Source organism: Suncus etruscus, chromosome 7, assembly GCF_024139225.1.
Source record: "Suncus etruscus isolate mSunEtr1 chromosome 7, mSunEtr1.pri.cur, whole genome shotgun sequence".
NCBI classification, from domain to species: Eukaryota; Metazoa; Chordata; class Mammalia; order Eulipotyphla; family Soricidae; genus Suncus; species Suncus etruscus.
This window is the reverse complement of record NC_064854.1, coordinates 125,717,761-125,860,831: the sequence shown is the minus strand read 5'-3', so window position 1 is coordinate 125,860,831 and position 143,071 is coordinate 125,717,761. Positions and strand designations below refer to the sequence as shown.

At 48.2% G+C, this 143,071-nt stretch overlaps 1 protein-coding gene and 1 non-coding gene across 2 annotated transcripts; both read left to right on the top strand.

Annotated features, from left to right (window-relative positions):
- Nucleotides 1-38,635: 38,635 nt before the first annotated feature.
- RFT1 (RFT1 homolog) lies at nt 38,636-81,676 on the top strand. The gene is made up of 14 exons (XM_049776227.1): nt 38,636-38,736; nt 43,932-44,017; nt 46,455-46,571; nt 48,115-48,304; nt 49,774-49,875; nt 55,351-55,480; nt 57,534-57,539; nt 63,404-63,481; nt 67,246-67,296; nt 70,431-70,561; nt 73,364-73,508; nt 77,321-77,426; nt 80,772-81,021; nt 81,350-81,676. Exons 1-14 carry the CDS (start codon nt 38,674-38,676, stop codon nt 81,515-81,517), a joined length of 1,623 nt encoding a protein of 540 aa, XP_049632184.1. The 5' UTR covers nt 38,636-38,673; the 3' UTR covers nt 81,518-81,676.
- On the top strand, nt 76,318-76,424 carry LOC126015023 (U6 spliceosomal RNA). Its single transcript, XR_007497931.1, has one exon. It is a non-coding gene; the product is annotated as a U6 spliceosomal RNA (small nuclear RNA).
- Nucleotides 81,677-143,071: the final 61,395 nt, after the last annotated feature.

The following is a 143,071-nucleotide window of genomic DNA, read 5'->3' as shown; positions in this document are numbered from 1 at the left end:
CCTGAATCCATCCTGCCACGGCTTCTTTGGGTACCAGCCTGACCTCCCCCGCTCCTGGCCCAGGCCAGGCCTGGGCCGCCCCACCCCGCCGTACCCCGCCCTGGGGGAGCCTTTCCAGGCGGGGTGGGGCGTCCCAGGCTCATGACGTGAAGCTAGCAGGACTATAAAAGAGGCAAGCTCTATTCCCGGGCTGCCCACCTGGGTCTGGCTTCTGGGGTTGTGCCTTCTCTTTGATCCCCCAAGCTTGAGGGTCTGTGGCTGGGGACCTTTGGAAAGAGAGGTGGATTAGGATAATAACAAAGCTACAGGGAATAGGACAAGAGGGGACCCGGAGCAATAATGCAGGTCTGTCTGGCAACTGTCTTGCTCCCGCCTGGCTGGCCTGGGTTCAATCCCTGGTATTCCGAGATGGTGCCCATATATCATGCCTACCGGGAGTGATTCCTGCACTGAGAGGCAGGAGAAAACCCCTGAGCACTGAAGGGTGTGGCCCTGCCCCCCAATAAAAGAAACAACCCATTCCCCAGTAAAAGAAACCCAGACAAGAAACGATTGTTCTGGGACCGGAGAGATAGCATGGAGGTAAGGCGCTTGCCTTTCATGCAGAAGGACGATGATGGTTCGAATCCTGGTATCCCATATGGTCCCCTGTGCCTGCCAGGGGCTATTTCTGAGCCTAGAGCCAGGAGTAACCCCTGAGCGCTGCCGGGGTGTGACCCAAAAACCAAAACCAAAACCAATCAAAAACAAAAAAAAAAAAAAAAAAAGAAATGATTGTTCTGATGTGAAAGGATAGTCAGACATTTCACAAAAGCAAAAACATGGACAAGTTTGATTTTTTGGGGGGGATAAATACCCCATATTGTGGGGGATCCTTTCATCTTCCATAAAGGACTTATTTTGCATAGTATATTGAATCTTAGAAATTATTTTGCTAGGGTACAAACAATGGTATAGTGGGTAGAGAGAACACTTGCCTTGCAGGCAAACAACCTTGAGTTTGATCCCTGCCATTCCATATAAATCCCCTGAGCCCCTGCCGGGTTTATCAGTAATACCTGAGCACAGAGCCAAAGTAACTCCTGGGGGACCAGAGTGATAGCACAGAGATAGTGCTTTTGCTTTGCACGCTGCCGATCCAGGACGGACCTGGGTTTGATCCCCAGTATCTCATTTGGTCCTCTGAGCTAGGAGCGATTTCTGAGTGTGGAGCCAGGAGTAACCCTTGAGCACCACCAGGTGTGGCCCATTCCTCCCCCCCCAAAAAAAAAAAAAAAAAAGCTAACCCCTTTAGCATCACGAGATGTAGTCCAAAAGAATAAACAAGAAACTAAAAATAAAAGAAAAAGAGGGGCCCGAGTGATAGCACAGTGATTGTTAAGTGGCTGACCCAGGATGGACACAGGTTCGATCCTCAGCATCCCAAGCCAGGGGTGATTTCTGAGCACAGGCGCTGCCATGTGTGGCCCCAAAACAAAGAACAACGACAAAAAAGAAAAATTGTTCTTCTGAGTTCAATTCAAACACAGGAGTACCGGGTTTGATACCTAGTCCCAGAGCACTTCTGGGGGTGACCTTCCCCTTCCAACAAAGCCTGGAGTAGCTCTCAAGCAAGAAGGAAGGCTCGAGAGACAATACAGCAGGTGGGATGCTTTCCTTACCCGCTGTTGACTGAGGTTTGATTCATGGCATCCCAAACGGTCCCCAGAACTTGCCAGGAGTGATCCCTGAACACAGAGCCAGGAAGAAGCCCTGAGCACTGCTGAGTGTAGCCCACAAACAAACAAAAAAAAAAACAAGCAAAGAAGAAAGAAATTGTTCCTTTGGAGGCCACAAGCAGGTGGGCTTTCTGGAGGCGGGGTGCTATGAGGAATTAGCCAAGTCTGGGGCTCAGTTCTTTAGCCCTGGGATCAGGAGCAGGGGACCTCTGCTCCTCACCCGAACTTCACCCAGAGTTTACCAATTACTCTGGGCAGGGCTGTGACAGGGGCAGGGAGGCAGAGCACCAAGAGAAGTGGTTAGGCCAGTTGGACTGGCAGAGCCTGAGGAAAGAGCCTTCCTGCACAGCCAGCAGCCTCCATCTCAGGTTCTCTAGGGGTATGAAGGCATCAGGGCACCCCTGCCCATCCCCTAGGCTCCCCAGAACCCCCCTTCTCACAAATTCTCAGGTCCCATTTGCTGGGCTCAGGCCTCAAGCACCCTTGCTCCTGGCTTCTCTTTAGGATCTCCAAGGTCACAGTCCTGAGTCCACCAGGTCTTCCAGGACTGTCCCACACAGGCACCTCTGAATGTACATCTCTCCCCATCCCTGACCCCACCTGTCAGGCTCTGTCCCCCAGGGTCTGCCAAAGGGTACAGGGGCTCCAGAAAAGAACTCGCATGCATGCTCCATGTTGCCTGGCTGTGTAACTCTGAGTCAGGCCAGCCCTCTCTGAGCCTTGGATTCCCCCCTCTATAACACTCACATCCCTCGGACTGTTCAGAGAATGGGTGGAAAGATGGATGCCCAGATCTCAGACCCGGCAACCAGGCTGTCCATGCCCATCTCCTCAGCCAGGAGCTCCTTGGCCTATGGGCATCACTCCCCTACTGCTCAACCTCCTGCCTGGGCATGGTTTGAGGGGGGTATGCCGGGAATCTCCTCAAGAAACCAAGTCTTACACTCAGGAGCACTCCTTCCTTCGCTCACCAACCCTACGACTGCCCACAGCCTTTTGTGGGCATAGACTGTGGCCATCTTGGCCACACTGGCTAGGCAGAAAGCCAGGTGGCTGGGCAGGCCTGGGCAGCAGGAATGTTGAGTCCGCAGGCCAGAAACACAGCCTGTTCCCAGTACGAGTCCCCGGGGCCTGTGGGCAAGAACCAGGCATCAAGGGTAGGAGGAAAGGGAGAAAAGGGTTGGAGTTTGTGGGCAGCAGGTGACTTCTGCGTCAAGGGCTGGGCTACACAACTTCAACTCTCAGATGGTCCTGAGGTAGAGCTCCCGGAGGGGCCCATGTGCTCTCACTTTAGGCCAGTTTTGGGTACCAGCTACACCCACTCCTCAGGGTGAATTGGGTGCTAAAACCCAAGTCTCAGTCTCAGGTACTAAGCCCAGTACCCTGCTTGAGCTCAAGTTGGCCTGAGGTTTCAAAAGCTACAATCCCAGAAAGTTGCCACTGATGCCATTCTGGTGCCTTCTCCATTGATGTTGCAGATGAACCTGCTCAATCTGTCCTCCGGACTGAGAGAGGTAGCTCCTTTGTGTGTGTCTAGATGTGTGTGTGTGGGGTGTCCACTATCAACTTGGGCACCTCTGGGGGAGGAGAGGAAATCTAGAGGAAGTAGAAAATGAGTGGGGTTTGTTGGGCCAGAACATGTAGAATAGAATGTTGGGTTCTGTGTGGTGCAATAAAAAAGTGTGTGTGTGTGTGTGTGTGTTGTGTGTGTGTGTGTGTGTGTGTGGTGTTGGGGGGGGTTTATAATTCGAGGAAAAGCGAGGGCTGAAAATGCCCACAATAAAGAATGGCTCTGGGGCTGGAGAGATAGCACAGCGGGGAGGGTGACTTGCCTTGCATGCTGCCAACCTAAGTTCGATCCCCGGCATCCCAGAATGGTCTCCAGAGCCTGCCAGGAGCAATTTCTGAGTGCAGAGCCAGAAGTAACTCCTCGAGTGCCACCATAAGTGGGTCAAAAACAAACAAATAAACAAACAAAAAAAAACATGACATCAGACTCAGTGTGGCTTAGCTTCTGTGCTCTTCTTTCTGCCTCTTCCCCAGCTCCAGTGAGAGGAATTTCTTCAAGTCCATAGCAAAAAATATCCAGCCATTCGTGTGGGTCTTTGTCTATGCTGTTCCCTCTGTGTGGCACAGAGGCTGACTCTTCCTTAGTCTTCATGCACATCTGGACTTCGGGAACTATCTCCTCCAGGAAGCCTTCCCTGACCTACTTGCATAAAGTTAGAGAGAACTCAGACATCTGGATTGGACAGGTTGTAGGGAAGCAACACTGTTCAAGATTTGTGTGGGATGATGTTCTCGCCTCCTCGCCATACTTTTCCAGAGACAGCCAGGGATTGCAGGATGCCTCTTGTAGCCCCTGCCTTACAGGTCCTTCATCTGGGAGCTGATTCTATCATCCGATACCCCATATCTTCCTCCCAAAGGCTTCCGTGTATCCCGATACACAGGGGTCCCCCCACTAATCTAGGTCCCCCAGCTCTGTCAGGGTTTTAGCAATTGAGTAAAGCCTGCTGTCTTTGGTCTTATCTGATAGAAAGTAGATCTGGGGTGAGGCTTCTCGAAGGAGAGATCACTCCAGTTCATCCTGGCTGCTGTGTGCTGAAGTGGACACAGCGAGTAAGTCTGTGGGTGTAGCAAAATAAAGGTAATTTTTTTAGGGGGGGCCACACCCAGCGGCGCTCAGGAGTTACTCCTGGCTCTGTGCTTAGAAATCATCCCCTGGCTTGGGGAACCATATGGGATGTCAGGATTCGAACCACTGGTCTGTCCTGGGATCAGGCCACATGCAAGGCAGATGCCCTGCACATCCCGGCCCCCAAAATGAAGGCCTTAAGGGCCTCACTAAATGTGCATTAGGTAGAGACCTCGGGGGGTGCTGTAGGGCTGGGTCTCATCCGGCCTCTGGCCTGCTGTATAATCCTGGCAGGCCCCTGGAAAGTTTCCTCTAAGAGAATTCTGGCTTCTGCCAGGGACTGGCTGAGACATTGGAAATAGCCTCTCATAGGAACTCTTCACAGCACAAGCTCCCTGTTGGCTCCCTGGCATTGCATGGTCACTGCACGCCATCTTGAGTCCCCCCTCTCCTGCTCCCCCAATAAACAATACGTCGTGGAGCTGGGGAGATAGCTCAAGGGGAAGAGACATGCTTAGCACACACACAGCTCTGGGCTTAACCCTCACAACAGATGTATCCTCTCCACTTCCTCACAGCTCCTCTGTGGCCCCAGTGGTCGCCAAGCAACGCCAATGCATGAATGACAGCTAAAAGTCAGAGCACTGCTGAAAGGGACCCCCTAGTAAATAAACAAGACCCCCTCAAATCCAGCTTCTCCCACTTCATGCAACTTGCAAAATGAGGATGGCCCTAATGCACAAAGAAGGAACCCAACTGGAGGCACAGAGAGTCCATCACTGATTAGGCAATGGAAGATCAGGGCAAGGACTCCAGGGTTTTATTTGGGGGGGTCACACTCAGGAGTACTCAGGGGTTACTCCGGCTCTGCACTCAGAAGTTGCTCCTGGCAGGCTCGGGGGACCATATAGGATGCTGGGATTCAAACCACCATCCATCCTGGATCAGCTGTGTGCAAGGCAAACACCCTACCACTGTGCTATCTCTCCAGCAACATGGACCCCAGGTTTTTGTTTGTTTGTTTTGGTTTTGGTTTTTGAGTCACACCCGGCATCCTCAAGGGTTACTCCTGGCTCGAAGCTGAGAAGTCGCTCCTGGCAGGCTCTGGAGACCATATGGTTATGCCGGGATTTGAACCCCCGTTCTTCTGCATGCAAGGCAAACACCCTACCTCCAGGCTATCTCTCTGACCCCCAACCCCAGGTTTTAGATGAAGGCATAGCTTCCAGGCTTTTGGGAGGAAGCCCCTGGGCAGTAGAGACCAGTCACTTAGTGATGATGCAGCACCACAGGCTGCTCTCTCAGCTAGGCTCTCCCTGACTGACTCTTTTTTTTTTGGTTTTTGGGCCACACCCGGCTGTGCTCAGGGGTTACTCCTGGCTGTCTGCTCAGAAATACCTCCTGGCAGGCACGGGGGACCCTATGGGACAGCGGGATTCGAACCAACCACCTTTGGTCCTGGATCGGCTGCTTGCAAGGCAAATGCCGCTGTGCTATCTCTCCGGGCCCTCCCTGACTGACTCTTAACAGGCAGCTCAGCTTCTCTGAAATGGGATGGAAGAATGCTGAGATACCCAGCTCTCCCTTCTGGGGTCACACGATTAGCTGGTGAGTAAGGAGGAAGAGGAAGAGGAAGAGGAGAATTGCATTCCCTTTCCATTGCTCCCAACTCCCCATGGGTGAGAGAGGTGGGAGCATCTGGAGAGGGCAGGGCTTGGGTTCCATGGTCCCACTCAATTCACCCTCACCCCTCAGCTACCATGGATAGTTATTGAATAGCAGGTTGAACGTTCCATAATCCCCAGAGGGGAAGAGTGAATCCCATGGCCCCAGTCCAGGTAGGACTTAGGAAGTTTAGCAGAACAGAAACTCACACTGCAAGGTGTTCACCCACAAGCTAGTCGCTCCACCACATGGAACCATGAGCCAACATGGCAGCTCTCAGCTAAGGAAGGTCTCCTGACTAGCATTTTTGCCTTGCATGCAGCCGACCCAGGACAGACCTGTTTCGATTCCCGGCAACCCATATGGTCCCCTGAGCTTGCTAGAAGCGATTTCTTTTTTTTTTTTTTTTTTGGTCACACCCAGCAATGCTCAGGGGTTACTACTGGCTCTACGCTCAGAAATCACTCCTGGCAGACACGGGGGACCATATGGGATGCTGGGATTAGAACTAAGGCAAATGCTCTACCTATCTCTCCGGCCCGCTAGGAGCGATTTCTGAGCACAGAGCCAGGAGAAACCCCTGAGCATTGCTGGGTGTGGCCCCAAAACCAATCAATTAATAAAATAAACAAACTGCTTTTTAAAAATTAATAATAATAATAAAACAAAGCCCCACCCCCAAGGATAGGGGAAAAGGCCAGATGAAAAGGCAGTAGCAAAACAAAACCAACGGAAACCAATTAAGATATATATGAGGACTTCAAAAAAAAAAAAAAGATACATATGAGGACTAATTCAAAGCCCTCTATTTACATTTTCTTTTTTTTGGTTTTTGGGTCACACCCAGCAGCGCTCAGAGGCTACTCCTGCTCTATACTCAGAAAGCGCCCTCAGCAGACTCAAGAGACCATATGGGACGCCGGGATACAAACCACCATCCTTCTGCATGCAAGGCATGCCTTACCACTGTGCTATCTCTCTGGCCCCCCCAATTCTTAATTCTATAAAAAAAAATTAAAACAGGGCCTAAGCAGTGGCGCAAGCGGTAGGGCGTTTGCCTTGCACGCACTGACCTAGGACCTTGGTTCAATCCCCTGGAGTCCCATATGGTTCACCAAGCCAGAAGCGATTCCTGAGCACATAACCAGGAGTAACCCCTGAGCGACACCGGGTGTGCCCCCCCCCCAAAAAAAATGAAAAATAAGTAATAGGCCCCGAAAAGATTAAGGAAAAACTAAACAAAAGATAGTGGCCAAATTGCAATGGAATTACCTAACAGCCATGGGCTGTAGCCAGCTCACAGAAAGGAAATTTAGACTGTGGGGAATCCTGGCCTGAGGGCTTGTGTAGCACCTACTGTGTGCTACCCAGTGCTGGTGCTGAGGAGCCTGAAAGGCTGAAGTGTCTTGGGCCAGGTCAGGAAGGGCAGGAGAATTCATTCCAGGTCGGTGCCAGGAAAAAGAGAGAGTTTGACTGGTAGAAGGAACCTCCAAGCAAAGTCTCAGAGCTGAGGCACTTTAGCTATCCAAGTCCTTTCTAGGAACAGCTTCTGCCTGTGGGGTTTACAAGGATTTAACATCCTCAGAGGCCCTGGAGGCCACACAAACAAACACCTGGGCCTGCTTTAGCTCCATCTGAAGAGGAAGTCCTGAAAAAGGGAGTTTTTAGGCATCAACAACTATGTATAAGCATTTCAGGTCGAGGAAAGAGCTAGAAAGAAAGCCCAGAGGCAAGAACAACATCAACAGAGGTGAGGGATGAAAGAAAAAGAGGGCCTGGAAGACGGCCCCAAGGGCTTTGCCTGCCAGAGCTCTGTTTCATCTCCAACAGTGAGAGCATGGTCCCCAGAGCAAGGACAGGTGTGACCCAAAAACCAACAAAAAGCAAAGAAGGAGAAATGCCCCTTTTGTTGTTTGTTTTGTTTTGTTTAAGTTGGGAGCCATTCCAGGCTGTGACCAGGGGTTACTCCTGGATCTAAACTCAGAATCATTCCTGGATTGGATCACCGGCTCAGGGAATCATAATGGGATGCTAGGGACTCAAGTTGGGTCGCCATGGGCAAGGCAAGTGCCCTACCCATTGTACTATGGCTTCAGAACTAGAACTGCAACCAGGGTTCAGGAGCACCAAGAGGGAGTTCAGGGTCAGAGGAACCTTTCTCTTCCTGAGGATAGTTTCCCAAAGTGGTTAAAATTGTCCCCCAAGAGGGCACTGGAACAGTCAGAAGGGGATTAGCCTTGGGTCAATTCTGGGGTACTTTTTTGGGTTTTTTGTTTTGTTTTGTTTTGTTTTTTTGGTTTTTGGTTTTTAGGCCACATCCGGCGGTGCTCAGGGGTTACTCCTGGCTATCTGCTCAGAAATCGCTCCTGGCAGGCTCGGGGGACCATATGGGACACCGGGATTCGAACCAACCACCTTAGGTCCTGGATCGGCTGCTTGCAAGGCAAACACCACTGCGCTATCTCTCCTGGCCCTGGGGTACTTTTTTGTTTAAAGAAAGCACTGAGTTATTTTTTCTTGAAGACAGAGAGGGAGGCCAGATACCTTTGGGAGCCTCTGGGTAGGCCAACAGGAGGACTAGTTCAAGACCTTCCATGCCGTACTTCTTGCCCTTCCATCCATGGCTCAAGGTTGTGGGCTGCTTAGATAACAGTGCACAGAGCAGGCGACCGTCATTAACCTTTACTCTTCTGACCTTTGCTCTGGCAGCCCAGCCATCATGGTGGGGTTGTGGGACTTTGGCGGACACTTGGTGGGGTGTGGCATGTCACAGTTTTCTGAGGCACCTCAAAGTCCTGTTCTTTTCTTCCTTGTAGATTCTGAAAGCAGTGTTGGGTGGATCCAGGCTTCCTGGTGCCATCACTCTGACGTGACCTCTTTTTTTTTTTTTTTTTTTTTGGGTCACACCCGGCAGTGCTTAGGGGTTCCTCCTGGCTCTATGCTCAGAAATCGCCCCTGGCAGGCATATGGGATGCCGGGATTCGAACCATCGTCCTTCTGCATGAAAGGCAAACACCTTACCTCTTACCTCCATGCTATCTCTCCGGCCCTGACATGTGACCTCTTGGGGCTGTCTAAAGTGAGCCTTTTTATAGACCCTGTTTATTCTTGTAGCTCGCCAAGTTGCAGAGGTTCCATCCTGCTACTCTCTGTGCCACCACCACACCTGGCCTCTGCCCTAGGAATGCTATTGGGCACCCTGAGACTGGTTTCCCATGTGCCAGAGCCAAAGCTCAGCATCCTGTGTTGAGTTCATGTCATTACCTCAGCAAGCTGCCCCGTGTGGCTAAAACCAATTAGCACACCCCAGAAATCCAACTTGCTGGGGGTTGCACCTGGGCAACTTGTATGGCACTGGACTGCAGCACTTTCCAGGACCCCTAACTCTGCCCTAGGTTCAGATGCAAGGGGGGTGGGAGTACTTTTTAGGCCCAGGGGAAGCATTTTGTGACTAAGCCATTTGGAGCAGACTTGCCTTTGTGGGTGTCTGACAATGCCCGTCATGCACACTTGGGGACACACACGAAATCTTGGCCCCCTTCCTAACTGACCCCAGAGCGCTGATCTTGTTTTGGAGGAGGGGTCTCTGTTGCCCTGGCACCACAGACTTGCCCTGTGTGAGGTAGATGGATGCATTTCTGTACACAGAAGGCATGATGGGGGATGGGGAGCCGTATGCAGGGCTGGAGCTATCAAGGGCACATGGCCTCCAGATGTGGCTCAGACACAGGCCTGTCCTTGAGATCCCCTCGCTCCAAGATCCCAGCAATGCTGGGTTAGAACCTTCTGACATAGTTCAAGGTCTGGGTGATTAGGAGCAAAGGGACAGAGGAAGGGCACAGAGCCCCTTGGCTCTCCTACTGCCCCTGGATCCCCTGAGCAGCTTCCTTTCTCCCTCCCTTTTCTCCTTCCTCTTTCTTTCTTTCTTTCTTTCTTTCTTTTCTTTTCTTTCTCTTTCTTTCTTTTCTTTCTTTCTTTCTTCTTTCTTTCTTTTCTTTCTTTCTTTCTTCTTTCTTTCTTTCTTTTCTTTCTTTTCTTTCTTTCTTTCTTTCTTTCTTTCTTTCTCTCTCTCTCTTTCTTTCTTTCTTTCTTTCTTTCTTTCTTTCTTTCTCTCTTTCTTCCTTTCTTCTTTCTTTCTCTTTCTTTTTTTGTCTTGTTTTTTGTTTTTTTTTCGGCCACACCCATTTGATGCTCAGGGGTTACTCCTGGCTAAGCGCTCAGAAATTGCCCCTGGCTTGGGGGGACCATATGGGACGCCGGGGGATCGAACCGTGGTCCTTCCTTGGCTAGTGCTTGCAAGGCAGACACCTTACCTCTAGCTCCACCTCACTGGCCCCTCTTTCTTTCTTCTTTCTCTTTCTTTCTTCTTCTTTCTTTCTTTCTTTCTTTCTTCTTTCTTTCTTCTTTCTCTCCTCCTTCCTCCTCCTCCTCCCTCCTCCTCCTCCTCCCTTCCTTCCTTCCTTCCTTCCTTCCTTCCTTCCTTCCTTCCTTCCTTCCTTCCTTCCTTCCTTCCTTCCTTCCTTCCTTCCTCCACAGCTTATTTATTGTGGGCCACACTCAGTGGTGTTCAGGGTTTTCTCCTGGCTGTAAGCTCAGTGATCACTCCTGGTGTATTTGGGGGGCATATGGGGTGCCATATGGGATCAAACCCGGGTCAGCTGTATGAAAGGCAAGTATCCTCCTGCTCCTGGGATCCTGAACTCCTGGGCCCAAACTCAAAGACCAGCCTTTTCGAAATGGCCTCCCCAGGAATTCACCTCTGATGGCTTTGGTCCTAATGGGGCTGCCCAAGGGCACTGTTGGAGCATCAAAGTAAAACTGAGAGTGCTGCCCCGCCCCCTCCCAGCACAGAGCACCGAGAAAGGTAATTATAGACGGTCTGGAATAGCAGCACAGCCTGCCCGAAGGCCACAGGTTCCACCTGGGGCCCCTAATTTGTCCCACCTCCCAGGGCCTTCCACAAGCTTCTGTGCATACCAGGGTTGGAAATGTCCCCTGGGACGCGGTGGAATCCAGACTCCAGCGGATGTGGAAAGTGTAAACTCGGTCTTGGATTGAATCATCATTAGAGCAATCATTCCAGCCCCCACACAGCAAGTATTCACCACGGAACAGGCCTGGAGCCAATACTTGATACGTACGAACAACTCATAAGCTTCCAACCAAACCCTTAAAATGTGGGGGTCATCCTCAGTGCCATTTTACAGAAGGGGAAACTGATGTTGGCTGGGCGTGACCTCACCGAGCCTCACGCTGCTCTGAATTCCAGGCCAAAGTTCATAGCTGGTGGCTAGGCTGTACTTGAAGCCATGGTCTGCAGTGGGACGGCTGTTGACTGGCCTGGGAGGAGCCAGTCAGGTAAACAGGGGGAGTGGAGAAGGTGCCAGCTGGTGGTCAAGGACAGGTTCCATTGTGGAGGCTCCTATCCCCCTGAGCAGTCCTGTGCACACCTTGTCTGGGGGTCTTGGGTGACTGTCCAGTGGACCAAGGCAGCCCTGCATAGGCCACAGATCCTAGGAACCTCAGGGTTTCTGTCTGTCTCAGCCTTGTTCACTGCCCCATGACCTCTTCCTGCTCTGGACCCTATAACACAAAATCACGCCACAGTTTAAAAATCTGCATGGGAGGGGCCAGAGCGATGGCACAAGCAGTAGGGTGTTTGCCTTGCACGTGTTAACCTAGGATGGACTCCAGTTCGATCCCCTTGTGTCCTATATGGTCCCCCAAGCCAGGAGCGATTTCTGAGTGCATAGCCAGGAGTAACCCCTGAGCACTGCTGGGTGTGACCCAAAAATCCAAAAAACAAACAACAACAAAAAGGCACACACACACACACACACACACACACACACACACACACACACACACACACAGAATCTGCAAAGGGACAGGGGTTCGCATAGGTACTCTAGGACCTAGGGTGGGATGTGCTCAGTACACTTGTGTGAGGTTCTAGCTTCAATTTTCTAGAACTTAATTTTTCCTCAACACCATCCATCAGGAGTGGCCCAAGTACTTTTGGGTGTAGCCCCTCAAAAAGTATATAAATAAATAAATAAAAGTTCCTGAAACAGAGAGAGAAGGGCTTGAAAAGTGAGCACACAACTTTGCCCAGACTTGATCCCCCCAAATTTACATGGGCCCTAAGCACTTCCGGGAGTGGCCCCAAGCATTGTCAGTGTGGTCCCCCAAAACAAAGAGTTCCACCCAAGACCCCTAAGTATGCCCCCCCCCATCTTCTAGGGCCTGAAGACTGTCAGGCGGAGACGGTGGCCGGCCTGTTCCAGTGTGTCTCGGCCACCTGGGCCCTTGCCAAGATTTATCTCTGGAATTCGCCTTGGAAAACTGGTTCCTGCCTGCCCTGGTCCCTGGGCTCAGGGTCTCAGTCGCACTGCCAAAAATTCTTACAGGCGTCTTACTTCTCTCTCACTCGTCGTCATTCTTTCCTCATCTCTAGTCCAGTTCCCTTTCTGGATCTTGCAGAGGTGGTTGTTGTGTGTGTGTGTGTGTGTGTGTGTGTGTGTGTGTGTGTGTGTGTGTGTGTTGAATCACACTTGGAGGTGCTCAGGTCTTACTCCTGGCTCTGCCCTCAGGGTCACTTCTGGCAAGTTGGGGGGTCAATACGAATTTCTGGATTGAACCAGTAAGCCAAGTGCAAGGCAAGTGCCTTACCTGCTGTACTATTATTCGCCCCTATTTTCTTTTCCTTTTGGCTTGTTTTTACCTTGGGGACCACACCTAGCAATGCTCAAGAACAACTCCTGGGCCCGGAGAGATAGCACAGCAGCATTTGCCTTGCAAGCAGCTGATCCAGGACCAAAGGTGGTTGGTTCGAATCCCGGTGTCCCATATGGTCCCCTGTGCCTGCCAGGAGCTATTTCTGAGCAGACAGCCAGGAGTAACCCCTGAGCACCCTGGGTGTGGCCAAAAAACAAACAAACAAACAAACAAAGAACAACTCCTGGCTGTATTCAGGGGACCATATGGGATACCAGGGATTGAATCCAGTTCAGCTATTTTTCAGCCCTATATATAAATATATATATATAAATATATACATATATATTGGTTTTGGGATCACACCCAGCAGCGCTCAGGGGTTACTCCTGGCTCTACACTCAGAAATAGCACCTGGCAGGCTTGGGGGGCCATATGGGATGCTGAGATTCGAACAGCCGTCCTTCTGCATGCAAGGCAAACGCCCCACTTCTATGCTATCTCTCCAGCTCCCCTTATTCATATTTTAATCCCCACTAAAGGTAGATCCAAATGACTTCTGCATTGACCTTGTGAGCAGTCAACAATGAGTCACACCCATTTTTAGTCTTGATTCTGTGTTGAAGGCGAAGGAGAGGTGGAAGAGGGAGTGGCAAGAATAGAATGGACAATGGTGGTCGCTTCTGAGAATTCATTCAACAGATACCAGTCATTGATCACAGGACTGAGCTGGAGCTGAAGTCTCTCCTCCTCTGGAAACAACAAGACTTTGTCACCCAGCAGAGGATGCCCCTCACTCTGGTCCAGCCTCCCTCCCATCCCCTCCAACCCAGGATGGAGGACAGAGTAGGATCAGGACTTCCTGGGTCAAGCTGTACTTGTCTTGTGCCACAGTGCACCACCCATGCCCTGATTTCTTTGTCCTCCTTCTCAGCACCCGGCATAGGATGGGAGCAGACAGACAGGATCATCTATCTCTGCAGCTCAGGTTCCTCCTGCGGGGCTGTGATGGCCTGGTTAGGAACATGGCCCCAAAGTGGCCTGTCTGGGTTGCTGTATCCAATGCCAGGAGCTGAGACCGTCCCCAAAACACATGTCCTTGGAATAGGTCCTAGGCCCCCTCTCCAGCCCCTAATATGCTCCTTCTTAGAGGAGCTTCTTAGAGCTTCTAAGGGGAACACAGTTCTGACCTCTGTCTGGCCTTTGTAGACACTCAAAACACAGAGCAGCAGCCTCTGGATTTCAGAGCCTATGACGAGTTCAGCTTCCCCCTGCCCCAAACTGAAATGGAATGTCCTTCACTCAAAGTCTCAAGACCCTGGAGGCCTCAGAGGAAATGGGCAGTTTCCAGGTGAATTCCCAGGATCTGGCAGAAAGTCAGTCTCAGTGTTGCCACTCAGATAGTGTGTTGTGTGTGTGTGTGTATGTGTGTGTGGTGATTTTATATTATATATTTATATATATTTGGGGGGGTTGGGTCACACGGCAGTGCTCAGGGGTTCCTCCTGGCTCTATGCTCAGAAATTGTTCCTGGCAGACTCAGGGGACCATATAGGATGCCAGGATTTGAACCACCGACCTTCTGCATGAAAGGCAAACGCCTTACCTCCATGCTATCTCTCCAAATATATATATATATATATGTTTTTGGGTTATACCCAGCAGCGCTCAGAGGTTACTTCTGGCTCTGTGCTCAGAAATTGACCCTGGCAGGCTCAGGGGACCATATGGACTGCTGGGAATCAAACTACCATAGGTCCTGAGTTGGCTGTGTGCAAGGCAAACATCCTACCACTGTCCTATCTCTCTGGCCTTATATTTTATACTTCATATTATATTATGTTATGTTATATTATATTATATTATAATGTTTTTTAGGATCACATGAGGTCCTTGGGATACTCAAGCACAGTGCTTGAGGTTTGCTCCCATTGGTGCTCAGCAAACCATGTGGCTCTGGGATTTTATTTTTTTATTTTTTTTTATTTTTTTGGTTTTTGGGCCACACCCGGCATTGCTCAGGGGTTACTCCTGGCTGTCTGCTCAGAAATAGCTCCTGGCAGGCACGGGGGACCATATGGGACACCGGGATTTGAACCAACCACCTTTTGGTCCTGGATCGGCTGCTTGCAAGGCAAACACCACTGTGCTATCTCTCCGGGCCCGGCTCTGGGATTTTAGCCTACAACTGCTTCACATGAAGTATTTGTTCTTGTCCTCTGAGCTCTCTCTTTGGGTCTGGACTATGGTTATCTAATTTGTAATGACACGAGAACACATGTCTTACAGGCTGTGGTAAGGGTGAATAAGATAACTCTCTCCATCTGTCAACATGATTTGTTGAGTGTCTGATGTATTCTGAGTTCTGGGTTTTAGCTCCAGGGACAGACAGACTGTAGTCTTAGAGCTGACAGTCAGAAAGAGAGCAGATAAGTCACTTGGTCTGTGTCATGTCAGAAATGACCCCATCTGTGATGATGAGCAGTACATAGTACCGGGAACCATCTGAGATCTTGGCTGCAGATCTGTAGGAGAGGCCCATAATCCAAATTTCAAGTTACTTCCCATCGTTTGGGCATCATAGAACAAAAGAACCCTGGTCTCCACTAAGGGTATCAAGGAAGGCTTCCTGGAGAAAGTGACTCACGGAAGGCAGATAAATTAGCAGGCAAAGGGAATGGTCTGAGATAAGGTTGGGTGGCGATAATTGATTCTTTAGTGAACCACCCTACGTATTCTTTTTGTTGTAGTTCTGTTTTGTTTTGGGACTAGACCCAGCAGTGCACAGGGCTTACTTACTCCTGGCTCAGAGCTCAGGGATCACTCCTGATGGATATGGGGGCTACATCAGTTGCCAGGGATCAAACCTGAGTCAGCCGCATGCAAGGCAAGTGCCCTATCTGTTGCTCTATCGCTCTGGCCCCAGTGTTTCATTTTTCAATATAGGACAGAGGGGCCTAGATGGACTAGCTTAGGTTCCGGATGTGGGGCAGATGAACTGGGTTGGGTGTGTTTAGGCTCTGCATTATTTACTATCCTGACTATAAAATATTTACATGAGCTTCCTGATGATTTATAGTGTTTGCTTTCCTGGTTTCTGGCAGGTAGGAGCTGGAGAGATAGGACAGCAGGAAGGGCGCTTGCCATGTATGCCGCTGACCTGGGTTCAATCCCTATCATCTCATATGGTCCCCTGAGCACCATTAGTAGTAATTTCTGGTTTCAGAATCAAGTGTAAGTGCTCAGCATTGCCTGGTGTGACCCTGAACCAACCAACCAACCAAACAAACAAACAAACAAACAAAAAATAAACTAGGTTCCTGAGAGGTAAAGCTTGTGCTCTGCACCTCGTCCCCTGGTACTGCTGGTGTTAGGGTCCAGAGTCAAAGAATGAGACCACACATTGGAGTAAAGCTGAACAAAACTTGAATCTGTCTACCAACAGCCCCAAACTGTCCAATCAGGGTCATCTCTAGAAGGAGATGAACCTCGCCCAAGGTCATGAATAGGATTATATAGGGAGGTTCTAGCTTTTTGATGATCTTTAAAATGATTGGCTGTTGTCTAGGGGTATCTTACTATTGCTCCCTTGTGTCCTTCCCAGTAGGCTACCTGGTATGGCCATGTAGCTCGGGGCGATGTTAATGGAAATAGGCTTGTGGAAACCTAGCATGTGGCTTACAGCATGTGACCCTTACAAAATGGCATCCCTCCTTGTTCAGAACCTAAGAGTGAAGGCTATCGTGTGATCTTTACAAAATGGCGTCCCTCCTTGTTCAAAACCCAGGACCCCTCACAGAATGCTAGACAATGCTGACTTCTGCTCATAGGATATAAACCCTAAAGCCAAGGTCTCCACCTCAGTGAACCCAGAACAGAAGCAGGAATCCAAAGTAACAGAGATGCAGCTGGGAGGAGAGCCAACCCACTCAGGACCTGTGCTCTCCTTTAGCTGCTTTGCTAAAGCCAGACTGTCTCCATCTTACCTCCCTGAAAATGGGCTTCAAAGTAACACTGTTTTTTGTTGGTTGGTAGAGTGGGTCTTTGGGTTGGGGGCTACACCAAGTGGTTCTTGGGGTCTACTATCGTGGTGTTTGGTGGTTAACTTCCTGTGGAGCTTGGAGAACCATGGAACTCCATGTAAAACGTACAACTCGTTGAGCTCGCTCCCCAGCCCCCAAAGTACTTTCGTGGCTCTTTTAAATTTTTTTCAAGTAAAATCATTTTACAGAGGGTGCATATTAATTTGAAGGTGAAGGTGGAATGAAAGAGAGAAGTACAGTATTTTCTGAGGCACGATGAGAGATCTCTGGCCCAGAGTGTGCATACAGTGACAGGAGACTTGAAATTCCTGCGTTTCGCTCACTGTCATAAAGTGAAATATTAGGACAGCCTGTCAACCTCTTTTAAAGTGTTTCAAACGTGCTTTATGTGGGAAGTGGGTGCTTTGAAACCAGCTTGGGTGCAGAGAAAAGAATCTCAGACTTCTTTGGGGTCTTCCTAGAAATCTTTTTTGTCATCTTTCTAGGAAAAAGGTTTGGCTTCCTGGTCATTTCTGAAAAGGAAGAAGAAAAGAGCCTCTGACCATGCAAGGGGGTTTGTACAGGGAACATGTGGGAGCTGCAGGAAATCTCTTGGGGACTGGGATGCAGGAGAAGTGTTTAAAGAATGCATGCCTCAGGGATTGGAGCAATCATACAGTGGATAAAGGGCTTGCTTTGCATGTAGCTGACCCCGGTTCCATCTCTGGCATCCCATATGGTCCCTTGAGAGTGGCCAGGAGTGATTTTTTTGTTGTTGTTTTTGTTTTGGAGCCAGACCAGATGGCACTCAGAGGTTACTCCTGGCTCTGCATTCAGAAATTGCTCCTGGCAGGGTCGAGAAAGCATATGGGATGCTGGGAATCGAACCTGGGTCCAATTCTGGGTCGTCTGCGTGCAAGGCAAACTATCATTGTGCTATTGTTCCAGCCCCCAGGCGTGATTTTTTTTATAATAATATCTTTTGGTTTTGCTTTTTTTTTTGGTTTTTGGGCCACACCCTGCGGTGCTCAAGGATTACTCCTGGCCGTCTGCTCAGAAATAGCTCCTGGCAGGCACGGGAGACCATATGGGACACCGGGATTCGAACCAACCACCTTTGGTCCTGGATCGGCTGCTTGCAAGGCAAATGCCGCTGTGCTATCTCTCTGGGCCCCTGTTTTTGCTTTTGGGCCACACCTGGCAGTGCTCAGGGGTTACTCCTGGCTATGTGCTCAGAAATAGCTCCTGGCAGGCACGGGGGACCATATGGGACACCGGGATTCGAACCAACCACCTTTGGTCCTGGATCGGCTGCTTGCAAAGCAAATGCCGCTGTGCTATCTCTCCGGGCCCTATAATAATATCTTTATTTAAGCACTATGATTATAAACCAGAGTTCTTTAAATGCAGAGTCAGAAGTGACCCCTGAGCATTGCCAGGTGTTGCCCAAGCCCCACCCCACTCCCTCCTGTCCCCAGGCAAACAGAAAGAGCCAGAAGACTGCAAGCCACAGGCCTGCACAACAGAAGGGAGGGGACAGCGGTGGTAGGGACAGCACATTTCTGCCACAGTTTCCTGGGAATCGCTGCCAGAAGGTGGAAGAGAATTCAAAACCCGTGTCCAGCTCCAGCGTTTTGAGCCAGCTGTTCCATTGGAGCCAGTCCAGTCAGCTGAGCCTCGGAGTAGACAAGCTCATGAAGATCACAGGAAGGAAGCAGGAGAAGGCCACACCAGACTGGAGTGGGCCTTGAGCCCAGAAACCAGCGCAATCCACGTGCTTACTATGGAGACTCAGATCTGGGGACCTTCGGAAATCAAAGTGTCTCTACACCCAGGTCATAGTATGCAGAAGGAGAACACACCCCTCACCCTCAAGGACCTGGTGGCTTTGAAATCATCCTTCACTCTCCGCCTTGCTCTGCCCCTATTGATGTAAGAGGAGCCAATTCTTTTTGTTTGTTTTTGTTTTTTGGGCCACACCCAGTGATGCTCAGGGGTTACTCCTGGCTATGCGCTCAGAAATCGCTCCTGGCTTGCAGGACCACATGGGATGCCAGGGAATGGAACCATGGTCCATCCTGGGCCAGCCGTGTGCAAGCAGACGCCTTACCGCTTGCGCCACTGCTCCAGCCCCAAGGAGCCAATTTTTTTTTTTTTTTGCTTGTCTGGGGGCCACACCTGGCGGTATTCAGAGCTCACTCCTGACTGTGTGCCAGTAATCACTCCTGGTGGTGTTCAGGGGATAGCTTGTGGTGCTAGGATAAAACCTGATTCAGCTACATGCAAGGCAAGAATCCTAGCCCCTGTACTATCTTGCCATCCCCCCCCTTTCTTTTGTGTTTCTTTTTGTTTGGGGGCCACATCCAGTAGTGAACAGGGGTTACTTCCTGGCTCTGTGCTCAGAAATATTACTCCTGAAGCTTTGCAAATAGTCCATTGAGTTTTGGGCATGCTCCACAGAGCTGGGTGAGAAAGGCAGAGATCTGCTCAAAGAGAATGAGGAGGGGCCGGGCGGTGGCGCTGGAGGTAAGGTGCCTGCCTTGCCTGCGCTAGCCTAGGACGGACCGCGGTTCGATCCCCCGGCGTCCCATATGGTCCCCCAAGAAGCCAGGAGCAACTTCTAAGCGCATAGCCAGGAGTAACCCCTGAGCGTCACAGGGTGTGGCCCAAAAACCAAAAAAAAAAAAAAGAGAATGAGGAGCTGAGGAAGCAGAGGGAAGACTGCCACAGACAAGCAATTGACCTGTCTCGCTTGGCCGCCATGCAAGATCCAAAAGAAAAGAGAAACCGGGGCCTGGGCGATAACACAACAGTAGGGCGTTTGCCTTGTACACAGCCAACTCAGGTTCAATCCCAGCATCCCATATGGTTCTGAGCCTGCCAGGAGCAATATCTAAGCACAGAGCCAGGAGTAGTCCTTGAACATCGCTGGATGTGGCCCCAAAACAATAAACAAACAAACAAATAAAAAGTAGAATTCCAGGGCACAGAGGTAGGGCATTTGCTTTGCATGTGGCTGACCAGGGATGGAACCAGGTTCAAATCCCGGCATTCCATATAGTCCCCAGATCTGATTTCTGAGCAAAGAGCCAGGAGTAACCCCTGAGCGCCGCCAGGTGTGGCCCCAAAACAAAAACAAAAACAAAAACAAAAAATAAATGAAGAGAAAGAAAAGGAAAGAGAAACCCTTGTGGGGATTTCAGCAGAGGGAACCGAATGTGTGGAGGCTGCCCTGATGGGGAGAAAAGTGGATCAGTGACCCAGGGAAGGAACAGGCTGTGGATAACAGAGCCCCCAAGAAGCCACCGACATGTGGCATTACGAGGGCTGAGGAGGAAGGGGTGGGGTGGAAGTGTGACCCCAGAGATCCGCCTCGCCAGAGCCCTGCAGCTTCGTGGACTTTCCCGACATTTCTTAACCGGGCATCTGTGGTGCTTACTTCCTCCTGGGCACATGCTCACCCACAGGCCTGTCGCTTCCTCTGCCGGCTCATCTGTGGTCTGGGCACAGATCATGTCGCCTGGGCATCGCAGGAGAGCAGACCCGTTGGATCCAAATACCACAGGCTGGGGAGAAAGTGGAGGCCCCAAGCCCCAGCAACCCAGGCAGTTCCAGAAACTTATCTGGGACAACCAGACTCTAAGCAGCAGATCCTACTGAGGGGCACTAACCTGTAGACCAACCCTCAGCCCACCAATGATCCCACAAATCCCCCTGGCCACCCTGAATCATAGACCCTTTATGCCTCCCTGACTTGACCTGACTCCCCCACTGTTAAGGGGGCTCTCTTTAGAGACACCCATTTTACAGACAGACAAATTGGTGATCTGAAGAGCTAATATTTTTTTTGTCTTTGTTTTTGGGTCACACCCAGCGGCACTCAGGAATTACTCCTAGCTCTGTGCTCAGAAATTGCTCCTGGCAGATTTGGGGGATCACATGGGATGTGGGAACCGAACCCAGGTCCTGGTCGGCCATATGCAAGGCAAATACCCTACTGTTATGCTATCTCTCCAGCCTTCAAGGGGCTAAATTACTTGCCTAGATCCCCACACAAAGAGAACCCTTGGCATTTCTCAATTCAAGGTTTGGAGTTAAGAGCATCTGAAAGACCCCAGAACCCCTAGAAGAAGATTTTTTGTGTTTGCTTTTGGGGCACTCCCAGTAGTGCTTAGGGATTATCCTTGTGCTGTACTCAGGGAACATTCTTGGTGGGGGTTCAGGGGATCACATGGGGACCATATCAGGGTCTGAACCTGGGTCAGCTGCATGCAAGACAAATGTCTCCCCCAATGAACTATTGCGCTGGTCCCTGGAAAAGATTTTGTCATTGGCAGCATGGTGGAGGCGTGAGTTTGGACTCTGCCTGTGTCCAGGCAGGGGTGGCTGATTTTGAGGCCGAAACAAAGGGAAAGGAGAACAAAGGAGAACAAAGGGAAAGGAGAGCGTGGTTCTTTGCCTGCCCTGGGCAGGAAGGCAGGGGGGCTGCTGAGCCCGGCTCTCAGGTTTCCCTACCCACCTCTGTCGTCTGACCTTGAGCCGGCCCCTTTCCTGCCTCCGCCTCTGTAAGTTGAGCTGCAAGATCCTGACCTTGAGGGCTTTGTGAAGGCTGCCTGGCACCCGCAGGGTTGTGAGATGTCAGGGAGAACCTAATTTAGGGCTCAGCAGGCAGACTGAGGCCTAGGATAGCAGACCTTCCATGGGTAGACAGAAGGGGAGGAGGGACCCCAGGGGCCAAACCCTCAGGATGGTCCAATTAGTGAGAAGGACAGGAAGGGACCAGGATGTGGGTGCAGGGGTTCTCACCTTTGGGATCCCCAAGGCCTGGTGACACTGCCAGCTCTACCCTTAAGGTCAGTGGTGGTGTGACCTGACTATGTGCGAGTCATTCTTTTTGTTTATCTGTTGTTTGTTTTGGGCCCACCACTAGGAGTACTCAAGGGTTATTCCTGGCTCTGCACTCAGGGATTGCTCCTGGTAGTCTCTCAGAGGACCATATGAGGTGGCGTGAATCAAACCTGGGTCAGCCACATGCAAGGCAAGTGCCCTCCCTACCGGAAGGCTCTCTGGCCCTGTGTATGTTATTCTTCTGAGGTCTCACTTCCCTGCTCCACACCAGGATGAGGGTGTGACAGCCCATGTTCTTTCCCTGAACTTGCTGTGGAGGTCACGTGGAATAACGCACCAGAAATTTGTGGCCAGACCATAGTACCTGCCAGGTGATGGACGACATAGTTACTATTCCTTTGTTTTGTTTTGGGGCCATATCCAGCCCTGCTCAGAGCTTATTCCTGGCTCTGAGGGATCATTTCTGATGAGCTTGAGAGCGGGGAGGGCTGAGAGACCACCTGGGGTGCCAGGGCTCAAATTCGGGTCAGTCTTGTACAAAGCAAACATTTTTGTGCTATCCCTCTGCCCTCATGACATAGTCACTGTAACTTAACACTGGCAGCTGACATTATTTTGTGAAGTCTGGACCAGCATGCATGAAAGATGCCAGTTTCTTCAGGGGCACTGGTGATTCAACAACTATCAGGCCCTCTTACTTGCAGGCCATGGACTCAGAGAGTGAGGATTCCAGCTTCGATCCCCGGCATCCCATATGGTCCCCCGAGCCTACCAGGAGCGATTTCTGAGCACAGAGCCAGAAGTAACCCCTGAGCGCTGCTGGGTGTGGCCCCAAAACAAACTAACAGAAATTTTGGATCAGGAGATTAGTATCCCTTCAGCCAGCTCCACAGCCTTAATTGTGGGTCTGAATGTCCCACTGTGAAGGCTGACTCAGCTTGTTGGGAGGCCCATACTGACCCCACAGAAGTAGGCCTTGGAATTAGATCACCCTGTCTTCCTGGCTTCAAGGCCCTTATCTCGAGCTATCTTACCTCAAAGGCTATTAGGTTCCAGTCTCTTTCTGCACCCCGGGAGGAAGGTGCCTCAAAAGAGGTTCCCCACTGCATGTCTGAGCCCTGCTGAGCACATGACGTCTCCTGGTCTTCAGCAGCTTTGCAGGAAGAGTGAGTAAAAGCCAGGGAGGCAGAAGGCCTTCCTTGGTGGGAAACAGGATGAAAGAGGCCCCAAATCTGACTTCCTGGTCCCGCTTTGCCCCCCAGCTGTGGGATTCATAGCCTAGTCTCCCTGCCAAGTAACTGGAAGAAGTCTTTAGAGAAATCAAGTTCATGGGCCAGAGAGATAGCATGGAGGTAGGGTGTTTGCCTTGCATGCAGAAGCACGGGTCAAATCCTGGCATCCCATATGGTCCCCGAGCCTGCCAGGAACGATTTCTGAGCACAGAGCCAGGAGAAATCCTGAGTACCACCAGATGTGCCACACACACACACACACACACACACACACACACACACACACACACACGCACACACACACACACACACACACACACACAAAATGAGTAACCAAGCTCTAAGAGCCCCCCTTCAGGACCTAGAATTCTATATCTTTTTTTTTGTTTGTTTGTTTTTGTTTTTGGGCCACACCCACCGGCAGTGCTCATCATTCCTGGCTGTCTGCTCAGAAATAACTCCTGGCAGGCACGGGGGACCATATGGGACACCAGGATTCGAACCAACCACCTTTGGTCCTGGATCGGCTGCTTGCAAGGCAAACGCCGCTGTGCTATCTCTCTGGGCCCTAGAATTCTTAGAGAATATCTTAGAGAAGTTTCTGTCATGCTGAAACTCTAGAAAGGTCACCGAGCCTCCAACTCATGGGAAGTCCCATGACAAATGCAGAGGGGTCTATTTTAAAATATGTCTGGGACTGGCCATGTCTGGGCCACGAGTAAAATGAGCCCGGAGGAGTCTGCCTACCCCAAGGGCAGTCATGCAAAGGCTTGGGGTACCTTTACATAGGACCATGTGTACATATATCCAGGTACATACCCATCTGTGTGCCCCACATGTGGGCACTCACTGACAGACACACGCCACCCATCTCTACTCACAGATATGCTCTCTCAGGCACCCTCCTGCTCAAATACATATGGACTCACACCACCCATGTGTTTGCTCACATAGACACTTTCAGTAGAAGCCGGAGTAATAACTCAGTGGTAGGGCATTTGCCTTGCATGCGGAAGACCCAGGATGCACCTAGGTTTGATCTCTGCATCCCATATGGTCCCCCAAGCCTTCCAGGAGCGATTTCTGAGCACAGAGCCAGGAGTAACCCCTGTGCACTGCTGGGTGTGCCCCCAAAACTAAAGACTAGGGGCCAGGCGGTGGCGCTAGAGGTAAGGTGCCTGCCTTGCCTGCACTAGCCTTGGATGGACCGACGTTCGATCCCCCGGTGTCCCATATGGTGCCCCAAGCCAGGAGCAACTTCTGAGCGCATAGCCAGAAGTAACCCCTGAGCGTCACCAGGTGTGGCCCAAAAACCAAAAAACAAACAAACAAACAAAAAAAACCCTAAAAATTAGGGCCGGAGAGATAGCATGGAGATAGGGCATTTGCCTTGCATGCTGAAGGATGGGGGTTCAAATTCCGACATCCCATATGGTCCCCCGAGCCTGCCAGGAGCAATTTCTGAGTGTAGAGCCAGGAGGAACCCTTGAGAGCTGTCAGGTGTGACTGAAAAACCAAGAAATAAAAAAATAAATAAATAAAAATAAACTAAAAGCTAAAGAAAACTTTCAGTGAATATGCACATCCAGCCACTCTCAATTGCACACTCAGACACACTCACTTGCGCCCTCAGTTGCACAGCTAGCCTACCTTCACCCTGTCCACAATGAGCGGATGCTCACACACTCAGCCCTCATTTTGCACGTTTTCACACTCATGCATACTCTCGTTTACTCTCTCGAGGCCGCCAACTCCTCTGCTTTCACACACACCCTTGGTTGTACTGTCCCCACCCCCTCTGGCAGCTTGCCACCCAGAGTGACCCAGTCCTGGCCTCCTCCGGTGGCTGCTCCTGTTTTCTTTTTTTCCAACTTGCTTCTATTTATTTTTCTTAGCCGCAATGAGCATATTTGGAGAAGTATCTATTTTTGCCCTATCTGGAGACATGTTACCCCTCAGCCAGGGCTGGGCAGATCAGTGGGAAGGCTCCTGAAAGCCAGGGGGTGGGCTGGAAGGGCCATGCCAGGATGGATAGCAGGGCGTTTCGGAGATTAGAAGACCTGGCTGTACTGGACTGGCCAACCAAGATGGCTGTTTTGCCTCTGAAATTCTTGTTTGTATTTGTTTTTGGTTTTGGGGTCACACCCAGCAACGCTCAGGGGTTACTCCGGCCCCCTTGTTTGTTTTTTTCGTTTGCTTGCTTTGGGATTACACCTAGCAGGGCTCAGGGCTTAGTCCTGGCTCTGTGCTCAGGAATCACTCCTGGCATGCTCAAAGTCCATATGGGATGCCGGAGATCTAACCTGGGTCTAGTGCCCTACCCATTGTACTATCCCTCCAGCCCCTACCTTTGAAATCCTTTTTGTGCCTCTTTGAACTCTGGTGGCTTCTTCCCACAGAGACATCTGTGGCTAAGATGTAGGGCCCTTTATTGCTACATCTGGTTTTTGGTGGAAGTTGAGGGGTTTTTGAGCCATACCTGGTGGTGCTCAGGGTTTGCAACTAGCTCTGCACTCAGAATCACTCCTGGGAGACTCCAGATACCATATAGGATGCCAAAAATCAAACCCGGCTGATTTGGCTGCATGCAAATCAAACCCACTACCTATTCTAACCCCAGACCCTTGGCTCCTTTTCACCTCTGTTTTCTAGACTGGAATTGTGCCTTTAATCATCGCCTGTGTCCTCTTGATCTCCTCAGACAACAAAACAAAAAGACAAGACAAAAATGACAAAAAAAAAAATAAATAAAACCTAAACACCCACAAATTATATTTCGGGAGCCATCTTCTCTTCCCCAGTCCATGGAAATCTCTCTGCAAGCATCCTTTCATTGTCCTCTCATAGTTTCTTTGAGAGATTGTGCTAGTATTCTCCCATTTTGCAGATAAGAAAACAAAGGATCTACTAGGGAAGAGCATGTCTGCTGATTTCCTGCATTTCCTATCTACTGACTGCTCAGACTCCAGCAGCCCCAAAGTCTACAGACTCACCCAGAAGGCTACATAGGAGGAGAGAAGACTGTCGGTCTCTCCCTGGCTGTGTGCTGGTAGTTCAAATGGGCTTCCTGATGTTTGTGTGTGAAGGGTGATTTCTCTCTTAGTGGCCAGTATGGCTGCCCAGCATTCACGCTAATGCTGGGATGACCAGATCGTGCCCCTGTGACACTGCATGGTACATGTAGACGAGCATCTGACAGCAGACATCCTGATCGATTCCATGCCTCCCTGTGGGCACAGCATACCACAATATAGAATGTCAGCACTGCCTAGGGCAGGGACAGCTTTCTTGCTTCAAGCAGAGGTCACAGTCCCATGCTCCCATCCTGTTTCTCAGAGGACTGGTCTCAAGAAATGTGGGGTAAAAGAAGCTCGAGAGAGAATGCAGAGCTTCAGGTTCTTGCCTTGAATGTGGCCAGTCCCAGTTTGATCCTAACACTCACAGTCCCCTAAGCACTCTTAGGAGGAATCTCTGAGCACAGGCCAGGATTAGCCCTGAGCACTGATAGATGTGACCCACACTGCCCTGTCCCCCACCCAAAGAAAGTAGAAACTAAAAATCAGGTGAAGAACTTGGAGAAATTTATCTGAAAAGTATATATACAGGGGCCAGAGCAATAGCACAGTGGTAGAGTGTTTGCCTTGCACACAGCTCACCCTGGACAGACCCTGGTTTGATTCCCGGCATTCCATATGGTTTTCCAAGCCAGAGGTGATTTCTGAGTGCATAGCCAGGAAACCCCTGAGCATTACCAGCCCCACCAGAAGTGATTCCTTTTATTTATTTATTTATTTATTTATTTATTTATTTATTTATTTATTTATTGGAAACCCAACAAAAATAATTGGGGCTGGAGTGGTAGAGCCTCTGTACGGCATTTGCCTTGTAGGTGGCTGACCCAGGACAAACCTCAGTTCGATCCCCAGCATCCCATATGGTCCCCCAAGCCAGAAGCAATTTCTGAACGCATAGCCAGGAGCAACCCCTGAGCATCACCGAGTGTGCTCCCCCCCAAAAAAAGAAACAAACAAAAAATATTTATTCAAAGGACTAATATATTTATAAGGAGGGCCTAAGAGATAGCACAGCAATAGGGTGTTTGCCTTCCAAGCTGCAGAACCAGGATAGACCTGGGTTTGATCCCTGGCATCCCATATGGTCCCCAGAGTCCACCAGGAGTAACCCCTGAGCGCTGCCCCCAGGTTGTGGCCCAAAACCAAACCAAACCAAACAAAAAGACAACTTCAGGGTGCCAGAGAGATAGCACAGTGGTAGGGGGTTTGCCTTGTGCACGGCTGGCCCAGGACGGACCTGGGTTCAATTCCCAGCGTTCCATGTGGTCCCCAAGTCAGGAGTGATTTCTGAGCGCATAGCCAGGAGTAAACCCTGAGAATCACCGGGTGTGGCCCAACCCCCCCCCCCCCCAAAAAAAAAAGACAACTTCACATCCAGTAGGATGACTATGTTCAGGGGCTGGGGCTGGCTCAGCAAGAAGAGTACTTGCTTTTTTTTCCTGATGCCACACACATGTTCTGAGTCTCTGCAGCTCTGTTCTCTGGGAGTCCTGGCACTGCAAGCGTGTGCAGTCCCTGGCACACACACAGACACACACACACACACACACACACACACACACACAGCCAGGCATTTATGGCCACCACAAAATGGGTGACCCTGGGGAGCACAGTGTAAGCACCACGCCATAGAGTGCACAAACAGCAGAGCTAAGGGTGTGACACCTTGTGTTTTCTTTTCTTTTTTAATTTGCTTTGTTTTTAGGCCACACCCAGCAGTGCTCAGGGGTTACTCCTGGCTCTGTGCTCAGAAATCGCTTCTGGCAAGCTCCGGGGATCATATAGGATGTCAGGGATCAAACTCAGTCCATCCAGAATGCAAGGTAAATGCCCTACTGCTGTGCTATCACTCGGCCCTGTGACCCCTTGTGAGCACAGAGACCAGGTAGGCAAACACTGTGCCCAGGGGTGCCATTCCCCGTGATCATCACCATTAAACAACGACATGATTCTGGTCATGCAGCAATAAAAAAGAAAAGGAAGAAGAGGGAAAGTATTGATAAAGAAATTAGAACCCTCCTATACTGCAGGCACCGCCACTGTCGAAAATGGGCCTGGAAGTTTCGCTGTCATTCCCACGAGATTTGCAAAGAAAATTGAAAGCCTCTGTCGAAGAGATACGTGCACACCCATTGGTAGAATGATTCACAGCAGCCCTGGAGTTGGACACAACCCAATCGGTCATCAGCTGATGAATGGATAAGCAGGACGCAGCATGGTCATAAATGGGGTGATATTCAATCATAAAAAGAATTATATGCCACAGCAGGGATTACTCAAATGCATTATGCTAAGTGAGAGAAGCCAGTGCAAAAGGCCCCACTCTTTATGACTCCATTTATTTCTCCTTTTCCCCCAACTTCGTTTTGGTTTTGGTTTTTGGGCTACACCCAGTGATGCTCAGGGGTTACTCCTGGCTCTGCTCTGCAGTCAGAAATCCCTCCTGGTGCTGCTCAGGGATATGAATATGCACCTTAGGGATAGGATCTTACCTACTGGACAATTTCTCTTGCCTTCTATGACTCTATTTCTGTGATGCCAAGATGCTTCTTCATGGGGATGATGAGGATTAGGAGTTGCTGGGAGGACAAAAGATGGGATGCAAGGATGGCCTCTAATCAATACAGGGCTTCTTCCTTCTTTCCCTCCTTCCCTCCTTCCCTCCATTCCCTCCCTCCCTCCCTCCCTCTCTCCCTCCCTCCCTTCCTCTCTTCTTTCTTTCTTTCCTTCCTTCCCTCCTTCCTTCCTTTTTTACTTCCTCTTTCCTCTCATCCTCTCCATTTTTAGAGTCAAGAAATTTTTTTCCCTAAGTAGCTTCTGAAAACCATGACATCTGATTGTGTTATCAGTATTTGTGTGATGAATGTCAAAAATGTAGTCTTCTTTCTTTATTTCCTTCCTTCCTCCCTCCCTCCCTCTCTCCCTCCCTCCCTCCCTCCCTCCCTTCCTTCCTTCCTTCCTTACTTCCTTCCCTCTCTCCCTCCTTCCTTCCTTCCCTCTCTCCCTCCTTCCTTCCCTCTCTCCCTCCTTCCTTCCTTCCTTCCTTCCTTCCTTCCTTCCCTCTCTCACTCCTTCCTTCCTTCCCTCTCTCCCTCCTTCCTTCCTTCCTTCCTTCCTTCCTTCCTTCCTTCCTTCCTTCCTTCCTTCCTCCTCCTTCCTTCCTTCCTTCCTTCCTTCCTTCCTTCCTTCCTTCCTTCCTTCCTTCCCCCCTTTCTCCTCCCATTAGTAAATGCACTCAAGAATCATTTCTGGGGCCCAGAGAGATAGCACAGCGGCATTTGCCTTGCAAGCAGCCGATTCAGGACCAAAGGTGGTTGGTTTGAATCCCGGTGTCCCATATGGTCCCCCGTGCCTGCCAGGAGCTATTTCTGAGCAAACAGCCAGGAGTAACCCCTGAGCACCGCCAGGTGTGGTCCAAAAACCAAAAAAAAAAAAAAAAAAAAGAATCATTTCTGGTGACCTCAGAGGATTTGTAGTGCCTGGATAAAACCAGAGCCAGCCACATGAAAGACAAGCTTACTACCCTCTGTATTATCTTTCCATTCCTAAATGACTTTTTCTAAGATCATAAGGGACAAGTAACATCAACAAATACATGAAATGACACTAACAGCCCCCAGGCCTTCCTTCATCTTTCTCTCCAGTGCAAGACAGAGGGTGACTTTTCTCAGGTGTTACCTCCCTTAATTCTCTCTGTAACCATCTGGCAGGCATTACCATGATCATCTCTGCAAAATGAGAAAAATAGTACCAAGAGAAGATTTCCCAAGATTGTTGAGTGGTTTGAAGAGAAACATGGAACGTGGGAGCCAGAATCTGAACAGATTCTGTGGTATTAGCCATAATTCCATGCAGGGGCCACAGACCAGAATCAGGGCCATAAACTGAAGACCCCCCATAGCACATGCATTTGGAAACTTTACACCTTCATGGCCCATGCCCTCCATGCTTGACATGTGATCTTACACTTAGGCTTTCTCAGGCACACGGACCTCTAAGTCATAAGCATGTGTCCATTTCTGCATGAACTCCTGAGTTATCTGCCTTGGGAGGCAGACAGTCTGTGCCCTTGTACCAGATACCCGCATCCCTCCCTCCACACATGAGTACATCTACCTAACTTCACTCACATGTGGGGATCCACACCATGAACTCATTCCTCTTCGGAGACATCAGCCAGGCACAAGCCGCAGACCAGTGGGAAGAAGAATATCTGTGGGAGCAATAGTGCAGTGGGAGGGCATTTGCCTTGCATGCAACTTATCCAGGACAGACCTTGGTTTGTTCTCCAGCATCCAATATGGCCCCCAAAGCCAGGAGCAATTTCTGAGCACAGAGCCAAGAGTAACCCCTAAGCATCACAGGGTGTGGCCCAAAAAGAAAAAATAGATCTGTGCTTCGGGGTAGTCAATCCAATTTCTGGTTCCACTGATGGATTTGGCAAGGCTGCTCAGAACCTTTACCATTACTATTCTTTGTTTCTTTTCCTTTCCTTTCCTTTTTTTTCTTTTTTGGTTTTGGGGTCACACTCAGTGGCACTCAGGGGTTACTCTGGCTCTGCACTCAGAAGTTGCTTCTGGCATGCTCAGGGAACCATATGGGCTGCTGGGGATCGAACCAAGGTCGGTCCTGGATCAGCTGCATGCAAGGCAAACGCCCTACTGCTGTGCTATCTCTCCGGCCCCACTAGTCTCTCTTTTTTTTTTTTTTTTTTTTTTTCCCTTTTTTTGGTTTTTGGGCCACACCCAGTAACACTCAGGAGTTACTCCTGGCTATGCGCTCAGAAGTTGCTCCTGGCTGGGGGACCATATGGGACACCGGGGGATCGAACCGCGGTCCGTCCAAGGCAGGCACCTTACCTTTAGCGCCACCGCGCGGCCCCCTATTCTCTCTTTCTAACCAGGCACTTCCAGATGTAACTCAAAAGCAGGCCTAAGGGCAGGGAAGATGGCTCAAAGGACTGGAACAAATACTTGGCATGTGGGAACCCTAGAATCAACCCCTGGCATCACATGGTCCCTCAAGCACTGCTGGGTGTGATCTCTAAGCACAAAACCAGGCGTAAACCCAGATACTAGTGGGTGTGGCATCAAATCTCTCCTGAAAACAAATCAAATGAATGTCAAGAGCTGCACTCTTGATGAGAGGGTAAATGTGTACCCCAGCAGCCCCAGCAAGAACTTCAGCTATGATTTGTATGCTGTTGCTCACAGAGTGAATGCTGACAGGCATGTGTGCTAGCCCCACAGTGAAAGGCATATGTGAGAGGCCTAGTGAGCCAAGTCCAAGGATGTGTGTGTGTGTGCGTGTGTCCATCTGCTGAGGACCACAGCCAGGTGTGTGTGTGTGTGTGTGTGTGTGTGTGTGTGTGTGTGTGTGTGTGTGAGAGAGAGAGAGAGAGAGAGAGAGAGAGAGAGAGAGAGAGAGAGAGAGAGAGAGAGAGAGAGACACCCTGGTGCTCACAACAATAACAGCAACAATGAAAGGAAGGAAGGGACATAATTAAATAATAATGCAAAATTAGCTTCCTTCTTCCTGTTTTCTGTTTTTGGGTCACACCCAGAAGAGCTTGGGGTTTACTCTTGGCTCTATGCTCAGGGATCACTTCTGAAGATGCTTGGGGGAGGTATCATATGGGATGCCAGGGATTGAGCCCTAGTCATCTCATGCAAGACAATTGCCTTACCCACTGTATTGTCTTGTTAGCTCATGGGCAAATCTCTTAATCCCACTGAAGCTCAGTGTCCTGGACTGTAAAATGGGGGTCAGAAGTTTGCCAAGCTCCTGGGAAAGCTTTGGTTGTAGAATGGGAGCAATTTTTTTTGGGGGGGGGGGCCCACACCTGGTGATGCTCAGGGGTTACTCCTGGCTCTGCACTCATAAATTACTCCTGGCAGGCTCAGGGACCATATGGTATGCTGGAGGATTGAACCATGGACAGTCCTAGGTCAGCATGTACAAGGTAAATGCCCTACCACTTGTGCCTCTGCTCAGGCCCCCCAACAGGGACTTCATCTTTTTTGGGGGGGCACACCTGGTGATGCTTAGGGGTTACTCCTGGCGATGTGCTCAGAAATCTCTCCTGGCTTGGGGGACCATATGGTACACGGGGGATCAAACTACGGGCAGTCCTATGTCAGTGCATGCAAGACAAACACCCTACCGCTTGCACCACCACTCCAGCCCCCCAACAGGGACTTCTAAGCGAGGGGCAAAACATTGAGGGTCTCCTGTAGGGAGACCCCCTGGTGGGATCCTCTGTTCTACAGAAAACCCCAAGCCCTAGACATCCTGTCATCTATTATACTGTACCGTCCTCTCCATGCTTTGCACCCCCCAATTCTCCCAGATGCATTTACGGCCACTCCTGCCATAGCTTCCTCCCTGCTTCCCCGCCCTCTGGCAGCCTTCTTCCCCACTCTGAGAACCTAATTGGGTTGGCATGAACCCTGCCTGGCACTCTCTCCAGCTTTGTAACAAAACAGCTGGCTCAGGTCAGCTTTCCCTGGCAGGGAGGCCAGCTGGCCCAGAGGGCAGGAGGGAAGAGAAGCCTGGGGAAAGAATTTCTTCAGTGATCACTAGGTCAATCTGGTATTCTTCAGGGATAACTCGCCATCCAGACTGAGTAACGCCCTACCAGCCGTCCCCCCAGAAAGTGTCCTTCTTGTCATTTTTGCTTTCCCCTAGTCCTTCATCATTCTTCTGTTTGTGCAGTGGTGATCATCAGGGATTGGCAAACTTGCCTTGTAAAACAACAGAGAATAAATATTTTCACCTTTTCTGGTCAAAATACTCTGCTGCTGTCGTGAAATTTAGCTGGAGGTAGTAGGCAAACAATGTGACTATGTTTGGATGAGACTTTATTTGTGAAGATGTGATTTGAACTTCCTATGATCTTCATATGTCATGAAATAGGTTTCATTTCATTTCCTCCTCTATTTAAAAATGTAAACCTTGAGGCTGGAGTAATAGCAAAGGTAGGACATTTGCCTTGCATGCTGCTGATTCGGGACAGACCCAGGTTTGATCCCTGGCATCACCATATAGTCCCCTGAGCCTGCCAGGAGCGATTTCTGAGCACAGAGCCAGGATTAACCCCTGAGCACTGCCAGGTGTGGCCCCAAAACTAAAAGAAACAGTAAACCTTGGACCAGAGAGATAGTACAGTAATTGTTTTGCACATAGCTGACCTAGATTTTATCCCCTGGGCCCTGTTGAGAGTGACCCCAGAGCACAGCTAGCCCCTGGAAACCAAATATAAATAAATAAAATTAAGAAATTGCAATGTAAAAATCATGTTTAATTGCGGATCACAGAATCCAGGCAACAACCAGAAGATTGTATTTTACCAGCCCCGAGTTCAGTCCTCATGCAAACATAGGGAGGGTAACATGCTCTGTTTGTGACCATTATTAGAACAGGTGAGATCTCAGGAGAGGGTTAGCATGAAGATGAGGTAATTTGTACTCCTTGGTTCTCATCCCTATTCCTTCTCAGTACTTCCTCTATGCACCTAAGGTGGCCCTGGCAGTCTCTTTGTAACAATCTCCTTCCAAAACGAGAGAAAACATGTCCAATTCCTTGCTTAAGGAAATGTAGGGTCTTGTCCCTGAATGCTGGAAGGTTGTCTTTGTTTTTTGTTTGCTTGGTTTGGTTTTTGGGTCACACCCGGCAGTGCTCAGGGATTACTCCTGGCTCTACACTCAGAAATTGCTCCTGGCAGGCTCAGGGGACCATATGAGATGCTGGGATTCGAACCACTGTCCTTCTGCATGCAAGGCAAATGCCCTATCTCCATGCTATCTCTCCAGCCCCTGTTTGTTTGTTTGGTTTTAATTTTGGTTTTTGGGTCATACCCAGCAGTGCTCAGGGGCTACTCCTGGCACTGTGCTCAGAAACCTCTCCTGGCAGGCTCTGGGAATCATATGGAATGGCCGGGATTGAACCACCGGGGAGGTTGTCTTTATAAACGTTTATTTAGAGCCCAGAGTGATAGCACATGGGTAAAGCATGTCTATTGTATCTGACTGACCCAGGTTCAATTCCCAGCAATTCATATGATCTCTCAGGTTCTGCTAGGAGTGATAGCTTAATGCAGAGCCAGAAGGAAGTACTAAGCACTCCTGGGTGTAGGCCAAAAATCAAATGAAAAAAAAAAGTTATTTATTTATGATTTTTAGACGCAACCAGCAATGCTCAGGGCTCCTCTCAGCACAGTGTCGAAGGCTGATCCCAGCAGTACTTATGGTGCTGGAGTGAACCCAGGCCTTCTGCATGTGTTCTATTCATTGATCTCTTTCTGGTCCAGCATTGCCTCGTGGACTAAACTTTGTGGTTTATTTGTTTGGTTGGTTTGTTTTGGGCCACATCTGGCAGCGCTCAGAGGTTACTCCTGGCTCAGGGGACCATATGGGATGCCAGGGATCAAGCCTAGGTCTGTCCTGGGTTGGCCACGTGCAAGGCAAGCACTCTACTGCTCTGCTATCTTTCTGGCCCATGGACTAAACTTTGAACAAAGAGCAAGCCCTATTTGGTTCCTTTGTTCCCAGCCAAATGATCTCCTATCTCTCCAGGCCAGCCTGCCAGATAGCCAGGGTTGAGAACATGTAATCTTCAAGAACTCTTGGCTAGTTCTACTCCAAGGCTTCCCTGTGGAGGAGGGGCTGCCGGGCTGAGAGTAAAGGAAGTAGGCACCTATTTCACCTGCCAGCCCAAGGTCCATGGAGTTCAGTAGGTTGCCCAGGCTAGACCTTGAGCACCTCAGTCATTAAGTCAAATACCTTGACCTTCCAGTACTTAACTCCCTAGACTTTGAGCACCTCAGTCATTAAGTCAATACCTTGACCCTTCAGTACTTAGCTCACCTCTCGAGTTGGATTCCTCTCCCTGGGAAGTGTCTGTCTAGTTTTCTCTGCTTTCCCAAACAGCCCCTCAGTTTCTTCCTGCTGGAGTCTCCACTGCCTTATCTGACTTCATTCTTTTTCTAAGGCACTTATCACTAGGTGAACTTTTGTTTGTTAGATTTGGGGCTTTTGTTTGCCACAGCTAGCAGTGCTCAGGAGTTACTCCTGGCTTTGCACTCTGAAATCACTCCCGGTGGGCTGGAGAAACCATATGGTATAAGAAACCATATGGTATATTAGGGATTGAATCCGGATAGAATGCATGCAAGGCAGTCATTCAGGCCCTCTGGGGCTTAGTTTAAGTTTTCCTCCTACTAGCATTTAAGCTCTTTAAAGGCCAAATTTCTGTCTGTCTTCATCCTTACAACCGCCCTCACAAGACAGATAGATAGAATATATCTCTTGTTCGAGGCTGAAGAGATAGCACGGAGGCAAGGCATTTGCCTTGCATGCAGAAGGAGGGTGGTTCGAATCCCAGCATCCCATATGGTCCCCCAAGCCTGCCAGGAACAATTTCTGAGCGTAGAGCCAGAAGGAACCCCTGAGCACTGCCAGGTGTGACCCAAAAACGGAAAAATCAAACAAACAAGCAGAACACATCTCTTGTTCAATAGGAGAGCATACTGAGGTCACCTAGCTAGTAAATGACAGAGTGAGGATTTAAGGCCAGGTCAATCTTGGGCTAGGGCTGTAATTCAGTGGCAAAGCACTGACCTCAAATGGTGAGGTCTTGGTTTTGAGTCCCAGCACCATGAGGTGGGGGTGGGAAGTTGGTGGTGGTGAAGGAGTTAATATTTAGTTTGGTTCATCTGGTAAGATGGGGGTTAGAAAAAAAAACGGGGGTTAGCAGTGCTTAGGCCTTGAACCCCATTTATTTTCCAGCACCAGTAGCAGCAATAAGAGATCAGGACTCTCACCTTTCCAAGTGTTCCAGGAATGTTCTCTGTCATGGTTGAAGGGGCAAAGCCAGAAAGGGCACACTCCTACCTTCTTGGAGTTCCTGGGGTACTTATAGGCACACACTCTTGTCTGCAAAACAAACTGTTCTAAGAGCTATGGAGGTTGACAAGAAACTGCCAGAATCTGTTCCAGGCTACTGCTGCTGAATGCAGCAAACCAGGTGAATTCAACAACAGGAATTTCTCTCTCTTAGTTCTGGAGACTGGAAAGTCCAAGATCAAGTGCCAGCTGATTCTGTTCCTAGGGAGAGCTGTCTTCCTGTTTTTCAGATTATGTGAGTCAGCATGAGGCTCCCCAGTCAGGACTAAATGACCTGTCATAGGTCTCACCTCCAAACACCATCACATTGATAAATAAGGCTTTGATTAGGACTTTGGAGAATATAAAACTTTAGTTTATAGCAGTAGCTTATGGTGGTAAGTGGCAGTAGGAAGATAAAGCTCAGTGATAGGACAATGGGCCTTGAAGAGGGATGGGGAGGATCCTTGTGGGTTTGCACTTTGGGGAGAGGAGTTAGGTCACACCTGATAGTGCTGGGGGGGTGTGTTTCCTACGAATGCCACTAAGGGGCTGAGGGGATCATGCAATTTTGCGGATGGACTGGTTCTGCGACATACAAGAACTTCAACTATCTCTTAGGGTCCAGAGAAGGCACTATGGAGATTGTGGCAGGGCAAAAAACAAACAAACAAACAAAACAAACAAACAGGCCAGAGAGATAGCATGGAGGTAAGGCATTTGCCTTGCATGCAGAAGGATGGTGGTTCGAAACCCGGCGTCCCATATGGTCCCCCGAGCTGCCAGGAGCAATTTCTGAGTGCAGAGTCAGGAGTAACCCCTGAGCGCTGCTGGGTATGACCCAAAACCCCCAAACAAACAAAAAACCAACGAAGTCCAATGAGAGAAGTTCTGCTTGAATAACGTTAAGTGCTCTGAATAGCTAGAGCCTAGGCAGGGGTCTCAAACTTGCTGCCCCTGGGAAGTTTGCAGCCCTCCGTGCAACATTTTGTGGCACTGCTCTAGAGGAATCTTTTTTTGTTTTGTTTTGTTTTAGTTGTTTGGGTCACACACACACACCCAATGTTCAAGGCTTACTACTGACTTTGCACTCAAGGATCACCCCGACTTTGCCTCCTGTGGCCCCCAGGTAAGTTGAGTTTGAGACCCCCTGGGAGTGTTAGAAAGGGTAATAAAGAAGTGAAAGAAGATTGAGATTGTTTGGAGTCAAATCATGGGATGCCAAAGACAGTGAGAGGGAAATTGGGCTTCCTACAGTCAACAGATCAAGAGGTAAGAGTAAAGAACATCAGCTGATTGATTTGTGGGGTGCTTTTTATGTGACAAAGCACTTTCCACCCTACTTCCACCCTATAATCATTAACATGCAAATAGCAGCAGTTAAGTTGGGGACAGAACCCTGAGGCCACTCCACTTAGCTATAAACTGTATAGATCTTAACTACAAACATGTTTGTAATCACAGTGCTTAAATAAAGATACTAATTTACAAAAATTAATAAGTCACTTTGCATCTCCAGGTCTTATTCCTCTCTAACAACAGGCAAGATTAAATCACAGTTGTAAAAATGCTGCATTGCTCTCCAGGTCCTCACAATTTTATTGTGTGAAAATAAGGGGACCCGTCCATGTCAGGCCTAAGGGAGGGCTGTGGCCTTGGTTTTCGAAAGGGGAAACCTAAAAAAAGAGCCAAGACGGTGACTAGTGAGGTCAGCGGGTGGGTTGTTCCCATAAGAACAGTGGAGGCCTCATCACATTTAAAATTACATTTAAGGGGCCAGAGAGGTAGTGTTAGCCTTGCATACAGAAGGACAAGTGGTTCGAATCCCAGCATCCCATATGGTTCCCTGAACCTGCCAGGAGCGATTTCTGAGCATAGAGCCAGGAGTAACTCCTGAGCCCTGCCGGGTGTGAGCCAAAAAACCAAAAAATTAAATAAATAAAATTCCATTTAATACTGGTAGTTAAAAAGAATCAACTTTAATGTATTAACCTTGTGTCCTTCTCTGTATTATTACTTGTTTTTTTTTTGTTTTGTTTTTTTTTTTTTTTTGTGGTTTTTGGGTCACACCCGGCAGTGCTCAGGGGTTATTCCTGGCTCCAGGCTCAGAAATTGCTCCTGGCAGGCACGGGAGGACCATATATGGGACGCCGGGATTCGAACCGATGACCTCCTGCATGAGAGGCAAACGCCTTACCTCCATGCTATCTCTCCGGCCCCTATTACTTGTTTTTTAAACTCTGGAATGGATTTAAAATTTTGTCAACTATAATTTTGGTATCTACTGAAATAATTATATGCTCTTTTCTTTTGCCTATGAAAATCAAAGGTTTCAAACATTGAAAAAAAGAACAGCGGAGACAGGGACATGAGTGTTCCGTGGGTTTATTCCATTAAACTCTGGAATGGATCTAAAATTTTGTCAAATCTAATCTTGGTATCTACTGAAATAATTATATGCTCTTCTTTGGCCTATGAAAATGATGCATGATGAAAATAAAAGGTTTCAAACATTGAAAAAATAAAGAGGAATAAAAAAGAACAGTGGAGCCAGGGACATGAGCGTTCCTTGGTTTTAGAGCAGGGGCTCGGGTGGCACTACCACCATCTTGGCCCAGCGTTGGCCCAACTAGGCCCGAGAAGGGAGAGAAACCGGAAGTGGATCAACTAGGACACTGGCGAGATGCAAACAACGGCGCGGAAAGATGCCGTCACGGCCCGAGCCGGCCGACTGGAAAGGGCAGAGCCGCTGACGCCCGCCCCTTCCTCCCAAACGCACCAATAGGCGTGCGAGTTTCCCGTGACGCAATCTCTCCGCGACGAAGATTCCCCCAGCGGTGCTTCCTGGAGACGCAGCGCAGGCGCGGAGGCGCAGGCCATGGGGGGCCAGGAGGTGCTGGGCCAGGCGGCCCGCCTGGCTTCCTCGGGTCTGCTCCTGCAGGTACTCGCCCCTGCCCGGACCACGGCCGGCTTTCGCGGGGAGGCGTCCACTGGGGGCTCTGGCCTGGGTGGAGCATGCATGAGACTCAGGGGGTGCAACCCCCCACTTGCAAGAACCCCATTTTTTATGTCAACTATTGATTGATTGATCGATTGGTCTTTGACATACCCAGCACACTCAGGGGTCACTCCTGGCTCTGCACTCAGAAATCGTCCCTGGCAGGCTGGCTGGGGGACCATATGGGATGCCAGGAATCGAACCTGGGTCCCCCCTGGGTCTGCAGCAAGCATGCAAGGCAAAGGCCCTACCGCTGTGCTCTCTCTGGACCCACAATAACCCAATGTGTGTGTGTGTGTGTGTGTGTGTGTGTGTGTGTGTGTATGTATGTATGTGTCTGTGTGTGTGTCTGTGTGTTAGGATGGCCAGGGGTGTGTGTGTTAGGATGGCCAGGAGTTAATTGACTTTTCTTCTTGGCATACCAGCCTAGATCCTACTTAGTCTCTTTGGGTTCATAGATGCAGTCACCAAGCATTTTTGGATTACATCTTGGTGCAATCCTGTGCACCCTGCATCACCTAGGCATGTACCTGTGAGCACCGTCTTGTCCCATTTGGTAATTAGAATTGCCAGGAATTCACTGTTCTTTGTGGCCTCAACTAGATCCTACTCAGTCTCTTTGAGTTCAGAGACGCAATCCCCAAGCAGTTTTTGGATTACATCTTGGTGCAATCTTGTGCTCCGCTGCACGACCAAGGGCAAGCAGCCTGTGAGACTCAGCTTGTCCTTAGGAAAATGTGGGTGAAAATAGTACCCAGCTTGTAAGATCACTGAGAGGTGATAATGGAATTGTTCAGAGAAGTTCACTTAACACACATAGGACATGACTCAGGAAACGCGGACCGCATCTTCTAGCTACCTGTGGGTCCTTGGAGAAAGCACTTTTTTTTGTCTCTCATTTTTCTTTTTTGGGGGTAGGGGGTCACACCCGGCAGGGCTCACCCCTGGCAGGCACACGGGACCATGTGGGATGCCGGGATTCGAACCACTGTCCTTCTGCATGCAAGGCAAATGCCTTACCTCCGTGCTATCTCTCCAGCCCTGTGTCTCTCATTTATCAGCTATCAGAACATCCTAAGGGGATCGAATGATTCTTTAAAATTAGGTTATTTTAATTGAGGCTCGCTGCCTCAATGCTTCATTTTGGAGGCATTCGATCCTCCTCTCTTGCTTTAGAGGGGTTCAGCCTCAGCTGGAAGTTGGGGGAAAGAATGAACAGATTAAAGTTTAGATCTTGTCAGTTGCTAGCCACATGCTCTTGGAATGTCACTTGACTTTTGAGAACATCCGTTTTCTCATCTTCCCCCCTTCAACCAACCACAACCAGCAGTGATCATGGCTTTTTTTTTTTTTTTTTGGTTTTTGGGCCACACCCGGCAATGCTCAGGGGTTACTCCTGGCTGTCTGCTCAGAAATAGCTCCTGGCAGGCACAGGGGACCATATGGGACACCGGGATTCGAACCAACCACCTTAGGTCCTGGATCGGCTGCTTGCAAAGCAAACACCGCTGTGCTATCTTTCCGGGCCCAGGCTTATTTCTTATTATAAGCTCAGGGATCACTCCTGATGGGGGTCAGAGTGCCAAATGGGTGCCAGAAATCAAACCTGGACTGGCCACATACAAGGCAAGCATCCTGCCCTCTATACTATCTGTCCCAGTTTCCTCATCTTTTCTTTTGTTGGTTGTTTGTTTTTGGGCCATACCTGCTGGTGCTCAAGGTTTACTCCTGGCAGATTCAGTAAGCCATGTGAGATGCCTGGGACCAAACCTTGGTCTGTCCCAGTTGGCCACACTGTAAGGCAAATGCCCAACCACTGTGCTGTCACTCCACCCCCAGTTTCTTCATCTTAAATAAGATTAGTTATGCACCTTCAACCTCAGGGATGCTAGCTTTGATGAAACACTGGTTATATTGCAACTCTTCATCAAGCAAGTACTGCTGTAATTTTAAGTTTTTTTAATTTTTATTTTAGGTTTTTTTTTGGGGGGAGGGTCACACCTGCTGGCACTCAGGGGTTACTCCTGGCTCTAGGCTCAGAAACCACTCCTGGCAGGCTCGGAGGACCATATGGGATGCCGGGATTCGAACCACCATCCTTCTGCATGAAAGGCAAACACCCTACCTCCGTGCTATCTCTCCGGTCCCGTTTTTAAATTTTTTAATTTAAAAAAGAATTGGGGGGGGGTGGAGCATTGGCATAGAGCAGTAAGGTGTCTGCCTTGCCAGCGCTAGCAGTTCAATCCCCCAGTGTCCCATATGGTCCCCCAAGCCAGGAGCGATTTCTGAGTGCATAGCCAGGTGTAACCCCTGAGCGTCACCAGGTGTGGCCCAAACCCCCGCCCCAAAATTGGGGGGTTTGTTTTGGAGCCACGCCTGGTGGTCCTGTACTCAGGGATCAATTTTGGTGGGATCTAGGGAGCATATGGGGTGTCAGGGATCAAACCTGGGTCATCCCCTGCAATTATACTGTTGCTCTAGCCTAAATTGAACATTTGATTGGGGAGCCAGATCTGCCATATCTGCTTACTTCTGGCTCTGTGCTCAGGAACCATTCCTAGCAGTGCTCTGGGTATCATATCTGGTGCCAGTAATTCAACCCGGGTTGGCCATATACAAGGCAAGAACCTTTCCTCTATACTTTGTCCAGCCCCTTAGTGCCATTTTTGTAAGGTGCATACATGCTCTGTGTATCTGTGCTGCATTTTGACAGTTCTTGTGATATTTGAAACTTTCACTATGCCTATTATGGTTACATATTTGTTTTTTACAGTAATAATAATATTTGGTGTTACTATTGTATCCTTCCCACAATCAGAAGGTTATAACCTTCAGGGATCAATGATGGTTAGCATGTTTTAGCAATAAGGAATCTTTTAGTAAGGTATGCACATTGCTTTTTATATGTGCTATTGTACATTTTTAATAGAACAGTAAAATCTACTTTGGGGGCTGGAGTGCTAGCACAGCGGTAGGGCATTTGCCTTGCATACGACCGACCTGAAAAGGACCTGGGTTCAATTCCTGGCATCCCATATAGTCCCTTGAGCCAGCCAGGAGCGAATTTTTTTGTTTGTTTTGTTTTTCGGCCACACCCTGTAATACTCAGGGGTTACTCCTGGCTATGCAATCAGAAGTCGCTCCTAGCTTGGGGTACCATATGGGATGCTGGGGGGATCAAACCACAGTCCGTCCTAGGTCAGTTCGTGCAAGGCAAACACCCTACTGTTTGTGCCCCTGCTCCGGATGTAGGAGAGATTTCTGAGTGTAGAGCCAGGAGTAACCCCTGAACACCACTGGGTGTGGCCAATCCTCATAAAAAAACAAAACATGACTTTTTTTTGTTTGTTTTTGTTTTTTGGGGTCACACCTGGCAGTGCTCAGGGGTTCCTCCTGGCTCTATGCTCAGAAATGCTCCTGGGCCGGAGAGATAGCATGGAAGTGGAGCGTTTGCCTTGTATGCACAAGGATGGAGGTTCAAATCCCAGCATCCCATATGGTCCCCCGAGCCTGCCAGGAGCGATTTCTGAGTGTAGAGCCAGGAGGAACCCCTGAGCAGTGCTGAGTGTGACCCAAAAACCAAAAAATAAAAATAAAAAAGTTTAATTTAGTCCTATATTTCTCAAATGAGAGTGCAGACACTTGAGGTAGTTTTGCAATTTTATTGTATTCTGCAAGAATCGGAGTTCTTATTTTCTGTCTCAACTTGCAGCCCAGAAAGAGTAAAAGCATTAATATCTTTTATTTGTATTCCTTTTTTAAAAAGTGCTTTTCCTTTCCTTTATGGTCTCATTTGATGCTTTTAACCAACTCTATGAAGGAGTTAGCCTCCTTCCACAAAGGAGGAAATTAGGCTTTTTAAAGGTTAGGGGATGAATGGTGTAAGAGCTAAATGGTGAGCAGAGAGTTAAGCTAAGTGCTTTTTCCATTAAGGACTTCTTGAATTGGCTTCCACCCTCAAAAACTGAGAAACAGAATTTTGTGTGTGTCTATATTTATGGCTTTGTTCCTAAGGAGAACTACAAAGATTTTGTCAGACTCCTAAAAGGTCACTTTTGAGTCCTTTTATGTTCAGATTATGATATCTAGACTGTGCTGTTTAGGGACACAGTAGGAACATTCTCCCTTTCTGCCTACCCTTTTCTCTGGAGATTTCCAGAACAAAGTGAGTTGGTAGGTTTCTGAACATGGTTGGGATGGCTTGGTGATCCCTGACACCGCAGGACCTGAGCAGCCGCCACATCCCTGGCCCTCACATTGAGCCATTGACCCAATTTGGGGCCCACTGAACACTGTTTGGGATGTCCCAAGACAAAGGGACAAATACATATGCTGATCCCCTGTATGCCCCCTGGGATGTGCTCTCATCCCAGCACTGTTGGGATCACCACATCACAGAACTGGGTGGGATACGACGGGAGCTCAAAGAACCCAGCATAAGCTTTGTGTGGAGGAGTCCCTGGTGTAAGCCTGACATTGTATGAGAATAGCAGGGAGTAACGCTCCAGTTCTCCAGAGCGTGGCCCCAAAATGAAAATTAAGGGAAAAACACAGGTTGAGCATTTTACTGATTTATTTATAAAATAAATACGGGGCCATAGCTGATGGTGCTTAAGGCTTACTCCTGGCTTAGTGCTCAGGAATCACTCCTGGCAAGGATTAAGAGAACGCCTGGGATGCCAGAGATTAAGCCTGGCATCCTGGCACCTGTACTGCTGTACCACCTCTCTTACCAAGGTTGAGAGGTGTTTTGTTTTGTTTTTTATTTTTGGGCCACAACCAGCAGTGCTGAGGGGCTACTCGTGGGTGGCTCTATGCTCAGAAATTGCTCCTGGCAGGCTCGGGGACCATATGGGATGCCGGGATTCAAACCACTGTCCTGCTGCAAGGCAAACACCCTACCTCCATGTTATCTCTCCGGCACCTTGTTTTGTTTTTCGTCTTTTTTTCGCTTTTGAGTCACACCTGGTGATGCTCAGGGGTTACTCCTGGCTATGCACTCAGAAATCGCTCCTGGCTTGGGGGACCATAAAGGACACTGGGAGATCAAACTGCAGTTCGATATAGTTTTCGTTTCGACAGAGTAAACATTCTAGCATAATTTATTCTGATGTGTCTTACTTTTTTTTTTTTTGTAGGTATTATTTCGATTGATTACCTTTGTCTTGAATGCATTTATACTTCGCTTCCTGTCGAAGGAAATCGTTGGCATAGTGAATGTGAGGTAAGACGAACATACCCTGCCATTGTCCACAGTTCACATCCCCGGACTTTCTTCAAACTTTGAACTTCCGTGGCCCCCTCCTATTGTAGAAGCAGGTTTGAGCAGTGGGCTGAGGGGGACCCTGCTGGGTGGGGGTGAGCAGGCTCTTAATGGCTGCATGGAGTGTTTTCCATTAGCGGCCCTCAAATGCACATTTCTCTGCCGGCTGTTCCGGTGTGCTTGCTCTTAGAACCCGGGAGGGGAGTGGGAGTAATTTCTAGAAACCTTTCTCAGGTACAATCCTGTGTTCTTGTCCTGCTGACAGCACAGGAAGCGAGAATTCTACAGTTCGTGAGGATGGGCTCCGTAATTACAGGACTGTAACAGCCAGCCGCCTTCCCACCCTCCTCAGTGAATTTTAGAATTGGAAAGTGGTAGCTGGGATGAGCGCTTGGATTCTTATCGTTAGTTACCTGCAGGCTTAGAAAGCTGATTGCTTTGTCTCTTTTAGACTCAGTTTTCTTTCCTCTGCTCTTGTCCTTTCTGTTCAAACACGCCTACACACAGTAATGACACATAAGTAAGTACGGAGGGATGTGAGTGCTCAGAATAGCTCAGCTTCTCAGGTATGTCTTTATATCATGGTAAACAAGACTGTATGTTCCACATAATATTTCATGTCTATTTTATTTTATTGTTGGGGGCTGGTGGTCACCTAGCAATGCTCAGGGGTCTCTCCTGGCAGTGCTCGGGATCATATGCAGTTCCAGGAATCAGTCCAGGGATAGCCACATGCAAGGCAAATGCCTTATTCTGTAATGCATTTTCCAATCTTTTATTTCATGTCTTTGATTCCAAACAAAGGTCCTTCACTTAACTTAGAGGAATCCTCTGGGGAGGTGGTTATTTTTTTTCTTCTGGTTTTTGGGCCACACCTGGCTGTGTTCAGGGCTTACTCCTGGTTGTGTACTCAGGGCTGACTCCTGGCAGTGTGTGCAGAGTGCAGGGTACCATATGGGATGCTGAGAATTAAACCTGGGTTGGCCACATGCAAGGCCACAAGAAGTACCCTACCCACTATACAACCTCTTAGACTCTAGTACCATACTTTCAGAAATACCTTTTTGTTTGTTTGTTTGTTTTGGGGCTACACTTGGGGGTGCTCAGTGTTTATTCTGGCTTGGCACTCAGAAATCGCTCCAGGCAGGCATGGGGGACCATATGGGATGCCAGGAATCAAACCTGGGTGCTATCTCTCCAGCCCCTAGAAATACCTTTTTTTGGGGGGGAGGGGTTTGGGTCACTCCTGGCAGTGTTCAAGGGTTACTCCTGGCTCTATGCTCAGAAATGGCTCCTGGCAGGCTCAGGGGACTATATGGGATGCCAGGATTCGAACCACTGTCTTTCTGCATGGAAGGCAAACGCCTTCCCTCCATGCTATCTCTCTGGCCCCTAGAAATACCATTATTATAGGAAGGAAGAGGGACCAGAGAACTAGCACTATAGGCTGGATCATGTGCTAGCTGGGCTCACAGGATCAATCCTAATCTCCTGTGCATGGTCACCTAAACACAGTGCTTAAAGTAGCCCCAAGTACCGATGGATGTGGTGTCCTCCCCCCAACAATAAAAGACAGAAAGCCAAGTTCAGTGAGATGCTCATGTTAAAACCCTATGGGTCTCTCCCTAGCTAATCCCCTTGAGATCAACAAGTCCCTGCCTTGGACTAGTCACTTTTTCCTGCTTCCTGTTGAAGGGCACTTGTTGTTTTTAGAATTGGGCAGAAATACTGGCGGACAGGAGAGTTGCTGGACAGCTTCAGAGACCTTAGTCTTGCTCTCCCCACTATGGTGTCATCTGGACTGCTGCCTGTTGAGGAAAGGAAACCTCACTGCTCTTCGGGAAGGCGCTTGCTGGCTGGCCTGTGTACTGCCTTCCAGCCAGTTGCTTGTCCTGACACTCCTCGGCTAGAGCCCCTGCTCAGCAGCCCTTCAGTGTCTGCCACAAGGGTTGCGGGGACATTAGTATCTGTGGAGCCATACCTTGTGATTTTTGCCTCCTCGTGGTTAGAGCTGCCTTTCAGGCCCCATGGTTTTTTTCTAACCTGCTTGTAACTCTCCATAGTCATACAAGGTCACTCTTTTATTTCCTTATACTATTGTTCAGGGCTGGTGGAAATTCCTGCACAAACCCATTTCTTTTGGGAGGCTACACCTGGCAATTCTCTGGGATTACTCCTAGCTCAGGAATCATTCCTGGTGGACTCAGGGGACTCGTACGAGATTGAACCTGGGTCAGCCATATGCAAGGCTAGTGCCCTATCTACTGGACTATCACTCTGGCCCCCTGCACAAACCCCTCTTTGCCAGGATTTTTTTTTTCTCTTCCTTCTTGCCATAAAATCTTGAAAGCTCTCCATGAACTAGGGACCTTACTGATCTCTGCTTTCCCCTCCATAGGCTAACGCTGCTTTACTCAACCAGTGTTTTCCTGGCCCGAGAGGCCTTCCGCAGAGCATGCTTGAGTGGGGGTGCCCAGCGAGACTGGAGGAAAACCCTCAACCTCCTATGGCTGACGTGAGTAGCACTTTCTTGGGCGCAGGTTTATGACAGCAGGAGTTGTAGGCATCAATGACAGAAAGATGGCGCTTACCTAGCCGCCATTGTCTCCATCCTGTTCCTTTGTGGGTTTCTGGGCACTTGGTATGGTGTGGGCAGGGGAAAACTGTGTAGAAACTTCTAGGCTCTTTTCTCCAGTGGGACCAGGAGCTGAGGGTGGGTCCTGATGGGGAGATCTGCACTGATCTCTAGCCTAGTTTCATTCTCTGCTAGTTGTCTCCACTTTTCCAAATGACCACCGCACAGGGACTGTGCCTTCCGTTTCTTCCTAATCTCCACCCCTCCACTATAGCATTTTCTGTGCTTTCAACAACCACTTAGCTATAGTCATTTTTTTTTTGAAAGCCTTATATGGGTTTCATGATACATTTCTTTCAATTTTGTTATTATCGATTTCAGCTCTGAGTCTTTTAGAATATTCTCAAAGATCAAATACATTAGTTAGTAATGGTAATGGCCTTCTTGCAACAGCTCCCTATAGGGAGGCAGGTGCTGAAGCATGGCCCTTGCTTGACTCTGTTACGCCTCATGGAAGTGCCTGTCTAAGGGGCTTCTGGGGTGTATTTTTTTGTTTGTGTGTTTGTTGTTTTTTTTTTTTTTTTTTTGAGTCACACCTGCCAGTGCTCAGGACTTCCTCCTGGCTCTGAGCTCAGAAATTGCTCCTGGGGGCTGGAGAGATAGCACAGCGGTAGGGTGTTTGTCTTGCATGCAGCCGACTCAGGACAGATGGTAGTTCGAATCCCAGCATCCATTATGGTCCCCTGAGCCTGTCAGGTGCAATTTTTGAGCACAGAGCCAGGAGTAACCCCTGATTATCGCCGGGTGTGACCCAAGCAAGAACAACAACAACAAAAAGAAATTGCTCCTGGTAGGCTTGGGGAATCATATGGGATAGCGGGGATTGAACTTGGGTCTGTCCCAGGTCAGCCGCATGCAAGGCAAACATTCTACCTCTGTGCTATCGCTCCGGCCCCTATTGGGGTGTATTTGATGAGAGGAATGACGGTTGACCGCCTTCAGATTTAGGTATCAATGGCAGCTTAAATGTGAAGGCTGCACTGGACTGTTAGGTTATTTGGGGGTGGCAGTATTCTAAGTATGAAAACAGGCGCACACTCTCTGGGAATTTTATTTATCAATTTGGTGGAACACAGTGGAGCCGATTGTAGGTTTTGGAGTTGAATCAGGATTGGCTTCTGCTTCTGTCCTCATTATGTTTCATTAAGTGTATTCATTATGTGTTCATTAGCGTTTATGGTCTTGGCCACATTACCCAGTGCCTGTCAGCCGCAGTTTCTTCATCTTTAAATGGGGGGTAATGACAGAGGATCATTGTGAGGGATCTGTGAGATAAAGGGGGTGAATCATAGTGCCGGGCATGTGTTCAGTGCCTTAATAAGCAGTAGCTGTTTTTATGACTGTTTCTTTTCTGTTCCCTGTTACTGTTTAATATCTAGCATATGAACTTTTTTTTTTCTTTTTTCCTTGTTGCCTTTTCTAGAGTCCCCTTGGGTGTGTTTTGGTCCTTGTTCCTGGGCTGGATCTGGCTACAGTGGCTCGAAGTACCTGATCCAAATACTGTTCCCCACTATGGAACCGGAGTGGTGGTCTTTGGTCTCTCAGCCGTGGTGGAACTTCTGGGAGAGCCCTTCTGGGTCTTGGCGCAAGCACACATGTTTGTCAAACTGAAGGTCAGTGTGCCTCCTGGGTGTTGGAAGTGTGAAGAGGAAGAGGAAGAGGAAGAGTAGGCTTCACTTAGGAGCTCTTAGGAGCTGGAGGGAGAGATAGTAGAGAAACCAGGGCACCTGTCTTGCATGTAAATGGCCCCAGTTCAGTCTCCTGTATCACCTGGAACCCTGAGCTCATCTAGGGGTTGGCCTTGAACTCTATTAGTTATGATCCAACACTCTCCTGATAAGATTAAATAAAATCAAAGCAATTTTGAGCAAGAATTATTTTTTCTTCTTTTATCTAAAAAATGTATTTGAGAAAATGTAACATGATCAGTTAATTAATTGGCTTGAAGTTTGTCTTGTCTTTTTTTTTTTTTTTTGGCTTGAAATTTGTCAGAGGGACCAGGCTATAAAGTTGATCTCTGATATACTATTATTATTATTATTATTATTATTATTATTATTTTGTTTTGTTTTGTTTTTTGGGCTATACTCGGTGATGCTCAGGGGTTACTCCTGGCTCTGCGCTCAGAAATCGCTCCTGGCAGGCTAAGGGGACCATATGGGATGCCGGGATTTGAATCATCAACCTTCTGCATGCAAGGCAAACGCCTTACCTTCATGCTATCTCTCCAGTCCCCTTGATATACTTTTTTTTGTTTTGTTTATTTTGTTTTTGTGTCATACCCGGCAGTGCTCAGGGTTATTCCTGGGTCTATGCTCAGAAACCACTCCTGGCAGGCTCCGGGGACCACATGGGATGTCGGAATTTGAACCACTGTCCTTCTGCATGCAAGGCAAATGCCTTACCTCCATGCCATCTCTACGGCCCCTCTGTTATTTTTATTTATTTATTTATTTATTTATTTATTTTGGTTTTTGGGCCACACCCGTTTGACGCTCAGGGGTTACTCCTGGCTATGTGCTCAGAAATCGCCCCTGGCTTGGGGGGGACCATATGGGACGCCGGGGGATCGAACCGCGGTCCGTTCCTTGGCTAGCGCTTGCAAGGCAGACACCTTACCTCCAGCGCCACCTACCCGGCCCTATTTTTTTTTTTTTTGTGGTTTTTGGGTCACACCCGGCAGTGCTCAGGGTTTTTCCTGGCTCTGTGCTCAGAAATTGCTCCTGGCAGGCATGGGGGACCATATGGGACGCCGGGATTCGAACCGATGACCTTCTGCATGAAAGGTAAACGCCTTACCTCCATGCTATCTCTCCGGCCCCTGTTTTTTTTTTTCTTTTTATTGGGGGAAAGCCATACCCAGTGATGCTCAGGGGTTACTCCTGGCTTTGTGCTCAGAAATTGCTCCTGGCTTGGGGAACCATATGGGACGCCGGCAGTATCGAATCATGGTCCGTCCTAGGTTAGTGCATGCAAGGCTAATGCCCTTCCTACCACTGTGCTATCTCTCCAGCCCTCTCTTTATTGTTCTGAAGCATCTTTAGTTTTCAGTGATGATTATTTCTTCGCCATGTGTTTGTAGGTGATTGCTGATAGCCTGTCTGTCATCCTCAAGAGTGTCCTGACTGCTCTTCTTGTGCTCTGGCTGCCTCACTGGGGACTGTACATCTTCTCTCTGGCCCAGGTCAGCTTTGTAACTTTTAACTTCCCGTATAATGTTTTTCTCTTGTTCGTTTCATTTAGGCACATTGTGTTTATTATCATGGAAAGCTCCACTTGAATGGCCTTAGCCCTGCTTCTCCTCTGACTGCCTTGCCCATCTGCACTTTGTGCTAACAAGGCTCAGCTCATGGTAGCCTCATTGTCAGACTGAGAAGTCCTGAAGCGGGGCATGGAAAGGGATAGTGGTGGAGTTCAAGTGCAGAGCACACATGGGGCCCTCAATTCAATCCTTGATCACTGTCCTTTCCAATGTTGAGCATTGATGAGGGGGGGAGAGAGAGAAAGAGAGAGAGAGAGAATGTGTGCAGAGAGAGAGAGAATGTGTGCAGAGAGAGAGAGAATGTGTGCAGAGAGAATTTGGAGACAGAGAGTGAGTGTGTGTGTGTGTGTGTGTGTGTGTGTGTGTGTGTGTGTGTGTGTGTACATATGTCAAGAAGTTCTTAGCCTTCAGTGGCAAGCCAGTATCAAACTGGTCTTTGTCTAAGGAGTTGGGAAAAAAAACCCAGCATGGGTGGGGTGGGAATCAGCTTGCATGTGTGTTATTTTTCCTGGATTTCAATTGATTGTTTTTAGAATAGGAGGAAACTCTGCCAAGTCCATTTTAAACTAAGATTAAAATTTCTCATAATTCAGAGGACACACATCAAATCACTTTCGGGTTCAGCAGTTTGGCTTCATTTCCACCTTATCATTCTCTAGTTCTAATTCACATTTCTTTTTTTTTTTTTTTTTTTTTTTTTGGTTTTTGGGCCACACCCAGTAACACTCAGGGGTTACTCCTGGCTATGTGCTCAGAAGTTGCTCCTGGCTTGGGGGACCATATGGGACACCGGGGGATCGAACCGCGGTCCGTCCAAGGTTAGCGCAGGCAAGGCAGGCACCTTACCTTTAGCGCCACCGCCCGGCCCCCTAATTCACATTTCTAAATCTAGTATAAGAGCTAATATTAAAAATTGAACCTATCAGGCTCGGAGAAATAGCACAGCGGTGTTTGCCTTGCAAGCAGCCAATCCAGGACCTAAGGTGGTTGGTTCGAATCCCGGTGTCCCATATGGTCCCCCGTGCCTACCAGGAGCTATTTCTGAGCAGACAGCCAGGAGTAACCCCTGAGCACTGCCGGGTGTGGCTCCCCCCCCAAAAAATTGAACCTATCAAAAAAAAAATGAACCTATCATGGCACCTAAAATCAGGAAAAAATAATTTTAACAATTAAAACCTAAAGTCAAAGAATCTTATATAGACGCAGAAGTGTATCGTTTTTTTTTTTATTGTAAGAATTTATTCAAGAGACAAAATTGATTAACATATTGAGGTAAACTGACATAACATAATATAGTAACATAACATATAATTAATATAATATAATAATACATGTAAGTCAAAGAACATTTCTGAATAAAACATAATTTTTTTTATCACAATGGCTTAGTTTATCATTTTTCTAAATGTAAAGTTCTTATTTATTTAGTTTTATTTGGGGCCACACCCATGGTGGTGCTCAGGTGGGTCTCTGTGACTTAGTGCTGGAGGAATGGTTGGGGAACCACACACTAAAGCATGTGCTCAGCCCTCTGTGCTGTCTCTCCGGCCCAGATTTATTTATTTTCCATGAGTGGGGATTCAAACCCAGGGTCTCATACGTGCAAGTCAAGAGCTTTACTGCTGAGTTATATCCCCAGTCCTAACAACTTAGAATTCTGAGTAATAATGTGAAAATCTTTCCTGCATCCTAGACAGAAAATATTAAATCCTTTTTGTGAGCTAGGTTTAAGATTGTGGATGAAGCTGTTTGTGATGACTTTTGCCATGACTGATTAGATCTGGACCTGCTGTTTTCAGGATCCATCCCTGTTTTCTTGTGCTCACCCTAGCATGGAGGACCATAAAGATGCCCATCTATTGAATCTTCTTTTTTTTTTTTTTTTTGGTTTTTGGTAACCCAGGCAGTGCTTGGGTTACTCCTGACTTTGCACTCAGAAATTGCCCCTGGCAGGCTGGGGGACCACATGGGATCCCGGGAATCGATCCAGTCCCTCCCAGGTTGGCTGCATGCAAGGCCATCTCTCTGGCCCCACAGGATTTTCTGATTTCTGGCTCTGCACTCAGCAATTATTCTTGGCAGGCTCATGAGACTATTTGGGATGCTGCAGGTCCAACCCTGGTCAGCCATATGCAAAGCCAGCACCTTACCTGTTGTACTATTGCTTTAGTCCTTATAACACTTTTGAGAGGACTCCTCTTTGGTACAATCCTTGCCTTAGTGAACAATCTAAGTGCCAACAGACAGTTCCTGAGACCAGCAGGTGAGACCCACCCAAGGACTGGGGATTCCTTTTTGTCTAGCCCACTTCACTTCCAGATGCTTCCTCGAGCTGGCCCCATTCTCCGTGGCAGATTGTGCTAAATAAAAGGTTCATAGTAGACCAGTGTCAGTGTTCTCCAACGTTTGTACACCTGGACTGGCACCTGTCCTGCTCTGCCATTATTTATAACTGGCAGTTATAAGCAAGATGACAGACCCGTGGTTTTCAGTCTCTCAACACCTGTGTACCTGTGCTGCTCTGATGGTTAAAGAATGTTCTTTTAGAAATATGCCAAAGACTCTTAAACCTAATAAAAAAGGTGAAACACCCAGTAGGTAAAGATGGGGCTGGACCAACAGTACAGCAGGTAAGGTGCTTGCTTAGCACATGTCCAACCTGAGTTCAACCACATATGGTCCCCCAGGCACCCCCAGGAGTGATCCATGAGCACAGAGCCAAGAGTAAGTCCTGATGAGCCAACTGGATGTGGTCCAGAAACCAGGAAGAAAAAAGAAGTAGGAAAATAACTTGCATAGATATTTTTTTAAAAGAGGATACATAATGAAAAGACCAGCAAGCACAATAAAAGTCACTCAGCATAATTGATCATTAAGAAAATGTAAATGTGGGCCCGGAGAGATAGCACAGGGGCCTTTACCTTGCAAGCAGCCGATCCAGGACCAAAGGTGGTTGGTTCGAATCCCGGTGTCCCATATGGTCCCCCGTGCCTGCCAGGAGCTATTTCTGAGCAGACAGCCAGGAGTAACCCCTGAACAGTGCTGGGTGTGGTCCAAAAACTAAAAAAAAAAAAAAAAAGAAAAGAAAATGTAGGGCCCGGAGAGATAGCCCAGCGGCATTTGCCTTGCATGCAGCCGATCCAGGACCAAAGGTGGTTGGTTCAAATCCCTGTGTCCCATATGGTCCCTCGTGCCTGCCAGGAGTTATTTCTGAGCAGACAGCCAGGAGTAACGCCTGAGCACTGCCGGGTGTGGCCCAAAAACCAAAAAAAAAAAAAAAAAAAGAAAATGTAAATGTGAATGAAACACTCATGAGCTACTATTTGACAATCATTGGGATGGCTCCTATAAAAATTGTGAAAAGAACTGGCTAGATAGTCCAAAGGTTAAGGCACTTGCCTTGCATGTGATTGTGGCCATGGCAGTGGTTCAAATCCTGCATGCAAACAGTCTTGATTACCGCTAGGTATTGCCTCTAGCATTGAGCTAGGTATGACCTCTTACCTTAGAGCTAGCGATGTTCAGGGCTTACTTCTGGCTCTGCACTCATGTAATCACTCCTGGAAGTGCTCGGGGGACCATATGGTGAAGGCCAGGGATCAAACGAACCCTAGCTAGGCGTGTGCAAGGCAAGCGCCCTACCCACTGTGTTATCTTTTTGGCTCCTCTATTTATTTTTTTTCCCCTATTTATTTTTAAACAAAAAGTAACTAGTGTTGGTAAGGATATAGAGAGATTGTCTATCTCTTGTTGGAAGGAATGTAAAATAGTATAGTCATAATAGAAGACATTTTAACAGTCCCTCAAAAAGGGGAGCAGACTTCTTTTGGGGGAGGGGGGGCCCACACCTAGCTGTGCTCAGAGGTTACTCCTGGCTCTGTGCTCAGGAATCACTCCTGGTAGGCTTGGGGGACCATATGGAATGCTGGGGATCGAACCCAAGTCAGCTGTATGCAATGGTTTTCAGTCTTCCTATATCTGTGTACCTGCACTGCTCTGGGGCAACGCCCTACCTACTGTGCTGTCACTCTGACCCCAAACAGTCCATTTATATGGAATGCTGTAAAATGTTCTGGAATTATCAGATAGCGGTAGTTGAGCTACGTGTGGATATACCAAAAGTCACTGCCTTGTGTACTTCAAAATGATGTGAGTATCATGTTAGGTTACATGAATTTTCCTGGCTATGCGCTCAGAAATCGTCCCTGGCTTGGGGGGACCTTATGGGATACCGGGGGATCAAACCGCGGTCCATCCTACGCTAGCTCTTGCAAGGCAGACACCTTACCTCTAACACCACCTCTCCGGCCCCATTTGTTTGTTTGTTTGCTTTTTAGTTAAAATAAATAATATAGGAGCCAGAGAGATAGCACAGCAGTAGGGCATTTGCCTTGCTCAAGGCCGACCCAGGACCGACAGTTTCCCAGCATTCCATATGGTCCCCCAGCCTGCCAGGGGTGATTTCTGACTGCAGAAATCAAGAGTGACCCTAGTGCCCAAAAAACCAATTAATCAATCAGTAAATAAATCAAGTTTTTTTTTAAAAAATAAAGTAAATAATATAAAAGAAAATTGAAAAAAAAAGAGTGGTGGGTGTTGGGCGCCATCTTTGGGTCTGAGTGGGTGGAGAGCAGAGGACGGGGTACCTGAAGTGTGTGCCTTTATTGCTCCTTGATGAGCCTTTATTGCTGAAGTCCTCTGGGCGTCCCTGATTGAAAGTGGAGCTGGAAGCCCCAGTGCTGCTTCGCAGAGCACGGGCAGGGACTGTGAAGATGGCAGAAGAGAGTTGGGGAGAGTAGCTCTTGTAGTGCTCCCCTTGGCCCGCAACTAAGCCAAAACAAAGCTTTTCCTGGCCTCAAGCCTCGCTTTTGTCCATCTGGTGGAGGGAGGGACGGGTCCCCTTGTTACCACACCCTTCCTCCCCCTCCTAGAGGCGCCTCTGCCCCTGCCCCTGTTCCCAGCAGAGGAGCAAGCCAGTGGCTCAGTTCTGCTTTGTAATCTGAAGGTCACAGATTTCCAGGGCTCATGGAAAATCCCCAGCCCCGGGTGACGGCAAGTCCCCAGATCCCTTGATAGGCTCTGAGGCAAGAGAGCTGCTCCTTGGGTCGAGTACAAGCCCCTGAGACACTCCCACAATGCGGGTGCTGTGCTGGGGTGGCATCCCCTCTGCCCAGCGTGGAAACGACCTTCTGGCTGCCATCAGGGGCCATGTGGTGGAGCTTGGAGTTCAGTTCCTGAGCAGTTAGCATAGTTTCCAAAGGGTGAGGCATTGCTCAATAAGGGGTGAATGCAAGTTCTGTCTTTGGCTTGGCCTTTGTGGTCTAATTTCAAGGCATATCTTCGTTTACCTCTATGATAACCATATAATTTATATTGTAATTTTCTCCCCCTTTTCAGCTTTTCTACACCTCTGTTCTGGTGCTGTGCTATGTCCTCTATTTCACAAACTTACTGGGTTCCCCAGAATCAAGCAGACATTTTCTTCCAGTCTCCAGAATGACCGACCTGTTACCCAGCATTACGAGAAGTGGAGTAAGTAGTGTATCTAGGTATTTTTTTTTTCATCATCTTTATCATTTTCTTACCCTTCTTATCATTTTATATCCTGGAGGCCAGTTGCTGTTGAGGGAAATAACAACTTCATTGTCTATTGTTATACTAGTAAAGAAAGTTGACTCCCGTTCACTAAGTGATTGTTGAGTGCTGGGCTGGGCTGCTGATGCTTGGCACCTTTTCTTTTGGGGATTGGGCAGCTGCATCTTGAGACTGCTCTGTGCATTGCTGGATGGTTAGCAACTTTTCCGATCTCTACACTGGATGCCAGTAGTAATCACTCCTCCCCACCCCAGGTTTAACAACCAGAGCTGTCCCCACACAGAGCCTAGGCTAGGCTCTCCCCATTCACATGCAGCCTAGTGGGGCAGAGCTGTTGCATTTCAGAAACCCTGTGCTAGGCCTCTGCAGTATGCTTGGTTTGATGTCTGCATATTGCCACAAAATGAATTTTCCAACTCGATCCTGCACCAATCACTGCCAGGCTGCTTGGACCACCTCTCTGATTCAGCCAATCCAAGCAGGCTCTTGATGCATGCAAATTAGACAGTGTTGTGCACCAATCACTGCCAGGCTGCTCAGACCGCCTCTCTGACTCAGCCAATCCAAGCAGGCTTTTTATGCATGCAAATGAGACAGTGTTCTGAACCAATCGCTGCAAGGCTGCTCGGACCGCCTCTCTGACTCAGCCAATCCAAGCAGGCTTTTGATGCATGCAAATTAGACAATGTTCTGGACCCGAATCTACACTGTCAAAAGCTGCTCAGATTGGCCAGAGTCAGAGAGGAAGTCTATTACAGTAGAACCTCTGGACCTTTGCTTGTTGTGATGGGCTCACTGTGGTACACAGTTGCAGCACAGGAACGTTCTGTCTGATACAGCAAATATAGGCCTAAACCTCTGTTTTAACTGCAAAATTAGGGGTCGTCTTATACGCCTGGTTGTCTTATACGCCAGAAAATACGGTAGCTGTACTGAGATGTGGGGTGCAGGAGTGAGAGTGCGGTAGTTTCATCTGTACTTTCCTGCTGGAGTCCACACCCTGCTCACACTGGCCCTTCCCTGCTGATATGCAAAACCTGTTCCTTGCTCTTTGCCTCCTACAGTGTGGACTTAGAAGGTGAAAGCTGGGCTTTAGGGTGTGCCCTGTGGATTTAAGAGAGGGTAGGGACTGAAGTCAGCAGGATTCCCCAGTCTTCAGATGCCTTATTTTCTATTTTGTTCTGTTTTGGGGTCACTCGTGGTGGTGCTTAGGACTAACATCTGGCTCTGAGCTCAAGGATCACTCCTCTTGGGTTCGGGAGACCATATGAGGTGACAGGGATCAAACCCTCGTTGGTTGCATGCTTGGGAAGCACTTTACCGCTGTATTATCTCTCTGGCCCTCATTTATTTTGGGGGGGGGTCACACCCGGCAGCGCTCAGAGGTTACTCCTGGCTCCATGCTCAGAAATTGCTCCTGGCAGGCACAGGGGACCATATGGGATGCCAGGATTCGAACTGATGACCTTCTGCATGAAAGGCAAATGCCTTACCTCCATGCTATTTTTCTGGCCCATTTTTATTTTTATGGAAGAAATGACATGAATCTGAAGACGGGGACACGTTTCTCACACACCTTCTTCACTGTCCAACACAGCTCTGCACTGGGACTCCATAACATCTAATTGACAAATATTTGTATACAAAATGTATTTCACCACATTGTAAAATTCCATTCTGTAGAAATCCATTTGCTTTACAAAAAATAATAACATTTGGGCCCGGAGAGACAGCACAGCGGTGTTTGCCTTGCAAGCAGCCGATCCAGGACCAAAGGTGGTTGGTTCAAATCCCGGTGTCCCATATGGTCCCCCGTGCCTGCCAGGAGCTATTTCTGAGCAGACAGCCAGGAGTAACTCCTGAGCACTGCCAGGTGTGGCCCCCCAAAAAAAAAATAATAACATTTAGGGCATGCTGGAGAGATAATGCATGCAGCCATGCCGAGTTTAGTTCATGGTACCACATATGGTCCTCTGAACAAAGAGGTAGGAGTGAGCCCTGAATACCACTGGTTGTGCCCTAAATTTATTTATTTATTTATTTATTTATTTATTTATTTATTTATTTTTGCTTTTTAAGTCACACCTGTCATCGCTCAGGGGTTCCTCTGCTCCTGGCAGGTTCAGGAGACCACATGGGATGCCGGAACTCGAACCACCATTCTTCTGCATGCAAGGCAAATGCCCCACCTCCATGCTATCTTTCCAGCTCCCCAAGTATACTTTTTATTCTTCCTGGAGTCTGCCTGAGGCCTGCCGCCACAGTCCAGGGGTTTCTGAGAGACAGAGATGGCCAGTAGAGGCCCTGGTACAAGAAAGAAAAAGAAAGAAATAGTTATAAAACAGGCAGCATTTCTGATGCTTGATCTCTGCCTCCACGCCCCCCTTTGCCACGCACAGACCAGGCACTGTTCGGTCACTATCCTGGGCTCCCTGACCTGTCCAAGTTTTTCCTTTTATTCCTGGCATGACAAGAGGGCGTGTCCCGGGGCGTGTCCAGTTTCTGCTGTCATTACAGTGGGGTTACCCAAGGGGCGTGTCCAAATCAACTGCCATACGTCAACAGTGGTAGGACAAATATTTGCCTTGCTTGCAACCAACCCGGGGCCAACCTGGGTTGGATCCTCAGCTTCCCATATGGCATTTCCTCTCCCCCCCCAGCCTGCCAGAAGCGATTTCTGAGCGACACAAGGTATGGCCCCAAAACAAAACAAAACAGAAAAACCTCCCCAAACTTATTTATTCTTAAGATAAATCAGTGATACTGTTAATACAGTGGGTAGTGTGCTTGACTGCCATGCAAATTACCCCTCAGGGTTTATCCCATGGTTCTCTAAACGAGTCAGGATTAGGCCCATGTGTCCTCAAAACAATACATAAACTTGGTGACACCTTAACTAATGTTGCCTTTATGTATCAGGGTGGGAAGTGTGTTAGGCCAGACCCAGAAGCTCTTAGAAGCTACTGCCTGCTACTGTACTCATGTGGTCCTGGGGTTGCCGGAGGGGGGGGGAGGGAGGAGTGCAGGGTTCGGAGGTGATGGAGCACTGGCGACAGAACTCCTGGTGACTCATGTCCCTGAGATAAGGATACAGCTGGATCCACCATCCTGAGTCAGAAGAGTTTGGAAGGTGAAAGAGTGACTCAGTGCATCTCCCAGCAATCATTCCAGAGCCTGCCTGCAGAATCCAGGCCTGAGTTTCACCATCAGTTTGGGAGGCTCGACAGGCAATTCTGGAGAAATTCCTAGCTTGGCAAACCAACCCAGTTCTTGAAGACAGACCTCGTCTGACTGGGGGATGTGGTCGAGGTGGCGATGAGACCCTTGGCTTGATCCAGGGCACTGCACGACCCTCTGCCTCGCAGCAGTGCCAAGGTGTGGTGCTCGTGACCTCCTCCGTAATGAACACGTGGGGTTACTGAGCAGCTGCCTCTTCTCTGAGCCATTTAAAAGAAAAAGCCTCTGGGAGAAAGGGCTCCGCATGGGGCCGGGCGGTGGCGCTAAGGTAAGGTGCCTGCCTTACCTGCGCTAGCCTAGAACGGACCGCGGTTCGATCCCCTGGCGTCCATATGGTCCCCCAAGCCAGGAGTGACTTCTGAGCGCATAGCCAGGAGTAACCCTGAGCGTCACGGGTGTGGCCCAAAAACCAAAAAAAAAAAAAAAAGGCTCCGCACATTTTTGCTTTAGTCAAATACACCAGCATTGCATGCTCTGAAAGAACCTTGTTCACTTTTTCTTTTTCTTTTTTCTTTTTTGTTTTTTTTTGAGCTACACCCAGCAGTGCTCAGGGGTTACTCCTGGCTCTGCACTCAGAAATCAATCCTAGCAGGCTCGGAGACCATATGAGATGCCAGGGGTCAAACCCAGGTCCATCCCAAGTCAGCCTTCTGCAAGGCAATCGCCCTACCACTGTGCTATCTCTTCGGCCTGTTAATTCATTTTTTCAAAATTATTTCTGAAAATATTATTTTGAAAGAGTACAGTAACTATAAAATTATTTTGAAAGAAAATTTCAAAATTGTTTTGTTTCTTTTTTGGTTTTGGTTTTTGTTTTGGGGCCACACCAGGTGACGCTCAGGGGTTACTCCTGGCTATGCACTCAGAAATTGCTTATGGGTTGGGAGACTATATGGGACACCAGGGGATCGAACCACACGTACAAGGCAAACACCCTACCGCCTGTGCCAACTCCCCAGCCCCTCAAAATTTTTATTTTATTATTATTATTTTTTTGTTTTTTTGGGTCACACCCGGCTTTGCTCAGGGGTTCCTCCTGGCTCTACGGTCAGAAATTGCTCCTGGGGCCGGAGATATAGCACGGAGGTAAGGCGTTTGCCTCTCATGCAGAAGGTCAGTGGTTCGAATCCCGGCGTCCGATATGGTCCCCTGAGCCTGCCAGGAGGGATTTCTGAGCATAGAGCCAGGAGTAACCCCTGAGCACTGCCGGATGTGACCCAAAAACCAAAAAAAAAAAAAAAGAAAAAGAAATCGCTCCTGGCGGGGGACCATATGGGATGCCGGGATTTGAACCACTGTCCTGCATGCAAGGCAAATGCCCTACCCCCATGCTATTTCTCTGGGGCCCCCCTCCAAATTATTTTGAAAGAACTTAAAAAGTTTTATCAAAAAAAAAAAAAAAAAGGGCCGGAGAGATAGCATGGAGGTAAGGCATTTACCTTTCATGCAAGAAGGTCATCGGTTCGAATCCAGGCGTCCTATATGGTCCCCCGTGCATGCCAGGAGCAATTTCTGAGCATGGAGCCAGGAAAAACCCCTGAGCATTGCCGGGAGTGACCCAAAAACCACACACACACACACAAAAAAGTTTTATCAGGGACTGGAGAGATGGGTAAAGCACTTTTCTTGCATGCAGCTGACTTAGGTTTGATACCCAGACCCCACAGGGTACCCTGAGCATCACCAGGAGTGATCTCCCAACACAGCCAGGAGAAAGCTTTGAGCTCTGACAGGGTGTGGCCACAAAACAAAACAAAACAAAAGATAGCTTTGTCATCCTCCCAAACCCAAAGCCTACAGCAAGTAAAATTGATAAGAACAAATATCCTTGCCCGATTGATCATGATTGCTCCTTTCCTTTCCTTTGAAAAGACCCCCTAAAGGGCTGAGAGATAGCATGGAGGTAAGTTGTTTGCCTTTCATGCAGAAGGTCATTGGTTCGAATTCCATCATCCCATATGGTCCCCTGTGCCTGCAGGAAGTGATTTCTGAGCATAGATCCATAGATAACCCCTGAGTGTTGCCGGTGTGACCCAAAACCAAAACAAAACAAAAAAGACCCCTAAAAATTGTGCCTGAGCCTTGCAGAACCCTAAATCCTGAAATGCTAGTCAGAATCCAAGCATGAGGTGGTTAACTAGTGTCCTCTAGTGGGTGCCAAGGTAGTAAGGCACTCTTTGTTCTGGGGGAAAAGGGTGCCTGGTCCCATCCTATTGTTTCCAGGTTCAATGATGCCTGAAGGGTCCAGGACTCCCTCCCAGTGTCTGGGACAAAGGTTCTGTAACCAGGAGGGAATACCCTAATACCTTTGGCTGCAGAGCTCTGTTAGATTTGCCTATCCTAAAAGAGACCCACCCCATTTTGCGGTAGAGTATGGAGTTGCTCCTGGAATTGAGTGCAAAAGTACACATTGGATTTCAGAGACATTGTATGGAAGAGAAATAGCATGAAATGCCCTCTGATAGTTTATATGACATAATTTTCTTTTTGTGGGGGGGCACACTCAACAGCAGTCAGGTTATTCCTGCAGGCTCAAGGATATCAAGGATCAAGTCCAGGTTGGCTGTATGCAAGGCAAAATGCCCTACCTGCTGTGCTATCGCTCCTCCAATATTTTTAACTGATTACATATCAAAATGATTTGGTTTAAATAAACTAGATCAACATTCATGTATTTTTCCTTTCTTTCTTCCTTTCGTCCTGTCTTTCGTCCTTCCTTTCTTTCTTTCTTTCTTTCTTTCTTTCTTTCTTTCTTTCTTTCTTTCTTTCTTTCTTTCTTTCTTTCTTTCTCTCTCTCTTCTCTCTCTCTTTCTTTCTTTCTTTTCTTTCTTTCTTTCTTTCTTTCTTTCTTTCTTTCTACCTTCTTCCTTCCTTCTTCCTTCCTTCCTTCCTTCCTTCCTTCCTTCCTTCCATTCCTTCCTTCCTTTCTTCCTCCCTCCTTCCCTCCCTCCCCTCCCTCTCTCCCTCCCTCCCTTCTTCCTCCCCCCTCCCTCCCTTGTTTTTGAGTCACACCCGACAGTGCTCAGGGGTTTCTTCTGGCTCTATGCTCAGAAATTGTTCTTGGCAGACTTGCGGGGACCATATGGGATGCCGGGAATGGAACCAGGGGTTCTGTCCCCGGGTTGGCCACTTGCAAGGCAAATGCCCCTGTCACTGTACTATTGCTCCAGCCCCCCATTTTTTATGTATCTCTTTTCTTTTGGTGGGGGGGGTCACACCCGGGCAGCACTCAGGGGTTACTCCTGGCTCTATGCTCAGAAATCGCTCCTTGGCAGGGATACCGGAATTCGAACCACTGACCTTCTGTAAGGCAAATGCCTTACCTCCATGCTATTTCTCCAGCCCCATGTATTTCTTTTTGCTATTTACTGTTGATGCTGGGGAGGGGGGCAGGAGCGAAGTCCTGCATCTGTTTCTCATGGATAATTCTCTTCAGATGGGTTGGGCCAAGTGCCTGGACCCAGGGGCCACTTCCTTAGCCAAAGAAAGCAACTGTCCTTTGTGGTCCACCCCCTACCTCCCAAAGCGCTGCTGAAATCCCACCTTTCACTCTGAGCAAGTCAGAACTTTGCAAGCTTGAGTGAATTACCTGCCATCTAGAGTGATATGCTGAGGTTGCAGAATGCCTTCCTCACGAGGGGTCTGGAGGGAACTAGAAAGGGAAGAGAAAAAAGTCCAAACTGAGACTGTTAGGATTGTCAGGGAGCACCCCACTGGGGGCCACTGAGCTATTATCGAGGCTCTCTTGCCAGGGGAGGTGGATGTAGGGGACCCTGTCTGGCAGAGGATCCCCTGGTGACATGTGGACAGACAGAAGGTCACTCTAGATTTAAACTCACAGCCTTAAACTTAGTAGCAAATTTGCAAGATGAAGCTGGACCGCCAAGCCATCTTCTGGCCTCTCCAGACTCTTTTTGTTTTTGATTTTGGCTTTTGGGCCACACCTGGTGGTGCTCAGGAGTTATTCCTGCAGTGCTCACAGGCTCTATGTGCACGTGGGAGTGAATGAACTGGATTTTATGGGATTCAAGGCAAGAATTTGAACCCTTATACTATCTCTCTGTACCCCTGGATTTTTTTCCCCTAGGAACAGTCTGATATGAGTGCTTCTATTCAAGATAATAGGCTTATTCTCTGGACCTTCAGAGGGAAAGCACTCCTTTAGACTCACTACTGGTGGTGCTTAGGGAGACCATATGGAATGCTAGAGATTGAACCCAGGTCTGCTGTGCAAGACAAGTATTCTACCCACTTGTACTACTGATCAGGCCCCACCTTTAGGGTTCTTCAGTGAATAAATTTTGAACAAGTCTCTTATAAGGAATTCCTACAAGCCAGAGATTTAGTCATTTTACAAATGTAATTTTTTTTTGGTTGGTCCATATGTGGTGTAGGGGATCGAACCCAGGTCGCACACAGTCAAGACAAGTGTTCTACCACTGAGCTCCATCTCCAGCCCTTGGAGTGTTAATCCTTGGCCAGTATTAGTTGACTACATTCTGTATGCTTAGCACAAAATGACCCAAGTGGGACCAAAATGAGGCAAGCATGTAGCATGATTGTCTTCTTAGACTACTAATACCTTAGAGTTTGTGTTCTGTCTTGTTTTCTCTTCTAGGCTTTTATAACTGGAAAGAGGCTAAATTGACATGGAGTTTTTTCAAACAGTCTTTCTTGAAACAGATTTTGACAGAAGGTAAGTAAAGGTCACTGTGAACATTCATAGTGTGAGGAATTTCATAGAGCTGCTGCTGACCATCCAGCCTCCTGGGCAGGGGCCCCCTCAGCCTGTGGATTTCTCTGGAAAGAGAGGGAAATTAACCTTCAGCTAGTGTATTGATTTACTCAAGTCATCAAGTTCAAATCTCTTCACAGCCTTGTAAAAAAAAAAGTATGGTTTCTCTTTTTAATTAAAGTTGAGGAGGAAACAACAGGGTACTACAGTAAAGGTCAGCTTCTTTGTCTTAAAACCCTCGGGCCCTAAGTTATCGTTGAAAGAAATATATTATCAAAAGTATTCCATTGGTGGGCCCGGAGCTGTAGCACAGCAGAAAGGTGTTTGCCTTACACACAACCAACACAGGACGGACGCTGGTTCGAATCCCGGCATCCCATATGGTCCCCTGTGCCTGCCAGGGGCAATTTCTGAGCATAGAGCCAGAAATAACCCCTGAACGCCGCCAGGTATGACCCAAAAGCCAAAAAAAAAAAAAAAAAAAAATTCTATCAGGGCTGGAGCACTAGCTTACACCCCATAATATTCTAATCTTCCAAGTTCTGCAGGAGTGATTCCTGAATGCAGAGCCAGTAAGTAAGACCTAAGCACAGCAGGGTATGCCACCCCCTTCCAAAAAGGAAAAAGAAGGGGCAGAGAGATAGCACAGCAGTAGGGCATTTGCCTTGTATGCAGCTGACCCAGGACAGACAGTGGTTCGAATCCCAGCATCCCACATGGTCTCTCGAGCCTGCCGGGAGCGATTTCTGAGCACAGAGCCAGGAGTGACCTGAATGCCACCAGGTGTGACCCAAAAATCAAAAATCAAAAAAAGAGAAGAAAGAAAAACAAACCAAAAGAATCCTTAGGTTGATGATTTGAAGATGAAGTTGCATACAATTGCAGTATTCTAATTCGCCATCATTATCGTTAGCTTGTAGTTTTCCTTTACCCCTTCCAATATTCTCATCAGTTCTATTTCCGAGGGGGAGTAACGGCCCTAGGAGTCCCTTTCCCCATCTGTGAGCTGCCTCCGGGACCAGGAGACTGTAAGGCTTTTAGAGCTTTAGATGATTGTTGAGAGCTGAGCCTACAGCCAAGAAAGTGAAACAGTTGGCAGGGCTTCTGCAAAAGGGGGGCCGGAAGTCCTTGAGGAGCCGAACAAAGGGGCCCGGCTGCTAGGTTTGTGGAACGCAGAGTGTGTGCTCTTCGGGAAGATCCCTGCACCCTCCAGGCCTGCCTCGTGAAAGGCAGTGTTTGTGGAGAAAGGAAGCTCATGGTCGTGAAATTATGGCTGACTCACATTCTTGTTCTTTAGGAAAACCCTTGAGGAAGGGATGTTTTTTCCTGGTCAGGTCTTCCGGTGGATTTCAGTGAGTTTGAGGGAATAAACGCAGTGGCCCTGCGTCTCTTGGTCCGGATGGCAGCTGCCCCGGTGTGCTTCACAGCACCAGGCATCAGGGACCAACTAGACTGGAGACTGCAGAGGCTTGTTCCCTGCTTGCAACCACGCCTGGGCCATTGTGGCCTCACTGACCGTTGACCTCCCTTGTCCATTGACTTCAGAACACGGAAGTGGTTTGCCAGGGACCCCAGATTCTTCTGATCTAAAAACGACAGTTCTGAAAATGTGGAAACCATTCATTCTGGTAGCCAAGTATGCTCTCACTGTTCCATTTTGCCCCCCATTTCCTGAAACTCTGTGTGCCAGGTGCTAAGAATACACAGATGCATGAGTCAGAGGCCACAGGCTGGAGGAGCTCGTCCCTCACGCAGACACATGTGAACACTGATGCAGGACTGCAGGCTGCCCCTGGAAACCCATCGACTCCAGCCTTGAGTACTCAGTTCAGCTAGAAAGACCAGACATAGACATGCTAGGAGGGTAGTCTCTGCCCTCTTGGAACTCAGAAAGTGTGGGGAGAAGAAGCCTGTCATGGAGAGTCTGGAAGGTTCCCCTGAAAAAGCTGAGAGCTGAGTGGAGGGGTGAGGGGGTGGTTTGGTTCCCAGCATTCCTGAGCCTGCCTGGAGCCATTTCTGAGCACAGAGTCAAGAATAACCCCTAAGCACTGCTGGGTATGGTCCTGAAAACAAAACAAAAAATAATGACTTGGGTCCAGAGAGATATTGAAAGGCAAGTGGGCACTTGCATTGCATTTGCTGACCCAGGTTCAATTCCTGGCATCCCTATGGTCCCCTAGCATGATTCCTGCATGCAGAACCAGGAGTAAGCCCTGAGGCTCACCAGGTGTAGCACTTACAAACATCCGGTGTATTTTTTGTGTGTGTATGGGAAGAGGAGCTGATTGGGGCCCAACTGGTGGGTGCTTGGAGGCTACTCCTAGTTCCATGCTCGCACAGAGGTGGTTGCCAGCAGTGCTCAGGAACATGTGTTGCTGGAATTAAACCCAGACCTCGGGCCCGGAGAGATAGCACAGCGGCATTTGCCTTGCAAGCAGCCGATCCAGGACCAAAGGTGGTTGGTTCGAATCCCGGTGTCCCATAGGGTCCCCCCGTGCCTGCCAGGAGCTATTTCTGAGCAGACAGCCAGGAGTAACCCCTGAGCACCGCCGGGTGTGGCCCAAAAAACAAAAACAAAAAACAAAAAAACCCAGACCTCCAGCATATACAACATGCATTCAGCCCTTTGAGCTTCTCTGGCCCCTGATTTTCCTACAGGTTTTGGTATCGTGTTTAGTGATGCTCAAGGGATAGTCCGGCCTCCCTGCTTAGGAGACACTAAGACACTTAGGCAATTGTGGGGGATTGGTACAGGGTTATACCCAAAGCAGTCACATCAAGGCAAGTGATTTATCTCCTGGACTATCTTTCTTTACCCCCCCCCAACTATTTTTATTAAATTGTTTGGTTTTGGGCCCAGAGAGATAGCACAGCGGTGTTTGCCTTGCAAGCAGCCGATCCAGGACCAAAGGTGGTTGGTTCGAATCCCGGTGTCCCATATGGTCCCCCATGCCTGCCAGGAGCTATTTCTGAGCAGACGACAGCCAGGAGTAATGCCTGAGCACCGCTGGGTGTGGCCCAAAAACCAAAAAAAAAAAATTGTTTGGTTTTGTTTTGAAGTGGCTTGGAGAGTTGCTGCCAATTTTAAAGAACTTTTCAAATTATTATTTTAAAACAACATTAGGACAGGAAGCATGTCCTTTTTGGTTTGGTTGTATATGGGGCATACCCAGAAGAGCCAGAGCTGACACCTGGCTCTTGGCTATGCTTCGATACTATATGTGTGCAAAAGCAAGTGCCATACCCACTGTACTATTTCTCTGATTCAAGAAGCAATTTTTTGGGGGGTAGTGGGGGCCACATCTGGCAGTGTTTAGGGATAACTCCTGGCTCTGTGCTCAGAAATCACTCCTGACTGGCTCGGAGGACCATATGGGATGCCAGAGGTCGAATCCAGGTTGACCACGTGCAAGGCAAACACCCTCCCCAGTTCTATTGCTCTGGCCTCAGAAACAAGTCATTTTAAGTGATAATTTTCTTCCTCCCTCCCTTCACACCTGGCATTGCTCAAGGTTACTCCTGGTTCTGGCAGGCTCAGGGGACCGAATGGGATGCTGGGAATCGAACCTGGGGTCAGCCGAATACAAGACAAGTGCCCTATTGCTGTGCTATCACTCCAACCCCATCTTTTGAGAATATCTGCAAGCCAGAAAATTTGATAGATAAGAGAAAGAAAAACAAGAAAATGTATAAGCAATGCTAACTATTTGGATTTCATTTTATAGGTGAGCGATACGTGATGACATTTTTGAATGTGTTAAATTTTGGTGATCAAGGTAAGATGTTTTCATTTAAGACGAATACTAGGGGCTGGAGAGATAGCATGGAGGTAGGGCATTTGCCTTGCATGCAGGACGTTGGTTCGAATCCCAGCATCCCATATTGTCCTCCGTGCTGCCAGGAGTGATTTCTGAGCGTAGAGCCAGGAGTAACCCCTAAATGTTGTTAGGTGTGACCCCCCCCCAAAAAAAAAGAATACTATCAGTAGGTACTTGTAATCCTTTTCTCTGGTTTTCTACATACTGTGGAGATTTCACACTGTAAAAATAGTGGACACATCAGCTCCTTTCATGTGATTTGGGACCCAGATAATCCCTCCTCATCCCCCCCCCCCACCCCAGATCACTTGCCCTTGTCTTCCTTCCTGCAAGCTTAGGTGCTCATTATAGGTGTTAGGTATGCTAAGAGTGCAAGGGAGTCACTGTTACAATAAAGAAATGTTGGGGCTGGAGCAATAGCGCCGTGGATAGACCATTTGTCTTGCACGCAGCCAACCTGAGTTCGATCCCCAACATCCAATAGGGTCCCCTGAGCACCATTAGGCATAGTTTCTGAGCACAGAGTTAGGAGTAACCCCTGAGTGCCACCAGGTGTGACCCAAAAACCAAAAATAGGGGCTGGAGAGATAGCATGAAGGTAAAGCGTTTGTCTTTCATGCAGAAGGTCGGTGGTTAGAATCCCGGCGTCCCATATGGTCCCCCGTGCCTGCCAGGAGCTATTTCTGAGCAGACAGCCAGGAGTAACCCCTGAGCAACGCCGGGTGTGGCCCCAAAATAAAAAAGTAAAATAAAATAAAATAAAACTATGAGGCTGGAGAGATAGCATGGAGGTAGGGCATTTGCCTTGCATGCAGAAGGATGGTGGTTCGAATCTTGGCATCCCATATAGTCCCCAAGCCTGCCAGGAGTGATTTCTGAGCCTAGAGCCAGGAGTAACCCCTGAGAGCTGCTGGGTGTGACCCAAAAACCAAAAAAATAAATAAGTAAAAATATATACCCAAAACAATTACAATAATTGAATCAGTAGGTTGAATGTTTTTCAATATTTATTGCTAAAGAAAAGCTGTGAAGGGGCCGGAGAGATAGCATGGAGGTAAGGCGTTTGCCTCTCATGCAGGAGGTCATCGGTTCGAATCCCGGCGTCCCATATATGGTCCTCCCGTGCCTGCCAGGAGCAATTTCTGAGCCTGGAGCCAGGAATAACCCCTGAGCACTGCCGGGTGTGACCCAAAAACCACAAAAAAAAAAAAAAAAAAAAAAAAAAAAAAAAAAAAAAGAAAAGCTGTGAAGTAGCAACAATAATTTTAAATAAGATGCAGAAAACCGTGGCTTAACCAAGTAATTTAATTTAATTAATTTAACCAGCTAAATCCCAAAGGTTAAAATCCTTCAAAACTGGGGCCGGCGCGGTGGTGCTAGAGGTAAGGTGTCTGCCTTGCCAGCGCTAGCCTAGGATGGACCGTGGTTCAATCCCCTGGCGTCCCATATGGTCCCCCAAGCCAGGAGTGCATAACCAGGAGTCTCCCTTAAGCGTCACTGAATGTGGCCCAAAAAACAAAACAAAACAAAAAAAATCCTTCAAAACTGGATTCCTGGGGCAGGAGAGATAGCATGGAGGTAAGGCATTTGCCTTTCATGCAGAAGGTCATCAGTTTGAATCCCAGCATCTCATATGGTTCCCCGTGCCTACCAGGAGCAATTTCTGAGCATGGAGCCAGGAATAACCCCTGAGCACTGCCGGATGTGACCCAAAAACCACACACACACACACACACACAAACAACAACAACAACAACAAAAAGCTGGATTCCTCCTCTTCATCATTTGTGTGTCTAATTTTTCAGCTGTACCTGATGTGAGGGTATCAGCATAGACCTTGTCATCATCACTGAGTACGCAGGTATCATCATCACTGCTGTCGGTCTCATACAAAGTGCAAGAATATTGTGGGTTCAGTAGTTCAGTGGCATACAGTTCAGGTCAGCCTCGACTTGTGGACTGAGCTCAAGTGGGGGGGGGGGCCCTCCAGCAGACGGCAGAAGATGACTGGAGACTCTGTGCATTGGATTCGGTTTTAGTGTGCGCACCAAATCAGATAACCTGTATGACCCGAGTATAAGCCGAAGTCAGGGTTTTGGGCACAAATTTTGTGCTGGAAAAACTTGGCTTATACTCGAGTACATACGGTAAATTAAAAAACTGCTTTTTACAAAAAGGAAGTCGGGAGTAAAAAGGGTCTAAATACTGTCAGGTGAGGCCCCAAAGCCAAAGCAAGCCGACAGAAAAGCCCATCTGGTAGTACTGGTGATAGATGTGCTCTGTATGTTACCATCAGTGCCCTGGTCCCCCAGGGTACTACATTAGAATTATGCAAGATGTTACTATTCAGGGAAGTTAGGTAAAGGGTACATGGGATCTCTGTTATGTCCCACAGCTACAGATGAGGCTATAAATCTCAAAAAGTAGAAGTTAAAAACTTTAACTTATTATTGTGTAACTAGAGAACCAGAGAAATATACAACGGCAGGGTGTTCTTGAATTGCATGCAGCTGACATACATTCGATCTCTGGAATCCCATATGGGCTCCTGTTCTCTACCAGGAGTGATCCCGGAGCAGAGCTGGCTGTGGCACAGAAACAAAAGGAGGGGCCGGAGAGAGAGGATGGAGGTAAGGCGTTTGCCTTGCATGCAGAAGGTCATTGGTTCGAATTCCGGCATCCCATATGGTCCCCCGAGCCTGCCAGGAGTGATTTCTGAGCGTAGAACCAGGAGTAACCCCTGAGCGCTGCTGGGTGTGACCCAAAAACAAAACAAAACAAAAATTTAGATAAATTATGATATTTTGTTTTTATGGCCCAAAAACAATATGAGAAAATATTTAGATTATCAGGGCTATGAAATTTTTGGGGGGGTCACACCTGGCAGTGCTCAGGGGTTCCTCCTGGCTGTCTGCTCAGAAATCGCTCCTGGCAAGCTCGGCAGACCATCTGGGATGCTGGGATTCGAACCACCAACCTTCTGCATGCAAGGCAAAACACCCTACCTCCATGCCATCTCTCCGGCCCCAGGGCTATGAAATTTAAAGTAGAAACCCCAGGCAGATTACCGGTTCTTCCTTTTTGTTTTATAGGTGTCTATGACATAGTGAATAATCTTGGCTCTCTGGTGGCCAGAATAGTTTTCCAGCCAATAGAAGAGAGTTTTTATATATTCTTTGCCAAGGTGCTGGAGAGAGAAAAGGAGGCCACAATGCAGAAGCAGGTAGTCTTGGGTCTTTATCACTATCGCTCATGTGACTTTTCTAATTTTAAGACGGACAGAAATGTTTCCCTTCTACTTGAGCTGAAACTTCTAATCTAGGTTTCACTTTTTATCACATTTGACTAATGGCAGGACCCTGAGCTCAACTCTTTGGGGGAAAGAAAAAACACCAGATTGTAAAGCTCCTTTTAGATTGTGAAGTGCCAGCAGTTATATTCCGATTTTGATAAGCTCTCCATACTGGTTGCTAAACTTAGAGGAAGAGATTTTTAAGTCATTTTATTGTGTAATCTTCTCCCTTTTTAAAACCACCAGAAAGGAAATATGGTTCAGAGGTGGAGCACAGGCTTTGCATGGTAAGGCCCTGATCGCAAGACCCAGTACCAGAAATACACACAGAAAAGTAGACTTTTACCCCAGTTTACTACTTTTCTCTTCTTCAGACCAAACCACGCAAACTTAACTAACTGGGCCTACCTCCCAGTTAGAGGGGGAAATTAGGGAGACACCTAGACCAATCAGATGCAAGACTACTAGGTGGTAGGATAGGTACATAGGGGACCACATATTCTAGCAGCCCTGGGGGTGAGGGAAGTGGATATGGGAGATAGGACAAAAACGGAGGTGAAGGGAAGACAATTTGGTGATGGTAATCCCCCCCCTGATGTTATGTAAATATTTAACTAAAATATTATTGTCATCATGTAAACCACTATGATCAAAATAAAAATTATAATAATAAAAAAAAATAAAAAGAAAAGTCTGGCTTAGAATTAAAAACAGGGCCTGGAGAGATAGCACAGCGGCGTTTGCCTTGCAAGCAGCCGATCCAGGACCAAAGGTGGTTGGTTCGAATCCCGGTGTCCCATATGGTCCCCCCGTGCCTGCCAGGAGCTATTTCTGAGCAGACAGCCAGGAGTAACCCCTGAGCAATGCCGGGTGTGGCCCCAAAACAAAACAAAACAAAACAAACTAAGTGACTAGGGCCATAGTGCAGCTAATAGGGTATTTATTACTTTACTGACCTGGGTTTGATTAATGGCATCACAGCAAATCCAAGAATCTGCCAGGAGTGAATCATTAGCACAGACCTAGATCTGAGCTCCATTTGATATGGCCCCAAAACAACAACAACAGGGCCTGGAGCCATAGCACAGCAGTAGGGCATTTGCCTTGCACGAGGCTGACCTGAGAAGGACCCGGGTTCAATCCCCAGCATCCCAGATAGTCTCCCAGCCTGCTAGGAGCAATTCTGAGTGCAGAGCAGTAGTAACCACTGAGCTCCACCGGGTGTGCCCTCACCCCACCCCCCAAAAAATGCCAACAACAACAATAACGAAGCTAAATTGTCTGCTTACATATTATAGAAGACATTTTTCAAAATACATTTTATGCACAGTACCTCAAAATGAGCTTCTTTGGTTCTCAATCTTTTTTTGTTTTGGACCACACCTGGTAGTGCTTAGGAATTACTCCTGGTGGGTTTTAGGGGACCATGTGGGATGCCTGGAACAGAACCTGGTTAGCCATGTAGAAGGTAAATAACCTAACAGACTATTGCTCTGGCCCATCTGGCTCTTAGTCTTACTAGGAATATTTTCCTAAGTGCACATTGCTGTTCAAGTCGGGACTTTGAGGCGGCAGAAAATGAGATCGAGGGCGTTCAGGGTGGTATGACAAGGGTGCAGAAGAAAAACAAACAAATACCATGCTAGCAATGTAAAGACTTCTTTTCTGATACAAATTGGGAATACAGGGCCGGAGAGATAGCATAGAGGTAGGACATTTGTCTTGCATGCAGAAGGATGGTGGTTCGAATCCCGGCATCCCATATGGTCCCCCGAGCCTGCCAGGAGCAATTTCTGAGCATAGAGCCAGGAGGAACCCCTGAGTGCTGCCGGGTGTGACCTAAAAACAAACAAACAAATTGGAAATATAAAATTGAAAACAGGTGTTTTCTAAGCTACATTTAAATATCCTAAGTAAGCTGAGAACCAAATCTCCCCTCTACTACCGAAGGAGGCATAAGTTTTCCTCTACATCTGCCAGCTGACAGAAGCAACATTCAGAAGAGTAGCGATGGGCCAGAGAGATAGCACAGCAGTAGGGCATTTGCCTTGCACACAGCTATTCGAACAAACGGTGGTTTGAATCCCTGCATCCCATATGACCATGAGAGACTTCTGAGCGAGAGCCGGTAGTAACCCCTGAGCGCTGTCGTGTGTGACCCCAAAACAAAACAAAATAAAAAAAGAGCAGCGATGCTGTCATTGGTTAGAAAGCAACACGAAGGGGCCGGAGAGATAGCTCAATGGCGTTTGCCTTGCAAGCACCCGACCCAGGACCTAAGGTGATTGGTTAGAATCCCAGCATCCCATATGGTCCCCCGTGCCTGCCAGGGGCGATTTCTGAGCATAGAGCCAGGAGTAACCCCTGAGCGCTGCCAGGTGTGACCCAAAAACAAACAAAAAAAAGGGGGGGCGGAGAGATAGCACAGTGGCGGCGTTTGCCTTGCAAGCAGCCGATCCAGGACCAAAGGTGGTTGGTTCGAATCCCGGTGTCCCATATGGTCCCCCGTGCCTGCCAGGAGCTATTTCTGAGCAGACAGCCAGGAGTAACCCCTGAGCAGCGCCGGGTGTGGCCCAAAAACCAAAAAAAAAAAAAAAAAGAAAAGAAAAGAAAGCAATACGAAAACAGAAAAGAGGGAAGTTCAGACGTGGAGCCTTTCTTCTACTTACGAGGCGCTCAACTTCCTTTCCTCTCTCCCCTGCTCACTCTCTTTGCCACCTCACCCCCATCCAGGAGGACATCGCTGTGGCCGCTGTGGTTTTGGAATCCCTGCTCAAGCTGGCCCTCCTGACTGGCCTGTCCATCACCGTGTTTGGCTTTTCATATTCGCAGCTGGCTCTGGATATCTACGGAGGCCCCATGCTTAGCTCAGGATCAGGTATGCAGAGCTCGGCAAGACTTCCTCCACTTTCCCAGTTGACGTAAAAGAACCCGTAAGCCCCAGAACTTGTGTGGCACCTTTGCTCTCTGTGTGGCAGAGGGAAAGTTGTCAAGGTCAAAGCCGGGGCTGTTCTCCTCCCAGGGCACCACCAGGGGCTTCTGCACCAGTTCTAGCAATTCCCCAACCCAGCTTGGAGAAGCTGTTCTAAACCCATGGTTCCCTCCAGGTCAGGCCTCCAGTGTATGGGAAGACAGGTGCTTCCTCTAGAGTGAGGAAGGCAGGCTCAGAAAAGGTTCTAAAGCTAAACACATTTGAAGATAGTAAAGGCCAGGTGCAGAGCCAGGAATAAGTCCTGAGCACTGCCCCCAAATCAAAAATAAGGGGCTGGAGAGATAGCATGGAAGTAAGGCGTTTGCCTTTCATGCAGAAGGTTGGTGGTTCGAATCCCGGCATCCTATATGGTTCCCTGTGCCTGCCAGGAGCGATATCTTAGCATTGAGCCAGGAGTAACCCTGAGCACTGCCAGGTGTGACCCAAAGACCAAAAATAAATAAATAAATAAATAAATAAATAAATAAATAAAATGAAAATAAGAAGTTAAAAAAAAAAGCCAGGTAACCCTTACAGCTGAGTACAGCGTAACCCAGAGGAATTACCCAGAGCCACTTGCAGCAAACATAATTGACCTCAGCAAGTAAAACGATAGCTTTAATCCACTGACACTAGATAGTTGAGAGAGAAAAGTATTGAACTTTCTAACTTTGAACCACCTGGCACTCAGGCTGCTCAGTACCTCCCAGCACTTGGGGGAACCTGAGGACCTGAACAGTTTCCAGACACCCTGGACCATAAGCTGGTACCCATGTGCAGTGTATATTGGATCTACCAAGAAGCTTTTATTATTATTATTGTGTGTGTTGGTAAATATTTGCAGTACTTCTTAGGTCTACCAAACAGCTTTATTAGTGTGTGTGTGTGTGTGTGTGTGTGTGTGTGTGTGTGTGTGTGTGATTTATGATTACACCTGTCTGTACTCAAGGATCATTCCTGGTGGAGCTTAGAGACAGATGGGGTGCCAGAAATCGAACCTATAACCTATGTCAGCCATGTGTAAGGCAAGCACCCTACCTGCTACCTGCTGTACTAACCATTCTGACCCCTAATAAAGAGGTTTTTTGTTTTGTTTTGTTTTTGGGCCACACCCGTTTGACGCTCAGGGGTTACTCCTGGCTACGTGCTCAGAAATCGCCCCTGGCTTGGGGGGACCATATGGGACGCCGGGGGATCGAACCGAGGTCCGTTACTTGGCTAGCGCTTGTAAGGCAGACACCTTACCTCTAGCGCCACCTTCCCGGCCCCAATAAAGAGGTTTTTAATCCCTCTAAAACTGAGTAAGAACTCAGGGTATTAGGGAAGGAAGAGCCAGGTTTCTACACCATGACAGTGTTTCTCCAGCATCAGCCCTTTTCCAGCTTGTTTCCTTCCTGTCCTCCCTGTCCCACTGGTTGGCCCCCTATTCTCATGCCTTGGTGCCCCACCCCACCCCACCCCACTCACTTGACTTTCACCCCTGGGTCCTCCCTGAACAGCTTGTGGCCCACAGAGGGGTCATGTGGTCCCTATTTGATAATCACCACACTAAAGCCAAGCGTGCTCATTTGGAGATGCGCCTGCAGTGAAGGAGTTGATGATTCTCTGGGGCTTGTGCCAGGAGAGGTTCCTTCTTGTCGGGCATCTGAGGGACCACATCAGGGCCTTCCAGAAGTCAGCGTGCTGGATGGGACTCAGTGTTTCAGTAGCTCGGTCCCTTCAGAAGAGAAATCACAAAGGACCAGCCTCCACTGCGGCACCATCACTGGAGGGAGCTGCCCCCCCAAGTTGACATTTACCTGGTGCAGTGATTCTCCTCAGAGACATGAATCAACTGCTGTCAATGGGAAGTCCCAGTACCCAGTGAGGTCACGGGACTTTATTCTAAGCTTCTACTTAGAATAAAACAGCTCGGGGCCGGGCGGTGGCGCTGGAGGTAAGGTGCCTGCCTTGCCTGCGCTAGCCTAGGACGGACCGCGGTTCGATCCCCCGGCATCCCATATGGTCCCCCAAGAAGCCAGGAGCAACTTCTGAGCACATAGCCAGGAGTAACCCCTGAGCGTCACAGGGTGTGGCCCAAAAACCAAAAAAAAAAAAAAAAGAATAAAACAGCTCAGGGGCCAGAGAGAGAGCATGGAGGTAAGGCGTTTGCCTCGCATGCAGAAGGTTGGTGGTTATTAGGGACCATTGTTCTTTCTTTTTTGTTTTGTTTTGTTTTGTTTTTGTGTCACACCCGGTAGCGCTCAGGGGTTCCTCCTGGCTCTGTGCTCAGAAATTGCTCCTGGCAGGCTTGGGGGACCCTATGGGATGCCAGGATTCGAACCACTGTCCTTCTGCATGTAAAGCAAACGCCCTCTCTCCATGCTATCTCTCCAGCCCCTACGATCAGTAGTTTTTGTCTCTTTACTGAGCTCCCCTCCCCTCCCCTCCCCTCCCCTCCCCTTCCCTTCCCTTCCCTTCCCTGGGGATGGGTGTGCGTGGATTGTATTAGAAATTGCATGGCGGGGCCCGGAGAGATAGCACAGCGGTGTTTGCCTTGCAAACAGCCGACCCAGGACCAAAGGTGGTTGGTTCGAATCCCGGTGTCCCATATGGTCCCCCGTGCCTGCCAGGAGCTATTTCTGAGCAGACAGCCAGGAGTCACCCCTGAGCGACGCCGGGTGTGACCCAAAAACCCAAAAAAAAAAAAAAAAAAAAAAAAGAAATTGCATGGCGGGTGCTCGCTTCGGCAGCACATATACTAAAATTGGAACGATACAGAGAAGATTAGCATGGCCCCTGCGCAAGGATGACACGCAAATTCGTGAAGCGTTCCATATTTAAAAAAAAAAAAAAATTGCATGGCGGGACCGGAGAGATAGCATGGAGGTAAGGCGTTTGCCTTTCATGCAGGAGTTCATCGGTTTGAATCCCGGCATCCCATATGGTCCCCCGTGCCTGCCAGGAGCAATTTCTGAGCCTGGAACCAGGAATAACCCCTGAGCACTGCCAGGTGTGACCCAAAAATCACAAAAAAAAAAAAAAAAAAAAGAAATTGCAGGGCCGGGCGGTGGCGCTAGAGGTAAGGTGCCTGCCTTGCCTGCGCTAGCCTAGGACGGACCGCGGTTCGATCTCCCGGCGTCCCATATGGTCCCCCAAGCCAGGAGCGACTTCTGAGCGCATAGCCAGGAGTAACCCCTGAGCATCAAATGGGTGTGGCCCAAAAAAAAAAAAAAAAAAAGAAATTGCATGGCGGGGCCAGAGAGCACAGCAGCGTTTGCCTTGCAAGCAGCCAACCCCGGACCTAAGGTGGTTGGTTCGAATTCCGGCATGCCATATGGTCCCCCCGTGCCTGCCAGGAGCTATTTCTGAGCAGATGGCCAGGAGTAACCCCTGAGTGCCTCCAGGTGTGGCCCAAAATAAAAAAAAAAAATTGCATGGCTGCCCCTTGACTGTGGCCCCTTCAAGGACAGAATCCATCCCACTTTTGAAGTGGTCAATTTCCTTAGCAAATTTGACCAGTTCAGCTTCAAGTTATTAGACAGGAGGCTTCTTTACACTCCGATTTTTGGATTTTAGCTGTTTGTTCTCATCAGCAGCGTGGGATGTGGGGAGTCCTTCTGGATTACTAAGACCCTAGACTCCAAGCTTGAATCTGCTCTCTGATGGTGCCAACGGTGCCCAGTGTTGTGCCATTTGTTCTCTGAATCCTGGACTTTCTCTGGGTTGTTTCCTTGTAGGTCCTGCTTTGCTGCGCACCTACTCTTTCTATGTCCTGCTCCTTGCCATCAACGGAGTGACCGAGTGCTTCACATTTGCTGCCATGAGCAAGGAGGAGGTTGACAGGTGGGTAGCTCAAAAGACAGCTTGAATCACAGTGAAGTAACCAGCTCTTCCTTCCCTCCTCCCTTCCTTCCCTCCTTCCTTCCTTCCCTCCCTCCTTCCTTCCCTCCTTCCTTCCTTCCCTCTTTCCTTCCCTCCCTCCCTTCCTTCCCTCCTTCCTTCCCTCCCTCCCTTCCTTCCCTCCTTCCTTCCCTCCTTCCTTCTTTCCTTCCTTTCCTCCCTCGCTCCCTTCCTTCCTTCCTTCCCTCCTTCCTTCTTTCCCTCCCTCCCTTCCTTCCCTCCCTTCCTTCCCTCCCTTCCTTGCCTCTCTTCCTTCCTTCCTTCCTTCCTTCCCTCCCTCCCTCCCTCCCTTCCTTCCTTCCCTCCCTCCCTCCCTCCCTTCCTTCCTTCCTTCCTTCCTTCCTTCCTTCCTTCCTTCCTTCCTTCCCTCCCTCCTTCCTTCCTTCCTTCCCTTCCTCCTTCCTTTCTTCCCTCCTTCCTTCCTTCTTTCCTTTCTTTCTTTCTTTTTTTTTTTTTTTTTGGTTTTTGGGCCACACCCGGCGCTGCTCAGGGGTTACTCCTGGCTGTCTGCTCAGAAATAGCTCCTGGCAGGCACGGGGGACCATATGGGACACCGGGATTCGAACCAACCACCTTTGGTCCTGGATCGGCTGCTTGCAAGGCAAATGCCGCTGTGCTATCTCTCCGGGCCCCTTCTTTCCTTTCTTCCTCTATGTTTCTAGAAGGCTCTCTGAGGTGGTCCCTAGAGCACTTGCTCCTTCCCCAGCTGAGAGTCACAGCAGCTTCTCTCAGCTCCCTTGTGAAAGCAGCTTGGGCCTTGTGGGCTGTATTGGTTCAGGTTTGCAGAGGCAGGCACAGAGCCATCTCTCCTCCATGCTCCAGTGGACTGGCAGGAACTCCTGTAAACTACAGAGTTGTGCTTCTCAAAATTTGGGCATAAGAGGGCCAAGGATGTGGATTCAGTGGTAGGATACTACCAGAGTGTAGTGTAAAGCCCTGGGTTCAATCCCTAAGGCTGTAATAAAAAAGGGGGTAGGGGGAATTTGAAAAATAAAATAGACTCTCAACCAAGAAGCATTAAAATCCTCCTTTAGAATTCTAGTATTCCAGGGGCCTGAACAGTGGCACAAGTGGGAAGGCATTTGCCTTGCATGCACTAACCTAAGACGGACCACGGTTCAATCCCCCAGCGTCCCATAAGGTCCCCCCAGCCAGGAGTGATTTCTCAGCAGAGCCAGGAGGAAACTCTGAACGTCACTGGGTGTGGCCCCAAAACAAAACAAAATTAAAAAAAAGAATTCTAGGGACCGGAGAGATAGATAGCATGGAGGTAAGGCATTTGCCTTGCATGCAGAAAGATGGTGGTTCAAATCCTGGCATCCTATATGGTCCCCTAAGCCAAAATCGCGTAGAGCCGGGAGTAACCCCTAAGCATTGCCAGATGTGACCCAAAATCCAAAAAAAAAAAAAAAAAAAAATTCTAGTATCCCTTACCTGTTGGAGTAGCAAGTGTGTGCTCCCCACCTGCTCTCATAGCTCCTTCACCTTGATAGACAGCTGCACATCCTGAGGTGACTTCCAAGGTTCCCTTATCTTGTAGGCACTGTGTGAGGGCCTTAAGCGATCTGGTTCCCCTAAACAGGAGCTCCACAGTTAGTGAACCCACCATGCACTAGTCTAGAGGGAGACACCCAAGACTCTTGTTCACGACAGCACAATCCCTGTGGGGGTCTCATGGAGCTGGTGGTCTTCACTGGAAATGGCATGGCCTTTTGTGTGGAACAGCCGTGAAAGGAGCAGAGTCATGCGCCAGAAATCCAAGGGGCTAGAGAGAGGGAGAGCGGAAGGCAGGGTGAACCTAGGAGACCTCCCGGCCTCCACTCTTCCGAGAGCTCACACCAGGTTGCCGCATTTCCTGGAGGCAGTGGTTGGAAGTGTGACAATCAGAATCAGGCTTGCTCCTCTGCTGCTCTGGCAGATCATGCATCCCGTCAGGTCCCCTTGTCTGCATGCGCCCATGTGGCCCCAGCACAAAGGCCTGGCTCAGAGGCAATATCCTTTCTTAATCTAGTTTGTCATCTGAGACTTATTTTTCTGCATTAACCTGAAGATTTGATCTTGGTGGGAATTTTTTTTCTTTCTTTTTTTGGTTTTTGGGTCACACCCAGCAGCGCTCAGGGGTTACTCCTGGCTCTATGCCCAGAAATCACTCTTGGCAGGATGGGAGACCATATGAGATGCTGGGATTTGAATCACCATCCTTTTGAGTCTAAGGCAAATGTCCTTTCGCTATGCTATCTTTCCGGTCCCTCAGTGGGAATTTTTTTGTTTGTTTGTTTTTGGGTATACCTGGCAATGCTCAGGGGTTACTCCTTTTTTTTTTTTTTTTTTTTGGTTTTTCAGGCCACACCCATTTGACGCTCAGGGGTTACTCCTGGCTAAGCGCTCAGAAATTGCCCCTGGCTTGGGGGACCATATGGGATGCCGGGGGATCGAACCAAGGTCCTGCCTTGGCTAGCGCTTGCAAGGCAGACATCTTACCTCTAGCGCCACCTCGCCGGCCCCACTCAGGGGTTACTCCTGGCTCTATGCTCAGAAATCGCTCCCGGCAGGCTCAGGGGACCCTATGGGATGCTGGGATTTGAACCATCATCCTTCTGTATCTAAGGCAAACATCCCATTGCTGTGTTATCTCTCTAGCCCCTCAGTGGGATTTTTGTTTGTTTGTTTGTTTTTTGGGCCACACCCGGCAGTGCTCAGGGGTTACTCCTGGCTGTCTGCTCAGAAATAGCTCCTGGCAGGTACGGGGGACCATATGGGACACCGGGATTCGAACCAACCACCTTTGGTCCTGGATCGGCTGCTTGCAAGGCAAACGCCACTGTGCTATCTCTCCGGGCCCCAGTGGGATTTTTTTGTTGTTCTTGTGGGAGCCACAACCAATGGTGCTGGAGAGCTGAGGTCACTCCCAGCAGTCCTTAGAGACCACTAGTCATAGCTAGTAGAACACGTTGTACCAGTGATCAAATCCAGAGTGTCACACTGGTCTGGCCAAAAATATGCTCCAATACCCACCTGGCCCCTGGACAGGACTCCTGTGTGTGTGTGCGCGCACTTCCACATGTCATAGGAGAAGTTTCCCCCTACAGACAGACCATCAGAGTCTTCTCGCTCATGTTCAAGCTCTTCCAGCGGGTGGGAGGGGCACTGTGCCATTTCCAGGTTTTCTGACAGCCAAGTCAGCTCGCAGGTGCTCAGGGCACTGCCTGTTTGGATCATTTAGGGGCAGTGACCTTGTATTTCGACGAGGTCCCCACTGCCCGACTCCTCCGGTCTCCCTGCCCACAGGTACAATTTCAGCATGCTGGCCCTGTCATGTGCCTTCCTGGCGGTGGCCTACGTCCTGACCCGTTGGTGCGGCAGCGTGGGCTTCATCTTGGCCAACTGCTTCAACATGGCCATTCGGATCTCACAGAGTCTGCGATTCATCCATCACTACTACCACAAGAGCCCCCACAGGCCCCTGGCCAGCCTGAGGCTCTCGCCAGCCCTGCTGGGCGCCTTCCTCCTCAGCGGCGGCATCACCCGAGTGTCAGAGGTGAGTCTCTGCTCTGTCCGCCACACCGGGCTGCGGCCTTCATGCCTGGGGCTTTGTGGGCTGCTCACAACCCATCTCACAAGGCTTCTCTTCCCCTTCATGCTGGCGGAGTCAGCTGGGAAGTGTTTGCAGCCTCTTCCTTCTCCCCTCAGCCCCTCGGACCCCCTGAGGTGGCTGGGCCCGTGTTGGCCAGTAGAAACCAAGTGGGCCTTCAGTCTCCAAGGTCGTGCCAGGGAGCCACAGGGCCTTTGCCTTCCTGGTTCACCCCCCAGAGGGGCCTTGGGTGAGGAGGCGCAGGGCTGGGGACTGACTGTATCTCTTTCCACAGATGTATCTCTGCTGCAACTACGGCTGGCTGGCCCGGCTGGCACATGTCGCCGTGGGGACTTTGTGTTTGGCCGCCACTCTGGGGATCGTCTTCCTCACAGAGTCAAAGCTGATTCACTTTCTCCGGACTCAGTTAGGGGCGTCCAGACTCACCGGCAAATGGACATGAGCACCTTGACACCAGACCAGCTGCAGGGAAAGGGTTCGAGGGAAGAACATGCTTACTGTGGAGAGAGCAACCAGGGCTCCTCAACATCAAGAGACCAGCCCAGGGAGCAAACACTCTTGGCCACGGGCAGTCTTGGGCGCAGAGGAGGTCTCGCGTGTCTAAGGAAATGCCACACAGTCCTTTCCAAATAGTCACAACTGGTTTGTTTTTTTCATCACCATTCTGTTCTCATTAGCTTTCTTTTTTCGTGTGTTTGTTTTGTTTTTGTTTTTTTGGGCCACACCCAGTGACACTCCTGGCTCTGCACTCAGAAATCTCTCCTGGCTCAAAGAACCACATGGAACACGAGGGATCAAACCTAGGTTCCTCCTGTGTCAGCTTCGTGCCAGGAAAATGCCCTAATGATGTGTTATCATGGCGGCCCCTGTTCTCATTAGCTTTCTGTATGTTCATTTTGGATATGACTGATCTGAGAATCTACATACTAAATTCTGCGTGTGTGTATGTAATATATATATATATATTTATGCTGGAGTATGTAGATTCTCTGGGCAGTCACATCCTAAATATGTATATTTGTGTGTATTTACATATATATATATGTATATGTATTTTTTGTTTGTTTTTTGTATTGGGGTCGGACTGGTGGTACTTAGTGGTCACTTCTGACTCTGAGCTCAGGAATGACTCCTGGCAGGACACATGGGGCCATATGGGATGCCAGAGAATTGAACTGGGGTCAGCCACATGCAAGGCAAGAGCCCTACTCGTGCGTGCTATGGCTCCAGCCTCCAGCATAACTATCTTTTGTATGTTATTAGTTAGTAATTGTCTGACTGAAAACAGAAATGAAGCATTTGTAACAGGGCTGGTTTGTTGATTCTGTTAAAGAGGAAACCTAACGTTACACCAAACAAGAACAAACAGAGTTGTGGTTTCCTCTGTCGACCCTGTGGTCTGGGTTTTTAGAGAAGGAAAAAGTTACTCAATGAGAAATCTGAGAAATGGAAACATGAATTTTTCCAGATTACATTGTCCACAGTTGGGGGTTCATCTTCATTGTCCTGTCCCTGGTTTGATCCCAGTCTGACAAACCTAGCACTCTGGGAGTTGGGAGTAGCCAACTTCAAAGGTGAAGGTCTGGGAGATAGTACAGGTTGAAGGCACTTGTCTTGCATGCAGCTACCTCTGGTTCAAATCCCTAGAACCACATATGGTCCTCCAAACACTAGAAGTCTCTTCTGGATCCAGAGTCACTACTGGCTGTGGCCCAATCCCAAACTCCAGGAAAAAAAAAAAAAAAAAAAAAAAACACAAAAAACAACTCTTACCAGCCAGACTTCAGCAGAACAAACCTGAGCTTGCATGTAGGGCATTCATGGCCATCGATACTGCTTTTGTTTTGATTTGGTTGGTTGGTTGTTTTTGTTTTGGGGTCACACCCAGCGGTGCTCGGGTTATTCCTGGCTCTGCGCTCAGAAATGGCTCCTGGCAGGCTCGGGGGACCACATGGGATGCCAGGATTCAAACTACCATATGTCCTGGATCGGTTGTGTACAAGGCAAACATCCTACTGCTTGCTGTGCTGCCTCTCCAGCCCCTAGAAATCTCTTGAGACCAAATTATACCAGAATTCTACTCTGAAACGTCACTTTATTTGCTGCCTATTCACTGCTCTATGGGAAGGAACTGAGACTTCTGAACTGATCAGATGTAGATGAAAAATGAGTTGTTTTACCGTGTATTGTACCTCAGTGAATTAGCTGTTAATGGTGTCAATATTTCACTCGCTAATTAACTTTTCAGGGTAGCAGAAAGGGTCTTATTCAAAGAATTGGGGAGAGTGGAAGGAGTCTCATTGACTTACATCATCAATCAACCCCAATTACTGAGGTGGTGTCAGTCCCATGATTTAGAGTCTTAAACCAGAGTAAAATTTGTAAAAGGGGCTTCTAATGCAGCAAACCTTTTTTGCAGGGCCTATAGAAGGTGTGAGGTTTATTATTCTCCTGATATGGGCTCCCCAAAATACCATTCTTGGGGCCAGAGTGATGTTACAGTGGGTAGGGTGTTTGCCTTGCATGCAGCAGACCCTGGTCTAATCCTTGGAATCCCATATGACCCCAAGCACCACCAGGAGTAATTCCTGAGTGAAGGGCCAGGAGTAAATCTGAGCATTGCTGGGTGTGACCCAAAAATGAAAACCAAATTAACTACACACACCCCCAAAAAACACTAAAGTTTCATTTTTTCCTGATCACTTTTCTGATTTACTTAGGCATTGTTGTTTAAGTAGAAAGTGCTAAACATGATTCTTTGTTCTGTTTTTTATTTTGTTTTGGGGCCACATCCTGTGGCTCTCAGGGTTTTTTTGTTTGTTTTTGTTTTGGGGCCACACCCAGTGATGCTCAGGGGTTACTTGAAGTCTATCCTGGCAGGCTCAGGGAACCATATAGAGTACCAGAAATCAAACCCAGATCCGTCCTGGGTTAGCCACATTCAAGGCAAATGCCCTACCACTTGCTATCTCTCCGGTCCAGGATTCCTGAAGTAGGTTCTCAGTAGAGTAAACGCCTCCAGAATTCAGCTCCCACCTCTGCGGCTCCAGCACACTCAGTCATTCTGGAGTCCCTCTGCCCTTCCGGACTCATGACGGAGCGTCCGACTCCACATTCGGCCTAAGTATCCACAAGAGCCAGAGTTACTGCTGACCAACTGCATGGCAGTGTGTTCTGTGAACATAATGTATTGTTATTTTTGGGGTCACACCCAGCAATGCTCAGGGATTACTCCCAGCTCAGTGCTTAGAGGCAGCTCCTGGGAGTACTCAGGGCTCTTGCATGCCCACAGCCCATTGAACCATCTTCTTAGCTCTTTTCTGTAGACGCATAAACATCAGTTTGGAAGTTTTGAATTTTAGGGCCTAGAATTTTTGTTGTTGTGTCAGGCATTTTCTGCAGGTGCCTGCGGAGTTGAAGAAGCCTGACGCATTGTATGAGACCAAATGAGCAGAAATTTCGAGGAGTTTGGTGTTTGGGGGTGGTCTGTGAGGATGCCTACTATATGGATGGCAGGTTCTGGGCACTGGGGCAGCTCTTTGCTCTCTGCTCCCCTGGCCGTCACTCTTGGGAGATCCTCCCCTCTCCTGTGCCCAAGAGAATGCGTGCTCTATCTACCTGTTAGGTTGAGAGGAGTGCCTAGAAACTGATGCTACTGTCAGGGTTGGAGGCCCAGGTTCTTTCATTGATCAGTCTTTTTCCAACTTGTATCTTTAACCCCAATTTCTCAATCTTTAAGTTTGCTCTGCAATGCAGAGCCTCTAAATTGAAGCAGGGGTGTGTGCTGGGAGAGACATGAAGGCTAAAACCCATAAAATAGAAGTGTTCAAGTTATCTTTATACAGCAGTTGAATTAATCAGCCTTTGTAAGGCAGAGGAAGGGCTGGGCAAGGGGACATGGCTCAGCGGGGATTCTGCTTCAACCTTGTAGAAGCCCACAATATACTGTATTTTTCGCTCTTTGGATGCACCTGACCATAAGATGCACATAGTTTTTAGACGAGGAAAATGGGAAAAAATATTCTAAACCAAATGATGTACTAAAATATTTAATAAGCGCAATGCGAGACACCTTCAGGAGAGGGCAACTAGGAACAACCAGCCTCTGAGGTTGAAGTATGTTTACAATATGGCAGTCTACAGCTGGTTAAACATTTTTACCTAACTTTCTTTACATCAGAAAATAAAAAAAATTTATTATTTCATTTTATTTTTGTTTGGGGGTGGGGTCACACCTGGCAGTACTCAGGTTACTCTTGGCTCTGCATTCAGAAATCGCTCCTGGCAGGCTCAAGGGACCAAATAGAATGCTAGGGATTGAAACCGGATCCATCTCAGTTTAGCCGCTTGCAAGGCAATGCCCTATTGCTGTGCTATCTCTTCAGCCTTGGGAGGCTGGACTTGCTGTGGGTGCTTGAAAACACTGCATTACTTGTCTGACCCTCACCTGGACCGAACCATGTCAGGAGGATCAGAAAGACTCAGGAGGGGGCCGGGCGGTGGCGCTAAAGGTAAGGTGCCTGCCTTGCCTGCGCTAACCTTGGACGGACCGCGGTTCGATCCCCCGGTGTCCCATATGGTCCCCCAAGCCAGGAGCAACTTCTGAGCACAAAGCCAGGAGTAACCCCTGAGCGTTACTGGGTGTGGCCCAAAAACCAAAAAAAAAAAAAAAAAGAAAGACTCAGGAGAACAAAAATATCACTGAAGCAATCTTACAGTGAGTCCAATGCTTGTCTTGCATGCAGCTGACTCAGGTTCAAGTCCCAGCATCCTATATAATCCTCCGAGCCCCACAGGAATGATCTCTGAGCACAGAGTCAAGAGTAAGTCCTCAGCACTACAGGTGTGGCCCCCCTCCAAAAATAAAAACATAAAAAAAAAAAAATCACAACCTTGGACAACTAAGAATGTTTTCTTCCACACATAGTCCAATACAGAAGTTGCTTAAAAATTTTCTGACCTTTATTTTTTTTTGACCTTCATTTTTTAAACATTTATTTATTTGTTTTTGTTTTAGGGCCACACCCAGATGGTTACTCCTGGCTCTGTGCTCAGAAATCGCTCCGGGCAGGCTTAGGGGATCATGTGGGATGCCAGGAAATGAACCCGGGTCCATCTGAGGTCAGCTACGTGCAAGACAAACACCTTACCATTGTGCTATCCCTCTGACCCCAGCCTTTCCTTTTTCTTACTCCTTGGGTAGTAAGATAGTTTTCTGGTGGGGAAGGAGGGCAACATAGCTGATTGTATTTTTACGTTCCTAAAATGCCCTTTCTCATGTGGCCTGTGAGATGCTTCAGTGGTATCTCTCCAGCGACAACAGAATGTTTCAGGCTGTGTAGGGGACAATAGAAAGAAGCAGGGAATTTCATTTTGAGTTCTCTAGTGAAGTCATGCGGAGCGGAACCGATGGCACAAAACTGGGTACACTGGTGCTGTGTGCAGGTCTACCTGCACAAAACCTGCAAGCGCAAGGCCCAGGGCCAGACCCAGGGAGTCCCTGCTGTAGTGTTTCTTCCATTCGCACCAGCTCAGAGGAACCCCCAGTATCTGTGTGTGCGCTCTGAAGGAGCAACAGGGGCACGGGTGCTTGATGATGGTGAGGCAATGGTCATACCCAGCCAGATCCAACAGCTACAGCTCCTCAGGGACCTGAACAAGGCCTCTGGGGCACCAGTTATTAAATGTATGCAGGTGCCTCAAGCAGACACATATCAGCCACTCTTCTCCACCGAAGCCTCTTAGTGTTCCAAGAAGCACAGAGAAGTTTTGGGTCACACAGCTAGGAATCAAGTGGCAGAGAGGAGTCGGCCCCAGATCAGACCACCTAACCAAGGGTCTCAAACTCATGGCCCGTGGGCCGCAAACAGCCCTCAGTACAACATTTTGTGGTCCTGCCCTAGAGGAATCTTTTTTTTTTTTTTTTTAGTTGTTTGGGTCACACCCCCAATGTTCAAGGCTTACTACTGACTTTCCACTCAAGGATCACCCCGACTTTGCCTCCTGTGGCCCCCAGGTAAATTGAGTTTGAGACCCCTGAAAGCACTATCTCTTCCATCCCTTGTCTGGCACCAAAGCAGGAATAGCCACTAAGGCCTGCCAGATGTGCCCCCAAAATGAAGGTGTACAATGCTACGAGTCCATTAACACCCCCCCCCCCCAAATAGCAGTTTCTGTGGCCCTGTCACAAGTTCCCTGATCCCTGGTCCAAGGCTCTCAGTTCTTCTCGCCATTTCTTCCATTTCCCATTCTAGTTCCAACCCCTTGTCAGTATTGCTAGGTCTTGGTTTCCCCTTGCTGATGTGGCCCCCTCATCAGGGACAGGACTCCATTCGCCACTTCACAAACTCCCCGTCCTTTTAGGGCCAAACTTTGGAAAAAACGATATCTGATCTTTTCATCTTTAAAGTCCTAAGTGCTATTCTTTGCTAAACTAAATGCTGTTTTGTGAAATGGTGGGTTGTGTGTTCCACAATCCCCAGAGAGGAAGAGGGACCCCCATGCCCCAAGTCCAGGTAGGACAAGAGATGCAGGTCCAGATGCAGGAAATAATCCACACACAGCTGGGAAGAAACAGCAGGCCAGAGACTCACACTGCAAGCTGTTCACCCACAAGCCAGTAGCTCCACCATGTGGAACCATGAACCAAGATGGCAGTCGCTCCTTCAGGCCTCTAAATCAGCCTTTATTGGGAAGAACAAGGCCCATTCCCAAGGGGAGAGGAAAAAGCCAGATGAGGAGGCAATGGGAAAACATCTTTTTTTTTTCAGGCCACACCTATTTGATGCTCAGGGGTTACTCCTGGCTAAGTGCTCAGAAATTGTCCCTGGCTTGGGGAGATCGAACCGTGGTCCTTGGTTAGTGCTTGCAAGGCAGACACCTTGCTTCTAGCGCCACCTCACTGACCCTATGGGGAAACATCTTTTTAACATGGAAACCAAAGGAACCAATTGAGACATCTAATTAAAAGGCAAGATGAGAAAAAAAAGAGAAAAGGGCAAGATGAGGACCAATCCAAAGGCCTCTACCAACATTGTCTGATTTCCTTTCTGCTACAATTCTTTGCTTTTCTTCCTTAATGATCTCCTTCCCTTCTGTTTGTGGTTGTCATATTTGGGGGGGGGGTGGCCCACATCCAGCACCGCTCAGGGGTTACTTCTGGCTCCATGCTCAGAAATCGTTCCTGGCATTCTCAGGGGACCATATGGGATGCAGGAATTTGTACTACCATCCTTCTGCATGCAAGGCAAACGCCTTATCTCCATGCTATCTCTCCAGCCCCTGTTGTTGTCATCTTTATTGCTATGTCCAGGGCTCCCAACCTGTGGTAGTTGCTGGCAACAACACTGGGCTGCTCCACAGCAGACCTCCAGGCAGTTCAAGGGCCAGACCATAGCTGAGACACATTCCCAAGCACCCCCACTCATTTATTTGGGGGGGGTGGAGTTTGAGGTCACACCTGGCAGTGCTCAGGGCTTACTCCTGGTGGGACTCTTGGGGCTATATGGAGTGCTGGAGGTAGAACCCAGGTCAAATGCTTTGCTTCTGTCCTATCCCTCTAGCCACTCTCATGTCTTTATTTTTTCTTTGGGGGACATTATGTGCTCCGCTAGGATCATAAAACCCTGATCAAATAGAATGACAGTCTTCCTGGCAGGCCTCCCCTCAGCAACATGGAAGATTCTGGGTTTTCCCCGAGGAAATTGCTCAGGAAGTCCTCACATTCCCACCCTCCCCCGTGGCTGTCCCCTCAGCTGATGCCCTCCCTTCTCGGGAAGGAAGCTATTAAAGCTCAGGGAAATTTAGGAAGCAGCTTTGTCCAATACTGTTTTGGTTTTGTTATTGTTTTGACTGACTCAGGATGGACTGTTGTTCGATCCCCCATGTGGTCCATATCCCATATGGTCCCCCAAGCCAGGAGCGATTTCTGAGCGCATAGCCAGGAGTAACCCCTGAGCATCACCTGGTGTGGCCCAAAACAACAACAACAAACCAAAACAAACTCCCTACCATGGTGCTATAGCACCAGCCCAAGGCCTACCTTCTATTCCAAATCCCACCAGATCCCTCAAGTACCAAACTGGGAGCAGATTCCAATACCACCAGGGTGACCCAAACCAAAACCACACAAACAGCCCCACCAAAAACTTCTCAGAGAGACTGCCCTGATCTTACCCTAAAGACAGCATCAAGACGGCTTAACCAGAGGCTTGGGGGGTGGGATGGGGATGGGAAGTCAGGTACAAGGGAGTGGCCTCAGGGGACCAGCCCACAGGGAATGGAGCCATCACTCTTGGGTCCACCCAGAGCAGAAACCCACCCTTCTTGCTCTTTCCCTAGACAGACTCTCATGTCGTGCAGACAAGAGGGGCTGCTGGAACCTGTGAAATGCCTCCTCCAGCCTGCGGGCTTGCCTGCTTCTGGACTGAATGATGGATCGGTGGCAGAGAAGCTGGACCTCAAGATACAGAAATAGCCCCAGTGCAGAGTTCCTGATGGCACGGGAATGACCCACCTGGTAAGTTCCGCCCTGCCCTGTGTCCATGTTCAGATCTAGCCCGTGGCTGCTCCCCCATAAACAAGATTTAATAAAAAGGGCCTGGGAGGGAGCCCAGGTTATAAGGCACATTCCTGGCATGTGGAAGACTCAGTTCCCCACATTGGAGACAACAAACAAGTAAAAACAACAATAAAATCTTAATAGGGGTTGGAGAGATAGCATAGAGGTAGGACATTTGCCTTGCATGCAGAAGGACTGTAGTTCAAATCCCAGCATCCCATATGACCCCCCAAGCCTGCCAGGAGTGATTTCTGAGCATAGAGCCAGGAGTAACCCCTGAGTGCCGCCGGATGTGACCCCACTAAAAAATCTTGATAAGGTAGTCTTGGCCCTGGTCTACTTCACTGGGGGTTTGAGCCCTCACCCCACGTCCCACAAGCTCTGTCCTTGCAGTCGAGGCAGCTAAGAGCAGCTCTGGGGAAAGCCAGGGTGGTTCTGGAGTCTTCCATCTGTCAAGCACAGTCGCTCTCAGTGCTAGCACATCCCTTGAAGGGGACAATGGCTACCCGAGTCTGGCGTCCATGTCAGAGTCATAGTCCCAGCTGGCACCAGCAACTGGGCTCTGCTCTCCAGCTCACCCAGGGGCTGTATGCATGCTGCCCACCAGTGTGGTTCAACAGTCGAAGGCCAGATCACCAGGAGGTTGTGAGACACCAGGACTGGGACCACCCAGAGGGCAGGGGGCAAGACCAGAGTGTCTCCCTGAGCCATCACAGGAGATGAGGAAAGGACACAGAGGCAGCTTTGCAAATGGCCACGCGCTCTTTCCAAACAGAATTCGGACCAGGATTTTTTTGTTTTGTTTTGTTTTGGTTTGGTTTTTGGGCCACACCCGGCGGTGCTCAGGGGTTACTCCTGGCTGGCTGCTCAGAAATAGCTCCTGGCAGGCACGGGGCACCATATGGGACACTGGGATTCGAACCAACCACCTTTGGTCCTGGAACGGTTGCTTGCAAGGCAAACGCCGCTGTTCTATCTCTCCAGGCCCCGGACCAGGATTTAATCCACCATTTGTATCCAAAATGCTAAGCAGGGAAGGAGAAAATGTGTGGTTGCCGTGGCAACCCCAAATTGCGGGTGTCTGGTTTGGTCTCTGAGGTGGGGAAGGGATTGGAGCTGAGCTGAGTCCCTGTCTCTGTCTCTCCAAGGGGGAAGGGAGATGTGCTGGGATGTGGGGGCAGGCTGGCCACACCCATGGGGGAAGAAGAGGAGCCTTCCTCACATCCTAGTCTGAGGTCTCACTCTAGGGCCTGGGGCCTACCTTGCTAAAGCATGTATGTTGACGCAAGCCCTTGATGGTGGCCAGTTCCCCCTAACCCATGAGCCAGCCATACCTCAGAATAGCAAGGACAAGGCCCCCATTGTCCAAGTTCTAGACCTTTCTGGCAGTCCCTGTGTTCATAGGCCTGCTGCTCAGGGAGTGTCTGAATCCAGGCTGAAGGATTGTGGGACCAAAAGCCTCTCAGAAAGAGTCTCAACCAGGGGATGGAGTGATACCACAGCGGTAGGGCATTTGCCTTGCACACTGCTGACCCGGGTTTGATCCCGGCATCCCAAGCCTGCCAGGAGTGAATTCTGAGCACAGAGCCAGGAGTAACCCATGAGTGCCGCTGAGTGTGACCAAAAAACAAAAACAAAAAAGTCTCAACCAATGTCACAGCATCCTCTCAGTCCTAGTCATGCCAGGCCACTGCCAGCTGACTTTCTCCTCCCATTGACTGATGATCATGCCCAAGTGATTTGTATTGAGCTGAAACAGGCCTGGAGAAGGATGGCTTATAGAGAAAAGAGCTGCTCCAGCAGAGGGGAGAGGCCAGGAGCCTCCCCATTGATTTTTAGACTATCCAGTATCTCCAGGGCCAGATCTTGGCTCCTTTGCAGGCTCTTGAGTGTTTGCCCTGATGTGTTCATCTTGGTTGTCTCGGGTCCTACATGGGAGGATGCTGTATGTACTAATGAACGAGTGAATGAATGAATGAGAGGCTGAACAAATGAATGAGTGAATGGATAAAAGAGTGATTGAGGGCCCGGAGAGATAGCACAGCGGCGTTTTCCTTGCAAGCAGCCGATCCAGGACCAAAGGTGGTTGGTTCGAATCCCGGTGTCCCATATGGTCCCCCGTGCCTGCCAGGAGCTATTTCTGAGCAGACAGCCAGGAGTAACCCTGAGCACCGCCTGGTGTGGCCCAAAAACTAAAAAAAAAAAAAAAGATTGAGTAAGTGAGTGAGAAAATCAATGAATGAGTAAATGAGTAAATGAATGAGTGAATAAGTGAGTGAGTGACTGAGTGAGTGAGTGAGTGACTGAGTGAGTGAGTGACTGAGTGATGAGTTATGATGACTGGATGGGCACTATGGAAAGCAAGGCTGGGATCCCAGTGGACGCAGGAGAGCAGGTGGGGGGAGAAGCTGGTGAGAGGCTCCACATTCCCAGCGGGTGTTTGCCAGGTTCCCTCCCTCCCCGAAGTCCTGGCCCTGCGGCAGCTCCCTTCTTCTGGAGAGACCACATGGGCCTTGGCAGATGGGGCCCTGTCACTCGATCCCCCCCTCAGAGAGGGCCCCAGGGCCCCAGGGCCCCAGCTCCAGAGCCTGGTTCCTGCGGGGCTCAGATCTCTCGGGCCTGCACACCTGATGGCTCTGCTACACAGTGTAGATACCCCAATTAGTGTTAATTGGGGACAGGAAGTATGAACACACACACATGTTCATGGATCCTCAGCAACAGACACTAGAACTGCAGGTTGTTCAGTTCAGACTAGAACCGGGGGGCTCAGGCCTGTCCCTGGGAATGTGGGGGGCTGTGGGGTGACATGGCACACACACACAAGTGCCTCTCATGGGGACGGAAGATACAGGCAGAGGCTCTTCTGGGATCTTGGGGTTTCCCCTAAGAGTCCTCTGCTCTTCCCCCACACCACTTCCTTCTATCATTTGAGGTGGAATTGGGATGTCAAGAGGCAAAGCTTCTCCTGGCATGAGGAGGTGCTAGGCATGAGGGGGTGGGGGAAGCACTGGGAAGGGGGCCTCTCCCCAGCCCAGCTTGAATTCAGGCTCTCCCTGCCCTGTTGTGCCACCTGGGTTTACTTCTGCCAACATTTAGTCCCTGCGGTCAGGCCTCCTTCTTAGCAAACTCAGACCCTGTGAGCCCAGATCTTCTGGGACCGAGAAGGCTGAGACCCCTGGGGCACCCCTAGTCACACAGGCAGGCTTGTTCCCAGGCAGCCTGGAGAGGAGTGGGCAGGAGAGGCCAGGGCGGCCAACAGGCCTGGCCACTGGTGGCCGCTAGAGGGCGGGGCGCCCCCATGTGTTTGCTCTGAAGGACGAGTGGATCCCCAACAAAACTGTGGCACCCCACAGTGGATTGATTACGCAACCCCAGCATCATCTGTCGTCACAACAATCAGGAAGGGAAGGGGGTAAAGAAATATATATATATATATTTTGGGTCACACCCGGCAGTGCTCAGAGGTTATTCCTGGTTCCACGCTCAGAAATTGCTCCTGGCAGACACGGGGGACCATATGGGACACCAGGATTCGAACCGATGACCTCCTGCATGAAAGGCAAACGCCTTACCTTCATCTATCTCTTTGGCCCCTAAAGAAATATTTTCAAAAAGACAAGTGGGGTCTCAGAGACCAAGTGGTCTCGATGCATTGGTGGAAGAAACAGTTAAATTAAATATCCAAGCCAAAATCAAGGACAGTAGAATCTAGAGACCTGAACTTTAACAATCTAAACTCAAAGGGACCTGTTCCACTGGCAGGCCAGGGGGCAAAGGGTGGTGGGACAGGAAGGACTCTGGCTGGGGCCATGGGTGGAGGGAAGTGGACACTGGTGTGGGAAGGGTTAAACTCATTGTATATCTGAAATTCCTATGAAGGACTCTGTAGATCACAATTGTTTCAGTGGAAAAAAAAAAAGATGAAGTCTAAATATCCAAGCTGAAGTCAATGACAATAGAATCAAGAGACCTAAACTTTAACAATCTAAACTTAATGGGCTGGAGAGATAGCCCAGCAGTAGGGTGTTTGCCTTGCATGTGGCCAACCCAGGAGGGATCCAGTTCAAGTGTCCCACATGGTACCCTAGCCTGCCAGGGGCGATTTCTGAGTGCAGAACCAGAAGTAACCCCTGAGCATTGCTGGGTGTGGCTCAGAAACCAATCAATCAATCAATCAATAAATCAGTTAATACAAATAGTTTTTAAAAAAGTCTAAACTCGCAAGCAGCCGATCCAGGACCAAAGGTGGTTGGTTCGAATCCCGGTGTCCCATATGGTCCCCCGTGCCTGCCAGGAGCTATTTCTGAGTAGACAGCCAGGAGTAACCCCTGAGCAACGCTGGGTGTGGCCCAAAAACCAAAAAAAAAAAAAAAAAAAAGTCTAAACTCCGGGCCGGGAAGCTAGCGTAGGAGGACCGCAGTTTGATCCCCTGCGTCCCATGTGGTTCCCCCAAGCCAGGGCGGATTTCTGAGCGCATAGTCAGGAGTAACCCTTGAGCATCACTGGGTCTGGCACACACACAAAAGAAGATTTCTGAGCACAGAGTCAGGAGTTTGCCCTGAGCACTGCCGTGTGGGTCCAAAAGCGAAACTAACCTCTCTTCCAAATCAAAAAGCTCGTGTCTGGGTGGGACTGGAAGGCTCAGCAGTAGACCACTTACCTGGCTTGGGGCACTTACATCCCTGATGGGAGGAAAAATCTGCCCACACACAGGTCAGGCAGGAGCTTGCTGTGTGTGTTCTTTGTGCCAGTACTTGCCAATACATCACCCTTCAACATGGCTTTTCTTCATGGCAGTGAGTCTCCTCACCTTGAATTTATCTTTATTTCTATTTCAGATATTTAAAATGTAGGCACTGGAGAGATAAGACAGTCAGTAGACAATTTGTCTTGCACACTGCTAACCTGGTTCGATGCCCAGCACTTGAGCTCTGCTGGGAGTGATCCCTGAGCACAGAGCCAGAAGTGAGGCCCCAGTGGTTGTGACTCCACGCCCCTAAAAAAGTGTAGCCTGATTATAAGGAAGCTGAGATTCTAGGGCCTCTGAAGCCATAGAGTGCTACTATTCCAGGGCTGAAAAGATAGCACAATGGTAGAGCATTTGCCTTGCACGTAGCCAACCTGGGACAGACCAGGGTTTGATTCCCAGTATCCCATATGGCCCCCCGAGCTTGCCAGGAGCGATTTCTGAGCGTACAGCTAGGAGTAACCCCCGATCACTGGCATCCTTCTGCATGCAAGGCAAATGCCCTACCTCCATGCTATCTCTTGGGCCCTGTATGGTTTTTTTGTTTGTTTGTTTTTGTTTTTGGGCCACACCCGCGTTGCTCAGGGGTTACTCCTGGCTGTCTGCTCAGAAATGGCTCCTGGCAGGCACGGGGGACCATATGGGACACCGGGATTCGAACCAACCACCTTTGGTCCTGGATCGGCTGCTTGCAAGGCAAACGCCGCTGTGCTATCTCTCCGAGGCCCCCCCTGTATGTTTTTTTTTTTTGGTTTGGTGTGTGTGTGTGTGTGTGTGTGTGTGTGTGTGTGTGTGTGTGTGTGTGTATGTTTTGGCCACAGCAGGCACCCTCGGGTTACTCCTGGCTCTGCACTTAGAAATCACTCCTGGCAGGCTTGGGGGATCATATGGGATGCCAGAAATTGAACTGTCTCTCATGGGTCAGCCGCGTGCAAGGCAAATGCCCTACCGCTGTGCTGTCGCTCCAGACCCTAAAATGTATTTGTTTGTTTATAAGCCACATGTGGTGGTGTTTCTAAACTGCTCCTAAATTGGTCAGGGGTCAATTCTGGTGGTTTTTAAGAAACCATATGGTGCTGGGGATTAAACCTGGGTCTCCTGCAAGCAAAGAATATACTCCAGCCTAGTGAGCTATCTCTTTGACCTTGTCTTTTAGATTTTGACTCTTTGATATATGGTCAAAAAAATCTATGTTTGGAATCTTTTGAATATTTTTATTTATTTGTTTTTATTTTGCCTTTTTGGGGGAGGGGTCCCACCTGACTGCACTCAGGGGTTACTCCTGGCTCCACGCTCAGAAATCGCTCCTGGCAGACTAACGGGATGCCAAGATTTCAACCCCTGTCCTTCTGCATGCAAGGCAAATGCCCTACCTCCACGCTATCTCTCTGGCCCCTTGCCTATTTTTTTTTTTTTTTTGGTTTTTGGGCCACACCCGGCGGTGCTCAGGGGTTACTCCTGGCAGTAGCTCCTGGCAGGCACGGGGGACCGTATGGGACACCGGGATTCGAACCAACCACCTTTGGTCCTGGATCGGCTGCTTGCAAGGCAAACACCGCTGTGCTATCTCTCCGGGCCCCCCTTGCCTATTTTTTAAAAGTTTTTGGGCCATACCAGATCATGCTCAGGGGTTACTTCTGACTCTGTACTCAAGAATCACTCCTGTGGTGGGCTCAGGGAACCATATGAGACTCTGAGGATTGGTTTCCCACTGTACTATCACTCTTGCCCTTACTTGAATTTCAACTTTCTTTTTATTTATTTTTAATTAACCTAGTTAATTTTCCTTATATATTAACACCTTTTTTCTGCCCTCCCTTTCTTTTCTTTTCTTTTCTTTCTTTTTCTTTTTTTGATTTTTTGGTCACACCTGTCTGTGCTCAATGATTACCCTGGCTCTATGCTCAGAAATCGCTCCTGGCAGGCTCAGGGGACCATAGGTATGCCAGCATTCGAACCAATGACCTTCTGCAAAATGCCCTACCTCCCTGCTCTCTCTTCGACCCCTACAAAAAATATCTACTTTCTCTAGTCACTCGTATAAATTAGTTTTTTATATAGTAGCCGTGCCAATTTACATTACTACCAACATTCACACATTCTCTTTTCTCCCTCTTCACTAGCACTTTTCATTCTTTGTCTTTGCTTTGGAACCATCTCCACTGGTGCTGCGGGGCTACACCCAACTCAGATTTTGAGGGGTCACTGCTGGGAAAGCTTTGAGACCAGGCCTCATGAGGGATCTAACCTTGCACCCCACAAGCAAAACATGTGCTCCTGTCTTTGGAGCTCCTTCTCTCTGGCCCCATCTTGCCTTTTGGATAATAGCTAACCAGCATGAGGATGCTTTTGATTTGCATTTAGCAATGTTCAACATCCTTTCACATGCCTGTCAGTCAATTGTGTGTCTTCTTTGGGAAAATGCCTACTTAGATCCTCTGCCCGTTTTTGAAATTAAATCGATTGTGTATGTGTGGCTATTGAGTTGTCTGGGTCCTTCCTTCCTTCCTTCCTTCCTTCCTTCCTTCCTTCCTTCCTTCCTTCCTTCCTTCCTTCCTTCCTTCCTTCCTTCCTTCCTTCCCTCCCTCCTTCCTTCCTTCCTTCCCTCCCTCCTTCCTTCCTTTCCTCCTTCCTTTCTCCTTCCTTCCTTCCCTCCTTCTTTCCTTCCTTCCTTCCTACCTTCCTTCCTTCCCTCCTTCCTTCCTTTCTCCTTCCTTCCTTCCTTCCTTCCTTCCTTCCTTCCTTCCTTCCTTCCTTCCTTCCTTCCTTCCTTCCTTCCTTCCTTCCTTCCTTCCTTCCTTCTTTCATTCTTCTTCCTTCCTCTCTCCTTCCTTCCTTCCTTTTCTTTCTTTTTATTTTTGGTTTTATTTGTTGTTGTTTCTTTAGATTTTTGGGTCACACCCAGCAGTGCTCAGGAGTTACTCCTGGCTCTACGCTCAGAAATCACCCCTGGCAGGGGCCGGGTAGGTGGCGCTGGAGGTAAGGTGTCTGCCTTGCAAGCACTAGCCAAGGAAGGACCGCAGTTCGATCCCTTGGCGTCCCATATGGTCCCCCCAAGCCAGGGGCGATTTCTGAGCACATAGCCAGGAGTAACCCCTGAGCATCAAACGGGTGTGGCCCAAAAAACCAAAAAAAAAAAAAAAAAAAAAAAGAAAAGAAATCACCCCTGGCAGGCTTGGGTTACCATATGGGATGCTGGGATTTGAACCACCGTCCTTCTGCATGCAAGGCAAACCCCCTGCCTCCATGCTATCTTTCGGGCCTTTTTTTTTTTTTGGTGTTGGGGCCATATCCGGCAATGCTCAGGGGTCACTCCTGGCTCTGTGCTCAAAAATCACTCTTGGCAGGCTCTGGAGATCATATGGGATGCTGGGAATCGAACCTGGGTCTGCCCCAGTTGGCCACATATAAGGCAAATGTCCTACCACTATGCTATCACTTTGGCTCTTTATTTTTTTCGCCCTGGGCTCTTTATTTCTCAGTGGCAAGTGATTTGCAAGTATTCTGTCCCATTGCACAGGTTCCCCCTTATCTACCTATTCCTTTCTCTTTAGTACTGTTGTGCCTATTGAGGGTCAATCCTGTGGTTGTGACAATCTTCCATTTGGTTGAGTTGCTTGCTACAGGTTAATTGCACACAGTTGGTGAAGCCTTGGCCAGGTAACCATCCTGTCGTGGTACTGGGATCACGTATGGCAGTGCTTCTGGAATAGCGCTTGACATGTAGAATGGGGCCAGGACTTGAACTACTGGCTTCTATCTGAAGACAGAAGAATGCTCAGCCTGTATCAGAGCCATTTCCAGAGCTCAACCTTTTTTTTGAATGCTGTACAGAAGATTTTGTTTTTGTTTTTGGGCCACACCCAGTGATTCTCAGGGGCTACTCCTGGCTATGTGCTCAGAAGTCGCTCCCTGCTTGGGGGACCATATGGGACTTCAAGGGATGGAACCGCAGTTCTTCCTAGGTTATCTCGGGCAAGGCAGATGCCTTACTGCTTGTGCCATCGCTCTGGCCCCAGTACAAGTTTTTAGTTCAATGCTGTCACACTTGTTTATTTTTGGATTTGTTGCCTTTGCTTTCAATATGCATTTTTTGCTTTGGGAGTTTTTGGACCACATCTAGCGGCACTCAGGGGTTACTCTTGGCTGAGTTTAGGGATTATTTCTGGTAATGCCAGGGATTGAATTTGGGTTGGCAGTGTGCAAAGCAAGCACTTTACTCCCCTGTACTTACTATCTTTCTGGGCTTGGTATCAAATTTCTTTTTTTTTTTTTTGGCTTTTGGGCCACACCCGGTAACGCTCAGGGGTTACTCCTGGCTATGCGCTCAGAAGTTGTTCCTGGCTTGGGGGACCATATGGGATGCCAGGGGATCGAACCGTGGTCCATCCAAGGCTAGCGCAGGCAAGGCAGGCACCTTACCTCTAGCGCCACTGCCCGGCCCTGGTATCAAATTTCTTAAAAAATCATTGCAAAGGGGCCGGGGAGATAGCATGGAGGTAAGGTGTTTGCCTTTCATGCAGGAGGTCATCAGTTCGAATCCCGGCGTCCCATATGGTCCCCCATGCCTGCCAGGAGCAATTTCTGAGCGTGAAGCCAGGAATAACCCCTGAGCACTGCCGGGTGTGACCCAAAAAACCACACACACAAAAAAATCATTGCAAAAAAAAAAATCATTGCCAAGACCATCAAGGATTTTACCCTCTAGGTTTTCTTCTAGGATTTGTATTTGTTTTCCCACTGATTAAGATTTTGTGCTTTACAGTATTTCCTGGTGGTTTCCAGTGCTCATAGTTCTAATACCACAGCCCAGTCAGTGTACCCATCTCGCTCCCCCAAGGGCCCCAATGCCTCTTTCAAACCTTACTGCCCCCAATTCAGTTGTGTGGATCAGTTCTCTCACACCTTGTTGTCTTTGAGTCTTTGTTGCTACATTGTGGGTATCTTTAAGTCCCACATACAATAGGGACCATTCTGTGTCTATCCCTTTCCTTATAACGGACTCCATTCAGCATGATATCTTCTGGTTCCATCCATGTTACTACAAATTGCATGATTTTGTTCTTTCTTAGTAGTTATATATTTTCTTATATTTGGGGGTTGGTAGTAGTTTTGAAACCACACATGCAGTACTCAGGTGGAACATATAGGGGACCATATGTGCTTGTGGGACCGTATGTGGTTCTGGAGACTGGACCGGAGTCAGCCACATGCAAGGCAAGTGCCCCTACCCACTGTATTTTCTCTCTCCTTGGGGCGAGGGTTTGGGCCACACCCAGTGGCACTCAGGGGTTACTGTACCTGGCACTGCACTCAGAAATCTCTCCTGGCAAGTTCAGGGAACCCTATGGGATGCCAGGAATCGAACCCAGGTCCATCCTGGGTCAACTTCGTGCAAGACAAACACCCTATCGCTTTGCTATCGCTTTGGTCCCTACCACTGTACTCTCTCTAGCATCAACATGTGCTTTCTTTCTTTGTAAAATATGCCTGCTGTTGAAGAGATAGCACAGTGTATAGGATCTTGCCTCGCACATGGCCAACTCAGACTCAATCCCCAGCATCCTATATGGTCCCCTGAAAACAGCCGGAGTATTTCCTGAGTGCAGAACTAGGAGTTACCCCTCAACATCACTAGGTGTGATCCCAAATAAAACAAGACACATTCCTAGCCTTTCCTTTCTTCACAATATCTTCAAATCACAACACAGGCAATGGCCTCAGACTAGGGCAGAGTTTGAACACGCTTTAGTTGTGGTGTGACCTTGTTTCAGCCTTCCTGTTCAGAGCTGTAAAATGGAGCTAACAGCAGTTTCCATCTCAGGCAGTTGCTATGGAGATGAAAGATCTTTTTCATCTTGCATCCAAATTGGAGTGAGGCTTATTTCCATCAGTGCCTATATTATTACTATGATAATGATGATTGGGGGCACACTCCAAAGTGCTCTGGAGATTTTTCTGGTATGAAGCTGGGGGGGAGAGACCAGGTCGTGCCTGAATCACTAGACCTCCCTCCTGCACTTGAAGCACGCCCGCCAGGCCTAGAACTCTCTCTCTCTCCAGCCTAGTGTCCTTAATATTATCATCCCTGGCATCAAAACTCTGTCTGGACAAGCCTGCCAGGGTCGAAATCAGCTTTTCTGTCTGGACTATGAAACCAAGGGGACAATTCTGTCCGTAGGTCATGTGTGGGGCAGGGGCAAGCAGGAAAGAGCACCCCGTGCCTTGTCATTGCCTTGCTCTGTATGATGTGACTGCTGTGCCTACAGAGGTGGGGGGCACCTTGCCCCACCCCAAAGGGCTTTGGGTTAGACAAAGGCAGTGATTTTGGTGAGGCCTCTGCTAACGTGGGACACGTTAGCTCCTGCCCCTGTCTCCACCCTGTGCCAGGAGGCCCTGGAGATTGAGGGTGGCTGGCCTTGGTCTCAGCCTTCTCCTTGCCACCAGTCAGGAGGGTAGTCTGGGGGTGTGGCCCTGCTCAGGTGACCCTGATAAGGAAGGAACTGCCTGGCATGGCCCACTCAAATAAAGAATCCTCTTTAGACCTCTGCCAGCATGCACAAACCCTGTCTCTCTGGCTTCACGTTCTGTCTCCAGAAAATGGGAATGGATGCCGAGGAATAATGGGCAGGCAGGTAGTTGGGGTAAATGGGTGGGGAACCCTGGGCCTGGAGTTCATGCTCATGTTTTTGGTTCAGGCGCTAGCAGAGACTGGGGGTCAATTTTAGAAACTGAGCTGTCTTTACTCTGCCCTCTTCTGTCTTCTCACAGAGAGGTGACCATCCTCATGGGTAAAGACTCAAGTCTGGGCCTGGAGAGATAGCACAGCGGCGTTTGCCTTGCAAGCAGCCGATCCAGGACCAAAGGTGGTTGGTTCGAATCCCGGTGTCCCATAGGGTCCCCCGTGCCTGCCAGGAGCTATTTCTGAGCAGACAGCCAGGAGTAACCCCTGAGCACCCCTGGGTGTGGCCCAAAAACAAAAACAAAAAAAGACTCAAGTCTGTTGCTCGATGTCCAGGAGAGAGGTGCAGGGGTTGGAGAGAGAATAATACAGTGGGTGGGGCCGGAGAGATAGCGCAGTGGTAGGGTGTTTGCCTTGCACGCAGCTGACCCAGGACAAATGGTGGTTCGAATCCGGCATCCCATATGGTCCCCTGTGCCTGCCAGGAGCGATTTCTGAGCACAGAGCCAAGAGTAATCCCTAAGCGCTGCCGAGTGTCACCGCCCCCCTAAATACAGTGGATGGAACATTTGCTTTGCACACATTCAACCTGGGTTCATCTCCAATGTCCCATATGATCCCCCCAAGCAATGTCAGGAGTAAAGCCTAAGTGAAAGGCCAGAAGTAACCCTTTAGCACTGCTGGGTGTGATCTCAAAACAACAAAACAAAAACAGGAGAGAGATGAAGGCCTCCCCCTAGGACAGTGTTCTGTTCCAGAAAATCAGCTCTAAGATGGCTCTGCAGGATGGAGCTCATGCAGGACCTCCAGGTTCTATCCCTGGAACCACATGATTCCCTGAGCACTGCTGGGAGAGATTCCTGAGCACCAAACTAGGAGTAGTACCCCAACATCACTGTGTGTGAGTGTGACCCTTCAACCCCCAAACCCAAACTCTAGGGAGGGCTTCATTCAGCCAGGAACTGGTCTGGGTAGGCCTAGAAGTCTCAATCCCTGGTGCTGGTACTCAGTGGATAATTGTGAGAGAAAGGACAGATGAGAGACATTGTTTAGGAAAAAGCTAGAGAAACTCATTGTCCTAAACATGCACAAGTGTGTCCATAGCTCAAGACTTAATCTTAGTGATGAAAGAGCTCCTAGACTACTGCTCTGCTTTCAACCTCAGGAGTTGCTAACTGAATTTTTTGTTTGTTTGTTTGTTTTGGGTCACACCCAACGGTGCTCAAGGGTTACTCCTGGCTCTGCTCTCAGAAATTGCTTCTGGCAGGCACGGGGGACCATATGGGATGCCGGGATTCAAACCACCATTCATCCTGGGCTGGCTACGTGCAAGGCAAACACCCTCCCCCTGTGCTAGCTCTCTGACCCCGCTAGCTGAATTTTAAGAATAAGATAGTGGATGTCACATGTTGAGTGACTGTCTCAAGTTTTGCCCCCTAGACAGACAGAAAATTGAGAGGCCTTACAGGCAAAACCCAGTAGTGATGAGGATCATCCGGGGCACAGACTATAAAGTCAGTAATGGGAAAATCAACATTTAATTATGCACTTGGTAGAGAGCTGCTGGGGAAGGCAAGGGTCACAGGCATGTCCCCTGACTTTGTCTGTTCTCTGCAGAAATCTCTTTTCCTTCCAAACCCTTCCATCTCTGACATGCTGCCTCTCAGTTGGGGTCAGGAGAATAGAGATGACCCCAATATTAGATTGGTAAACACTAGATTGATAAACTGGATTGTGAAGTTCTTGTAATTAGGAAGATTAAACTGCTGTGCAACTATTTACGGGTATAAAACAGATGTCCTATTAACATTTCATAGTGTTAACAGTGATTGCATGTAAATGATACCTTAATTTTAACAAAAAAAAATGAAGAACAGCAAGTACAGAAGGGGTGCATGACATGCTCCTGTTGGGACCTGAAGTCACCATCATGGCAAGCAGGTAGAGTGAATGACAGAAGATGGTGGGGGAATGTCCCATGGTCATTATTGCCCTATACCCTTTCCTCTCCTGAGTGGTTGGCCCTGACATGCCTCTTCAAGATCCTCATAGCTAGCCCTCTTGTATCATCCCCCTTCAACCCTCAGAAGGGTGGTTATAGGCTTGGCGAATACCTGAACATGGTTCCTGGCACAAGATGCCAGTGTGTGTCCTTGGCTAGCAGAGTAAGCCATTGGGTCCTGGCTCCTGGGAGGATTGGAATTGGCCTCTCTGGGTAGAGCTTGGAGGATGACCATTTCAATGCAATGACTGAAGTAGGGGTCTAGAGATCTATAAAGAATGAGGACTAATTGTTAGATCAAAAGTATGATTGGGGGGCTGGAGAGATAGCATGGAGGTAAGTCGTTTGCCTTGCATGCAGAAGGACGGTGGTTCAAATCCCAGCATCCCATATGGTCCCCCATGCCTGCCAGGGGCAATTTCTGAGCATAGAGCCAGGAGTAACCCCTGAGTGCTGCCAGGTGGGACCCAAAAACCAATTATATATATATATATATATATATATGTATATATATATACATATATATATATATATATATATATATCCCATCACCAATGTAACCTTCCTGCCATCAATGCCATCAATGCCCACAATCTCCCCTGAGACAGGCATTCTATTTCTTGCACTCACTACCATTGTCGTGATAGGTGTTAGTGCAGTTATTTCTCTAACTGCACTCACCACCCTTTGTAGTAAGCTTCATATCGTGAGCTGGTCCTTCCAGCCCTCATCTCTATTGTCTCTGGGTATTATTACAATACTGTCTTTAATTTTTCTTAAATTCCACAGATGAATGAGACTATTCTGTGTCTATCTGTCTCCTTCTGACTTATTTCACTCAGCATAATAGTTTCCATGTTCATCCATGTATAGGAAAACTTCATGACTTCATCTCTCCTGACAACTCTGACAACTGCATAGTATTCCATTGTGTATATGTACCACAGTTTGTTTAGCCACTCATCGATTGTTGGGCATCTGGGTTGCTTCCAAATTCTAGTTATTGTAAATAACACTGCAATGAATACTGGTGTGCAGGGACTAAAGCACTTGATTTATCTCATGCTCAAATAGTGGGGTGCGCCCCCAAAGGGGGTGCAAGACTCCTTAAAGGGGGGTGCATTTGACCTCGGCAAACACTGTCATAACAAGCTAAGCCCCATGTTTATGTCTCTGTATGGCTCTGGAGCTGAGAGCTGCTGTGTCCTGCTTCAAACCCCAGTTCGAAAAACTATGCATTGCAAAGTATGCTCATTGTAGCCATTAATCCAGACATCACCTCTGATGAAAAAATCAGCTCAAATTATTTTATATATTTTTGTTTTGCAGGTTAAAGTTTTTATTTTAATAAAGATACTATTTACAGTTGTGCGAGGGGCACCAAAAGTGTTTTCTTCTTCCTAGGGGGGCATGACAGAAAATAATTGAGAAGCACTGGTAACCCCTGAGCACTGTCAGGTGTGGTCCAAAATAAAAAAAAAAAAAAAATAAAAGAACTAACAACCAAAAAACCCTCAAAAAACAAAAACTAAAATGAAATAAAATAATACTAATCTCATCTATACTTCTTTCTTTTGATGATTCAATATTTGTGTTTCATAAATATGTGTAATATTTTACTAGGATAGTATATGTATGTATAATAATGATTTAATTATACTGGAGAAAAAAATACTGTTGCAAGTCAGCCCCTGAAGAGGTTGACTGATGGAGGGATGGAGGATGAGGCCTTTCCTCTCCAGCTTGGAGAACACGTCTGCCACCCCGTCCAGCCGGAGGTTCTGAGGTGAAGCGGCGGTAAACAGCTCGCAGACAATCAGGCTTGTGGAAATATTAGCTTTATTCGGTGGACAAGACTGAAGTCCAAAGTCTCAGCCTCAGTTCCAGCCAAAAGCCCCTCGCCTTCCACAGACCCTTGTTTTTATCCCCCAGAATCAGGTGCCACCCAATGGTGGAAGCAGAATCAGGTACCACCCTCGGGTGGGGGCAGAATGCCAGGTCACACCCTAGAGTAGGGCACAATCACCCATCAGGGTAGGGTCAGTAACAATAATCCCATAAAATGTTTACATACACAAGAGATACATGTTCCAAACTTTATTGATGTAGGTATAGTCACACGCGGTGGTGCTCAGGTGTTACTTTTCGCTCTGCATTCAGGAGTCACTCCTGGTGGGCTCAGGGGACCATATGGGATTTGGGGGATCAAACCCTGGCCGTCTGTGTGCAAGGCAAGCACCTTCTCCGCTGCACTATCACTCTGATCCCAGGTACAGTATTTTGAAGGTCAAATATGTGTTTTTTTTTTTTTTTTTTTTTTTTTTTGGTTTTTGGGCCACACCCTGTGACGCTCAGGGGTTACTCCTGGCTATGCGCTCAGAAGTTGCTCCTGGCTTCTTGGGGGACCATATGGGGCGCCGGGGGATCGAACCGCGGTCCGTCCTAGGCTAGCGCAGGCAAGGCAGGCACCTTACCTCCAGCGCCACCGCCCGGCCCCTCAAATATGTGTTTATTTTTATTTATTTATTTGGTTTTTGGGTCATGCCCGGCAGTACTCAGGGGTTCCTCCTGGCTCTCTGCTCAAAAATTGCTCCTTAGCAGACTGGGGGGACCATATGGAATGCCACGATTTGAACCACGGTCCGTCCTGGATCGGCTGTGTGCACGGCAAATGCCCTATTGCTTTGCTATCTATCTGGCCCCTATTTTTATTTTTTAAATAAATCTTTATTTAAGCACCATGAATACAAACATGTTTGTATTTGGGTTTCAATTATAGAAAAGAACACCTCCCATCACCTCCCATCACCAGTGCAACTGTCCACCACCATTGACCCCCATCTCTCTCCTGCCCCTGTGTTGAAGACAGTATTCTATTTCTCTCACTCACTACCATTGTCATGATAGTTGTTGGTGTAGTTATTTCTCTAACTGCACTCACCACTCTTTGTGGTGAGCTTCATATTGTGAGCCGGTCCTTTTGGCCCTTATCTCTATTGTCTCTGGGCATTATTACAATAATGTCTTTTTTTTTTTTTTTTTTTTTGGTTTTTGGGTCACACTCGGTTGCACTCAGGGTTACTCCTGGCTCTACATTTCTGGCTCTACGCTCAGAAATGGCTCCTGGCAGGCTCGGGGACCATATGGGAATGCCAGGATTCGATCCACCGTCCTTCTGCATGCAAGGCAAACGCCCTACCTCTATGCTATCTCTCTGGCCCCTACAATAATGTCTTCAATGTTTCTTTTCTTTTTTTTTTTCTTTTGGTTTTTGGGTCACACCTGGCGGTGCTCAGGGGTTACTCCTGGCTTTAAGCTCAGTAATCACTCCTGGCAGCCTCGGGGGACTATATAGGATACCGGGAATCGAACCGATGACCTTCTGCATGAAAGGCAAACGTCTTACCTCCATGCTATCTCTCCGGCCCCCTCTTTAATGTTTCTTTCTTTTTTTTTGTTTTTGTTTTTGTTTTTGTTTTTGGGTCACACCCGTTTGACGCTCAAGGGTTACTCCTGGCTATGTGCTCAGAAATCGCCCCTGGCTTGGGGGGACCATATGGGACGCCGGGGGATCGAACCGCGGTCCTTCCTTGGCTAGCGCTTGCAAGGCAGACACCTTACCTCCAGCGCCACCTACCCGGCCCCTCTTTAATGTTTCTTTTTTTTTTTTTTTTTTTTGGTTTTTGGGCCACACCCTGTGATGCTCAGGGGTTACTCCTGGCTATGCGCTCAGAAGTTGCTCCTGGCTTCTTGGGGGACCATATGGGACGCCGGGGAATCGAACCGCAGTCCGTCCTAGGCTAGCGCAGGCAAGGCAGGCACCTTACCTCCAGCGCCACCGCCCGGCCCCTCTTTAATGTTTCTTAAAACCCATAGATGAGGGGCCAGAGAGATAGCATGGAGGTAGGGCATTTGCATTGCATGCAGAAGGACGGTGGTTCAAATCCCGGCATCCCATATGGTCCCCGAGCCTGCCAGGAACCATTTCTGAGCGTAGAGCCAGGAGGAACTCCTGAGCGCTGCTGGGTGTGACACAAACCCCCACCCCCCAAAAACACCCAACCCCCCAAAAAAAACCCAAAAACGAAACCTAAGATCTCTTGGGGCTGGAGAGAGAGACAGCACAGAAGTAGGACATTGCCTTGCGGCTGACCCTGGACGGACCTGGGTTAGATTCCTGGCATCTAATCTGGTCCCCGGAGTCTACCAGGCATGATTTCTAAGTGCAGAGCCAGGAGTAAACCCAGAACGCCGCCAGGTGTGGCCCAAAAATCAAAAATACAAAAACCAACCTAAGATCTCATCATGCTAGCTAGTTAAGCAAAGCACTTTTGACCCATAGCTATGTCCTCTGAACTGCCCTGTAGATTCTCCCTGTCACATACAATTAAAAACTTTTTAAATTTACTTTTGGGGGTTTTGGAGAAAAGGGGTAAACACCTGGCAGTGCTTAGTTAGAGCTTACTCTTCTTGGCTCTGTGGACTGTATGGGATGCCACAGAATCCAGATTGGCCATGTGCAAAAGTGTCTTACCCTCTGTACTGTTTCTCAGGACTGAAAGTATTGGGTTGGTTTTTGAGCAACACTCAGTGGTGGTCACATGGCTTATCCCTGGCTTTGTGTTCAGGGGTCACTTTTGGCTGGGGTCAGGGGATCACCTGGGGTGCTAGAGATTAAACTCAGTTCAGCCATATGGAAGGGAAGCACTTTATTTGCTTTACAATCTCTGGCCCTCCCATACAAGTCCTTGCTTACATCCAGTGGTGGTCAGGACTTAATCCTGACACTGTGCTCTGGGACCACTTATTTGTTTCTTTGTTTTTTTTTTTTGTTTGTTTGTTTGTTTGTTTTTGGGTCACACCCGGCAGTGCTCAGGGGTTACTCCTGGCTGTCTGCTCAGAAATAGCTCCTGGCAGGCACGGGGGACCATATGGGACACCGGGATTCGAACCAACCACCTTTGGTCCTGGATCTGCTGCTTGCAAGGCAAACGCCGCTGTGCTATCTCTCCGGGCCCTCTGGGACCACTTATGATGAATTTATGGGACCATATGGAATGTGGGGTCAAACCCAGATTTTCTGTAAGGCAAATACCTTACCTACTTTACTATCTCTGTTTCCCCTGCTTATAGTTTTGAGATATTATTTTTATTTTATTTTACTTTATTTTATGTAATTACATATATATTTGGGGAGCCATATTTTTACATATATATAATTACATATATATCTGGGTTTGTTTTTGGGGGAGACCCATACTTAGCAGTGCTCAGGGGTTATTCCTGGCTCTGTGCTCAGAAATCGCTTCTGGCTTGGGGGGGACCATATGGGATACCAGGGATCAAACCTGTCCTGGGTCGGCCACGTGTAAGGCAAATGCCCTACTGCTGTGCTACCACTCCAGCCCCAGTATATTTTTATATTATCTCAATAAATTGATATACTATTCACGAGCCATAAAATCCACCCATTTAAAGTGCACAGTTTTGTGGTTTTTCAGTAAGTCATGAAGTTGTGCAACCATTGTCATATCTAATTTTAGATCATGTCACCAACCTCAGCCCTGTTTCCACTGCACTGTCGATTTCCTTGGTCCCCTCTTTGGTGCTTGTAAGCTCCTACTAGCAGGTAAGAAATAGAAAGTGCACCAAGATTTAAGTGCTGGTCTGTTGGTCTGAAAGTGAGAATGTTTTATCTGCTGATTCCCCCCCCCCCCCACTCCACCTCTCTACCACCACCACCATGGATGATGAAAGAAGGCTGTGGAGGTAGGGAGTGTGTCTGGGAGAGAAATGGGTCACTGCGCTGGGCCTGTGGCACTCAAAGATGAACATGGAGTCAGATTGGGTCCTAACCTGGATCTCTCCTCAAACAGGCAACTGGGAAAGAGTCTCAGTAGATCAAGATGAAAGAGGAAAATTACTAGAGGATAGTTTGGGGGCTCAGTTAATTATTTCTCCTAATTCTATTGCACTTTACTACCTGCAAATAGTATTTTATTTTTTTAAAACTTTATTTAATTACTGATTGATTGGTTTCAGGGCCACACCCAGCAACGCTCAGGGGTTACTTCTGGCTCTGCACTCAGAAATCTCTCCTGGGGGCCGGAGAGATAGCATGGAGGTAAGCGTTTGCCTTTCATGCAGGAGGTCATCGGTTCGAATCCCGGCGTCCCATATGGTCCCCTGAGCCTGCCAGGAGCGATTTCTGAACATAGAGCCAGAAGTAACCCCTGAGCGATGTCAGGTGTGACCCAAAAACAAAACAAAACAAAACAAAAACAAACAAAAAAAAAAAAGAAAGAAATTCTCCTGGCAGGCTCATCCCAGGAGACCCTCTGGGATGCCAGGAATTGAACTGGGTCCCTTCCAGGTCAGTTACATGCAAGGCAAACGCTCTACCACTATGCTATCTCTTCAGCCCCCAAATTGTATTTTAAAGCATCATGTCTTTGAATTCTCAGTACCCAGCAAGTCCATTGTTTTCATTTCATAAAGGCATAAAGTGAGACCGGGAGGGTAAACCATCCCTAAAAGAAAGTTACCACTCAATGATTCACCCCAAGCTCAGCAGTCTGCCTCAGCCCCACTGCCTCTTTCTCTTACGACACAGGGTCAGAGAGATGGATGCCAGGAAGGGGGGAGGTGGGTGCCAAGACAGGGCAGGTTTTTGGAGAGACCTGTGGCAGTGCCAGGGCCACCCACACGGGAGGGTCAAGGCCTCAGTGGGGAGTGATATGGTGTGAGCAGTGATTGTTGGTGGTGATTACTTGGATAAGTAGCAAAAGAAACTCATTCTGCGGCTTGTCTTTGTTGGGCTAAGACTAAGGCAGTTGCGCGTCAGTGGCAGTGGGGCAGTTGGCTAACAGGGAGCCAGCAGACAGGAGTGGGTGTTCGAAGGTTGGCAACCATTCTACTCTATGACTGAGTCAAAGGTTATCCATAGGAGCAAGTCTGCTTAGAAGTAGTGTTATTTTCGGGGGTGCAGATTCACAGGCTAAGTCTCTAGCTTTTATTTATGTATTTATTTTTGAGAGGGGACACACCCAGTAGTACCCAGGATTTATTCCTGACAGTGCTTAAGAGTCATTCTGGCAGTGCTCAGGGTATTGTGCCAAGTATAGTGCAAAGGATTTAACCTGTGTCAGCTTCATGCCAGGAGAGTGCCTTAACGCTGTACTCTCTCTGGCCTGTCCCTAGCTTCTTCAACTGAGAGCTGTGACCCCATATGTGGGCAAGTAACTAAAATGAGGAGGTAGTGAAAATATTTTTTCTAGCGCCCATGAGATCACTGGGCTTTAAGTGTATGTCTTGCATGCAGGAGGCCTCAGTTTGATTCCTAGCATCACAGGATCCTCCAAGCACCCTGGTATGTAGCTTTAAATCCTCAGGCCCTGCACTGGCCAGCCTGGTTAAAGATTTAATCCTAAGTGGGTTCCCATGTGCAACTATGGTTCCAGTCCCGTGAGCCATCTCTGCCATCATATGTTTATCGTGTGTTTATTTTTTATTTTTATTTTTATTTATTTTTTTTGGGGGGGGGCACACCCGGCGGTGCTCAGGGGTTACTCCTGGCTGTCTGCTCAGAAATAGCTCCTGGCAGGCACAGGGGACCATATGGGACACCGGGATTCGAACCAACCACCTTAGGTCCTGGATCGGCTGCTTGAAAGGCAAACACCACTGTGCTATCTCTCCGGGCCCGTATGTTTATTTTTTTAACATATTTTATTTATTTATTTTTGGCATCCCTGAGTGGGCATGTATACTTTATTTTATTTTTTTATTTTTATTTTTTTTTTTGGTTTTTGGTCCACACCGGCTGTGCTCAGGGGTTACTCCTGGCTGTCTGCTCAGAAATAGCTCCTGGCAGGCACGGGGGACCATATGGGACACTGGGATTCGAACCAACCACCTTTGGTCCTGGATTGGCTGCTTGCAAGGCAAACACCGCTGTGCTATCTCAGTATATTTTATTTTTAACATTACATATGGTAATACCTCTTGGCTGTATTTCTGGTTCCTGCTATACATTATTTCTTTTTTTTTTTTTTTTTTCTTTTTGGGCCACACCTGGTGACGCTCAGGGGTTACTCCTGGCTATGTGCTCAGAAGTCACTCCTGGCTTGGGGGACCATATGGGTCACTGGGGGATCGAACGGTCCATCCAAGGCTAGCACAGGCAAGGCAGACACCTTACCTCTAGCGCCACTGCCCGGCCCCACATTATTTTTAATTTTTTTTTATTTTTTTGTGTTTTTTTGGGTCACACCCGGCAGTGCTCAGGGGTAATTCCTGGCTCCAGGCTCAGAAATTGCTCCTGGCAGGCACGGGGGACCATATGGGATGCCGGGATTCGAACCGATGACCTCCTGCATGAAAGGCAAATGCCTTACCTCCATGCTCTCTCTCCGGCCCGCTATACATTATTTTTAATTTTATTTATTTGGGGAAGTGACAACTGGCAGTGTCCAAAGGTGACTCTGGTATTCAGGGTGGTGGTAGGAGATGCTTATGAGACCGTGTGGTGTTGAGGTTGAATGTGGGCCTCTTACATGCATGCAAGCATTTTCTCTAGTTTCTCAAGCCATCTCCCCAGCCTTCCGAAACCTATTTTTAAGGAATAAATATTTAGATCCATATGGTATTTGCTCAAACTGAGGTATAGGAAAGAAAATGAGCACAGAAATAGAACCACCAAAATAACAATCTTACATAGATGTAGATTTTTACTAAACGAGGGGTAAAGGAAGAAATATTTAGTATGTGGTGAATGCTAAAACAATACAAATTGTGTGGCACATGAATAAGATCTCAAATTTGAAACTGTAAGCAGGCGAGTTACTTCACTAGCAGGATAAACTTGGGATGGATGATCATTAAAGAAGTTATTCAATTTTGGGACACTCACCTGGTGATGCTTAGGGCTTACTCTTGGCTCTGTGCTCAGGAATCACTTGCGGCAGGCTCAGGGGACCATATGGGGTGCTGGGTTGGCTGTGAAGACAAATGTCCTACCCACTGTCCTATCACTGACTCCCAATTAAGTAATTTAATATGAAATTAAATCATAGAAAGCTCCTAGAAAACAGACTAGCGGGTGAGGTGTGTGTGGAGGGGTTCAGTTCAATTTGCTAGCACGGTGCAATAAAAAAACAACAACAAAGAATGAGAAGTTGAACATTAAAAAGAGACAAAAAGAAAAATGAACTTGGGAAACATTTGTATTAATGATAACATAGGAAAGCCAATGTATAGAAGGTGGCATTCAAAGTTAGGAGAAATTCACGTCCCTGGCAGACAAAAGGATGCGAACAGATAATGCACAGAAAAGGCAAAACAGATAATAATGCATGGGGGAAAAAAGATTCACTTGGGGGTGGCGGCGGCGGCATTTTGAAAACCGTCTAAAAATGTTAGAACAAACTTGACTTAATAAACACCATTGGAGGGGCTGGGAAGGTGGCGCTAGAGGTAAGGTGTCTGCCTTGCAAGCGCTAACCAAGGAACGGACCGTGGTTCGATCCCCCAGCGTCCCATATGGTCCCCCCAAGCCAGGGGTGATTTCTGAGCACATAGCCAGGAGTAACCCCTGAGCGTCAAATGGGTGTGGCCCAAAAACCAAATAAATAAATAAAAAAATAAACACCATTGGAGAAGAGAAGAGGAGAGGAAAAAAGTATGGCATCCAAGATTGAGAAAGGTGTATGAATTAATTCTCTTTCAGCTTATTTCTCAGTCTTTGGAAAAATCACAGGCAAACTTTAAAAATGAAAGAATCCAGTAGCAAAGAACTCAGAGCTTGCCTTACATGCGTGGGGCACTGGGTTTGATCCTAGTCAACCCCTTCCCCCCAAAATATAGGCACTAAAAACCCAAATATATATCATTCTTTGTCACCATGTACCTTAAATAATTCTTCGAAAGACTTGTAATACACTTGGATCGCAATACAAATGCATTAAGAAAACATATAGTCATGCAAGACGAGGGTTGGTTGGAGTCCTAGTTGCACCCGCAGGGTCAGACCCAGCCGGCTGTGGGATGCGTTCTCCCCTAAAAGTCACCCAGGCGGCCCAAAAGTGAATCCTAAGTGCTTGTAGGCAAAGACAGGAATGTGCGTGAAGGCGTGTGTGCGTGGAGAGGCGCCTCCAGTCGCCCGATGGGCGATGGGCACCGGGCCCTTCCACTTGTGGCTTTCGCGCCCTGGGCACGGGCGGGCGGGCAGGGGGTCGCGGTGGTTCCAAAGTGGGGGAGATCGGAGGGCGCCGGGGGGGTGGGCCCCATTGGGACACCCCCAGCCTCCTCCCTCCTCCTCCTTCCTGGCCTCGGAGCGAGCGCGGAGCAGGGCGCAGGGCGCAAAGCGCAAAGCGCAGGCCGCCCTCCCCGGGCTTAGGCGTCCAGGCGCTCGCTCGGGCACGCGAGACCTCGATGGCACAGAGACGGACAGAGACAGCGGACCCCCTTCTCCGCGGAGAGACCTTGGCAGAGCCGGTGGGGCTGCCCGGAGGTGCGGGGGAGGCTTGGGGTCCCGCTGGCACCTGCGCGCGCTCGCTTAGCACTGCGGCTGCTGGGAGATCGGTGGTGGAGCGGGCTTGGGGGGCCGCCTGGGGAGCCCCAATGTGTGTGTGTGGGGGAGAGAGACACACAGAGACAGTGAGAGACAGACAGAGACAGAGAGAGGCTTCGCCAAGGGCGCCCGCCTCGGCCTCCTGCGGCATGTCATGTGGGGTTCAGCTCCCCCGCACTCTGTACCCTAAATCACGCACCCAAGCCTTGCCAAGCCGGGCCGGGCGCATGGCGGCGTCGGTGGCCGGAGCCCGGCGTGAGGCTCGGAACTTGGGGGGCCGGGGACCCCAACCCCAAGCATTTGCCCCAGCCGGCGGACAGGGCTGTCAGCAAGCTGTCAAGCCAGGGGCTGCTGCTGGGGTTTGGGGGAAACCCCTTTATTGGGGGTCCGCTTCCCGGGGCAGGCGGGGTGCGCATGTCTCCGAAAGCAAGCGCCGTCCGGGGTCCCCGAGGCTGCAGCGCCGTCGGGGCTGCGCGTGCCGAGCGCGGGGAAGGGGCGCTGCGGGGAGACGCCGAGCCCCGGGGGGTCCCCGGAGCCGGGCTGCGCGGGCGCATGCGCGCTGCCGGGGTGGCCGGGGAGGAGTGCCGCCATCCGAGCGAGCGAGCGAGCGGGAGAGAGAAAGGAGCGGAAGCGGCGGCCTCGCGGGGACGCGCGCGCCAGAAAGGTCCCGCGGCGGGGGACGGGGCGGGGCGCGCGCGCGCCAGAAAAGTCGCACACGCCAGGTACGGGGAGGGGGGGGGAAGAAAAAAGGGGGCGGGGCCTGCTCGGCGCTCCCCCCTCCCGTTCGCGGGAGCGCGCGCGCCAGAAAGGTCCCGCGGCGGGGGACGGGGCGGGCCGCGCGCGCGCCAGAAAAGTCGCACACGCTAGGTAAAAAAAAAAAAAAGGGGGGGGGGCGGGGCCTGCTCGGCGCTCCCTCTCCCGTCGCGGGAGCGCGCGCGCGCCAGAAAAGGCTCCGCGGCGAGCGAGTGAGCGAGCGCGCCAAGAGGCCAAGAAAAAAAAAAAAAAAAAAAAAGCGGAGGGGGCGTGGCTTGCGGTTGCGCGCCCCTCCCGTCGCGAGAGCGCGAGAGCGCGCGTGCGCGCGGGAAACCACTCACACCGGCGGGTTAAGAAAAGGGGCGTGGCAACGGACGCGGAAAAAAAGCCGAGGGGGCGTGGCCTCGCGGCGCTGCTCCTTCCCGTCGCGAGCGCGCGCTCGCCCGCCGGCCGGGCGTCCGTAAAACGGGCCGCGGCGGGAAGCAGCTCCAGGTAAAAAAAAAAAAAAAGGGAGAAAAGGGGCGGGGCCTGCGCTGGCGTCGCTTCCCCGCGCGCTTGTGCGCGTGCGCGGCGGCGGCGGCGGCCTCGAGGCGCGCCTGAGGGTGCGCTGCGGCCCGGCGCGGCGTTGTCCCCAGAAACGGAGGCGGCGGCGGCGGCGGCGGCGCGGGGCAGGAGGCGCCATGCCGGCCGGACGCGCAGGGAAGGTAGGTAGGTGGGCGGCGGCCCCGGGGCGTCGGGGCACCTCGCCGGGCTCCGGCTTCCCCGCCGAGCCGAGCCGAGCCGAGCCGAGCTCGCGCGCTCCGACGGGCGCCTGTCACGTCACGGCCCGCGCGCCCCAACTTTGCCAGCCCCGGCTTCTCCTCCAGCCTGGCAGGACCAGAACCCCACACCGAACCGAACCGAAGCCAAAGTTGGCACGCGGGATCGCGCGCCCCGTCACAGCTGGGCTCAGCTGGAGGGCACCCCGCTTCTGCCCCAGGCCCCCCAGGCCCCGGGGGAGGACGAAGAGGAGCCCGGGGCGCCTTTGGGGGCGCTGTCAGGGATCGGACGCCCCGGCTGTCAGCGATCCCTGCAGAGGATGCTTCTTCTTGGCTCTCTTTTTGGGGGGCCACACCCCACGGTGCTCAGGGGTCCCCCCTGGCTGTCTGCTCAGAAATCGCTCCTGGCAGGCTCAGGGGACCCTATGGGATGCCGGGATTCGAACCACCGTCCTTCTGCATGCAAGGCAAACACCCCACCTCCATGCTATCTCTCTGGCCCCAACACTTTTTATTTGTTTGTTTATTTTTGGTTTTTGGGTCACACCCAGCATTGCTCAGGGGTTCCTCCTGGCTGTCTGCTCAGAAACAGCTCCTGGCAGGCACCATGGGGGACCCTATGGGACACCGGGATTCGAACCAACCACCTTGGGTCCTGGATCGGCTGCTTGCAAAGCAAACACCACTGTGCTATCTCTCCAGGCCCAACCGACGATGCTTCTTGCATCTTGGCCTCTGCACACTTGCTTTTCCCTTTTTGGAATCGCACTTAGAAAACTCACTCAGATGCACTTCTCCCTTCCTAGGAGATGGAGATGGTCCCATTTGTCTCTAGCTTCACATCATTTGCCACCTTCTCTTTTCCCGCTTCTCTAGCTATTCTGCCTTTCTGGCTCTGTTGCTGGCTGCTGCGTCCCATCCAGCAGCGCTCAGGGCTCCACACTCAGAAATCGCACCTGGCAGGCCCAACGGGGGTCACTCTGTGCCTCTGGGATGATGCTATATGGGACTCGAACCACCGTCCTTCTGCATGCAAGGCAAACGCCCTCACGCCCACCCCTGGCAGTTGTTGCCACGGCTGGTGATCAGGGCTTGTAGGTTTGTCCCTGTGCTCGCTGACATCTATCTGCACTCCTCCTCGCCATGCTGGCCCCCTTTAGCTGGGCTGCTCGCTAACCTACCTATGCCACTGTGTCCACCAGTCTCAGTGAGGCCAGTAAGTCATGGTTGCGCTGCTCGGGCAGGTGGGCACCGATTGCCTGCCTATGTCTCCGCCGTGGTGCTTGCTCTTTGTCTCAGTCTTGGTGCTTACTATAGTGGTTTCCTTTGAGAGCTTGTCTGGAGGTGCTAGCTGGGAGTGCGGTTACTCTCAACCAACCCAAGAATTGTCCGTCTCTGTTTGGGGAAGGCCATCCTCTTCGAGGGTGAGGGAGGAAGGGGACACTCGGCTAGCCAGCCAGATCCTGGGGTGACAGATGTCAAGGCCAGACCTCCCAACCCTCACCTCCAGTGGTGTGGTATCCTTTTGATGTTGACACATCTGGACGTACTGCAGCTGGAAATGGCTTGGAGGCCAGGGTTCACACAACACAGCTGCCTGGACTGAGGGCAGCATATGTGGAGCACCGGGGATTGGCACTCATGGTCAGACACTTGCCAGACAGGTTCCTTGGGGCACGCACTGTACTATTCCTCTGACCTTTGACAACTTTCCATATTTTTTACATTTTACTTTTTTTAGATTTGAGGCCACATCTGGTGGTGCTTAGGGTTTACTCCAGTCTCTGTGCTCAGGAATCGCTTCTGGTGAGCTCAGAGGACCATGTGGGGTGCCGGGGATTGGAACCAAGGGCTGTGTAAGGCAAGTAGTGTCTTACCCACTATGCTATTCCTTTGGCTTCTCGATAGCTTTTTTTTTTTTTTTTTTTTGGGTCACACCCGGCAGTGCTCAGGGGTTATTCCTGGCTCCAGGCTCAGAAATTGCTCCTGGCAGGCACGGGGGACCATATGGGACGCCGGGATTCGAACTGATGACCTTCTGCATGAAAGGCAAACGCCTTACCTCCATGCTATCTCTCCGGCCCCCTCTCGATAGCTTTTTAAAATAGAAGAATTTTGGAAGAGTCTGATTTGAATTTCTTTTTCTTTGAATTTTTATTTTGAAATTTTTGTGGGAAGGGACACGTCTGGCAGTGCTTAGGACTTAATCCTGCCTCTGCACTTGGGGAATCAGTCCGGGCAGAGTTCAAGAAACCATATGGGATACGGGGGATCGGACCTGGGTTAGCCACATGCCAGGCAGGTGCCCCACCTGCGGCTTTAGCCTAGCTCCACAGTCCCTGTTTTGAAAGGAAGGCTATAAAAGTCATTATGCATCATTAAAATATACTTGGAAACAAACCTTGGTACTTACATCTAGGATGATCTTAATTATGTGATAGACACGCATTTAATAATGGGTTTAGGGCCCAGAGCGATAGCACGGCGGTAAGGCATTTGCCTTGGTACGGCGTTTGCACGCGGCCTAACCTGAGATGGACCTGGGCTTGATCCCCAGCATCCATATGGCCCCCCAAGCCTGCCAGGAGCGATTTCTGAATTCAGAGCCAGGAGGAATCCTGAGTGCCGCGGGGTATGGCCCCCAAGTCCAAAGAAATGTGTTTAAAATTATACTACTCAGCTCTAACTTACAGTGTAATCTTTACTGAGGGATTGGTGGTGTTTGGACCACAGCCTGCTGTGCTCAGGGGAGTGACTCCTGCCTGTTAGCACTAAGAGGAATGGCCATGTGTGATGCCAGGGATCCACTGGGCTTGACTCTGCAAGCAAGTGCCTTAATTCCTGTGCGCTCTCTCTCTCTCTCTCTCTCTCTCTCTCTCTCTCTCTCTCTCTCTCTCTCTCTCTCTCACCCCCAATTCAATGGCTTTTTCCATATGTATATGAACTGATACTCAGGTCAAGATAATAAAAGATTTTTAACTTTCCTTTATGTTCACACTCATGGGGTCAGCGCTACCACACATCAGGTAGGGTGTTTGCCTTGCTTGCAGCTGACCCGTGCTTGATCCTCATATGGTCTCGGAGCCCTGCCAGGAGTGATTCCTGAGTGCAGTGCCAGGAGTAAGCCCTGAGCACTGTTGCATGTGCCCCCCCCCCCCCCAGAAAAAAGAAAACCTACATAAAAATATATCCCTCCCAGAGAAAATAGAGATGAGGGCTAAGTGGACCGCGACAGTATGAAACTTACCACAAAGAGTGGTGAGTGCATTGAGAGAAATAACTACACTGGCAACTATCATTCATGGCAATGGTGGTGAGAGAAGTAGAAGGCCTGTCTGGAAAACAGGTGTGGGAGGAGGGCGATGAGGGGCATTGCTGGTGGACAGGTTGCCCTGGTGAAGGGGTGTTTCTTTTTTACAACTGAAACCCAACTACAAACATGTTTGCAACCATGGTGCTTGACTATATTATAAAATAAATAAGACAGTAGCAAAACAGAAAAAATAAGGAGAAGACTTATTCCAGCTGAACATATTTTCACTCTCTAAGCTACCATTATTGACTTCTGTTACTGTTGATGTGTTTTGTTTCAAAATAAGGACCTTGGAAGATAAGAGGTGGTGGTGTTAATAATTAAGCCGAAGGACAAACGTGTGTTAACGTGGTGTTATGGTAATTTTTGCTAACCATTAGGGCTTTTATTTTTATTTATTTTTTTGTTTTGTTTTGTTTTTGTTTTTGGGTCACACCCGGCGGTGCTCAGGGGTTACTCCTGGTTGTCTGCTCAGAAATAGCTCCTGGCAGGCACGGGGGACCCTATGGGACACCGGGATTCGAACCAACTACCTTTGGTCCTGGATCGGCTGTGCTATCTCTCCAGTACCTAGATTAAAACTGATTCAGGAGACGTCTTATTCAGGTGGCTTTTTTTTTTTTTTTTTTTTTTTTAAAGCTGAGGCAATCCTTTGTAGGCTTGGATCTGTGGTTCTTAGGAGTCTTCTTAGTCACTGGCTAGGTATTAATCTGTTCCCGTTTTTTGGGATACCGGTCTATTTACATAGAGTAGGTTTTGAAGGATGAATCATGAACTTCCTCAGCAAGTCAGAGTTTTAAGGTGTCAGGAGATGAATCAGTTCCTGAAAGCTTAGAATTTGCTGAGAACATTGAATGAGAATTGATTTTTTTTTTTTTAGTTCAGTGAATTAAAGAATGGGTATAAAGCTTTAACAACCTTTTAAATGGCAGCAATTAACTTGATTTATATGTGCATGATATTACCTGGTATATCAAATCGCTCAACTCTTGTGATGAAAGAAAAAAACAAAAGGTAATTAAAAATTATGTCGAGTGATTAAAAAAATTAAACATGATTAAGGTACCTCTTTATATTAGACCTCCAGGAAATTATTTTCTTATATTCGCCACTGAAGCAATTTGCATATCCTTTCCCAAGTGCTTTTAAATTTATTCTTGTATCTTTTGCTAACGGAGAAGAGTGAAGATTTGTAAGTGAATTTTTGTTATTTCCTCACATAAGTCTTTTGTCTTTTAGTCTTTGTTTATGATAGAAAGGTGGAAATTGTCTCAGACTCACAAGTTTGACATGTGTAGGCCATATATAGGGATATATGGTGCAAAATCCACCAAGTTACAGAGATTTTCTTTTGTGATATGATTCTGCTAAATACTTCTGTTTTTTTTCTATTTTTGTGTTGTTTGTTTTGGGCTACACCCCTTGGTGCTCAGAAGTTATTCCTGGCTCCGCAGTCAGGAATCAGTTCGAGAAATCGTATGGGATGCTGGGCTCGAACTTGAATTGGCCCTTGAATTGCAAGGCAAGCACCCTCGCTGCTGTACTGTCACTTTGCCCTCAACCCTGTTCATGGTCTTACTGCTTCTATAGGGCATTTTTTGCCTATACAGTAGTAACTAGATGGATTTAACTATGAAATGACGATATAAAAGCAAATGCCATTTACCTCTAAAGAAGCATGCAGGTGTTAGAGAGATACTACAGGGGTTAAGGCATTTGCTGTGCATATAGCCAGTTTTGATTGATACCCGACTCAGCATGATCCCTCCCCCCCCCCACCCCCCCATACTGCAGCCCTGGCAGACTCAGGGCTCACAGCCCAGAAGCCCCAGTTAGTTCTGCCCTGGCACTGAGGGGCCCTAGCAAACTCCTGAGGACTCTGCAATGACCTATTTTGGGGTGACATCAGGCTTTGTTCAGGGCTTACTCCTGATTCTGAGTTCACGGATCCTCCTGGTAGGGCTCAGGAGTGTCGGATTGAGTTTGGGGTTGACAGCATGAAAGGCAAATGCCCTAGCCCCCCTAAAATGAATCATAAATATATCTATAAAAATAAAATTACTGTTACTCTGATCCCTCCCATTTAAGAAATAATAATTTCATGGGCCAGAGAGATAGCATGGAGGTAGGACATTTGCCTTGCATGCAGAAGGACGGTGTTTCGAATTCCGGCATCCCATATCCCCGAGCCTGCCAGGAGTGATTTCTGAGCGTAGAGCCAGGAGTGACCCCTGAGCACTGCCGAGTGTGACCCCAAAACCGAAAATAATAATAATAATAATTTCACGAACTCTTTCTGTAATGATTTTGTTATAAAATTTCAGAAGAATTTAAAGAATAAACCTTGTAAACAGTAAATGGTATTGCTTTATTATGGTAGGGCACTTATTAGTCATAGCATTTGTTATCTAAGTGGGATGCTTAATAATTGAAAAAAAAAACACATCTCCTTGTACACGGTTGTTAAATAGGGTAGGAGTCTCTGGGGATTTGGTTACCTAAGAGATTTTGAACCATCAGACTTCAGGGAGTGGGAGTTTGATCTGACTTTGTTTCTTCACGTAAGCGGTACTAGCCTCATTGGAAAAAGACTTAAAATAGAAAGGATGTGGTTAGGTTTCGCAAGTTCATTTTTAAATTTTGATAGTGGCAGAGAAGATAAAAACAAAGACAAGTTCATAGAAAAAATTTTTTACTTCACTGTAGAGTTTTAAAGAGTTTGATTAGGGCCCCGAGAGATAGCACAGCCGTAGGGTGTTTGCCTTGCACTCGGTTGATTCAGGACTGATTGTGGTTCGATCCCCAGCATCCCATGTGGTCCCCTGAGCCTGCCAAGGGTGATTTCTGAGCACAGAGTCAGGAGTTACCCCTGAGCGACACTGGGTGTGGGGACCCCCCCCCCCAAAAAAAAAGAGTTTGATTATAAGGGCTCAAGAGAGTACAGTGGGTAAGGTGTGCTTGCCTTGCTGAATTCTGTCCTTGGTATCCCATATGGTTCCCTTACCCCACCAGATTTGACCCCTAGTGCAGAGCCAGGAGTAAGCCCTGAGCACAGCTAGAAGTGGTCCAAAACAAATCAAAATAAAACAAAAGTTTTCAATTATAAATTGCTTCTGGCAGGTTAGGGGACCATATGGGATGCCAGGTATTGGGGTCCATATGGGATGCCGGATATCGAACCCATGTCTGTCCGGGGTCAGCTGCTTGCACGGCAAATGCCCTACCCTCTGTGCTATCTATCGCTTAGGCCTGGATATATATGTATATAAACACTAGCATGGGAAATTTGGAGCTCTGAAAATGAATGGAATTTTAATCCTTATTCATATATTTCTAGATTTCGCAACTTTAAAAATGCATCTCGAGGGGCCGGAGAGATAGCATGGAGGTAAGGCGTTTGCCTTTCATGCAGGAGGTCATCGGTTCGAATCCCGGCGCCCCATATGGTCCCCCGTGCCTGCCAGGAGCAATTTCTGAGCCTGGAGCCAGGAAAAACCCCTGAGCGCTGCCGGGTGTGACCCAAAAAAAAAAATCCAAAAAAAAAAAAAAAAAAAAAAAAATGCATCTCGAGTTGGAGTTTGCTAGTGGTTCTCTGGGTTTACCCCTCACTCCTCTTTGGGCTTGGTGACGATATATGTGGTGGTGCTAGGGTTGGAACCTGGGTTAATTGTGGGCAAGGCAAGTACCTTACCTGTACATTGCACTATCTCTCTGGCCCTGTGTAATTGCTTTTTATGATCCAAGAGGATAACTATAAATTTATTATGTATGCATGTATGTATATATGTATATTTTTACTTATTATATTTTGTCTTTTGGGAAGCCACACCCAGCAACGGCTCAGGGGTTATTCTTGGTCTCCTGGCAGGCTCCCTCAGGGGACCATCTGGGATCAGATCCAGGTGGGATCAAACCCATATGGGATCAAATCTAGGGACCATATGGAGATCAAACCCAGGTCGGCCGCGTGCGAGGCAAATGTCCTAACCACTGTGCTATTACTCTCTCCCTATTTATAACTTATGTCAGCTAAAGATCTTAGGTGAGAGCCAGAAAGACTGGACGGTGGGCAAGGTGCTTTCTGTCCACATCCACAGCCGTCCCAGAATCGGGCTCTGGCACTCAAACTAATTGGAGCGACTGTGAGCACTTTTGTATGTGGCCCCAAAACAAAACAAAAGAAGTTCTTAGGTGATTACTCAAAGACTACTTAAAAACAAAAAAAAAGTGGTGTTCTTTTTTTTTTTTTCTTAAACATGAAGTTGTTGTTGAGCTCAGTGCTTTGATAGTGATTTCCGAACCGTTCGCCGTGGAGCCTTTCTCACATGGTATGCGGACGGGGCTGTATTGCGCTGGTTCTCATGGTACGTTGCTTCCAGTGGTCCTCAAACTATGGCCCACGGGCCACATATTGTATTTGTATCTGTTTTGTTTCTTCATTGCAAAATAAGATATATGCAGTGTGTATAAGAATTCGTTCATAAGTTTTGTTTTTACTATAGTCAGACCCTCCAATGGTCTGAGGGACAGTGAACTGGCCCCCTGTTTAAAAAGTTTGAGGAGCAGAAGGTTTGTTCCTCACAGATTTGAGATGGATATGACAGTGGAGAGCACGTACGGGGTCTGCGAAAGTTGGGTTTGGCCTGAAGAGGTTTGGAGAAGGTCTCAGATGAGACAAGGGGGTTGTCAGCTGCTGGCAGTGCAGGACAATCAGACACTTGGAATGACAGCCTGAAAAGGGCTGAGAAATTTAGCGCTCATTAAAATTACTTGCGTTCTCTCCTCCAAAATTTACTTGAGAGCATTAACCAAATACTGCTTCAAATTCCTAATGCCATTTTTTTAATTTCTAGTTTTTAGAAAGTACTTGAAGTGACTGCTTTGCAATATTTGTTCTGTGTTAAAGACTTGAGTTTCCACTGGTTTTCATTTCTTTCCAGGCTGTTTTATTATTTGGAGTAAAACTTTTTTCCCTTTGGTTTTTGGTTCCTTGTATATATGGGTCAGATTTTTTTTTTTTTTTTTTGGTTTTTGATTTTTGGGTCACATCCGGCGGCACTCAGGGTTTACTCCTGGCTCTGAGCTCAGAAATCACTCTTGGCGGGCCCAGAGAGATAGCACAGCGGCCGATCCAGGACCAAAGGTGGTTGGTTCAAATCCCGGTGTCCCATATGGTCCCCTGTGCCTGCCAGGAGCTATTTCTGAGCAGACAGCCAGGAGTGACCCCTGAGCACTGCCCGGTGTGGCCCAAAAACCAAAAACCAAAAAAAAAAAAAAAAAATCGCTCTAGGCAAGCACGGGGATTCAAACCATTCTGTCCTGGGTTGACTGCGGCGTGGAAAAGTTTTTGAATCATAATTTTTTTTTTTTTGGTTTTTGGGCCACACCCGGCGATGCTCAGGGGTTACTCCTGGCTGCTCAGAAATAGCTCCTGGCAGGCACGGGGGACCATACGGGACACCGGGATTTGAACAATCTTAGATTCTGGATTGGCTGCTTGCAAGGCAAACACTGCTGTGTTATCTCTCCAGGCTCACGTGTCACTATTTTAATTTAAATCTTTTTTGTGTTTTGCTGATACTGGGAATGGAGCCTAGGCATTCACACACATGAGGCAGGTCTTAGGCCTCTTAGTAACAACCCCAGTTGTCACAAACACCCTTTCAGGGTGCTTATTTATTCCAAGTGGTGCTCAGGGGGTCTGCAGGCCACTGTTCTTGGCTGTTGTTCTTGGTGTTGGAATGCTAGGGCTCAGGGAGCCTTGTGTTGCTCAGGTCCTGTGGTACTGGGGACTCCCAGAGCTGTACCCCGCTGTGCTTAAGACCTTATTGGCAGTGTTCTAGGGACGTGTGGTGCAGGGATTGGACTGGGTTTGGCTGCATGCAAGGCATAAACCCTAACTGCTGAACAGTCTCCCTAACCCATATTTTCATACATTAGAAAACGTTGTATGGTGCTGTGAGGCTCGGCCAATGTTCTAGCACTTAGCTATATCCTTCACCCTCTAAATTTTTCCTCCTTCCCTTCCTCTCTTCCTTCCCCTCTCCCCTCCCTCCCTCTGGTTGACAGAGTGCAAGGCAGGCTCTTTATCCCTCTACTATCTCTCTGCCCCTTTAAATGTCTACTTTTTTTTTTTTTTTTCTGGTTTTGGGGTCACACCTTGCAACACTCAGGGGTTAATCCTGGCTCCATGCTCAGAAATCGCTCCTGGCGGGCGAAATCGCTCCTGGCGGGCTCGGGGGACCATATGGGATACCAGGACTCGAACCACCGTCCCTCTGCATGCCAGTCAAATGCCCTACTTCCATGCTGTCTCTCTGGCCCGGAAATGTCAACTTTTTTTTTTTTGGGGGGGGCCACACCTGGCGGTGCTCAGGGGTTACTCCTGGCTGTCTGCTCAGAAATAGCTCCTGGCAGGCACGGGGGACCATATGGGACACCGGGATTCGAACCAACCACCTTTGGTCCTGGATCGGCTGCTTGCAAGGCGTTGCCACTGAACTATCTCTCGGGCGAAATGTCTACTTTTTTTTTTTTTTTTTCTGTTTACATGAATCACTTTAATAAAGGGCTCACTAACACTAGCACAAATGTAAGGCCCAGCACCAAGACAATTCGTCATTCCTCGTCTTCATAATCATCATAGTATCGATTTCTCTTTATCTGTTCTTCTACAGATAACTCTTTGACTTCTCCCTCCCAGAACTCTACATCACTGGAAGGTGGATTCGGAGTAGTGAATTCTTTACTGGATGTGTTATCTGCAAAGCTGGACCAATTTGTAGATTTGGCTTCTAGTGGAGATTGTGCTTTGAAATGGTGGCTCTCATCTTCATCTACATTGGATCTACTTTTAAGTTTGCAACTCAGTAGGCTTTGAATATATTCACAGTGTTGCATGATCGTCACTATTATCTACTTAGAGAACATTTTCTTCTTCCTAAGCTGATACTGTGTACCCAGTTTTAAACCTCATTTGGTCCTTCTTATCCCCTTGTAACCTCCATTCTTTCTTTCTGTCTGTATCTGACTGGCCTAGTTATCTCATATAAGTAAGTCTACTTGGCATTTGGCCTCTGTTGGTTTATTTCAGTCATAACCTCAAGAGGTCATCCTGTTGTGGCATTGTCAGAATTCTTTATGAAGAAATACATTATGGGGGAGGGGGCATATGTGATGGTACTCAGGGCTTAGTACTGGCTCTGCACTCAGGAATTAACTCCTGGAGGTGCTCGGTGGACTAGGGGGAATGCTGGGGATTGAACCTGGCTCAGATGCTTGTGAGGCAAATATTGTTTGATTGATTACATTGTTCTCAGAAAATGCTCTTTGTTTTGGTTATTTTTTCTTTTTTGGGGAGGGGAGGTGCACACCTGGCAACACTCAAGGGTTCCTCCTGGCTCTGCGCACAGAAATTACTCCTGGCAGGCTCAGGGGACCATATGGGATGCCAGAGATGGAACCCGGGTCAGCTGCGTGCAAGGCAAGCGCCCTACCTGTTGTGTTATCGTCTGGCTCAGGAAATAATTTTGATAAAGATTTCAACAACAGGTAAATAGAGGTCAGAGGGCCATATAGACTCCGGAACGTGTTTACCTTTCTTTCTCTACTCTCTACCCCCACCCTCCCCGCCACCCCTCTACATGTTTACCTTTCCTGGAAGAGCTCTTAGTTGTCCTTAGAGCTGTGAGGTCCAGGTTCCAACTTTTTCAGTGCATTGATGACAAAAGACATACATGGCTATTTATTGACTGTAAGAGAGATTGAAGCCGAATATGGCGATAGGTCAGTGCAGTCAGGGTCCTCCTGTGGTGAAGGAGAGAGCTTTTCCTTCCTCCCTCCCTCCCTCCCCCCCCCCCCCCCCCCCCCGCCCGCAACACTCAAGGGTTCCTCCTGGCTCGACGCTCAGAAATCGCTCCTGGTAGGCCAGGGGGATTCCAACCACCGTCCTTCTGCATGCAAGGTAAACGCACTACCTCCATGCTATCTCTTCGGCTCTGTATTTTAGATATTTTACTTTAGATTATTGCTGTGTTCGCAAAGTATACATACAGATATCCAGTCACAGAGACAAAACAGGACTGACGGAATTTAGCATTTGTGAAGTACTTTGAGAACAGCTGAAGGATATAATAATAAAAATAATCTTTATTATTTTTCATACCCACATACCATTTGTTACTAGGGAATTGTGGACGACAACCTGGTGATGAAATTCCACCCTCTCACTCCACTTTTATTCTTACTAATCTTTTCTTTATTTTCTTTTTTTTTTTTGTTTTTGTTTTTGGGTCACACCCAGCAGTGCTCAGGGGTTACTCCTGGCTCTTTGCTCAGAAATCTTCCCTGGCAGGCACAGGGGACCATATGGGATGCTGGGATTCGAACCACCGTCCTTCTGTCCTTCTGCATGAAAGGCAAACGCCTTACCTCCATGCTATCTCTCTGGCCCCTCTTTATTTTCTTTTTGGTTTTTGGGCCACACCTGGCAGTGCTCAGGGGTTACTCCTGGCTCTGTGCTCAGAAATCACTCCTGGCAGGCTCGGGGGACCATATGGGATGCCGGGAATCGAACCCAGGTCCATCTTGGGGTGGCCGTGGGCAAGACAAACACCCTACTGCTGTGCTATTGCTCCAACCCCTATTTTTGTTAGTTTGGGGCCACATCTGATAGTGCTAGGGATGAGTTTTAAAATTCTGTTTTGTTTTGTTTTGGTTCTTGAATTAAAAAAATTTTGGGGGGTTACACCCTTTGGCACTCAGGAATTACTTCTGATTCAGCACTCAGGTTGCCCCCGATGCTTTGTTCCAGCAGGGACCATAGATGGTGCCTGAATCAAACCAGGGCTGAGACATGCCAAGGGAGTACTTCCTGTTCTCTTTTGGCTCCTGATTTTTTTTTTTTTTTTTTTTGGTTTGTTTGTTTGCTTTCCGTTTTTGGGTCACACCTGGTGATGCCCAGGGTTATTCCTAGCTCAGGTGTCATTCCCGGCGGTGCTTAGGGGACTGCCGGGGATTGAACCTGGCAAATGCAAGTTCAATGCAAGGCAAATGCCCTACTCTTTGTGCTATCGTCCTGGCCCCTTGACTTATTTTTTTGCTTCTGACTTTTTATTTTAATTTTTAACTTTTTGGTTTTTGGGTCACATCCGGTGGTGGTGGTGGTGGTGGTGGTGGCTGCGACACTCAGCTCAGGGGTTACTCCTGGCTCTATGCTCAGAAATCACCCCTGTCAGGCTCAGAGATGCTGGAATTCGAATCATTGCCCTGTCCTGTGTTGGTTACGTGCAAGGCAAATGCCTTACCACTGTGCTATTGCTCCGGCCCATTGCTTCTGATTATTTTACTTCTGACTTGGTGCTCAGGGGACCATTTGGTGCAGATGATTCAACCTGGGGCTCTTGTATGCAAAGGATATTTTCCAGTCTTTTGAATGAATCATCTTCTGACCTTGTAAGACTACTTTTGACTATCTCTCGTAATTCTTGAAGGATTGGTAATAAGAGTCTTGAAACTTCACTTTTTTGTTTTGCTTTGCGTGCTTTAAATTAATTGCTCATTGTTTATTCATTTAATTAGTGTCTTGGGATCAAACCCAAGGCCTTACACATGTGATGTGTGAACTCTATCCCTGAGTTACATCTCTGACCTAGTAAGTAGTTTTAAGGAATTCAGAGTAGTTAGTTGTTTCCTCGAGTCAGGTAGGTTTTTCTGAAACTATCAAGTTCTTTGGCAAGATACTACCTCTGGGACACCAGTGAGTGTCTCTTTTATTAGATTAGTGCCCGGTGTGTATAATTGAAACTTTTGAATTGAAAGCTAAATATTTGGAAAAGTCCATTTTATACATCAGAGTCCATTTGTTAATTTTTTAGGCGAGGAATTGGAGCCTCTAATGAAATTGTTAGACATTCTTTAAAAATGGATATGTTGGTGTTCTTTCCAGAAATATGGTTTCCTTTTAATTAGCCATTATTCTATTTCTGTTATTTTTGCCATTGAGTAAAATAGGCTCAATGAAGTTAAAGCTAATAATGTGAAAAATGGGTGTTGCTTGATCATTTATGCATCTGAAACCATTGATCTTGCAATATAATTGCTTCTTGTTTTCCCTTTTATTTTATTTTATTCTTGAAGTGTTGAGGCTCAAACCTAGGGCCTCATACACACAAGGCATATGAGCTATCACTGAGCTACATGTTCATATTGTATCTTCAATTTTGGGTGGGGGGGTCGTCATACCTGCTTAGGGTTTTGCACTCTGTAATCACTTCTAGTGAGCTTGGGGAAGCATATGGGTTTCTGGAGATTAAATCTGGGTTAGGTGCAAGCAAGGCAAGTATTCTACCCACTGTATTCTCTTTCTCCAGTCTCTGTTTTTCCCTTTTAAAGTGTTGACTTTTGGGGGCTAGAGTGATTGTATAGCCTTGGACTCTGTTAACCTGGGTTCAATCTACGGCATCCCATGTAGTTGGTTCCCTGAGCGTCACCAGGAAGAATTCCTGAGTGCAAAGCCAGGAATAACCCCTGAGCAAAAAAACAAAACAAACAAATTTTTTAAAAAAAAGGATTGCGTTTCTTTACCTTAACCATGAAATATATTTACATATAATATTCATTATTTTAATTATCAATTGGCAAATTTAGCTCAGTTCCTAGGCGTTGTTTAGACTTATGTTCCTAGGTGGACGGAGAGACACTTTAAATGACTGTTGCCTCTCTAGGATACCTCCCTCTTCTTTGCAGGAGAGCAGGAGGATTCAAAGACTACAGCCAGACCCAGGGCCTGTGACACAGAGGCGTTCTGAAACTCTCTCCCCACCCCACTCCACCCCACCCCCTATTAACCTCTACCTTTATTGTGACTTCCAGTTAACTGTGTGAAAGGTCCCTCTCCTAGAACAGCTCTGCTAGTGCAATCTGAGGTACTGGTCTGGGTTCTTTCCCCATCCCCTCCTTCACAGGGTGCCAGAGATGGATGGGTCAGCCTTGTGCAAGTTAAGCACTCTACCCTCTTTTTGCCCCATCCGTCTCGTCTCGACCTTTTGTGATCTTTTTCTCTTAGAATTGCTGCCCCTATTGTCCAGCATTTTACTTGTTGCCCTGTGGCCTTCCTGCCCTTTCAGCTTCAGCTCTACAGCCATAGTGTCCCCCACAGCCCCATCTGCCCCTGGAACAGCAAACTGCCCTCATTCAGGGTCCCTTCCTGAAGTGACCCAGAGTGGATGCACAGTGCCTGGTGGATCCACTCTAGTTCTTATCCTTCTGAGACCCTTTTACTGTCCCTGTTTCCTTCTTGGCATTTCTCTCACAGGCCCAGTCCACACTGAAACTGCTCAGCCTTTGTGCTTGCCTTGACCCTCCGCTGTGTGTCACATTTCACATCTTCTCTGACCTGTGAATTGCTACAGTTGGTCCGATAGTTGGTAGCTTTACAAAATTATTTTTATTATTTTTTAATTTTAATTTTACTTATTATTATTATTATTTGGTTTTTGGGCCACACTCGGCGGCACTCAGGGACCACTCCTGGCTCTGTGCTCAGAAATCATTCCTGGCAGGCTCAGGGATGCTGGGGATCGAACATAGGTCCGTCCTGGGTCGGCCATGTGCAAGGCAGATGCCTTGCCGCTGTGCTATCTCTCCAGCTCCTTTTTAATTTACTTTTTAGATACTAGGGATTGAATGCAGGACCTTCCACTCAGATGCGGAGCCACATCTTCAGCCATTCAGTGTGACTGTCCCATGTTCACTGCAGAATCCACAGGTCCCCAACAGAGTCAGCACTCCGTTCCTCTTTCTACCCTAATGCTGCAGAGACTCAGTGTAGACCCATCTGCCTTCGTTGTTCCTCAGTGTTTGTGTGTAGAGCTTCTCGGGAGCTAGTGTTTGCTTCTGGATGGCTTCCCCACAGACTCTGTACACTGCTTGCCGTTCTGTCCTGAGGGCACTGCGTGTTAAAAACCCACCTTATCTACACAATCCTGCCACCGCTTTCCCATTGGTTTCTTTCTGGAAATTTTAATTTAGTTGAGACAGATAAGCGTAAAATTAGTGCCGGTGTTGCCTCTTGCCAAGGAGTAGGAGAAAGCCATTTTAGGAACTGAAACTGAATTTTCAAAGAGCCAGCTCCATTAATGCAGAAACCTTCAGTGATGCTCAAGGATTCCCTAAAAAAAATCCTGACCATTACAGTTGTACTTGCATGACATGAACATTCAGTAGAAACTTAGTTTTACTGTGTTTGGTTTACTTACCAGTAGAGCAGGTTTATTAAATTCACAATATAATACAAATGTTGGATGTCCCTAATCAACGATGTTAACACATAAAGCAAGTGATCCTTGCGTCATGTATCTGAAATAAATGGTTCTGTGGTGCCCAAATGATCCTTCCATGTCGCCTCTCTTGCCCATGTCTGTGTAAAGTATTGCATTCAGGTAGACTTTTCTAAATAGACTTGACTTTTTTTTTTTTTTTGCTTTGATTTTTGGGTCACACCGGCAGTGTTCAGGGATTCCTCCTGGCTCTACGCTCAGAAATTGCTCCTGGCAGGCTCAGGGGACCATATGGGATGCTGGGATTCGAACCACCGACCTTCTGCATGCAAGGCAAAAGTAAGGCAAATGCCTTCCCTCCATGCTATCTCTCTGGCCCCCTACTAATGCGATTTTTATTGCGATTATTCGGTAAGCGTATAATCGCAAATACTGCGATATTTGAAGGTCGGCCGTGGGCCACAAAATGTTGTACGGAGGGCCGCAAATGGCCCGCGGGCCGCGAGTTTCAGGCCCCTGGCTTAAGGTTTGGAACTGCTCAAGCCCGATAGTGTCCGGGCTCACTAGGATACATTTGACATTGTTTGGGGGCCTCAAGGGCCACACCCAGAAATGCTCAGGTCCCTCGTGGGGGCACTAGAGGGTGCACAGGATACCATGTGATGCCAAGGATCAAACTGAATTTGATTTAACCCATGTACTGTGTTTGATGATCCCTCTGAAGTTGATTAATAAAAAATTTTTTTTGGCCACACTCAGCAAAGTTCAGGGATTATTCCTGTCTGTGCTCTCCTGTCAGTTCACTCTTGGTGGGTTTGGGGAACAGTATGGGGTGCTGGGGATCACAGCAGGCTTGGCTACATGTAAGATAAGTGAGCTACCTACTCTACTATTGCTCCAGACCTACAATTAATTCTTTAAAAGTTGAGTTTTAGGGGGCCGGAGAGATAGCATGGAGGTAAGGCATTTGTCTTTCATGCAGCAGATCATTGGTTCGTATCCCGGCATCTCATATGGTCCCCTGAGCCTGCCAGGAGCGATTTCTGAGCCTGGAGCTAGGAGTAACTCCTGAGCACTGCTGGGTGTATGATCCAAAAACCAAATAAATAAATAAAAATAAAATAAAAGTTGAGTTTTAAATATTGATATCTGTCTGTCTGTCTATCTATCTATCTATCTATCTATCTATCTATCTATCTATCTATCTATCTATCTATCTATCTATCTTTATCTATTTTGGTTTTTGGGCAACACTCGGTGGCGCTTGAGTTATTCCTGGCTTTGTGCTCAGAAATTGCTCCTGGCTGGCTTTGGGGACCATATGGGATGCCGGTTGGCCGTGTGCAAGTTATATCAAACCTGGGTTGACCATGTGAAGGCAGGAGTGATTTCTGAGGGCATTTGTCTTGCACACAACTGACCCGGGTTCAGTCCCTGGCATCCCATATGGTGAGTTGGCAGATTCTTTTTTTTTTTTTTGGTTTTTGGGCCACACCTGGCGGTGCTCAGGGGTTACTCCTGGCTGTCTGCTCAGAAATAGCTCCTGGCAGGCACGGGGGACCATATGGGACACCGGGATTCGAACCAACCATCTTTTGTCCTGGATCGGCTGCTTGCAAGGCAAACACCGCTGTGCTATGTCTCCGGGTCCGAGTTGGCAGATTCTTACGATTTCAGAAGTTTCATTAGGTTGTGAGAGCTGTGCTATTTTGGTCTGAGAGTGTAGGGTATGGTGCACTGAGTTTCTCTGTCTTCAGCAGAAAGGGGAATCTCCCCACAATACTCTTATTCTTTCTAATTCTTCTTTTTTTAATAAGCCACTCCTATTAGAGCTCAGGGATTATCCTGACTTTGAAGTCAAGGATCACTCCTGGTGAGGGCTCAGGGTCCATAAGGGGTGCTGGGGACTTAATCCACATTGCAAGGCAAGTGTCTTACGTGCTGTATTATTTCTCCAGCTTCTAATATATTATTATTATTTTTTGTTTTGTTTTGTTTTGTTTTTGTGCCACACCTGGTGGTGCTCAGGGGTTACTCCTGGCTGTCTGCACAGAAATGGCTCTTGGCAGGCACGGGGGACCATATGGGACACTGGGATTTGAACCAATCACCTTTGGTCCTGGATCGGCTGCTTGCAAGGCAAATGCCGCTGTGCTATCTCTCCGGGCCCTGTTATTATTTTTGTTTTTTTGGGCCACACCTGATGATACTCAGGGGTTACTCCTGGCTGTCTGCTCAGAAATATATTATTTTTTAAATTAAATAAAAAAATTTTTTTTGCCATTTCTGGCAGTGCTCAGGGCTTACTTTGGGCTTACTGATGGTATTCAGGAGACCATCTGACCTACACGGATCAGCCCTTTGCAAGGCAAGGGCCTACTTGCCGTACTATCTTTCTGGCTCTGTTTCACATTTTTATATGAACATGTATATATGTGTACCTTATAAGTAATTTGAAAAGGTTCAACACATGATATTACTTCACCTCTAAAGTCTTCTATCTGTAGTTTCTAAGAATAAGGGTGTTACACTCAGGTTGAGGAGATAGTATAGTGGGTAGGGCACTTTCCTTGCAGGCAGGTGACCCAGGTATGATCTCTGGCATTCCATATGGTCTCCTGAGCATTGGCAGGAGTAATCTTGAGTGCAGGGCCAAGAGTAAACCGTGAGTGCTCCCAGTGTAGCCTCAAAACAAACATACAAAAAAGCCAACCCCCCCAAAGCCAACAAACCCATCCAAAACCATAACAAAAATCAGGAAATTTTGAATAATGTTTGAATGTGATAGGAAAGTTTTAGAAGTTCTTTCAAATCTGTGACGTTTAAGTTTTGGGGGGTGCTAAAAACTTTGGGTCACACTTGGAGGAGGTGTTCAGGAACTTTTTCTGGCTCTGGGCTTAGGAATAATCCCTAGTGGCCCTGGTGCTGAGGGGACTATACGGGGGATCCTAGGGGACGAACTAGGGACCGTGGAACATGAATGAGACAAGCATGTATTGTTTCTCTGGCTCCAAAATTGGTGGTTTCATAAAAACATGTTGAGGTGTGTATAAAAGTGGCTGCAAGAAAGTTGATAATGAAAACATTTGGGAAGGAAACCCTAAAGTGCCGCTCAGTCCGGTAGGCTGGTGGTTCACTGCATGGACCGACCCGAGGATGCGTTGTTGCTTGGGCCTGCTGATGTCAGTCAGGGCTTAATCAGGTTCCCAAAGTGATCCTGGCTGCCTCTAGGGCTGCACCTGACTTCAGGGCTGTGCCCTGTGATGCTCAGTGCTCAGAAAACCATGTGGTGTATGAACAATGTGAAGTTCAAGGAGCACTGGCTTCTTAGAAACTTGTTTGGTTTTGTGCTGGTGCGAAGGGCTTACTTCCTCCTGGCAGGGCCGAGGACTCTATGGGTTTCTGGGATCGAGCCCAGACTAGCCCTGTGTGAAGTGAGTGCCCTACCAGCTGTATTATCTTTCTGGCTTCCTCCAAGCTGCTTTTGTGAATTGTAATTCCTGTTGGATATGTTTTTTGCTCACCTCCGCTATTCTGCCTGCTCTCCTGTAAGTCAGCCTCATGTTTTTTCCTGTTCAGTTTATAATATATGACGTATAGTATAATATAATATATAGTCATATATAGTATATGTTGTGATATATCATAAACTTTTTTGAGCTCATATGAAAACTTTCTGAAAGGATGTTTTACTGTATTGTAGAGACAGTGCACTAATGCATTATTTCCTATGCTTCCTATTGTAAATTCTGTGACGCAGGCAGTAATCAGGTCACTCTTGTTTGTTCTGAGGCACATCAGTGTTGCTCAGGGGTTACTCCTGCTATGAATTTAGGAATTAATCATTTTTGTTTTTGGGCCACACAGTGTGGTGCTCAGGGATTACCGTATTTTCCGTATAAGACGATTTTTGAAACAAAAAAACTCAACTGAAAATCGGGGGTCCTCTTATATGCTGAGTATATCCCGAAAAATGTTTCAATACGCCGTTAAACGAAAATTGTCTGAATATTGCCACAAATTTTCCAACTCGATCCTGCACCAATCGCTGCAAGGCTGCTCGGACCGCCTCTCTAACTCAGCCAATCCAAGCAGGCTTATTTTTTGTTTGTTTTTGTTTTTTTTGTTTTGGGGCCACACCCAGTGATGCTCAGTGGTTACTCCTGGCTATGGACTCAGAAGTTGCTCCTGGCTTGGGGGACCATATGGGACGCCAAGGGATCGAACCGCGATTCATCCTAGGCTAGCACTGGCAAGGCCGACACCTTACCTCTACTGCCACCACGCTGGCTCCCCAAGCAGGCTTTTTATGCATGCAAATTATACAGTGTTCTGTACCCGAATCTACACTGTAAAAAGCCTGCTTAGATTGGCCAGAGTCAGAGAGGACGTCTATTACAGTAGAACCTTTGGACCTTTGCTTGTTGTGATTGGCTCACTGTGGTACATACAGTTGCAGCACAGGAACATTCTGTCTTATACAGCAAATATAGGCCTAAACCTATGTTTTAACTGCAAAATTAGGTGGTCGTCTTATACGCCAGAAAATAAGGTACTCCTGCTATGTGCTCTGAAATCATTCCTGGCAGGCTCGGGGGACCCTATGGGATCCGGGAATTGAACCTGGGTGTGTCCCAGGTCGGCTGCGTGCAAGGCAAATGCCCTACCACTGTGCTATCGCTCTGGCCCCAATTCTGAAATTCTTTATTTAGAAACAAAAAGATACATTCCCAAAATGTATGTGACTAGCATATAGTAATTTTTTTTGGTTTTGTTTTTGTTTTTGGGCCACACCCAGCATTGCTCAGGGGTTACTTCTGGCTGTCTGCTCAGAAATAGCTCCTGGCAGGCACGGGGGACCCTATGGGACACCGGGATTCGAACCAACCACCTTTGGTCCTGGATCGGCTGCTTGCAAGGCAAACGCCGCTGTGCTATCTCTCCGGGCCCGCATATAGTAATTTTAAATGTATTTAAATGTATTTAAAATACATTTAAAATTTAGCAGACATGAATCTGTTACAATCTTTTCAAAACCACACCTTGCTGTGCTCAGATCTTACTCCTGAGGTGTTCAAAGCACTGTACTGTACCAGGGATGGAACTGGATGTCTGTAAAGCAGAAGTCTTAACCCCTATATTATCTCTCCAGCCAAAGATTCCTCTCCTCTCCTCTGCTCTCCTCTCTTCCCTCCCTCCTCTCCCCTCCCTCTCCCTCCCCCTCCCCCCCATTCGGGCCTTCCCAGTGGTATTCAAGGGTCTGAGAGCTATGTCTGGCTCTGTTCAGCCCCGCAGCATGGGGTTTGATGCCAAGGCCCACCGATGTGGTGCTGGGAGCCTCCAGGGCCATCCAAGGTGGTGCTGGGCTTGGTGCATAGAGAGCCTAAGGTGATCTTGCATCGAGCATGCCAGCTCTCTGCTCTGCCACTTGATCTACTTCTCCAACGGAAGCCGGTTGATATTTGTTTTGATTTCTATTATGGGTCTCCCCAGCAGTGTGGGAGCCATGAGGGCCCCACCCACATTGTTTGGAGGCCACTGGCACAAGGTCACTGGACTTGGGCCAGTCTCCAGACATCTGCTTAAGCCCTTTGAGCTTCCTCCCTGCCTCTGAACTGTTTGGTAAGCAAGTTTTAACGTGAAGCCCGGTTACTGTAGGGCTTGCAGGGCTGGGGATCAAACCAAGGCTGCATATATTTGCAAAACCTGTGGTCTATGCTGAGCTGCACTCCCTGCACCCCCAAGAACTTTCTTTAACAAAGTGATCTGAGGGCCTGTGAGGTGGTTCAGCGAATGGGAGAGCATGATGTGTGGGGCATCAGGTTTGACCCGTGACACTGTCTGCTCTCCCTGAGCACTGCCAGCAGCCATCCTCAAGCACTGAATCAGGTGTAGTCCCAAAGTTTTGAGAAGCAAATCTAGAAATCAGTAGTTAATCAGGACTTAGCCAAGTTTTTTTTTTTTTTTTTTTTTTTTTTTTTTTTTTTTTTTTTTTTTTATTGTGAAAGGCTTTGTTAGCAGGAGGGCAGACTGGCAAGTTGGACAGTTGATGTTTTGCAGTGGTTTCAAATCTTTTTACACCTGTTTGCTGGCAGTTGAAAACCATTGGTTTAAAGAACAGGTGGAATAAACAAATGACACGAAGACCGTAATTTTAACTCTGGATTTGAAGAAGACTAACGCGCAAATTGTCTGATACTTTTACGTAAGGACTTTGCTTTAGTGACATTTTAGTTTTACTTAGCTTTTTGTTTTGTTTTGTTTTGTTTTGTTTTTGGGTCACACCCGGCAGCTCTCAGGGGTTACTCCTGGGTCTGTGCTCAGAAATCGCTCTTGGCAGGCTCTGGGGACCATATGGGATGCCGTGATTCGAACCACCGTCCTGCGTGCCAGGCAATTGCCCTACCTCCATGCCATCTCTCCGGTCCCCCAATCGTATCTTCTAAATGGATAGAGGCTCAATGTAAAAGAATAAAGTAACCCCTACTTTTCCTTTCCAAATCCCTCAATAGGCCTTTATCTTGGTTTGGTTGCTGCTTGCTTCTAAAGCTGTCAGGCTCTGGTGAGTGAGATTCTGGCCAGCTCTTCCTCTTCAAGAGCAGAGGAACTCGCTCGAGTGGTCTCTGGGCTATTGTATTTGGAACCATGGTCCAGGCCCATGGCTGGGCCGGGTGAGCAGTCAGGACGGGAGGATGGGGGTGGGGCCTTCAATCTGCTGGTTAGCAGGAATTCTAATTTATTCTGAGTGGGCCTGCAGCTTTTATCGTAATATTTATTATCTGTTGAATTTCCCTGTTTGCCCTTTAATTGCTGAATGGGGCTATTATGCTGAGTAAGTGCATTGATGCGTCATTTTCTATTTTGATTTATGGTTATGTGCTCGTGAACCTTCCCTTTCCTTTGTAGAGCGGATTTAACAGTATTATTTTAGGGGCCATCCTGGTAGTGTTTGTAGGAATTGTGTCTGGGATTGGTCCCTAGATTTCTGTATGCAAAACATGGGCTCCAGCCCGCTGAACAATTTTTTTTTGGCATTTACTTCACTTTAAAATGAGCTAGGGGGCCCCTCGATAATATAGGAGCTGAGATGCTTGTCTTGCATGCAGACGACAATCCTGGTTCAATCTCAGGTACTGCCTAGAGTCTCCTGAGCACTGGCACCAGTGATCTCCAACTACAGAGCCATGAGTAAGACCTGAACACCCACTGGCTGCGACTCCCCCCTCTCCTCACCAAAAAATAGCCCAAAAATTAAGCTGGGGAGTAGTAAGGCAACTGTTTTGCACACATAAAAACCTGGGTTAAATTCCTGCCACTGCAAACAAAGAAAGTTTTGGTAAAATGGTAGAAAAGGGATTATTAGAAAATGGTATTTCTGTTAGCTTACTGGAGAATTTTGGGTAAACTAGGAGGTTTTTTTTTTTTTTTTTTTTTTTTTTTAAGAATTTAAATGTCTTTATTGGGGGTATAGGGTATCACCCAAGTGTCTTTTTAGTCTTCCTGAGATTGTTTTTGTGACTTTTTCTTTTTCTTGGCATTGCCATTACTCTTAGTGCTGCACCCAGTTTCTTCTGGGCTGCGGAGTGGCTCCTCCTTAAGGGAGAATTTCCGCTTCTTTTTCTTGGAAACCTTGTTTTCAGCTTCTTCCTGATCACTAGCTGGTGACCTCTTCCTCTTAGGAAGACTTACAGTGACAGCGGTCTCTTCAAGATCATCTTTATTAATTTGCTCTTCCATGGAAAATGCCTTTTTCTTCTTGGGTTTGGAGGCAGAGGGTTCTTCATCCATCCCGTTCTCTTGAGGAACCTCCCGGTTTTATTTCTTTTTTCTTCTTTTTGGGCCTTTCACTTGGCTCCTCACACTCCTCAGGGGTAGTGCTCTTTTCTGAAGAGGCAAGGGCAGCTGTGGCCAAGCTTTTCTTTTCCTTCTTCAAGCATTTCTTCTCTTCCTTCTGCAGTTTTCTGGCAGTCTCAGCAGCTGCTTCCTCTGCCTCAACCATTGCCTTCTTCATGACAACCAGATTCTACGGTGGAGTCACTCCCGTCTCATAGAAGGATAGCCGCTCCTCAACTTGCTCTCGAAGTTTCTCGCCAAACACACTTGTGGGCACCTAGGAGAAGCAATCGATTCGTGAGGCAATACTGCATTTGTTTGCCAGGTATCGGGAGATGCGGCCTTTGTTCATGGCAGCTGCTCAACCAATGAAAGTAGAGTGGAAAATGAGTCCATATTTAGGGGTGTTGCCCCTTGTCTTCAAGGCTCTGAAAATATGCTGGGCCCTGGGAATCACTCAGACACCAGGACTTGCCCATCATCCCCACAGCAGAGAAGGAGGTTTTTTTGGTTTGTTTGTTTGTTTGTGTTTGTTTTTTGTTTCTGGGTCACACCCAGCTGTGCTCAGGGGTTACTGCTAGCTCTGCACTCAGAAGTTGCTCCTGGCAGGCTCAGGGGACCGTAATGGGATGCCAGGATTCAAGCCGGGGTCTGTCCTGTGTTGGTCGCATGCAAGGCAAACACCCTACCGCTGTGCTATTGCTCCGGCCCCCAAACTAGGAGGTTTTGGAAGAAATAAGGGACCTTTTGGTTTAAGGTTTAGTGAATGTGTTCTCTCTCTGTCTCTCTGTCTGTCTCTCTGTCTCTCCCTCTCTCCTTCCCTCTTCCTCTCCCCCCTCCTCCTCTCCTTTCCTCTCTCCTCTCTCTCCCCCCTTTCTCGGCCTTACCCAGTGATGCTCAGGGTTTTGGTGGTATAAATGGTATTGGGGATCAAATTAGGGTTAACTGCATGCAGGACAAACTCATTTACCTACATGATGGATTGGGCCCATCCTGTCTCGATATTTATTTTGGTTTTAGGACATACCCAGTGTGCTCAGGGCTTACACCTTACCCTGCTCAGAGATTATTTCTGGTGGCTCTCAGAGGACTGTATGTGATACCAGCGATTAAATTTCGGTAGGATACTTGTAAAGCAGGGGTCTCAAACTCAATTTACCTGGGGGCCACAGGAGGCAAAGTCGGGGTGAGGCAGGGCCGCATAAGAGATTTCACTTACCAAATATTCACAATAAAAAAATCACATTAGTAAGAAAAAAATCGCAAAAAGTCGCATTAAACATTTGCATACCCTGAACGGAACTGCTTGGGGTATGTGAATGTTTAATGCGATTTTTTTTCTTAGTAATGCGATTTTTATTGCGATTATTTGGTAAGCGAATAATCGCGAATACTGCGATATTTGAAGGCTGGCCGCGGGCCACAAAATGTTGTATGGAGGGCCGCAAACGGCCGCGGGCCGCGAGTTTGAGACCCCTGCTGTAAAGCAAGCACACCCTCTGTTTGGGACCTGTCTGGTCCCAATTTATATCTTTAAGTCGATGCTTATTTGAGTTGTCAATATCAGAATTGCTTTTGTTTTTGGACTATACCTGGCAGCACTCAGGGAGCTGCTCCCAGGTCTCTGTTTAGGGTTCATTTCTGGCAGTGCTCAGATTGATCCTAGGCCTCTCTCTCATACGCAAATCATTTCTTTTCAGCCCTAGCAATTCGTTTATATGTATATATAGTGAAGTGCTATATATGCTATATATTTTGTTTGTTTGTTTTTGTTTTTGGGTCACCCCCAGCAGCTATCAGCGGTTATTCCTTGCTCTATGCTCAAAAATCGCTCCTGACAGGCTCAGGGCTGGAGAGATAGCATAGAGTAGGGCGTATGCCTTGCATGCAGAAGGACAATGGTTCGAATCCCGGCATCCCATATGGTCCCCAAGCCTGCCAGGAGCGACAGAGCATTCCTGAAATCATTCCTGGCAGGCTCGGAGGACCATGTGGGATTTGAACCACCGTCCTTCTGCATGCAAGGGAAACGTCTTACCTCCATGCTATCTCTCCAGCCCTGACGCTATATATTTTTATATAGTATATACAGTACTAGTGATCAGGAACCTAATTTTTTTCTTTTTAATTTTTTGTTTTTTGTTTTTTGGCCATACTCTGGTGCTCAGGAAATACTTGTGTTTCTGAACTAAACAATTGCTCCTAGAAGGGCAGGGGAATTATTTTATGTGGTGTTGGGGATCTACCTGTGTTGGCTGCCCAATTCTCTGTACTATCGCTCCAGCTCCTGAGCTGAACTTTTTTTTTCCTCTGTAAAGAACTTTTTTTTTCCAGGCCACACCCATTTGATGCTCAGGGTTACTCCTGACTAAGTGCTCAGAAATTGCCCCTGGCTTGGGGGACCATATGGGACGCCGTGGGATCGAACCTCGGTCCTTCCTTGGCTAGCACTTGCAAGGCAGACACCTTACCTCTAGTGCCACCTCACCGGCCCCTCTGTAAAGAACTTTTAAACTTGGCATTTCTTCAAAAGCCTTTGAGGACAGAATTTCCCCTTTGCCCTCCCTTCTTTGTTGCAGTGACCTTGGTTGCCGTGCTTGCGTACTTTCGTTTTGGTGGCCTTTCTCATTTTTGGCTACGGTGCTCACTTGGCTGTGGTACTCACACACAGTTGCCTGTGGTGTGCCAGAAATCAGACACCTTTACCAGAGACCGCATTTGGCATATAGGGCGGTGCTGGTATTGAACTCACCTTGCAGGCTTCAGGACGCCTGCAAGACAGGCACTGCTGTTGCTGAGCCCTCTCCAGTCCTAAAGAGCTGTCCATAAAAACATCACCTTTTCAGCTCTGTTTGGGGCTGATTGAGTCCCTCGGAACACAGCTCGGTATCTCAAACCAAGCAAAAATGATTTCTTGTTATTAGTTGTTAAAAAGTTCTTAGAATGAAGTTCATCTTAGGTTCCCTTTTGCTTCATTGGTTTTTATTTTAGGCTTGCTTTCACTTATGTACACTCTTAATTATTTTTCAATCTTCAGTCTATCAGAGATCATGAGCTATGAATTGATGAGTAGAGACTGAGCTACATCAAGTGGGAATTTTTAGAAAGCCCAGAAATTCACCTGGGTTGTATAATAATAGTCATTTTTAAACATTGAAACAATTAAGAAAAGTATATTTTTGGGGTTACATCAAGTGATAGTCAGGGGTCACTACTGGCTCTGCACTCAGGAATTACTTCTAGTGGTACTTGGGGGGGTCATAAGGGATGCCACGCCAATGCTTTACTTGCTGTACTCGTCTCTCCAGCCCAACTTTTGTTTTTGTTTTGGGACCCTAGAGAGTGATGCTCTGGGCTTACTCCTGGGTTTCTGCTTAGGGATTACTCCTTTCAATGCTTGGGGAACCTGTGTGGTGCCAAGGATCAATATGGGTTCAGCTGCCTGCAAGGTTGTAACCTCTTGACTGTCTCTCGTCCCTGAAAAGTACATTTTAAGACAATATGGAAGTTGGGCCAGATATTTAGTTAGTTTGATAGGCCGAACACATGATTTGTATGTTAGAAACCTCACATGATTGCCAACAGTTCAACTATTTGATCTCTGTGCCCTGTCAGTAGTGAACAAGTAGAGCCAAGAGTAACCTCTAAATACTACCAGGTGTTACCTCTTCAAACAAACAAACAAAAACAGAAAAGGGGAAGTAATGCATTTTAGAAATATGTCCATCCACTATTATATTTCTTTTGGTGGTAGGAGTTTGGGTTAAGCACCCTAAGAACTCTGGCAGTGCTTAGGGTCTCTTGTTCCTGATTTGGTGATTGGGTATTGCACCTGGTGGTGCTTGGGGATCCATGAGTTATGAGGATAGAATCCTGCCACCTGCATGTAAAGTATATGTACTAGCTGTTTGAGCTGTTTCCTTAGTCTGTAAATATGTTTTTGTTGTTGTTGTTGTTGTTGTTTTGTTTTTTTGTTCGTTTTTGGGTCATACCTGACAGCGCTTAGGGGTTACTACTGGTGCTACACTCAGAAATTGCTCCTGGCAGAGTTGGGGGACCATAGGTATGCCAGGATTCGAACCACCATCCTTCTGCATGCAAGGCAAACGCCTTACCTCCATGCTATCTCTCCGACCCCAATCTGTAGATATGTTTTGATGATTGGAGAAGTAGTGGGCTCCATTAATACCTGGTCATTATTACCTTGGTTCAAGAAATAAAAGAAATGAGGTATTTCTACTTTTAAATTTCCTCTTTCTATATAAAATCTATAAATGATTTTTCTCTTGGAAATGGTTATTATGGTAACACATGGTAATATTATATCTCTAATTTGATCAGTTAAAAATTTGTAGGCACTGTTATACTATTTAAAACCTCTATAAATATTAAAAATGTATCACTGACATTAATTTTCCCATATTTCTATTACTGCTTGTTAATTCATAATTATGAAAATTTTGGTATTTTTTTTGGGGGGGGGATCACACTTAGCAG

Coding starts and splice junctions, on each gene's coding strand:
- RFT1 (XM_049776227.1), top strand. CDS start 38,674: ATGGGGGGCCAGGAGGTGCTGGGCCAGGCGGCCCGCCTGGCTTCCTCG. Junction 49,876..55,350: donor ACATCTTCTCTCTGGCCCAG/GTCAGCTTTGTA, acceptor CCCCCTTTTCAG/CTTTTCTACACCTCTGTTCT. Junction 67,297..70,430: donor GTTAAATTTTGGTGATCAAG/GTAAGATGTTTT, acceptor TTTGTTTTATAG/GTGTCTATGACATAGTGAAT.